The 131,804-nt window shown below is 45.7% G+C and overlaps 1 protein-coding gene and 1 long non-coding RNA gene across 2 annotated transcripts; one reads left to right on the forward strand and one right to left on the reverse strand.

The window, feature by feature from the left end:
- Nucleotides 1–32,650: 32,650 nt before the first annotated feature.
- On the forward strand, nt 32,651–95,067 carry LOC135371458 (uncharacterized). Its single transcript, XR_010415619.1, has 2 exons — nt 32,651–33,234; nt 94,835–95,067. It is a non-coding gene; the product is annotated as an uncharacterized LOC135371458 (long non-coding RNA).
- A 13,183-nt stretch (nt 95,068–108,250) lies between these two features.
- LOC135378680 (CCAAT/enhancer-binding protein alpha-like) lies at nt 108,251–110,388 on the reverse strand. Its single transcript, XM_064611760.1, has one exon. It carries the CDS (start codon nt 110,182–110,184, stop codon nt 109,219–109,221), a length of 966 nt encoding a protein of 321 aa, XP_064467830.1. The 5' UTR covers nt 110,185–110,388; the 3' UTR covers nt 108,251–109,218.
- Nucleotides 110,389–131,804: the final 21,416 nt, after the last annotated feature.

Below are 131,804 nucleotides of genomic sequence, written 5' to 3' on the forward strand. Positions count from 1 at the left end.
GACCGAATGAGGCAGGTATTTCTCTGCGTCATGTTTTCCGGACCTTCGAACTGCAGGTCGAAGAGTGAATCAATGATATTCTAAGCCGATTTACTAATTGCGTAGTCATCGCACACTCGTTAAACGAACTTCTCGATACGGGTGATATCGGCTGTCCGAATAAGAACGGTGGGCCACGGCTCAACTGCTTATTTTTTTTTATTTCTTTATTTAAAGAGTGCCCACTAACAGCCAAGGCCTAAGTGAGTGGAGCACTCTACGTGATAAAATCAAACACAGGGATAAATGAGAATACAGGGAAAAGCTATACAAGGCTTTCCATTCTAGACAGTGCTCCTTGTACAGCGTGCCTAAAGTCTCGCGCCGTGGTAAATATATCAATATATTTGTGTCTGATTCATACAGTTATATCGGATTGTTTCGCACATCTAATTTAAGCTGGGATAACAATATTAAATCCATAATCAGCGATACCAACCGCAGACTAGGATTTATACGCCGCAACTTAAAACACGCTCCTCAGTCGATAATGCGCCGATAATGCGAGTCGATAATGCGAGAGTGGGCGTTTCAGCAGCAACATGCGTTTGAGTAACCCCCTCATTTTCGTTATTCAGATCCTTTTGCTGCACGCATCAGATACTGCTATCGGTTTGGAAGGAACATCGCTCTGTTATCTACACGATGTAACGTCGACAGAATTGCTGCGAGGAACAATCTCGACTATACGAACGGATCAGCAGGTTCACCATGCTCTGGAACCGTTGTCGAGGGTGCTCCACCTACTACATATGCCTCAACATCTGTCTACGGCTTCAGTGGGCGTTTCGGCAGCAATATGCATTTGAGTAACCCTCTCATTTTCGTTATTCAGGTTCGTCAATCTTGTCAGTCATATAGAAGTGACAATGTATTCCTTTTGGTGCTGCCGCGCCCACGGCTACTTTTGTATATATGTAATGTGTTCGATTCTGGTGTGTTGCTCCTGATTGGTGGAGACATCGAGATAAACCCCGGGCCGATCCTGCGCAGTCAGGGCGTCGAGGCCAGTTCAACTGACCCTCTGTGAACAAACGCCACTATTAATGAGAAACTCAATGAGGGTCTTCACAGACTTACGGTCCTTTCCCGGCTGGAGGCAGGTCAAAATAAACTCTTGACTGAGGACAGTCATATCAAGTCCAAATTGCAGGAAACAGAAGGGAAAATACAAGAACTAGCAGATGGGGTTGCTTCGATCGAGACTGACTTATCCTCTGTAAAGCAAATCGAAAATGAGGTACATCGAATTGCAGGCTTTTCAGCCAATCTCGGGGCGGGCATGAAATCAATCAAGAGACAGATTGATGACCTTGAGAATAGAATGAGGAGATGCAATTTAGTAATTCATGGCATCGGGGATAGTCAAAATGAGACAAGGACTCAGTCGGAGGCGCACGCTCTGGCTTTCTGCAATGAAAAGCTTCGACCCCAGTGAGGTTGAACGTGCCCATCGTATAGGGAGATATCGGGAAGACAAGAGTAGGCCTATAACGGTCAAATTTCTGTCGTACAAAAGGAAAGAGGAGGCTATGTCGATGGGACATAAATTACGTAATTCACCATATTCAGTCACTGGTGACTACTCGCTTACAGTTCGAACTGCACGAAGGTGCGTGTTGTCTTTTGCTCGATCTCAGGGTGCTTCATTCAAGCTTCGTTTTGATAAGTTATTGATTGAAGGAAAGATGTACGTGTATGACCCCGACACGAAAAAAGTTATCGAACATCTTTCGAATGGCTATCAAACTACTAATGATGTAAACACTGAAGGGCCCATGCAGTGCATAGCTATCTTTCAATCGGTCATACTCACTACAACAAAATGTTTCTGTTGTGTACACTAATATAAGGTCACTTATGAAACATCGTGATGAGTTATGTTCTTTTTTGGATTCTTGTGACGCCGATGTTGTATTCTTAACCGAAACATGGCTTTCGACTAAACTGTCTAACTGTGAACTTTTTCATTGTCAGAAATCATATAAGATTTATCGTGCCGATCGTGGTCAGAGATGTTTTAATAGCTGTGGCTGATCACATTTCTTCAGAAATTGTTAATATTTCCACTGATCTTGAAATGTTGTGGGTTTGTGCAGTTCACAACTTTAAGCGATTGTTGTTCGGGATTTGTTATCGACCGCCGTCTTCTTGCCCTTCTTTTGTTAACAACTTACATGATTCGCTTAATGCTGTTGTGATCAGATACCCTGCGTGTCCTGTTTTGCTACTTGGAGATTTCAATTATCCCTAGATTAAGTGGCACTGTGCCCAAGAAGAAAATATTGTAGCAACTCGAGAATGTGACGCATTTATTAGCACGTGTAACGATTTTAATCTTTACCAGTTGATAGACAAACCCACGAGGATAACTGACTCACGTGCGAACATTCTTGCTCTACTGCTCACCACTACACCTGATCTTATCGAGCATGTGTCATTGTTACAAGGGCCAAGTGACCATCTGATTTCACATTTTTTTCATTAGTTTACCCGTGCGGAAACCAGAGGAAAAGGTTAAATATATTAGGAACTATAAGAGTGCCGATTTTGCAACAATTAACAATGAATTGAGTTCATTTCTTAACACATTTGTGTGCGATTTTTCTCATCGTTCAGTAGAATGTAACTGGGCTTTATTTAAAAACAAAGTTTCTGACCTTGTTGGCAGGTATATACCCGTGTAAAAATTACCAGTAAGTCGCACTCTCCATGGTACAACAGAACATTGCGAAGAATGTGCAACAAAATGAAGCGGCTTTTTCGTGCTGCCAAGTTTTCGCAGAGCGCCTTGAGATGGGAGAGGTACTATACGGTTGCTTCCCAGTATAAAAATTCTGTAAAGGAGGCTAAATCCCATTTTTTTCGCATTTTACTCCCTGATATGTTGAGAAACAACCCGAGGCAATTCTGGAACCTTGTTAATCATGATAGGCGACAAGAAACGTCGATAGTATTATGTAATACATCTGGGGAGAGAATATCAGATTCGCAATGTGCTAACATGCTCAATGACGTGTTTATCAGTTCGTTCTCGCATCCTGCAGCTCTAACTAGTCCTCCTGAGTTTCCAAGTTATATTCCTATGGATCTTGTTGTAATTGAAGCTTGTGGAGTGGAAAATACTATTAAGTCTTTAAAATTATCGTCAAGTTGTGGTACTTATTGTATTACGCCAAAGTTCTTAAAAAGCACATCCTGTTATTCTTCCATTATTTTGTCCAGGGTATTCTAACAGTCTCTAAGTCAAGGGACCGTACCTGGTGAGTGGAAAGTCGGGAAGGTGGTACCACTTCACAAAACTGGTGATAAAGGCTCGCCATACAACTTTACCGACCCATTTCACTAACCAGCGTTCCTTGTAAGATATTGGAACACATCCTATACACACACTTAGTCCGCTTTCTTGAGTATAATTCATTTTTTTAGTAATTGCCAGCAAGGTTTCATGAAGTATTTGTCTTGTGAAACGCAGTTAGTTTCCTTTGTGCACGACCTGAACACGACGCTTGACGACGGATCCCTGACCGACTGCACATTCTTGGACTTCTCCAAAGCATTTGACAAAGTGTCACACCAACTTCTCTTGCACAAACTTAACGCGCTGAACGTTGACACCAATATTCTAACATGGCTTCGCTGCTTCTTACACAACCGCGTGCAATACGTAACGACTAACGGCCGCCGATTCTAACTCAACTTCTGTACTAGGTGTACCGCAGGGTTCCGTTATCGGTCCTTTGCTCTTCCTAATATATATTAACGACTTACCACAATGTGTCTTTTCCTCCAATATACGACTATTTGCCGATGATTGCGTAGTTTATATAAAAATTTCATGTGATTCTGACATCGATCTCCTTCAGTCCGACCTGAACAGTATTATAGTGCAATGGTGTGTGAGGTGGAAGATGGGGATGAACAAAGTGTAAACATATGAGGATTTCGCGTAATCGCCAGGACAACCTAAATTCACGTTACTCACTAGATGACATTATTTTAGAGCAAGTTACATCTTACAAGTATCTTGGAGTTCAGATTACTTCTAACCTGCCTTGGAAAACTCATATTTTTATTTTTATTTTTTTATTTATGGGAATACCTCAAATGCCCGCGAGGGGCGTTACATGAGGGGGGTATGAACTAATAATACAACAAGCACTATCACATAATGAATATATTAATATAACTAGTACGCGAGGTTACATATGTGAAGTAACACACAAACAAAATAATACAAGTAAATGAGACACACTTTATAATTCAAAAAAAGAACACAACTGTCTGCGAAATGCAGAAACATCAGAGATGGTGGCAATGGATTGGGGAAGGTCATTCCAAATGTCAATAGCATGTGGAAAAAAGGAATTGAGAAACTGGGATGAACGACAATGGATGTGCTCAACTTTGCATGTGTGATCAGTCCGGGCGGAGACGTAGTGTGCTGGTGCAATGAAAGAGGGTCGGATGGCTTGATTGATGTAAAGCTTGTGAAAGAGACACAAACAAAAGTATCTTATACGGAGTGCAAGAGGGGGAAGATCGATGGATGACTTTAACAAGGTAATACTAGACGGATATGAGTAGTTGGACAAAATAAAACGGGTTGCACGATTTTGAATGGACTCGAGAAGATCCGTAAGAGTTGATTGGTAGGGATCCCATATGCTGCAGGCATACTCTAATTTGGGCCTAATTAGGGTTAGGTAAGCAAGACGTTTGACGTCCGGGGGAGCAGGCCTAAGGTTACGACGTATGAAGCCAAGTTTACGATTTGCATCCCTTACAATGGTATGAACGTGATCTGACCAGGAAAGATTTGATGAGAAATGAAGCCCTAAATACCTGTAGTTATCAGAAGTATTGACAACCGACTCGTCAATGTGGTATTGATAGGTGAGGGGGGACCTAGAGCGAGAAAATGAAACATGGCAGCACTTGGAAGCATTTAAGGGAAGACGCCAAAAGGAACACCAGTTGGAAATTGACGCAAGGTCTTGCTGAAGGGTTATTTGATCTGAACGGGATTTAATAGCACGGTATAATACGCAGTCATCGGCGAAGAGCCTGATGCAGGATGAGATGGAGTGCGGGAGGTCATTTATAAATATAAGAAATAGAAGAGGACCAAGAACAGAACCTTGGGGTACACCTGAAGAAACAGGGAGGAAGGCCGAAGAGGAGTTGTTTACAATGGTTGTTTGAGCTCTGTTAGAAAGGTAACTCACGATCCAGTTAAAGACGTCGGAATATTAACCACATAGTGAGCAATGCAAACCGCGCACTGGGCTTTATCAGACGAAACTTCCATCTCGCACCTCGAGATCTTAAACTAACGCTTTATAAGTCTATTGTTCGTCCAAGCTAGAGTATGCGGCATCGGTCTGGGACCCGGATCACAGTGTGCTTAACGATGCTCTCGAGTCAGTTCAGCGCAGAGCAGTTCGGTTTATTTTCGGAAATTACCAGCGAACAGTTAGTGTATCGTCTATGATTGCTAACCTTGAGTTACCTGACCTCGTAGTACGCCCGTAAAATCTCACGTTTGTGCCTTTTCCACAAAATATATTATCATAATCATTACCTGCAAGAATGTTTTGTAATCCCGTCTGCTTACATCTCTCATCGTACCTCTCATCGTCAAAAAGTAGGAATCCTTTTTTGTTCCACCAAAGCATTCGGTGATTCGTTCTTTCCACGCACATCTCTCGACTGGAACCACCTTCCCGGAAACTTGACATCAATCTCTTCAACTGATTTATTTAAACGAGCTCTTTGTAATCATCTTATGTTTTGAATGACCTCTATGTTTCAATTTAGTAGCTATATACTATTGTGCATGTTTGCAGTTTTGTAATGCATATTCTGTATGTTACCCACTCCCCTCTGTAACGCATATGCCCTGAGGGTATCAAAATAAAGAAATAAAGCAATAAATGAAACTAGCTTATACCACGTTGATTAGACCTAAATTAGAATGCGCGTGCAGTATATGGGATCCTCACGTCGCTAACCTTGTCGACCTTCTTGAAGCGTTACAGAACCTGGATTTGCTTTGCTACCTTTTATTGCTAACGTCTATCATTATCGTTCGAGTGTTACATCTATTAAACATTCCATTGACCTTCCTGACCTCGAGACAGGCAGGAAATTTATTAAGCTCTGTCTCTATTGTTGCGCGAAATAGCCCAAACCAAGTAAAAAAAAACGAAAAGAAAAGCCTGAATTTTTGTGATTGATGTAGCGCAGTCAAAATTGTCGAATTACCAGCTGCATTATACGAGGGGTGTTCAAGTCAAACCGGGACTTTTCATTTTACGCAAAAGTAAAATGAACTTACAGGCGAGAAATTAGTTTTATTTTTCAACGTAATCTCCAGCTGGCACTAATCCACTTCTCCCAGCGTTTCACGAGGGGTTGGATGCCAGCAGCGTAGAAATCCTTGCCGGTGCTTAGCAGCCATGATCGGACCGCATTCTCGACTTCGTCGTCGCAGCTGAAGTGGCGGCCCCCTAGGAACGCCTTCAGTGGCCCGAAGAGAAAGAAATCGCTGGGGGCGAGGTCTGGACTGTAAGGCGGATGTGGCAGCAACTCCCAGCCATGCTCCTGTAAGGTGCGTGTCGTGAGATGCACGGTATGCGGGCGTGCATTGTCCTGTAGGAGGAGGACTCCTTTAGTAAGGAGGCCCGGCTTTCTGAAACTGGAGGTGTTCATGAATGATAGTGTTCAACGTTCCCACACAAAGATTCGTCTTTCGAGCCAGTTCGAGACATGTTCTCCGTCGGTCCTTGAGGATCAGGCGCTCCACAAGTTGGATGTTCTCAGGAATTCTGAGACTGGGCTCTGAGCCGCCCCGGCTGGGATCGTCCTGCACTAATGTACGGCCGTCTCGGTACCGTTTGCACCACTCAAATGCTTTGCTGCGGCTAAGTGTATCGTGCTATACTGAGCCTGAAGTCTTCTGTGAGTTTCAGATGACTTTACGCCTTCATTCCCGAGAAACTTCATGACAATTCGCTGTTCGATGTGCGCGCTCACCTCGTTGTCGGCCATCTTGTCCAGCACGTGTCTTCTGTTTTGCACAAATTTTGGATCACCACGTGGTGAACGCGGAGGCCTGTCGAGTGTGCAAATGACGAAAAAGAAGTAGCGCGAGTCATTTGTACACTCAGGAGACAGAAAGTCCCGGTTGGACTTGAACACCCCCCGTAGATTATAAGAGGACAGAAAACGGTGTGGGCGCAGTTCCTCATGAAGTCCACCCTGGTACAGTGAACTGGAAGAGGTATAGTGCAGCGAACGTAGGGGTCTGCGCCTTGGGACGGCTGTCAAAGCAAATGGCGAAAATATAGCGGCGGAGCTGCTATCGCCAACTACAGTGGGCGGGCGTGCTTTGCAAAGCACGTCGTCTGCGTCTCAACAATTTCACGAATTCGGACTTTTGTACTCTTCTGTTCTTTTGAGAACGATTAATTGTTGATTAATTGATAACATACGTCAAAGTTAATCGAGCTCCAGGAGCAGCACGCAACCATATCACGTAGGCCAAGCGGCCACCATAACAACGGTAATATACGCGAGAAGCAGCGTTTAGCAATCGTTGCTCTTCTGTCCAGACGATACCACTACTCCAGACGCCAGGAGCCCGCCTCACTAAAAGGCAGCATCATCTTCAAAGGCGCCATCCATTGAAATCCTTCTCGTGTTCAAGAATGCCTTGTGCAAACCACGCGGCTCGTGCCGCAGATCATCTTCATCGAGACAACGGTAACGTTACAACATTCTGTACTCAAACGCCGCAAACAGCACCTTTGGGAGACGAAACCGCACCAACCGACACGCAACACCTGAGCGAACACTGAGCGAAGACCAGTATTCCTCGTTTTAATGCGAGAACGTGGCACGTGGCTTCATGCACTACTAAAGACCGTGTTCCAATGCCGTCCCTCGGCAACAGCTAGCGGAAAGAAAAAAAACATATAAAGAAAACAGGAGGTGTGATTGACGCGTAACCCCAGACATCTTCCTTCTGGTTGCAGCCTGGGGAACGCGATCCGTGCGGTGACGTCATACCCCATGTCATTCTACGCGGATCTCTGCCGCCGTGCGTTTGCCCATGCGCAGGGATATACCTGTTTTGCGCACTCTTTGGAAAAGAAGATGTAAAACGATTGTGTAACAGCCGCCTTTGCTGCCGTGCTAAGGCTCTTACTTTGGAGGCGGGCAAGCTGGTGCAGCGGACTTTGTTATGTAACATATTCTGTGAGTATGAGGAGCAACAGAAACAACACACACGACTTCCACAAGTGTGAAAGCAGCAATGAGCGTTATTTACTAGATGTGGCGTGGCCCGCTACACTCTAAGAAAAAAAAGGAGTAAAACGGGGAGTAATTGCGGCTTCTACTCACCTAGTCTGCAATTACTCCCCATTTTAGTCCCCTAACCCAACATTTAGTCCCGACATTTACTCCCCAGGAATGCAAATTGTCACTAAACTTCGCGAACGGACTCCTGAATGTGACAGCCTACGTAAATATGTGCCCTTTGTCAATTTGAGCGACATAAGGCTGTATAACTCAGACAAACTAGGAATTTTCCAGCCACACAGAGTAAGAAACAGTTAGCGCATCTTTCTTCGCAAATTATGCCCTAGTATGGCGCAAGATTTTATATCACTCGATGTATCACGGTTGACGGTTTGCTTCAAAGTACTTTCATGCATGCGCACCAATTATGTACCTAGGACTCTTACAACAGCGCGTGAAATGCGGTCTTCACTCTGTGACATTCATTTACTCCCGTGCATTTACTCCCGAAAGGGACTATTTTTTGTGGCAGTGCAATTACTCCCCGAAAGGAGTAAAAGTACTCCTTTTTTTCTTCGAGTGTAGCCTGTGGAGAGAAAGTCGTAAGATATAGGAGCTATGACAGATGAAAGTCACTGAAAAGGTTAGCCAGCTGTATAGGAGTCGAACCCACATCTTCTGGATTGCCGGTCCAGGGCTCTACCAGTTGAGCTAAGCTACCAAGGAGCTATCTGTGTCGTGCGATTGTCTTTTCTGTTACTCGTCATACTTGAGGAATATGTTGTCCAAAAGGCTATTACTATAGCTTTTCTTGCGGTTGCTACCCCTATGCAACATTCGCAGCCAATACAAGTGGTTCTGTTACTATCATGCTGCCTGCAAGAACCCCAGGTTTTTCTTTTTTTTTTCTGCCAATAACCCCCCCCCCCCCCCCAGGTAATAACAGTCCGTTGAAGATGTATGCACGCTTTAACTTTGCATTCACGGACATACTGCAGAGGAGCTAATTTTCCTCACTGTTGCAACATCATTTTGTTGAAAATGTTGTTGAGCGATTTTGCAACAACTGTTTCTTTTCCTTCTTTTTTTGAAGAAAATAACTTACCATGTTTCATACAGATAAAAAAGGCATCAATACACGTTATGTACACGACGTTGACAACAAAGAGGGGGAAGAAAGAGTCAGATGTGAGTCAACTATACCACACTCTTGTTTTCTTTTTGTTTATTTACATAGTCTTTATTAGCACGCCTTTTCGTCGGCGTCTCTTCATTTTTGCATAGGAGCTCCCCACTCCAGTCTTCTTCTATCCTGAGCTTACACTTCCGTTTCGTCAACGGTGCAAAGAAAGGCCATTAAAGGGATATAGTCCCGAGCCCTCACCTGGTTTTGAGATTATCGAGTTGTATGGACGTTCTGTTGATGACATACGGAAAATTACGTTCAACGATTCGAGTAACTTTATTATTAGGGAGTTTTAGAATAGCGTTTGTTGGAAACGCAAATAAAAGAACGTATAAACGCTATATCGGACCCAACGAGTCTGTCCGCACACCGCTTACAGAATAGCGTTTCCGTCACGTAAAGCTGCGGACTTGCGTTAGTCGCTTGCAGCGCCATTACTAGTAGAAGTGAATACTTAAAAAATAATGGAAAACTCAAGAACACAGGTACTACTTCTTCTAAACATGCGTTGTTGTTCTTAATAAAAATATGCGCTATCGCCAGACAACTCACGCTACGCAGGGTGTCCCAGAAAACGTGTCATTGAATTATAATTTAAAAAAAAACTACACCACCTAGAATGATGCGATCAAGGGCATTTGTTCTTACTTGGTTTTTGCCACCTCGTGAAGTGAATGTCATGTGACGTAAGTTTAATTCTGTAAATTTTTGCGAACTGAACTCGGAAATTTGCAAAGTAAATGTCACTTTTTTACCCCACCAATGTAAAGAGCGTGCCGAATTTACTCAAATTCATGATATCTGATAGGGATATTGAGGAGCTGTCCCATCGGAACAAATAGCTGAACATCATGCTCTTCGGAGCACAACGAGCATAGCGCGCGGGGACTTTTTTAACGCAATCGCCGTCGGTCCGACGAGAGGAGGTTCCAAACTCCAATACATGGTGAGCTTTGGTATATCGTACACAAAGGCGACAGCGCACGGTATACTAAAACTCACTATTAACGGGCTCGCCCAAAACGCAAAAGCCGAGTTTACGTTCTGGGCATGCGCAGTGACGATAACGCTATTTCTCGCGCACGCAAAGCTCCTGCTGAGCACGCTATTATAAATCTCCCTATTATTGCAATACGTAGAATACAATAGAGAGCTTTCGTATATAGTACGTTATCGCGTTTGCGTACGTAAGAGATAGCGTGGTGGTTCTGCACACTGCTCGAAGATCTGTTTATGTTTTGCGCGTGCGCAGACGGACCAGCGCTATCCCTTACGTAGGTAAAGGCGATAGCGTAGGATGCACGAAAACTCACTAATATTGCAAAAGGATTGCGGGGATAAATCCTGAAATTCAATCCCGTCTACAGCCGCAGCAACATTCAGCAGCACCTTGTAGCTTTGGAGATTTTTTTTCTTACATTTCTTCATTTTTTCTTCTCATTTTTTTTTTTCATGTACCACAAAGCCTGCGGTCGAGGCTACGCATTCGGTCCTGCGAAGAGAAGTGTAGTGAGTTTGAAAGTGACACTAAATTAGTCCGTGTGACAAGGGTATAAGTCATTGGAATGCCCCCTTCAACGGGCCCACAAATCACAAACGCTGTACAGATGACGTCACCCACGTACAGCCAATAATAAAGCCCGGAAGCTAACCCGTGGCGCAAATTTACCAATCGCAACGACGTCGGCCAACAACAACTGCTTATGTACACAAGCTACTTCAAGGACGCCTTACTTTAGGCTTCCCTTACGACGACGTTCGTTTTCAACCACGCTGACCATAACCACTGGCACGTGTCACTTCGTCCCGTCTTATCTCTTCCAATCTCACTCTTCAAAACACTCGGCGTCCTTCAAGCACGTGCGCCGGCGTTTGATGAATAAAAATATTAGAAACAAAAAAAAATAACGATAGTGAAAATAAAAACGAACAAGATTGCCAGACGAGAATGTTTACGCCTGTGACGTATAAGGGAATTGCGGATGACGAGAAAACTTTTTATTATTTTTGTGAAATTACATCTGACCTCGTGCGACTGGTACGGTCTAGTACCTGTTTCTCGCATTCCTAACACTTCAGTAATGTTGTTCTAGTTACAGGTTCGATAAAGTGACTACCCAATTTCTCTCGTGATATATTGACCCAGATTACCCGACCTAATCAATAAATTGCACCTAATTGTACATTCCTCATACTTTCAGTGTTTTCCACTGCGGATAGCACTGTTCTTCACTAATTTTCATTGCATATAACTCTGTGTTCTTCACTGTGTTCCATTTGTATACACCATCAGGTCATGTTAGCGCCGCGAAGCAACTGTGGCTACGAGCGGCGTACAGATGTGGACAGATGGAGAGAGGGCAGCAGGAAGGACTGGGAAAGAGGGGGTTGGGGTTAGTATGCGTCCTGGGCCGACTTCAGCGGGAAAGTCTTCGGGAAAACACGGGGAAAACTTCGGACAGACAGCCGGTTGTATAGGGTTCGAACCCACTACCTCCCAGTCTTTAGCACGACCTTGTCTACCCCCTACGAACGGGTCGCCCCATCTGATCAATGTAATATATTTTCGTGATACATATATAATTCATTATTTACCTTTAGCTAACCATATATATAGTCTGTGTAGCATGCTGTCCAGGGACGGATTCCTCCACTCTCAGAAAAATCCTGCATCCGACTCTGAGTTCGGTAGATTTTGACGCCATTTTTAAGCTTCCCATGTCTTTTCTTTTTTCTTTTTCTTTTTTTCTCTTCTGATACCGTAACAGCACCACGGAATCTATGTGGCCATGAACGATGCACAGTTGTGTACAGGAGACTGGGCACCACGAAGGACATCGAGATACCCGCGTTACGGCAGACTAACGGAGAATAACAGATGGCCTGAGGGATAACTGCGCTGACATCTGTTTGGAAAGTCCTGAAGGAAAATCGAAGGAAAAACCTCGGACAGGCGCTGGCACTGATTGGATTCCATTGGCAGAAGGTTCACAATTTGGCGTGACTTTAGACCAGTGATGTACAAGATGCTATAGAAAATTAGGCTGTACGGTGAACCCTCGTTAATATGACCACTGCCGTACCCTCGGATTCTGGTCATAAAGCGAAATTGTCATATTAACGAGAAACGCACCCTTCCTGAACCGGACAGAGCGCTGCGCACAACAAAAGCCTACGTAATTATGTTTTCTTTTTTTTTTCTGAAAAACCCGTGAACAATGTCAGCTTCCAACAATTTTCAGTAATTAATTTTTCTAAATGGATAATACACTCTAAGAAAAAAAGGTGTAATTTTCTACCTTTTGGGGTAGAAGTGTGTTGTTACAGATTCTCAACCCTTTTGGGGTAGAAAGTGAGGGGTAGAAACACTTCTACCCCTTCATTTCTACCACACTGGTGGAACAGTTCTACCCCTGAGTGTGAGGAGTATTCTACCCTGTTAGTGGCAAAATTCTGCCCCTACATGGTAAACTGTTATTCCTCTGGGGGGTCTATCTTTTCTCTCCATATGGAAGACACCTCTACCCCAAGGATGAGAAATATCTGCCCATCTCGACGCTAAATATTCAACCCTTCCCGGAAGACGGTTCTACCGTGAGTAGAACTGTTCTCCCTTATTGGAAGATAATTTTTTACCCGAAATGGTAAGAATCTCTGCTATTATTCGTGCTGTGGCTACCGGTGGCATATCGCTACCCGTAATGACGGGGCATTTAGACCTTGTAGGGAAATATTTACTCCGCCTTTCATGAAGGACGTCTGCCCTTTTGAGAAGAACTTGACATATAGTATTTGTGTGGATGAGATAGAATATATACGTAGACAACTGTTACTGGTCACAGCATTTTATTACCACGTCACAATTGGAATCGTACACTTGCGCTTACCAATGCGAAAGGTACATCCATATTGAAGAAGCCCGAGCACGGAGACACGAAAGAAAACACGGCACAACACAAACGACTCCATTGTTGCATCCATCAGACTGCACAGCACTTGCATAGACTGTCTTCCACATGCGTGCACCAAGGGCATCGGGATAACTTCTGAGGGCTTGGCATTTCACACTACTGTGTCGCTCTAAATACACACGAATCTTCGCTCGGTGTGTAATATCTGCCCGGAGGAACACGTGGCAGGACGGATGATTTCAACTGAAATGTAAATGGCATTAATAGAGCATTTAAGATAAGCGATAAATAATAACGACGGTACATGTTTCACTCCTCAGAAATATGTTTACATGTGTGATTCTCACAGAAATAAGCAGGCAAAAAGAAGAAGGCTATCCCGGCAGTGGACAAAAGCCAAGAAAAAAATAAATAAATAACACAGAGCACATCTAAAAAACCATGACTCGAGCGATGAGTGCCTTCTCCCATCAAACAGTGGCTCACCGTATGTTATGACTCCGTTTCTTCATTTTCGAGGTGGATCCTGTAATCACATCCGGCGGGCGCTGATAAGGTGCCGTGCTAAAGTTGTCATGGTGACCTGCGTGTATTACACAAACGCATTTGCTCATGTTGCAGTTTCATAGGATGCTGCAAAAGTGTCAGACGACATGCCGATCAACCCGAACACGCAAAACACATCTGATCACTGCATATAAGACGCTCGGGATGAAAAATCTTGAATATCAAAATTACTCACCTGATTCTGTCCTAACTCCACCTTGCTTATGTTCATACCATTGCAGCTGAAGCGATAACACCTTCCACCACGGAGATGCGAATACCCGACTCAGCATAGCCATTAGGCCGCACGCATGGCCTTCGGTGCAGCAATGTCCACGTGCAAACCGACAGTCTGTCACTTCCAGCGTTCGTCTCTATAGTGACCCCTTTTACACAATCAGCGATTCCGAGCAAGCGCAGACACTCTGTGTTTGGTCGCTCTGGCTTATCTCTTGAACAGTGACCTCGAAGCTGGACCAAACGCCTTTGTGCGCAGGATTAGTAAACCTCAACTATTCTCGTCGCTTGGGTGACTCCATTTACACTTCCATTAGTGACCCTGCTACGAAACACACAAAAAGAAAAAAGAGTCACTTGAACCCTAATAGTGACAAGATTGCCACAGTGGTTCTACCGTTAGGGGGAGAGAGTTGAGTAAAAGGGTAGAAACAGCACAACTTCAACCTGCAGTCGGTAGAGAGAAAATAGGTCGGGGAGAACTGTTGCGCTTCTACCCGTTTTCAACCTTTTTTTCTTAGAGTGTAGGACAATCAATTGCGGACACGCTATCAATGTCCTTCCTCTGCTAAAACTAAAAGAGCGGGATGGCCGAGCGGGTTAAGGCGTCCAGCACGTTGGTAGTAGCCGAGGTCGTGCTGTAGACTGGGAGGTGGTGGGTTCGAATCCTACCACCGGCTGTGCTGTCTGAGATTTTCCCTGGGTTTGCCGAAGAATTTCCGGACGAATGTCGACGCAGTTCCCTCTGAAGTCAGCCCAGGACGCACACTAACTCCCCACCGTTTCCTGCTGTCCTCTCTCCATCTGTCCACATCTGTACGCCTCTGTACGCCATCTGTAGTTGCTTCGTGGCGCTAACATGGGAACAAAAAGAAGCCAACCTGTTAGGCTTCGCTTGCCTGCTTGGACTGGCGGTGAAAGTTTTAAATTAATGCATATTTTTTTCAAAAACAATCTGTAAAAATCACCAAATTTTTTAGATTTTTAACTTCTTAAAAGTTTCTAAAAAGTTTAAACGTTTTTTTAAATCTGTTGTTAATCTGTTCTTTTTAAGTTTTAAATTAATGCAGATTTTTGTTCAAAAACACCAGCATTCTCACTCGCTAATTGTCGAGCCTACTGCGGTTTTGCGGCACCGGTTGGTAACCTTCTGCAGCGCCTTCGACAAAGCAAGTTCTCCATAAACACAAGAAATTCTGCGATAAAGCACAGTGTCGTCTGCATACGTAGAGACACTAAGAACACAAATTCGTCCACATGCAAATACAAAATTCAGTATTTTGAGTATGGCACAAATGACGCATTACAAGCCTGGATTACAGATACCACGAACAAAAGCACGCTCGATCCACTGTGAAATGCCGGTAATGGTTAAAAGTCCTCTAAAGCACCTGTCACTAGATAAAAGGACAACTTTTGGAGAGCATTTCTATATACGGTGACTCAAATGAGCGCCCGTTGTCGAAGGCCAGAAGTCAAGCGTTTCACCCACAGCTTAAGCCACCATGTTCGTTGTTTACCACAAACGCACATCGTATTCTGTAGCCCAAACAGGCAGGCAGTTTGTCGCGGAAATTTCCACGTCAATGAGCAAATCGCAACGCAAAGGATTGAGAACATACTCGCGCGCTAGCTTTCGTAGCTCCTGGAACTAGAAACGGCGCTCTTTGAACAACGGCTTCATTTCGTCTCTGACGCAACTGCTCGTCCGTGTACAATAGGATGTACAGCTCCCGTCAAACTTGATATTAAAGGGGCACTAAAACGCAAAAAAACAACTTGTTCTCAAACGAAAGTCCGTGTTTCAATTAGTATAATAATAATAATACCTTTATTAATGTGCCCAAGAACAGCCGAGGCCTTCATATGGGCGCGCGTAGACACTGCAGTATTTACAAATATATATATACACACACACACACATATATATATATATACATATATATGTGAAATAATAAGACGTGGACTACAGATTACAGGAACGTTAAAAAAACTAATTTATTTAATGGGCAATTTAACACATATATTAAAAAAGAATGGTTTTGTCCTGACGATGACAGTGCCACTGTCGAAACGTCGACCATTCTTTTTTAATCTGTGTGTTAAATTGCCCATTAAATAAATTAGTTGTTTTAACGTTCCTGTAATCTGTAGTCCACGTCTTATTATTTCACTTTTATTCAACTTCGTAGCCGTCTGCTATATTAACCTACACTGTTAGAAAAAAAGGTATAAATAAGGTATAATAATGTGTTCTTATACCCCTTTTATACCTTCTGCTTCAGATATATACCTTTGGATGGTATAGAAGAGGAACAAATCTCCTATTTATACCTCCAACGCTTCTCAAGGGTATGAAAGAGGTATAAAGGAATGCTAACGTACCATATTTATACCTCATACACGCGTTTATATCCTGTACCAGGAATAGATCACGAGGCTATGCATTTCACGGTATAGATGAAGCTGCTATACCTTCTGTTTCTTTATACCTTTACGGCTTTTTTATACCTTTACTTCCGCAACGTGCTGTATCACATCATTGGTATTTTGTTTTTGGTGACGGTACCAGCTGAGTTAAATGGATGTTCGATTAAGAAACACAGACATTAGTACAGTACTATCTGAATCCACATGGTTAGTTTATGGCTGTATGATATCTACATTGCCGGAATGTTGAATCTAGATGTCCTCACCCTTAGAGTTGCGTACCAGAAGAAAACTGCTCCACACGTTGCCAAGTCGCCATCGGTACATCAGTATTTGTTGCTCTGTCAATGTCTGTCATCGTGATATATCGTTCCGGGAAGATCTTTTCCTGATCTATATCGTGACTTGATGACTGCGCAGAGCGATCTTGCTCCTTGAAAATTTTCTTTAGTTTTTAACTCCATCTTTGCGTTTTTTTTTTTTTTACATGGGGAGTAATGTGCACGAGCTTTGCTTTCTACTTAACAACCATATGCGTTTGCGTGTGTTTGTAGTGTGTGTGTGTATGTCAAAAACTTGTCTTCCCTCCAAAGGTGGTAGTTCTAGTTCCCTCCTCTAAAAATGTCTATGCCTATGATTTAATACCATGATGGTACTCGTGCAGACTCGCACAGGGGTATAGAGCTGTACCCCTAAAGGTATGCCATATAGCCCTTTGTTGAGGACTATTTTTTTTATACCTGTAAGCAGGGTATAAAATAATACCTAAGAAGGGCTAAGTTATTGAGCAGGCGATCTATACCTCTAAAGGTATAGATTTTTCTCTGAGTGTATTTGTCCTATATAGATATATATACAGATTAGACAGAACATAACATATTCAGGAACAGGAACGTAACAGGAAGATATTCATATTGATACAGACTTACAGATATACAGTACATAGCACTAAAAAGGAAGAAAAAAAAACTGTACAACTTCACATGTTAGTGAGTGACCTCCAGAGGAGAGTTTTAAAAACGTTAGTACGGGAGTTAAAAGATATCAACAGAGGGGTGAATTGCGTTCGTCATTTGTTGAATACGTACGATCGGATTTGCAGGCATATGGTGGGATAAGTACAATATATTCGTGTGTCTGGTTACATTGACAGGTACGACGATATGAAGCTGATGTAATAAAGATGGTGTATCGAGAAAACTGTGTAAGATCTTATAACAGAGCATAATATCATGAAAACGGCGTCGCGTTGAGAGTGGTTCAAGGTCAAGAAATGACATTGTCTCTCTATACACATACATTCTAAAATCAGGGCTCTTTCTGAAAAACACGCTATGTACAATGTGTAGAATTTTTTTCTGGACAGATTCAACCCGTGACGAGTCAGTGTAGGAAAGAGAGTTCCACACTGGAGACGCGTATTCCAGTCGCGCTAAAATTAAGGAACGATGCAGCTGAAGAAATACAGAGTGTGTGGAAAAGATTTTGCATGTATATGTGAGCAAGCCAAGAATTTTGAGAGCTGAAGAGCGTACGTAGGAAACATGGTCATGAAAACGCAGCTGGGAGTCGAAAACAAGCAAGCAAAATTAGTTCACATAGTGCTACCGTTTAGAAGAAAAACGCAATCAAAACATAACCGTCTTTGGCGGCAACTAATGGGATCCCCAGGAGGCAAAGATTGGCGGCATCCAATGAGACACCAGAAGAAGAAGCTCATACCTATCGTGAGTATGTGGATTTGGAACGGGTCCGATCGTACTGTTCCGTATATGCGCGGCATGATGCGCACTGCTTTATTTTTCAATACCGATTCACTGAATTGTAGCCCACAACAGTTCTCGCGAATGTTCCACACTCTAAGAAAAAAAGGAGTACTTTTACTCCTTTTGGAGACTAAATGCATTGCCACAAAAAATAGTCCCTTTCGGGAGTAAATGCATGGGAGTAAATGAATGTCACAGAGTGGAGACTGCATTTAACGCGCTGTTTTAAGAGTCCCAGGTACATAATTCGTGCGCATGCATGAAAATTTGTTGAGGCAAACCGTCAACCGTGATATATTGAGTTATATGAAATCCTGCGCCATACATAGGGCGCAGTTTGCGAAGAAAGACGCACTAAGTGTTTCTTACTCTGTGTGGATGGAAAATTGCTGTGTTGGCTGAGTTATACAGCGTTATGCCATCAGACTGACCAAGGGCACATATTTACGTAGACTCTTGCATTCAGAAGACAATTCGCGAAGTTCAGTGGCAATTTGCAGTCCAGGGGAGTAAATGTCGGGACTAAATGCCGGGTTGGGGGAGTAAAATGGGGAGTAATTGCAGTTCAGGGGAGTATAAGCTGCAATTATTCCCCGTTTTACTCCTTTTTTTCTTAGAGTGCACTCACAACATTTATCTTCACGTCCTTCGGACAGCGGCGCCAGTTCGCTTCACAACGCGCACTATGGGCTGCTCTATGCTCTACTATGGGGCTGCTCCGTGCTGTGGCACGCGCGTGCACGCGCAGCATGGACTATAAAAACACCCATGCACGAGCTGAAAAGGCATTCACTGCTTTGCGCTGAAGCAGGAAAGAGCCCGGTATAATTTCGGTTGTAGTTCCGTAACGGAATCGAAGGTTTGAATTATGATAACAAGTATGAAATTTACGTAGCGTGTAACGTAATTTAAAGTCAACTTGTTTTTGCATTTTCGTGCCCCTTTAAAACTTGAAAAAATTAGGTCTCATTTCCAAGCGCAATAACAGCCACCCCAGGGGCACTGGGGGAATGTTACGCGAACAAAATCCTTGCGTTAAACTAACATTATAATTTTGTTCAATTAAGATTTCCTAATGGTCTCAAGGGTTGCTGTAATCGCACTCGTGAACGAGACTATATCTTTTTGGAGTGTTATTAGTAAGGTTGACGGGGGCTGTACAATGTAGTAGTGGTATCTCTAGCCAGAGTATTTCCTTATTATTATAACTTTTAAAGATCTGGGAGTAAACGTTGTTCCAATATCCCTTCTTCGTAATCAGGGTTTCGGGCTTTCGGGGTTCATATCGCGGCATATTAGGAGGTCGTTTCTTAGAGTTGATCGCTTTCCCAGTCGTCTTTTCTTTAAGTTAAAGGGGTTGTTACAGGTCATCCCAGGTAATCTTGGATAAACGCAACAGGGGGTTCTTTGTATCGATGTGAACCTGCATTGAAAGTTTCATAGCGAACATGGAAATACACTCTAAAAACAGAACTTCACCGCATAGCACACTGTACACCAACCGTTGCCACGAATGATAGGGTTATCGCTTCTGATTCGAAGAGAGAGGGAGGCGTACGCTTTTTGTGCGCCTTGTGTACGCCTTTTTGTGTCTTTGGACATATGAATATTGTCACAAAAAGGTGTACGCCTCCCTCTGTCTTCCAATCACAAGCGATAACCCTATCAGTCGTGGCAATGGTTAGCGCACAGTGTGCACCGCGGTGAAGTTCTGTTTGTAGTGTGTAGGAGCGGAGAAAATGGGCATCGCGAATACCTAAACACATGGTGCTCTGACATCACAGCCCTCGCCGCCGCCAATGAGGCAGCGCACGAGAAGTCACGTGCTTACGGCTGCCAATTGGAATGGATGCAGCTCGGAGCTCTGTGGCGTCTGCGCTTCGCTCGGGACTGTGTTCGAGGGCTTGTACATATCTCGCTAAGTACGATACGTACAAGAATCATTCTTTTTTTCCTCAGTATTCTCACATGCTCTACAATGCGTCCATGATGCAATGAACCACGTGACCCCTGACTAACCAACCCCTTTAACAGTGAGTTTTAGTAAATCGGAAGAACTCAACGACAAGGATACGACAAAGCGAAGTCATCAAATCCAAGTTTATAGCATTGTGCCGTCGCGCGCTTGGAAGAAACGGTGCGATTGGTGTATCACGATGAAAGATGGAAGCCACTGAAAAGGTTAGCCAGCCTGTAGGACCTTTTCAGTGACTTCCATCTTTCATCATTAATTTCTTAGGCACTCGAGGCTATGTATGTATTTGTCCTTTCTATGTTTTTTCTTTTTCCTTGTCCTTCCTATGTTTTTTCTTTTTATGTTTTCTCTATGTATCATGTTTTTGGGAAACGTTATCGTGTACACCTTCTTGTTTGCTTAAACAGGAGTGGAAAGGGCGTCAGGCGGCAGAAGCTCGTGAGGCTGGAGTGAGGCCAAAATTCGCTGTCAGTGTTGCCAACTGTAGGAAAATTTCCCTAACACCTAGGGGATTTGAAATCCGCCTGGAGAAAAAAGAATTCCTGAATTCCTGTCTGAGATTTTCCCTGGGTTTTCCGAAGACCTTCCAGACGAATGCGTGTCACAGTTCCCCGTGAAGTCGGCCCAAGACGCATACTAGTTCCCATATCCCCCACTCCTTCCTGCTGTCCTCTCTCTACCTGTCCACATCTGTACGCCGCTTATAGCCACAGTTGCTTCGCAGCACTTAAACTTCCCCCTAAGTTTGCCCTGGACGCATACCAGTCCCCGTCTCCCACTCCACCTGTTTTCGTTCGTACTTTGCATAGCCACATTTGTTCTGCGCTGTGAACACTGAATCGAAATACAAGAAAGGTAGTACAACTCGCGTTTAAATCGCCGAAAACTGCATGCAATGTCGCTTTCAAAGCTGTAACAAGCAGTTAACTCGTGGATTAGTGCCAGCGTGGGCTAATGACTTGTCATGTGCAGATCGCTGTCAGAGGATTGCCCTCGGATTGTGCAACGCACTTAGTTTGCTTCGTGGATATCGGGTTTAGAGTTTGCCAAGTGAAGGAGGGCGAACAAAGCTTACGCTGCTCCCTTCCGAACGTGCCGTTGATTTTTGTGTGTTTGAACGTCGGGTGGTACAAACCGAATAGCAGAGATACATTGTACTCTTGCCTGTAAATATAGGTCGAGTTGGTAGTATTTTGACGCAGGATTTAGGTCCTTTCAATCGTTTACGCGACTGAAGATATTTCATTTCGACGCGAAGCAACTGTTGCTGTTAGCGGTGTCCAGAAGTTTGTTTTAAAAAAAGCGTGTTAGAGCCGAGAAGCAACAGTGACTATGAAGTCGTACAGACATGGACAGGTGGAGAGAGGACAGCAGAAAGGAGTAGAGGACGGACAGGGGGGTGTACGTTTTTGACGTTACGCTTTGGTGCAGACTTATGATAATTAATTAAGCTAATGTAACTAAGTGTAGCTTATTAATTAAAGCAACAAACTAACTTCGCAACTCGCAGCGTCAGACAACTTGATTTAGTTCTCCTTTAATTTGAAGTCACGAAAGTTAATTCTGCCATCAAAACCACGCCGCCCGTCAGTCCAACCGAGATAGATCCCTAAGTGTTTGGCTATACCGTCTACTATTCTGGCCTTGCCGGTCCAGGGCTCTACCAATTGAGCTAAGCAAACACGCCTTCTCAGCGACTTCCAGGGTGCGTCATCTGAAGGGACAAACCAGCCACTCTCTCCCACTCATACTCCTTTCACTCTTACATTTCTGCTCTCTCATACACACATTCATACGACGGGATCGACGCGACGAGAAAATTTGAGGCCTTGTATGTATTTGTCCCTTCTATGTTGTTCCAGCCTCAGAACATCAGTTCTCTCATGTTCAACAGTTGCCGCCTGCGTCGATCCCGTCGTATGAATGTGTGTATGAGAGAGCAGAAATGTAAGAGTGAAAGGAGTATGAGTGGGAGAGAGTGGCTAGTTTGTCCCTTCAGATGACGCACCCTGGAAGTCGCTGAGAAGGCGTGTTAGCTTAGCGCAATTGGTAGAGCCCTGGACCGGCAATCCAGAAGATGTGGGTTCGACTCCTACAGCTGGCTAACCATTTCAGTGACTTTCAACTTTCATTGTCTATTCGTTTGTAGCAGGGACTAGGAAGCCCATATCTGATATTAAAAAGCAAACCATGGCTGTTACAAAGCGTATTTTAAAACGACTTTAGTATTCACGCAACATTCACGCGAACGACATCCTCACGGAATGTTCCAGTTGAAGAAAAAGCAAAACGACTCCTTATTGGTCGGACGTTCCGCCGTGAAGGGGGGTATTCCGAAATGCCGCCGTTCAGAACCCACCGTTTAAAATCTCATGTGTTCAAAATTCCAAACCGCGCTAGCGTAGTGTTGCGCGCGTGGTGAACTGTCGAAAATCAAACCCAACCTAACCTAACCTAACCAAATTCTGACCGTTTCTCCTGATCTGATGCGGCCCCCTTGCTAAGCCTAACGGTCGCTATAAGCACCTGACTTTTATTCACGACAACGTCAAAGTCACGCAATACTGCGACGTTTGTCAGTAATATATATATTATTCATCACTAATTTCCTCTATGCTTCATATTAAAGCATTAATTTAGGATTTGCGGGGTTTAAACGATGGGTTCTGGAACGGTGGGATATCGTCCCCTGTCGCGTGTTACGGCCAATATTTCCGCTACAGTGCTTTGCTTCTGAGCGCTGGAAAACAGCCGCTGAAAGCCAAACGGTGTTTTCTATACCTTCGTGTTCTCGCTTGTAAAGCAGGTGTTAAGCTGGGTTACAGTAACACGGCGCTGTGCCTAGCTTGCCGCACCCCAGCTACGATCCCCCATATCATCGAGGACTGTGAGCGGTACACGTGTGAACGCCGGGTACTTCGACGCCAACTTGAACTCCTCGACCATAGACCATTCAGCTTGTCCAAAGTACTTGGCCCATGGAGCTCCCCTGCGCATCAGTGCCGGGCTCTTCGCTCCCTTTTTGCTTTCATGCAGGCCACTGGACTCCTCGAAGAGCTCTAAACAGAAACCCGACCTGTCGTCGCTTCAATCTCACCATAATTCATCGTCTCATATTAACAACTGTGAAGTGGGGTAGGGTCCTGTGGCTACCACGGGGAAACATCCCATGTCATCATCACTTCTTCATTTATTGTTGTTGTAAAGCAGAGCGCAAGGCCGTTTCGTGTTCTGATGAATCTTGATTATTGCCGTAAGCGACGCGGACGCAAAAGCTCGATTACCTGGGCAAGCGGAAAATTCAACGCCATCTTCAGTTCACGGCGACACCAACACAACACCTCGAAACTTTAGCTTGAAACGCTTTACCCAGCGAGTTGCGCATGCGTCCATAGTATCACTCGCGTCATGCATAGAGGTTATGCATTACACACATTATTGTCCACATTATGTATTAATATTACCTCAGGATCAAAGTACAACATCTATTGTTATAATAATACTGATTTCTGGTATAAACTACAAACTACACATGACTATGCATAAACTATTCGTGTCGTATTCGGCTCCTATACTCAAAACTTTGCCATACTCAAACTTGTTATCATATCATGTTATATCATCCCATCCTGGCTGTACAGTCGTGACCCTGCTCACACGAGTGAGACCAAGAGCGGCAAGCCGGTCCCGTCACCGCCACCATCACAAAGTCCACATAACACGGCTGTTGTCCTATAGCGCCCACCAGAGTCCCTAGCACTGGCGCAGTTCAACGTCGCAGAGCCTGTGACGGGCCCACACAAGGTAAAAGCCTACGAGAGCGGAAAGTGAACTCTTTAGTAAAGCGAAAGACTCGTTTCACAGACGAAGCAGCAGAAAGCAGCAATGCAGAAGATTTCTGTGGCACACAGAAAACGTCCGCCCACTCTTAGGTGACCTCTAGTGCTAGCAAACAACGGAGCACTTTGTACGACTTCTCATGTGGAATCCTGCGCCACACAGAGACTCTCACGAATGCAAACGGGTGCCCGCATGAAGCACGAACATATCCCGTACAGGAAAACTATTCGACGGAATACGTCCAAGACACTGATCCAAGAGTCAACAGAAACTAACGGGTCGGAGCTCGACCCACAAACATTTTCACAATAGGTACATCGTACTAGAAAACGGATACGCGCATACAAATGAGAGGAGGCACGCACACTAGGTGCTACTTACAGCTATAGTGATAGAAAAACACCACACAGTCATGCGCACAGACGCAATGGCATCCCACTATGTCGAAAGAATACTTGTACAGTGCTGGACTGTACTGACAGTGCGGGACCAGTACAGTGCTGGACAGTTTACGGAACACGCTCCGGCGCATTCCGTCCTCGGAGTGACACGCTAGCAGTGAATGTTACCGTACGGACTTACAGACATGTGCCTGGGTATCCGGCACCATTCGCTGCTAGCGTGTCACTCTCAGGAAGGAATGTGTTTGAGCGTGTTTCGCAAACTATTGTCCAGCGCTCGCATGCATACGGAACAACTGAGAGGTGGCACCACACATCAAGCGACGGGGTAACTTCGCCAATAATCCTGGCGGTTACCGTGGTATACAGGGAGCATCCCAATGAAGACTACTGAGGGATGCTCGCATGTCTTCTGTGGTGGGTAGTCCTCTTGGACCAGCCTAATCCCAGAGCAAGAGGGTTAGCACGCCGCTCCCTCTCCTGTACACACCATCATCTCTCCTCTCCCTCTTTCACCCTCCCCTCTTCTCCCTCCCCTGGGTGCACCGAGCCGCCACTTAAGAGTAGGCTGACTGCACCTTCCACCTACATCACCACCCCCCACCACACACACACACACACATCAAGCGCCACTTGCAACTATAATTATAGAAAAATCCCACACAGTCATGTGCACAAGCGCAATGTCATCCCGCCAATGTCAAAATAGCAAGTACAAGTATTGTTTTGACATGGTGCGATGCCATCGCGCTTGTGCACATGACTGTGTGGGGTTTTTCTATGATTATAGTTGTAAGTAGCGCTTGATGTGTGTGCCACCTCTCCTTCGTCTCGTCTGCTATCCCATCTATCCCAACTTTCTGCACTTACCAGTATATCGTACACCGTATTTTTCACATAAAATAATGTATGCAGCCCATTTAACGTTCATTAAATCACCTAAATTGGGGAGGGGGGGAGACGTATTTATTAGACCAAAGGAAAAAAAGGCGGGCAAAGGTCAGCCAAACGGGACGTCGGCTTGCAATTCCGCAAAGAAAAACGAAAAATACATGAAAAAAGAATAAAATAAAGAAAAAAGAGAAAATAAATTCGATTCTTTGGTAATGTGTCCGTTTACTGACACCAAGGTTGCCACCGTGGCTGCCAAGGAACCCCATCAGGTGTGGTACAAGTTGCTGAGGCATGTCGTGCACGTCGTGTGTTATGTCTTTTTAAAACACTTTCCACTACTTTCAGAAGATGATAAAAATTGCATTCGATGCTGTTTGCACTTTTCTTAAACCGTCAAAAAATAAAGAAACTCAAACAGAAATTATAGTGTCATTAAGTGCTAGAAAATTACACCTCAATTGAAGTCATGAAGTAAATTTTGTATACGTTGAGCATCGTATACTGTCACTGAATAGCTTCAGAGTACTGCAGCTAATGTAAAACTGCAAGTTCTAAGCTAGGGACGCCATAGTGCAGGGCACGCCATACTGGCTACGTTAAGTTCGTCAGATATATTGATGCGAAATTAACAAACAAAAGAAAACGAAAATGTACAGGCATGATAGCACATGAAAATATAAGGCAGCTAGTAATTGCGACAATTTTTACTGCGCTGCATCGATCACAAAAAAATCAGGCTTCTCTTTCCTTTTCTTTTCGTTCTTTTTTTCTTTTTGCTTACTTTGGGTTATTTCATGCAACAATTGTATGTAAACAGATTCACTCCAGAGTCCGCTAGGAGATCCAATCTGGCAGCAAAGAATAACAGAACTGGGCGATACTTTGTAAGTGCAGAACCCGTGATAAAAAATTATAAATTTATGAAAAACGTAACCAATACCGCATGAGGGCCACTGCAAAAGAGTATTAAGCTGTCATCGGAGAACACAGAAACCAGTGCACAAATTTGTGCGCTCGGTATAGATGCACTGAACAAAAGGAAATAGACCTCTCCCCGTTTGTAAATAAATGACGTCATAGTGTTCGACAGCGCCACCAATTTGGTAGAGTTCAACTACGCTCGAAGTTAGGAGCGAACAAGATCGCGCCCGAAAGTCACGGTCTTGAGGGGATTACGATGGTCCCTGAAAGGGACGCAACCTTGGGTCCTACTTTTCTTTCAACAGAAGACAGCGAACAAGTGCCCATTCGTGGAACCCAGCCCTCCACTTCCGATTTGTTTCGGTTTCAGTCTGTCTACCAACGTCATGATGACGTTTCTCGGGTAGTGGTCTATTCCTTCATAATCACGTTTGCATGTGTCCCTTATTGTGTACAAAGTCTGAAATATCTAGAATGGCATTATGTGAGATGACTTAGCGTAACTACACGCATTTCGGACGACATAGTCTTCTGCTGCAGCGCCTCTCGCGAGCACACCTTTCGGAGCAGATGCGCTTGACGCGGAGTCGCTGAGCGAAAGCCAGAGGTAGCGAGTCCTATGTTACACGCATCGCTTTCCACCTCTGGCTGTACAACTCGCTCGTTTGGAAACTAAGATGGATAGCATTACGCGGATAGCGTTACCGAAGATGGATAGCATTACGCGGGTTCTCGCAGGTCGCGAGAGCGACTCAAGCCACCTTTCGGGCGGTATATCCACCACGGTATATCCTCGAAAGCAGACTTGTAGGTATCTTGAGTACTGTGTTCTAAATACTGTATCTTAAATACTTTTGTTGGCATCTTAGTATCTCACTGAGTACGCTTCGTTAAAAGTATTTGTACTGTAATTAAACTACTTTTTTCAGTATTTAGTACTCCGTACTCTAATTTCTCTTTCATTTTTGTCGAATATTCAGATGGGCATTCTTTTTCTCTTCTTTCTTTTTTTGCACCTGACAACAGTTGACCTTTCCAGGCCGTTTCAAGGGAAGTACACGCTGTTATTATTTGGCTTGAAACACCACGTGTGTTCTGACCTTAGACTGAGCTCTCAGGAAACGTTTTTCAAAGGAAGAGAGCGAGGAAGAGAGAGAGAGGTTGTCGGACGAGCACTTTGAAATGCAGCTATACTACTGCGTGCAAATAAAGCATATATGCCTAATTTGCGGGCATATTTTGACACTGTTTACTTTTTTTCGAGTATCAGTGAAACTCCTGGACAATCCGAAACTATTACAACGGCTGCGTAACTAAGTTCGATACATTCTTCCGAAACGAGAAATGAAGTTTGTGTGGCAGTCGGGGACTGGTTAGTTGCCAAAAGAGCTGGGAAGCTCAAAACGAAACCGAAATTCCTGAAGGAATTCCCTCTCCTGCCTCCTGTAGCATGCGTGACGTCACCAGTAGTCTCGTCAGTGCCACTGGCTGTTGTGGCTGTTTTTCGTGCACGCGTTTTGTAACTTCTTCGTGCCACATGGATGACCAGACATCTGCTTCCTCGATTTCGTTCTAAAATATTCGCCAGCGGTCAAAGCAAATCCCACAGAAGGTCGTACACGAGGAATACCGGTGAAGTGAAGCCCAGTGTTGATGGACTGCTTTTCCGTGGAGGAGCGCCTAATCACCCAAAGAAATATATTCATTTTCTCATTATCTGTGCCACTTGGGGATATGAAATTCTATGCACTGAAATATCATACGGTACGGGTTGATGTCGCACTGTTGCTTCAACACGTGTTTGGTGCGGAGTCTCCCTTTAGGTACTTTCATAGTATTTACTACTCTACTCGAAATGCTTTCATTTCTAACTATATTTACTGTATTTTAAATACATTTTGCGCTCAGTATTTAGTAACGCACTTTAACTACCTTTTTGTAGTATATTCACATGTCTGCTCGAAAGCGTGTGCACTCCAAACGCGGTTCGGGGTCTCACAATGCGCATTGATGAGGACACTATTTCTTGGGCGCATGGAGGCACTTGGGTTTCCCTATTCCTCTTCATCATAGAAATATCCCATTTTAGTTACATAATATCCTCTTCCATATCCAGTTATCCATATCTTCTTCATAGTTATCGGCAGTGACCGGGCATTTCGGCAGTTATCGGGGCAGTGAGCTCACACGTGAAAAACGAGTGAAAGCCCCCCTGTTTTACAGGATCTGCATGAGTGACCGATATATAGGTAGGTGGTCAGTGGGTGCCCTTGTAAGATGAAAAGCCCGTGCCTCGTGTCAGTGGCGTTCGGGAACGGAAGCCCGGGATTATTGGGCACTCTTCCGCCACTTTCATCTCTGAGGCTCACCAAGCGGAACGACGCGCCCTCTTGACAAGGACGCTCGCCAAACAACCAGCCATTTGTCACGCTATTATAAGCACAGTTATCGTCACCTAATATTTAGCTGCTATTGTAGATGCATCGTCGATGTGTCTGTCTCTCAGCCGAACTGCTTCCACTTGGGAGTTTGCTGGTATTGGACTGCCACTCGGCCAGTTGCTGTAATTTCACGGGTATAAGCCGCACCGCAGATAAGCCGCAGGACCAGTTTTTAGGAACGTTTTGAAAATTTTCTGGCAGATAAGCCGCACTCGCAGATAAGCCGCGGGCAGTGCGATGCGACTGATTTGTGCGACAAAGGAGACCGTAGAGAAGGCCATAAACCCTGTGGTCCATATTCCGTGGTCGGCGTGCTGTTTAACAAAGAAGGTCAGTTCTAGTGTTCTACCAAGATCGGATTGTGCCCTTGTTGTGTGTTTTTTCATGGATCGATGTGTCAGTGGTCTTCCAGAAGACATGATCACTGTCACAATCTTCGTTAAAGCTGCTTGAGGGAAGTCACCAGGAAGATCAATCTATACTTAAATGTGGAGGCGCCCCTGTTACGCACTGTTCGTGCATCGGCAGGGCGATGTAGTTCCAGAGACACTGTCGGCCCTTTCGTTAAAACCGGCGTATGGGGAAAATACAAGGGAAAAATAGTCATCATATAAGCCGCACCGGTGGATAAGCCGCAGAGCGCCCGTGAGAAAAAAAAAATCGCGCAGAAGCCACGGCTAATACGCGTGAAATTACGGTAATAGAGAATATTAGTTTTATTGTACCATACGCTACCGTATTTGCGTACGCAAAGAATAGCGTGGTGGTACTGCGCACTGCACGAAGCTCTCTTTATCTTACCAGACCCAGAAAAAAAAAATCATGTGCTCGCGGAGGTTTCCTCATGCCTCTTGTGGACTATGTCTTGATCCAAACTTACACGAACGTGAACACAACGCGACGGTCAGCGTTCTTGTGATTACTTTCTTTCAATCGGTTCCTTGACATCTTTACCGCCTTCGATATGAAAACAGCGCAGCAAAAGTAACGCAAAGTAATTTTGACGTATAATTCTTTTGGAGTATGGTAATCTGGAAAAGATCTACCCTCATGAATAAATCTCCCGGAAAGAGAAGCACCGCGATAAACTTCTATTCTGGGCTGCTGCGTTTTGTAGCCCCATAAAGTGTTGTACGTTGAACAGAAGCAGTGACAGTTGCTCGTTGCTGATATTATTCGGTTACTGTGAAGACCGCTTTGGTTTATTTAACATAAGCGGAATCTTTGGACTGGTCTCAAAAGATGTAATCTATTAGCGATTGAAATTATGTTTAATTATGTTAATTATGTTTATGTTAAAATTTTGTTTTCTTTCCAACGCCGCGCAGTAGCTGTCCAGTGACAAAGCAAAGCAGATTGGCCACGAAAGCACCCTGATAGATGGCAATTTAGCGTGTCGTTTCTCAGGATCGATTCAATATGTCGACTCCATAGGACTTCGATTGTGAAGGGGCTCATTATTTCATTCCCCACATCACCACCAGCAATGGGGTAGAGTATCACCCCTGGCGATGAAACTCCCCATTCCTCATCCTAAAATAAAGTTGTTGATTCAATATGTCCAGGTCCATGCAGACACGAGTCATTTCGGCGAGAAGTTGATAGCAGGTCCACGCAAGATCCTCAGGATCGGGACCAGCCGATATTTCCAACAGAGGTCGTTCATGTTTTTATGTTCACGCTCACGTTCATGAGTGTGTGGGAGGGGCATGGGGGCGATTTACTGGCAAAAAAAAAATACAAGGACAGATGAAAGGGAAAGGTCAGCCATGCAGCACGCCGGCTTGCTATTCCCTAACAAATAAAAAGAAAGAAAATAAATAAATAAATAAGGAGGGGGAGGGGGTTCATGAGTGGATACAGCGTTTGCTCGTCGATACTAGCTCCATGGTCATGTCGAACAATATCAGGTGGTTGGTTCAAACCCTACCACCGTCTGTGAGATTTTCCCTGGTGTTTCCCGCACACATTGGAGACAGCTGCTCTTGAAGTCGGCCCAGGACGCATACTAACCCTCTCTGTCGCTCACTCTTTCCAGCATGTGCTCTGTGCATCTGTCCATGTTGTCGTACCCATGAAGTCGGTCCTGCACGCGTACTAAACCCCTCTCTTTCTCGCTCCCTCTAGCATGTCCTCTGTGCATCTTTCGAAATTGTAGCAACAGTCCCTCTGAAGTCGACCCAGGATGCCATACTAACCTTTCTATCTCTATCTCCATCCATGTTTTTTTTAATGCCGCAAAGCAACTGTGCCCATGAGTGACTCCCACACGTGGACAGATGGAGAGAGGACAGCAGGAATGAGTGGGGGACAGGGGGGGATAGTATGTGTTCTGGGCCGACTTGAGGGGGAACTGTGCCGACATTCGTCTAGAAAGTCTTCGGACAGCACAGCCGGTGGTAGGATTCGAACCCACCACCTCCCGCTCTTGAGTACGACAGTGGCTGCCACCAACGGGCGGGACGCCTAAAGCCGCTCGGTCATGCCTCTGGTCGTTCCTCATTCATACGCGAACGAAACCGTCAGCTTGCACCCTCGCTCTCCCTCTTCTCCTTCTCAAGCAGCGCAAAAATGCGGATCGTCCTCCCATTGGTTCCCTCAAACGACCTCTCGCTATGATTGGACGAATCGTTTGAGGCGACCAAGAAGGACAGAGAAGGAGAGAAAGAGGAAAAGCACAAATAAGCGATTTCAGATATTGCCCTTGTGCTCCGCACGGGGGCTCTCCGTCGCCGAAGTCACGCGCATCACGCGATACGTCGTGGGAAATGGTGTACATTCGTGCTCGTCTGCCTGTTGCTCGAAGGTGTGGGAGGTGAATGAGAGAGAAAAGCGAAACCGTTTGCGCTCTTCTTCTTCTCTCTGACTCATGAAAACTAAATCCCAAGGTGCAGCGGGGCTTTCGCAACACTGCGCTCTCTGGTGGGCCATTCATGCAATTTCCGAAATCGTCTATTGCGATATCGTTCGCGCAGGAATAATGAACTACGCAATGAATGGAATCGCCCGTTCCTTTTGTATTCCTGTCAAGGTAACGACACCTTTCATTGCGCGAGGAGGAGTTTTTGCACTTTGGTGCCGTGATGTTTAACAGAAACAGAAAACTTTAATCGTGTATTCACAAGAGCGGCATCCTCAAGGAAGATTCTGGTCGAAGAAAAAGCAAAAAAAAGAAAAAAAACTGATCACGGAGCCGAATTTCCGCCCCGTGTTATGTTGAGCATTCACACGGTGCCGGAATATCGGGAGTGGCGTATTGCGCACCTAGCAGACGACACTTGGCAGATGACACCGCCAGCGTCTTTTCCTGTCGTCTGCTACGGAATATCTTGGGGGCTCTTTCGCAGGATATACCCCACGGTTAGCAGTGCACGTGAAGACGTTGAGCACTTGCACTCACGTGTCAGCAGAGAGATATGACGTTTTTCGTATCTTCCGCTGGAGCATTCTAGCGAAATTCGCCTGCGTAAACACACGGTACAGGTAACGGCTCGCTCTGTTTCGGCAGTAACACGCAACCAGCCTTTTACAACACAAAGTGTGCGGGTTATAAGGCGGACGACGTGGGTCCCGTTTAAGAGCGTCATAATCAGGTGGACGGCCGCGTGCGTATAACTCTATCTCACGACCTCGACCTGTCGGGCACCCTTCCAGCTCTGATTCCGGACCCCATATCTTTTATCTGTCTGAGCGCACCACGCACGGCGAGGTAAGTTGACGATAAGCTACGTCGGTCCTTCGTTCCAGAGTCGCTACCCAAGCAGCACAATGTACTAAAAGTCGAGTGCAATAGGGGTGGACGGTATGTGTCTTATCAATGTTCTTTAGTTTCACGAGTCTGTTCAAGGCACTACACCTACCCGTCGACCCCTATTTCACTCGACTTTCAGTACATTTTGCTGCTTGGGTAGGTTTCCGGCGAACTCTGGGACCAGATTATTACTGCTTTTCTACAAACTGTCACTTCTCAGTGAATGGAACTTCCAGATCTAATTTAGCGGAGTTGCGACACTTGTTCCAAAGTTATACAAGACTTACGTAGAGACGAGAATTAGCATGAATGTGAACTTGCACCCTGAGGGCACCTTCGAATAGTATGAGGCGTGACGTCGCACACCGTACGCACTGTCATATTCTTAAGACTCGTCCGAAAATTCCGAAGTCGTCAACGAAAAAGCGCCTCACGAAGTCTGTTGCGATGCGTGCTTTCTGCTTCTACGCGCTTGGTGTGGCGCCCATCAAAAGATAATTCCAAAGCAGACGACACCCTCTTCTGCATATCGCCTGCAAACTGAAAATGGGTGATGCGCCGAAGAATTGCACGTGGGGCTGCTACAAATGTAAGTTCGAAAATTGTTGTAACGCAAGCTTGTTACAAAGCTTTGGCGGGCACGGCCCAGACTGCTCTGGCGCACAGAAATGGTGAATTTGGGTGGTGATTTCGTTGCAACACGGCCACGCTTGAAAACTGAAAGGTGGGCGGGCGAGCTGGATCACGTGACCGTGGCCACCTGAACATGAGTGCCAGGAATCTAGCGGTTTTAGTCACTAGAGCATTACGCTAGGGCACAGGGGTGGACTCCAATGTATTGCTCCATAGACGAAAGCGTGCTGGGCAAACGCAATGCATTCTGGACAGGTCCTGGTCGCACGTCATAGTAAACGTTAACGCGCACGTGACCTTAAAGATGGCCGCGCCCGTGATCGCCTGCAAAGTCGTTTGTAAACAAAGCGTTTACTGTTTCTGTACACCGTTTCGGGCGTCTTTCGACCTTGGTAATTTTTTTCACCTCGCATCAAACGCCCAGTTTGGTAGATGGGGCCTCGTACTGTTGACCACTTCCAAAGATGCGATGACTACCTACCATTATGACACACTGAGCCGATGCCATTTACTTAAACTGAAGAGAAATGAGCTACCACGTCACGGAAGAACCACTGTATACGCTGGCAAAATAGGTTCATTTATTGGCTTGATGCCTATCATAATATGTCGGTAGGCGCTAAAACGATATGTAAACAAAGTCATATGTGACCTCAAAATGACGTGTCCCATTATGTGTGACCAGGACAAAATGGTGGTTTTGCGAAAACCACCCGCTTGATGGTAGTTACAGCGATGGCGGGTTTGTGTCACCCCTGTGCGCTAGAGGCACCGCGGTCGCCCGCCTTCGGGTTCCGTCGTCTGCTAAACCACGTGAACGACGAGCCGGCCAATCAGAGCCCTCTCCATCCTTGCAGTGCGGATGTGACGACACCGGATATAGTTGGGCAACCCGCTGCTCGGTCGTTTTGAGATCGGGCGAAAAAAAAAAGTGCTAGTTGGCAAATTCCGTGTGCTCGGAAACATGCTGGATTGTTCCGCTTTGACCAAGCGAACATGACTGCTCTGGGTCTGGAAAAAAAGAGAAAGAAAAGGTGCCACGGAATGGCCACCCCAATAGACGACTTCAGAAAATCCTAGTGCTCTTTGCGCACGCTTTGCATCCTGGGCGCTTGCTGAGTGGGGCAACGAAGAATAAGCCTTCACATTTCGCTTTCGCTGACCTTGACACGTCGTGGACAATGGACCGGTAGGGGAGAAATCGGAACAGTTTGGAGGCCACCCGTTTCATTCGTATTAGTAAGCTCCCACAGTTCAAAGCGGCGCTAAGCACTCTGGGACCTTCTGAACTCGCCTATTCGCAAAAGAACGCAACTGTGCAACGCCACCTAGATACAAAAGGCCTGCTTATTGCCTTCTCTCCCTCCTTGGCTACGTGGACATACGAAGTCAGAATGCGTCTGTTACTGCGTGTCGCCGTTCTGCAAATTCAAGAGCTCGCAAATGATCGTACCTAACTTGGAACCTGTAGACCTGAATCTGTAGACAAAAAGGGCAACACGCATTCCAGAAAATGACTCCTTATGAAGATATGGGACCGTTATGCGCTTTATTTCGAAGATTTCCCATTTAGTACGCGGATACATTCAATTACTACTCGCAGACGACGGTGGTTCGTCTTCATAGCTACGACTGCTGAAAGCACGTTCGTGATTGGCTACTGCCGTTGAATACATGATCCTGATTGGCTTACTCTTAGTTGTTACGTGACGTCGAGGAGTAAGCAGGCTTTTTCTATCTAGATGGTGTTGAACTGTGGCGCATGAGAATACGAACGCGGCCCCAGTTTCAGAGCAAAGAGGTAATCGCCGCGTAGAAAGCCGGTATCGCGAATACAGAATCCTATCCGGTTCTGACATGCTTATACGACTACCAATGGGAATAGACCTCTACCCGAGAAACGTCATCATAACGTTGGTAGACAGACTGAAACCGAAACAAATCGGAAGAGGAGGGCTGGGTTCCACGAATGGGCACTTGTTCGCTGCCTCCTATTGAAAGAAAAGTAGGACCGAAGGTCGCGTCCCTTTCAGGGACCATCGTAATGCCCTCAATACCGTGGCTTTCGGGCGCCACCTTTTCGCCCCTAGCTTCGAGCGTAGTTCCAACATTACCAAATTGGTGGAGCTGTCGAACACTATGACGTAATTTGTTTACAAACAGGGAAAGCTCTATTGAGCCGCAGTGGTGGCTCTCACCTCTCTGACGTCAGAGCTTGATACCCACGTTCCTTCAAGGGTTTATATCTGGCAAAGTACGACACGTAAGAAAATAATCATTTCTTTCTCAGTAATCTCGCATCAGTAAAATGCGTGCAGGATGTAATGAGTCACATCTATCAACTGAAGAGAACTGCAGTCCTTGGGTTAAGAACACCAGTGATACCTATGAACACATACTGTGGATCACGTGACCGTTGCCACCCAAACATGAGTGTCAGGAATCTTGCGGTTTTAGACGCTTATATCACGCTAGCGGCATCGCGGTCGCCCGTCTTCGTGTTCCGTCGTCTGCTAACCCACGTGAACTTAGACGTGCGGGCCAATGAGGGCCCTCGCCACCCTCGCGTCGGGGATGTGACGACACCGGATATACTTGGGCGACCCCCTGCCCGATCGTCTGGAGGCCAGGCGAGAAAAAGTGCTAGCTGGAAACTTCCTGGTGCTCGGAAGGCGCCACGAGAACATGCGAGATCTGGCAAAACTGGCGAGAACAGGCGGGATGTGGCAAAAAAAGTTGGCACAAAATGGCCACCTGTATTCGCCATTAGTGACTCTGAACGGAGCTCACTACTCAGGAGCATGTGGTCAGCGATTTGTCAAAGCTCCTCCAGGTTTGGAATTCAAGCGACACCTGCAATAAGAGAAATTACGTAAAAACCGTCGTCTACACCTTCCCAAAGAAAAGCCTCCCCTCAGATTGAACATGTAGACCACGCCCCGCAAGGCTCGAATAGGATTTGCACTCACCAAGATGGTGATGGTGACGTGATAAAGGGGGGGGGGGAAATAGGGATGTGAGTGTCCTGACCACCTTTCACCTATATATAATATTGGCTTTTCGGACAACTTAAGCTGCAGACACTGTGACAAAACGGAAACTATTGAACACATCTAAAGAGATTATCGTGCATGCAACGAGGTGAGGGCGAAGCGAAGGACCTCGCGTACTTCTGAAATGGCACGCTGGAGAAGATTCTACATAGCATAGGCCAGGGATATATCCAGACCCCCCAACATCCCCTAACAGCCCCCCCCCCCCAGATCTGCAGGAGACCCCTAAAATTTTGTGAGATTGCGCAAAATTTCGTCAAAACCATGTAAAGACACCCTCTTGCGAAGCCCAACCACCCCTACCCCAAGGACGAAATTCTGGGTAAACCACTAGCAGGGGCTCTTTTGCCGCAAGATACCCAAAAACTCGTTGCCTAATTAACTCGATGCTGCATTTAATTCATCGAATGCGGCTCGATGTGATTTTCACAGCTCAGTGGCGTTACGGCTTCAGACAATTGACTCTCCCAGATATTGTCACTGTGCGGTGCTCTAGAGGATCTCGAGCACATTCTTCTTCATTGCCCACTCTACCAACCTTCCCGAGCCCGCTCAAACCTTCCCTGCTGCCCCGTAGAAGACGATATCTCCCATCAGTTCCTCCACTGTCAGCGTCACCGTCATCATCGGGCCGTGCTCTGGCAACACCTCTCGGAGCTTCGGTGCACGGACGGACGGACGGACGTTTCCCTCGCAACACTCCTTGGCCCCGCGCAGCGAGCTAGCCAGTGGAGTGTCACAAAAGCGGTGCTCCGCTTTTTGCGTGATACGGGCCTCCTGGCTGGGCTCCCTGTGAGCCGGGTTTCTTTTCCCTTTTTTTTTTCTTCTTTTTATTTATTAATTTATGTCTTTTTTATGTTTCATTTCTTTCTTTCTTTTTTTGTCTAGGGAATAGCAAGCCGGCGTGCTGCATCGCTGACCTTTCTCTTTTTATATTTTATTTTTCTTTCTGCCATTAAATTCCCCCCTTCCCGAACCGCACTCTCCGTGTCTCTTAATCAGCTGAACTCTTGCCCTCTCCCTCCTCTCTCTCAAAATTGCTTGGTGCCTAGCCAAATCCAGCTCACCAACGCCCTGCCCTCAAAGATCTTTTGAATTTTTCGGACGGACACCATAGAACCAGCGGCGGACGATCCAGAATTTTTCGGAGGAGGGGGTCCAGCCATGGACAGCATGCTATGCACGCGATCAAGGCACAATTAAACACTATGTGACGACAGAAATTGGGAGGGGGTCAGGACATCTGGACCCCCCCCACTCTAGATCCGCCCCTGCATAGGACTTCGATCTTTATTGTGAAGGGTCTCATTATTTCATTCCCCACATCACCACCAGCAATGGGGTAGAGTTTTGCCCGATGAAGCTCCCCGTTCATCATCTCGCAATAAAGTTGTTGTTTTGTCGTTGGCTAACGCACTTCCTTCGGGAAACGGGCTTTACACGAAGCATTTTTTTACTCTCCTACTTTCATACCAATCCCAATATCAACCCTGGCTGCCCTTTATCTTCATGTACATCATTCGACATTAATCCCATCTCATCTCGTCCGTGCTACAGTGTGACGCTGCCCATGCGGCACGAACGTCTGCGTAATAGCACTGTTGATAACGTAAAGGTGCTGGGCTTTTGAGATCCTGCAGGAGAGAGACGCCACTTCTTCGGCACTTGCAAACATCACTGTGAGTTCTGCTATGAGGACAGGCCCTGGACAGATCGTGTCCAGGGCGTGTCGTATGTTATAGACTTCCTTCTTCTGCTCTCCACATCTTGCTGTCCCACGCAGCGCGCCAATATTAGTCCAATATTGGACCCATATGGGCTGCCAAGATTACCAATATTGCTCCAATATGGGCTGCCAATATGGGACCAATATGGGAACTGCAACCAGGCTCCATATTGGACAAATAGGCGCTGCCCATATTGGCTGCCCATATTGGCAAGCCCATAATGCGCCAATATTTTCGTGATAACGCCAACGGGGAGTTCGTGTAATAATAAAGCATTATCTGGTTTAATATCCACAACAGATATTACTTCTCTCTTCTTTTCGGTTTTTCATTTCTGCAGATCTTCTTATTGATCCACGTGCGTCATTGTGTCTCCGTTGCACTTGAAACAGCTCGGGAAATGATCATGGGGACGGCCAGCGCAGGGTAGCTTTGCTGCTTACAGGATCATCGCTACTACCAACGTATCTATACCCTTTCTTGGAGTTGCAAGGGCGGTTGAGTCTGGTAGGGGCAGAATTCATCTTAGCCAGACTTTCAATTTCTACTTGTCTTTTCATTTTTTTTTCCACCAATAGACCTCTACCCGAGAAACGTCATCATGACGTTGGTAGACAAACTGAAACCGAAATCGGAAGGGCTGGGTTTAACGAATGGGCACTTGTTCGCTGCCTCTCATTGAATGAAAAGTATGACTGAAGGTCGCGTCCCTAATCCCCTCAAGACCGTGGCTCTCGGGTGCGACCTTGTTCGCCTGAGCGTAGTTCGACTCTACCAAATTGGTGGCGCTGTCGAACACTATGACGTCATTTGTTTACAAGCAGGAAGAGGTCTATTCAAACAACGACAATCCGGCCTACTATCCCCACTAAAACCCGTACTTCTCGAGAGTGCGTACCTTGATGTGAGCCTCTATGTACCTATAAAAAAAAACAGTGTCTTCATAAAGACTTTGAACATTTGCCACATTTTTGGATCCACCTTCTGACGAAGATTTAGCTTATGGAGTGAGTGAGGGGGCGTTGATTTCCACAGAGAGACAAGTTCTTAAGACTGTAAAAGTGATATACGACGCAGCTGAGCTGGCATATATCACAATAGGAAGAGTGACACTTCCCAAGAGCTTCCTGAGGTTGTCGGTGTCGTTTCTCGTTCCTTGTGTTCCTCGTCTCGGGTTACGCTTTCTGCTGCCAAGTTCTTAAGATGTTTCGTTCTTCAGTTTGAGTTTGAATATACAAAATGTTTCGTTCGCTTTTTCTCTTTTAGTAAGCAGAGCGTGATTTTTTTAATCATTACGTTGTAATAACGTAACGTAATGTAATAATAATAATATTTGTGACGTGTGACATTATGACAATATTTCTCCTGCCTTCACCATCGCCTCCAGTCGCGCTGTGGACTGGGAGGTGACGGGTTCGAATCCTACCACCGGCTGTGCTGTCTGAGGTTTTCCCTGGGTTTTTCGAAGACTTTCCACACGAATATCGGCAGAGCTCCCCTTGCAGTCGGCCCAGGACGCATAATAACCCCCCTGTTCCCCATTCCTTCCTGCTGTCCTACCATCCATTTTGTCTACGTCTGTACGCTGCTCATAGCCACACTTACTTCGCGAAATTAAAAAAAAAATAAATTTTATAAAATTTAATATAAAATAAAATTTTAAAAATATTATCTGTACAATGTTGTCCTTTCTTAAAACGATAGAAACGAAAAAAGAAACTGTCCACATCTGTACGCCGCTCATAGACACAGTTGCTTCGCGGCGCTAACGTGGAATGAAAAAATAAAATAAAAATCGTTGGAAAATAAACCTGTTTTTTTTTTTTCTCGTACCTAGATCCCTTATATGAACTTCTGATCTCCTAAGCCGTGAGGTTCTTTTATGAGACTCCATGGAATAGTATTGTAATGTGAGAGTTACTCGCTACCTAGAGGGATCTCGTCGTGCTGCTTTTCTGGTAGCGTGTAATGTAGCCAGGGTTGAAAAAAAATACGGATATTTTTAAAAACATCCTCTCCAGTGGACTTTTTTGGATAAAACCCGGATATTTTTGGATATTTTTCGAGAATATAGACAAGCCTAGAAATGGGGTGACACAGAGTAAAAACAAATGTGTTTTGCTGTTCTTCTTGATTTCGGGTGACCTCTCATAGTTTCGGTTTATGGAATTGCCTGTCCCAGTAACAGTGAATGAGTTTCCATTGTTTTCCAAAAGGTGGAGTCCCATGCACGCGTTGGTGAATGGTGTAGACGCTACACGCCTGAATTACCTGTTGTACTTTAGTTGCAATGCCTCCGGGAAGCAGAAGAAAGCCTCTCCCTCAATGGGCAGAAGTAGAAGGAAACTAAACTTAAATCTGAAAAGTTAAAAAAGTTACGAAGTTCAAAAAAGGTTAGATGTTAATGTGGCGCGTACCTGGGCTTTTGTAAACAGCCAACACTACAATAAAATAAAGCGGCAGTTTTCCGTGTGTCGTTGAATTAAGATTGTCTTTCACATCGCATCTGAACAAAAACTCTAAAAAATCCGGATTAAATTCTATGGATAAAATTAAAAAATCCACTGGATAAAATCCATGTGGATTAAGTCCAAACAACCCTGAACGTAGCTATTTCTGCGAAGTAAACAGTAATGGCCTCTTTTTGGTTTCTTAATCGCTTGCGTCCGTTACAAGCTAACGAGGGGCGGGGTACAAGTCGAGAAGGGCACGTGATAAAACACGTGCAGGGCGCTCTTCGCACGATACGTGCAGGGTGTGGTATACGTCACGCACCATGTGTCACGTGCCCGCCTTTTTGAATTTTGCCCGCTACTCGTTAGCTCGTAACGACCGTAACGCCGATGAAGCGATTAAGCCCGCTGGTTGTGAGTGACCGAAATATGACACCGTCCACTGAGCGCAACTTGGGGTCTGCTATCATCGTTCTTGTATTGGGTCGTTTAGTTTGTATCAGGCCAAGAGATAGCAGCAGGAACCTCGTTGCTTCCTTTTAACACACAAGGTCACGGCCTCAGAGCTCTTGGCACTTGTCCTGCTTTGATACACATAAAATAGGACAACGGAAACGCGTGTGGATAAGAAGACAAAACTTCCGCCGATTGTCTGCGCTACATGCTGTAAACGTATTTTTATTCGCGGCGTATTAATTTTCGCGAATTTCCCGACCGCTAAAAAATCGCGAAAAACTGTACTCGCGAAAACACCTTGACATTGATCCCGCGAAAGGAAGCAGGCATGGAATCGCGAAAATAAATACTCGCGAATAACTTCCCAAATGCGATTCGCGAAAATTAATACATCGCGAATAAAACTACGTTTCCAGAATTTCGTGATGAGCTTAGGAGAAAAAAAAAACTGGCAAAATTTGACCGGCATTTTTGTTTCTATACGATCCTCATTATCAGGTTTCGAAGGTCTACGTAGATTTCGTCATTCATCACCTGCTAGCTTCGTGCTGAAGACTGTGAGGTGGTGCGTTCGAATCCTACCAGCAGCCGCGCTGTCTTAAGTTTCCCTGGGGTTTTCCAAAGACTTTCCTGACGAATGGCGCACAGTTACCCCCGAAGTCGGCCCAGGACGCACACTAACCCCCTCCCTTTGTCTCCCACTCCTTCCTGCTGTCCTCTCTCCATCTGTCCGCGTCTGTACTCCGCTGATAGTCACAGTTGCTTCGCGGCGCTAATACAAAAAAACTCCTATCGTAATGCACATATTGCTTCAGTACTGGCCCAAGCAGCACAACATCCTGACTCAATATTGGACCCATATGGGGCCGCGATGTTGTGCTGCTTGGGGGTGCAATACGACGCCAGAAAAGGACCAGGCAGAAATTTCAAGATTCAAAATTTCCGGGTCTTTTTAATTGCATAATAAATATACGATTTTATTTTCTTTCTTTTTTCTTACATTTCATCGTAAATGACTAAGATTTACTAGAGTACGAGCGTTCGCGATATAAATAAGAAGTGGCACAGCTTTTAATTGGTGTAGGTCAAAAATTGGATTTTTCGAATATTTTTTCGGACAGTTTTCTAGCCACGAGGGAACGAACGGGAAGCAACTAGATTTTTTCCCGATTTTTTTTTATTCTTTCAAACTTTGCGTCGCCTGACAGGATATGCGACCAGCTTGAGAAAAGGTAACACTTATAAGCGGGGGGGTGGGTGGGGGGGCACACGAAGCCGAACAGCAAATCGTGTATCACACCTTGGGCTCAGATAGTGATAATGGGAAATTTCTTACGCTTGTACGCACACATTACTGTTCACGAGACATCTCAAGTGGGACCAGAAGAAGACCAAGCATCGACCACTTGACCACCGCGCTGTCGTTTATTTATTTATGTTCAATACTATCAGTCCCAGTAGGGACTATTACAGGGGGAGTTATACATATCAAAAGTGAGAGAGCAATGGCCTGACAAAATAACCAAGGGAAAGACATTTTTGGGTGGTAATATGTTCCTCTATAAGCACTCAAGACTAACGACTACGGTGCGTTTATTTTCATCTTTTATTACCTTAAGCACCCCTCCATGGGGCATTACATTAGAGGGAATATAATAAAAAAAAAGTGGTAGTCGCACAAATTCGCGTGTACAAACACACAAGCACAAATAAGGTATACGGGGTATACACCGTAACTATAGAATAAATTTTTAAAAATAGAAAAATGACTTTTTCCCAGTTTTAACCAATGGCAATGTACTCTGCACCTAAAGGCCCACCTTAAGATGGCTCAGGCAAGGTTCTGTGTCGAAGCATTAATTAACCTTCGTTAATTGACTTTAATTATCAACGGTAGAAGATTGACCAAATGAGAACACCGAATCCTCTGGGGTCGCTGGTAACATTACCGTTTTCAGAACAAAAATTGAGGCAGTTATAGCGCGAGGAAAGGGCCTGGAAATAAGGTGCTCTGGTGGTCTTTTTTCGACGCTCAAGTACTAGCGCTCCCGTTTTCATTTCCTGTGTATGCGGGGGTGGGAAAAAGCTGTCGCACCAATCTGCCCCCATGCAATCTGTCCCCCTGCGATAGTGTTTTCCCTCCCCCGCATACAAAGGAATCGAAAACGGGAGCGCTAGTACTTGAGCGTCGAAAAATGACCACCAGAGCACCTTATTTCCAGGCCCTTTTCTCGCGCTATAACTGTCTCGAACTTTGATCTGAAAACGGTAATGTTACCAGCGACCCCAGAGGATTCGGTGTTCTCATTTGGTCAATCTTCTATCGTTGATAATTAAAGTCAATTAACGAAGGTTAATTAATGCTTCGACACAGAACCTTGCCTGTGCCCTCTTAAGGTGGGCCTTTAGGCGTAGAGTACATCGCCATTGGTTAAAACTGGAGAAACATGATTTTTCTATTTTTAAAAATTACTTCTATAGTTACGGTGGACACCCTGTATATGTATTCACTTGCAAAACAGCCTCGGTTACTGAATGCGCAACTCACATTGTTTACGGAAAGAGACTATGTCAGTTTGGAGTTCAATTTGTTGGGGAAGAGCATTCCAGTCTGAAATAACAGACAACACTGGAGGAAAGCGAAAACGGTTAGTGGTCGCCCTGGGAAGTTGGAGTTGTGCAACATGTCGTGTCTGATAAAATGTTACAAAGGAGTGATACCTTGGGCTATTATTTCCCCGGAGAAATTTAAAGAAAAAACAGTGCCTGTCTATCTTCCTTTGTAGGTGTAGTTGTGGTAGTTCTAGTCTCTTTTTTAATATAGTCACACTCGTTGACCTAGAATAACCACGAACAGCGATTCTTGCGGCTCTATTTTGAATAATTTTTATTATTCAAAAAATCTTATCGGAACTATTATTATTATTTTAGGGTAAAAAAGTATAGTTTATTATCATGGTTGCCTGAAATGAGCATAAAGATATGGGCATTTATGCAGTACGTCTTTTTTTAATATGCAATATGGAGTATTGCATATTGCATAATATGCAATATTTATGCAATATGTATTTTCTAAGATTTTTAATAACTTTGGATTTAGCGAATTGACGCAACTACGAGTTGTCAATATTTATGTGCTACACGCAGTTTACGACATCAACAACAACGACAACAAATACACGTGGCGTCGATGAATGAGGAAATTTGCCATTTGTAGTTAGGCGAAATTATTAGGTGATGGATCAGTTCGTGTGGCGTATATTGGTTAGGATGACCGCCTTAAATGGCGGGGATACTGGAAGGTGCCGCCGGTTCCAATATCGCCAACAAATGTGCTGTCTGAGGTTTTCCCTGGGTTTACCTGCGGGTTTTCCAGACGTTTCCCGTATCCCACTCGTTCCTGCTGTCCTCGCTCCGTCTGTCCACACTATAGCCACAGTTGCTTCGCGGCGCTGGACGAATAATGACACAGCATCAAAAGTCCTTGGTATGGCATGATGCCCACCTCGGCCGATAATGAGAGTGCGCAGAAGTATAAATAGCGCAATATATGAGTCCATGTTCCATACAGGAGTGTAATGAAGGACTGTGTCCTTTAGAAATTTCAGGAGGAAAAGGATTACAGAAACCGACACTGAAGGTGTCAGTGTCGGTTTCTGTATTTTGTTTATGTGATCTACAGGACTTGACTCCCCTCTTCGTATACGCTTGAGGAAAAGGATTGTAAAGTCTCCTATTTATAGTCATACAAAAACTGAGTATCAATGAAACGGATTATGATGTTTATGTTCGAAAATGAAAGAAAAGGATTATGAATTATATTATTGAAGACTTACATAAACTTGTATGTATTTCGTTAAATTTATTTTAAACTTTGGAACACGTGAGAGAGGAGGACAGCGATCCACCGATGCTTGATACAAAGATACGTCCAAGACAACGAATAGATAGGGTTCCCCGTTTTCGGTTTTAACCGAAAAACACCGGATACAGAGGGATATTCCAAGACGTAACATAGGTACATTGCTGCACATGCCCGGCAAGTTGTTGATGCAGATCAGAAAACCATAGCGAAATGCGATGGTTGTGAAAAATGTCCGTTTACGTTTTCGTTAGCCGTAAAAACGCCACCGCAGCGAACAACGAAATGTTGAATGAGCGCCGTGCGGAAATATCACATTGCGATTTCTATTCGCCGATAACTGTCGGGTAAACTATGTGCACACCAGGAAAAACATCGAAAAACGCCGATTTCGTGAAAATCAATAAACATCGAAAAACATACGCCGAATCGGCCCAGAAACAAAAAAAACGAAAGCACGGAACCCTACGAATCGGTAACACCGCGGACAAACTCGATGCAAGATCACGCGCGCGTGAGCTCTGCTGCCAAAATCAGGCCGCGAAACATGGTTTGGATGTCAAGTGCCTGATTATCATTATCTCGCATCATTCCGGTAGCGGTTGCGAGGCGTCGCAGTGTATTCACCTGAAGTAAGTCCGTCTACGCTATCTATGACACGTGCACCTTATCTCCCTCGTGCGGCACATGAAGTGAAAAGGTTAAACTAGCGCCAGTAGAACAAGAGAGAATCTGATGTTCTGAGGCTGAAACAACATAGAAGGGACAGATACAAACAAAGCCTCAACGTTCGAAGCCTGACGCACCCCGAAAGTCGCTGGAGAGGCGTGTTAGCTTAGCTCAATTGGTAGAGCCCTCGACCGGTAATCCAGAAGATGTGAGTTCGATCCCTACAACTGGCTAACCTTTTCAGGGACTTTCATCTTTCATCTTCGTAGCGCCAGTAGCTTAGCGGCTGAGAATAGAGAGTCTTAGTACATCGTACGCTATCACATTTGCGTACGTAAGGGATAGCGTTGATGGTTCTGTGCACGCCCATAACAGAAAGGCCGCGTACGCTCATGCGGTAGAGATGTAACGCAACCGCTTGCCGCGCGTTTGCATGCCGCCCCAGCTATACCTCCTCCGCCCGCGACTCTCCACAGCGAGAGCTCCTGAGACCGTGTCCGACAAAATGGCGAACGACAGCGAAGTCGAGCTATTGTTTGTAGTGAATGTTTCCGTCTTTACATGTGAGCTTTACATGAAAAGCGAAAAGCAAGTTTATCTTAATGCAACGCTCTATGATCAGCAATGACATTTTATTTCCTTCATAAATTCGACGGTTGAAAAACGTGAGCATCACTGCGACATACCTTCCAGTCAGCGACGCCGTCAATGCTCTCCGTGCGGGAGGCCGGAAGAAAACAAGAACGCACGCAACTTCCGTTTACTTCCTGATTGGCCGAGCATGTGCGGATGCTGCTAAAAATCGTGCACTGCGCGATCGCCAAAAAACGGAAAGCGGAGAAGGCTTTTCCCGCCCAGCGGCAAGGATTTACCGCGCCGCGTTCGCATCTCCGCATGTGGGTACGCGGCCAAAGAGAGCATTGCGCAGTGCGTAGAACAACCAACGCCATCCGTTACGTACGCTATCGTCTTTGCGTACTAAAACTTTCTACGTATTGTCGCCTTCCACTCCGAGACTAGGGAGTTACCCGGGATAAAGGTCCCTGTACTGGCTGCGAAGTCTGGGTGCCTTCCCTGGGTATTTCCTCGGACGTGCCACGACAAACGTGAGTACGGTTCTCTGCGAAGTCGGCCCAAGACGCAAGATCACATATGAAACGCCCCCACAATAAGCAGACCATATCCGTAAATCAAGGCGGTGACACGCTTGAACATCTGTGGGATTCCCCATTCATTTATAAAATCGCAAAAGGAGCGATGGATTGTTATATTTTCGTGAAAATCTCTTTAGCTGGTAGATTTTAGTTCTTAAAGGGGCACTAAAATACAAAAAAAACTTGCTCTCAAATGAAAGTCCGTGTTTCAATTAGTATGATAAAAGCAAAATTAGTTCACACAGCTCTACGGTTTAGAAGAAAAACGCAATGGGGGTGGTGGTGGTGGTGGTGGTGATAGGGCTTGCCGTTGTCGGCCTCACGTATGTGGACAACGTCACGACTGACGCCCTGGGGGAATGTGCGTCCTGGGCCGACTTCTAAGGGAACTGTGCCGACATATGTCTGAAAGCGTCTGACGAAAACCCAGGAAAAACCCCAGACAGAAAAACGCAAAAAAAAAACGCAATGAAAACAGAGTCGTCTTCGGCGACAACGAATGGAATCCACATGAAGACAGCAGGACAAGCACGCGCTTACCTTATGTTCTACTGACAACATTTATTCTCACGTCCTTCGGACAGCGACGCCAATCGGCTTTGCGACGCGCACTACGTTTTTCGCCGGGACTGCTCCATGGCGTGGCACGCGCGCGCACGCGCAGCATGGACTAAAACACCGATGCGCAAGCTCAAACGACGTTCCACTGCTTAGCGCCGAAACAAGAAAGAGTCCCGCATATTTTTGATTGTAGCTTCGTAACGGAATCAAAGTTTTGAATTATGATAACAAGTACGAAATTAACATAGCGTGGAACGAGATTTGAAGTGAACTTGTGTTTGCATTTTAGTGCCCCTTTAATGGGCCTTGGTGTTCCTAGAGTCACTAAATAGGGAGCAGAGTAGTGACACTGAGCCACGCCGGCGAGCACGAGCACGCCAGTCTAGCGTGGTCTGCGTTGCCTAGCAATGGGACGCATCTCTCCCCCTTCTCCGGTGGAGAACAACGCGCAGTCGAGCCAGCTCTCAGCCCAGGAAACAGGTTTTGCGTGGAAGTGACACAACATGGACGTCGAGTTCTTGGAAGGAGAAACCACGTGACACGATCGGCCCAATCACGGACACCGAACGTCCGGCTCCAGCGCGGGAAAGGAATACGATATTCTGTACCCACCCACGGGGTGATTCACGAACTATGTCATTTGGGGTTTATAAGAAAACGGTAGAACGGAAAAATATGCGGTCAACCTCCCGTGCGGCAATTAAGTTTGTCATCTTCAAAAAATACTTTTGTCGAATTTCAATTGCAACAAATTGAAATTTCTGAATTGAACTCTGAAATTTGCCTAGTCAACGTACGTTTTTTTTTCTTTTTTTGACAGAATCAGGAAGCCCGTGGAGAACTTAGTCAAATACACAGGAAGCCGAAATCTCTAATGCTACAACGAGTGCAAAAGAAAAACGTGAAAACCCAGGCAGCACAATGTACTCAAAGTCGAGTGCAATAGGGGTGGACGGTACGTGTCTTATCCATGTTCTTTAGTTGCAAGAGCGTGTTCAAGGCCTTACACCTACCCGTCCACCCCTATTGCACTCGACTTACAGTACATTGTGCTGCTTGGGAATCGGCTTTTTCTGACGCACGTATTTCAAGGGCGCACGAAATCGGCCGCAAAGATGTGATGAGAGGAGGACATGTCCTTGCCCTGTACCAATGGGAATTCATGTTGCCTCAGATTATTATCGCGATGTCTCTTCCTTTCCCTTTCCTCTTGTTTTTCGCAGTGTTCTGTCTATCATCTGGACAGGGGCATGTCCTCCTCACATCGCATCTTTGCCGCCGATTTCGTGCGCCGTTGAAATAAGCGCGTCAAGAAAAGCAGTTTTTCACTTTTTTTTTTTTTTCACTCGTTGTAGCATTAGAGATTTCGACTTCCGCTCTAGTCGACTAAGTTCGCCACGGGCTTCCGGATTCTGTAACAAAAACGCTATGTTGACTAGGCAAATTTCAGAGTTATGTTCGGAAATTTCAATTTATTGCAATTGAAATTAGACTAAAGTATTTTTTTAAGATGGCAAACTTAATTGCCGCACGGGAGCCGTTGACAGCATATTTTTCCGCTCTATCGTTTTCTTATAAAACCCAAATGACATGGTTTGTGAATCACCCTGTATAGTGAATCAAGGTATTCCGTGCGCCCTTTAGAAAATACTTCCCTACAGCAAGATTGAAATATGGCGAAAAAGCCATACAGCGATGAGGATCGAACCACGCACCTCTTAGAGTAGCCTGAGAACGGTTGGTTTTGCGTCATGTTTCCTTCCAGCGTTCAGAAGGTGACAAATAATCATGTGTCCTGCCTTCAGTTTTTCACTCACAAAATACAGACAACCACAATTCCAATACATGCCGTTTTCACCGCTTCCGCTTTGGTGCCAAAACGACGTCCAGAATCGCAGCAAACGCGCTCTGCGCCAACCACTGTGACGATTGATACAGTTATCGCTTCCGATTGGAGGAGAGAGAGCCTTTATACGCCTTTCTGTGGCAATTGAAAGTGCCACAAAAAGGCGTACGCCTCCCGGTCTCAAAAAACCAGGGAAGCGAAAGATATAGACTAGTTCCGAGCCTCCTTATAGTCGCGGAAGGACCGGAAGTCTTCGTGGCACCGGAAGTTGTGGCGGGGGATTGTTTATTTTTACTGGAGATTCTTATGTATACCACTACCAAGTTTCAGTTCTCGGAAGGTGATTCAGGATAACAGTTTCGGAAACATGATAAGCCATGATAAGGCAATCGCCCTGGTCCTTTGAAGCGGGTGACATCACATCACAAAGCTTCCATTTAAATGATAAGCTTCCTTTATCATACCGTTTCCGTATAGTTCTTCCAATGTACTATTTGGGACACGGTTGCGTAAAATCTGCGCCATTCCCCTTGTATATCCCCCCCGCCCCAGCCATTGCCCCTATCGGCGGTGTCGCGCACGAAGGAGCTATGCCAATACAGTCTCGGAGGGAAGGCCACACGCCTCTCCCGTTACGGAGAGGTGATCGTCGAATTGACGGACGGACTCCGTCCGAAAGGCTGTCCAATTTCACTATGTTGATGCTTTTAACCATTCCATTTGTTTTTCGTTGCTATTTCTTCCAGGCGTACGCCTTTTTTGTGACACTTATGCTGTTCATAATTGTCACAAAAAAGACGTACGCCTATCGTTTTCAACAAATCAGGGCAGATAGCGATATCATTCGAGATTATGGTTGGCTAGGAGCGTGCTATGCGGTGAAGTTCAATTTTAAGAGTGTACCCGAATCATTACCTCGGGGCTTCCGGCAGAACGTTGTCCTTGGTAACGTGTTCCTATAATGGGGACAGCCTCCTCACTACACTGCACCTTATGTACTGTGCACAAGGACACTAAGCACATTCTGCTCAGTTGCGAGTGACTCATGGCAAGTCGTGAAGTGCTGCGAGGTGCATTTGACTGGCCAGCCATCTATCGGTAGGTTGTGTCCTGGTCCATCCTCAGGGTCCTGGTGCAACAGACCTGGTGTTTGTAAACAAATGATGTCATAGTGTTCGACAGCGCCACCAATTTGGTAGAGTTGAACTACACTCGAAGCTAGAGGCGAACGAGGTCGCGCCCGAAAGCCACGGTCTTGAGGGGATTACGATGGTCTCTGAAAGGGACGCGACCTTCGATCCTACTTTTCTTTCAGTAGGTGGCAGCGAACAGGTGCTCATTCATGGAACCCAACCCTCCCCTGCCTATTTGTTTCGGTTTCAGTCTGTCCACCAACGTCATGACGATGTTTTTTTGGGTAGAGGTCAATTTATATACTTGTACAAGCCTGGAAGCAAATCCCGTCACTCTATGCATGCTGGAGTGGCTAGCCCAAGCTAGCTGCACAGTGGGGCAAACCTCTTCATAATTCCTTTCTTTTGCCCTTTTTACAAATCAAATCAATCTACTGAAGAGTATGCTACGGCGTGAATGTTATCGTTGTCATACTCTTTTTCTGGAAAAGATAGCACAACATGCAGGTCTTTTGTCATGCGATATCCAGACAGTACACAGCGATTGTTTTATCGAGTATTTGCTCTGTGACTGCGGGAACCAAACCAGACAAATGTCGTGCTGCGATATTTTTCTATTTGTACCTTGTAGGTGTATGCAATAATTTTAATTAGGTCGGAGACTGATATATCAAGGTATGAGGGCTGCCTTACCGGAGATACGGAAGAAAAGAATGCTCCGGTTCCAGTCCTCAGGACGCAGCAGCTTGTCTGTGCCCTTTCGCTTCTGTCAATCATATGAAGGTATTCTCCGCGGCTCTGGACGCAAACGGGTTTTCCCCTCAAAGTCCTCCCATGCTAATGGAAGGAAAATAATGGGATGTAGACGAATGCACAATTGATTGGCACTACAAGAAAGAACAGACGCCTATCTGTAATGATATCATATCATTCACAAGACTACTTTGCCTACTTTCAGCACTTGACGCACAAGTTGTTCGTACAATACTAGTTGCTCGACACCCAATGCTGGCTATAGCTTCATCGCTTATGAATCACTGTTCAATCCCACCCTCCCCCACGCTCCCTAACGACCCCGAAAGATATGGCAATACCTCCTGGACTGTCTAAACTGTGACTGTGTGACTGTGTGTGTGGGAGTGACTGTCTGAACTGTCTAAACTGTGGCTGACTACGTACGTACGTACGTGCGTGCGAGCGAGCGTGCGTGAGTGAGTGAGTGAGTGAGTAAGTGTGACTGAACTGAACTGTCTGAACTGTGTGCCCTGGACTGTCTGAAGAGTGCACTCTGCGGACTGGACTGTCTACCGTTCGATGTTTAGAGTGTAGGTGTACTGGCCAAATCCGCAAATATACAACACGCGCTTTCCCGATCATCTTTATAGAGGATCACTGTTTTAAAACGAAACCGCAATTTGCACTTTCCTTCCTCTTTCCTTCTCAAAAACGTGATCATTCAGAGCGGCCTGCCATTCGTTTCCTCTAACGGTCTCCCACGAGGATTGGACAAATCATGTGAGGTGACCAATGTCAAGCCGCTCGGCACGGTGGCGCTTTTCCAGAAAGAGAGAAGGCAAGTACAAATAGACGTCTCTCTGTTTGTAAACAAATGACGTCATAGTGCTCGACAGCGCCACCAATTTGGTAGAGTTGAACTACGCTCGAAGCTAGAGGGCGAACAATGTCGCGCCTGAAAGCCACGGTCTTGAGGGGATTACAATGGTCTCTCAAAGGGACGCGACCATCGGTCCTACTTTTCTTTCAATAGGAGGCAGCGAACAAGTGCCCGTTCGTGGAACACAGCCCTCCCTTTCCGATTTGTTTCGGTTTCAGTCTGTCTAGCAACGTCTTGATGACGTTTCTCCTGTAGAGGATTATTGCGATTTCCTTCGCTCATATATCAACAACCACGCAACTGTTGGCTGCCATTCCTTTTATATTACTGTCAAGGCAATGGCATCGTTCATTCCGCGATTAGAAATACCCGTTTGTAGATTCATAACGCTTAGAATATTTGCAGAAAGTGATATACCAGGGGGGTATACCTTTAATGGTTGGGAAAAAAGGAAAAGGAAAGGACAGCCATAGAAGAGGCTTGCTACCCCCCCCCCCCCCCAAAGGAAAAGGAAATTCCAATGGGAGGCGTACATCTTTTTTGTTACACTTATGCAGTTCAAAAATGCCACAAAAAAAGGCGTACGCCTCCTGTTTTCAACAAATCATATGGTAGAGAACCATGTCATTCGAATTGATGGTTGGACAACACGTGAAGTAACTGCCTTTCCGCTAACGGCCTTAGATTTGCCGTCTGACAAGGGTATTCATCTTGCAGACGCGCCACCGTGATCAGACACTTGACTTCGACAAGTCATTGGCGTCGGGGACCGATACTCATGAACAGATAGGAAGGAAGCGATATTCCTAAGTATCACCACTGCATGCGTGGATCACTGTCGTGAAACCCTTATCGATGTCTCCCCCTTCAGGTATCCAAGTGGCTATTGTCAAGTAACGTGTTGCGCTCTGATTAAACGACGCACATGGGCTGCGACGAACGGGGAAACACAAAGTCAAATACCTATGGCGTTCCTCATGACAATTCGCTGCTTTACGGGGCGAGATAAATATTATTATGCGAGTACACTCTTAAAAATGACCTTCACCGCATAGCACGCTCCCAGCCAACCATCATCTCGAATGATCTCGTTCTTTCTCCCGATTTCTTAAAAGTGGAAGGCGTACGCCTTTTTGTGACACTTCTGCAGTTCATAATTGTCACAAAAATGGCGTACGCCTCCAGTTTCCAGCAAATCAGAAGAGAGAGCGTTGTCATTCGAGATGATGGTTCGCTAGGAGCGTGCTATGCGGTGAAGTTCATTTTTAAGAGTGATAGTCAGGGTTGCTAATCTCTCATGATATCGTTATCTGCCCTGATGTGTTGAAAACGGGAGGCGTACGCCTTCTGTTTTCAACAAACTGCATCATTCGAGGCGATTGTTGGCTAGTAGCGTGTTATGCGGTGAAGTTCATTTCTAAGAGTGTAGGGCCCGGAATTTTAGGCATTTGCCAATAAATGCCTAGAAAAACATAAACGTGACATTTTCGGGGGTTGCCTGCGTTTTTATTCGACTCTATCGCGTTGTAGCCTTTTTTTTAACACTTTTAGATGCCGTAAGAAGCTTTTCTAGAGGTGCGATCGCGCCTTAAAGGCTCATGCGGAGTGCTGAATTTTTCTTTTGTTTCTGCTTCTGTGCGTTTTTCTTTTTTATTCCGCGTTAGAGCAGCGAATCAACTGTGGCTATGAGCACCGTACAGGTGTGGACAGATGGAGAGAGGACAGCAGGAAGAAGTGGGGGTCAGGGAGGTTAGTATGCGTCCTGGGCCGACTTCAGGGTGAACTGTGCCGACATTCGTCTGGAAAGTATTCGGAAAACCCAGGGAAAACCTCAGACAGCCCAGCCGGCGGTTGGACTGCGTGTCTGCGCTTTTTGTTAGTTTTTTGCGTTTGGTTTCCTTCAGTACTTGAGTGAGTTAGAGTTAGTTGAGTTAGAGTACTTGAGTTAGAAGGGGTTCCTGTACATTTGATCAAAAGCTTAGGCCTTTCTTGGCCTTTCGAGATATCCGAGGGCGGAGAACGCAAAGTATTTTGCTACATAGGTTTTCCTGGCAAAAATCCGCTTTTGAACAGTTCCCAAGCATGATGTCACTTTGGAACGTACGCCTTCCAGAGCTAAAGGAACACAGAAGTTGGAAATTTTCTCCCCCGGGGAATGAAAGACGCAGATACCTTTACAGAAATGCAAAAGGAACAGCACTCTTCCTCTTCCCTCCCCATGAAGAAGCGTGACAATGTGGAGCGGCCTTCCATTGGTCACCTCGAATGATTTCCATAATCATCGTGGGAAACAATCTCGGCTGCAGTCGTGACGCTGCCACTACCACACACTACTACCAGAGTGTCAGCGACACACTGTGGTAGTTCCTGCGTCACTTGAGTGTGCCTGGGAAGTGGAAGCTACCGCCGTGTGCCGCTAGCAGCGTACCCTTCCACCCCTCCGAAACAGTGAACTCGCCCGCTTCTGGAGGCCGCTAGGGTGTCGCACCGAAGAAAAAGTACGTCGCTCGCTCGCGTGTTCCGTAAACGGTTGTCCCAACCTGTACACCAAAAGCCGCCGGATTGGTTTTGCGCCTGCGAGTACTGCGGTTACACCGGCGTAATCCGCGGAGGCAGTGCGGCTCTACCCGCACCTACCCGCGATGAAACAGAAATGTGTACCCGCCAAGAACAAACTTACGCGGGTACCTGCCGGTATACCCTCACCGCACTATTCTTTACCGATAAGCAATTTCATTAAAGAGTGGCTGACATCCCGTTCCTCAGCTTGGCTTTGGCAGCTGCTTTTATCGCATCGTTTTAATTGATTGATTATTGATTGTTTCCGATAAAGCTAAAACTCGCTACTATTCATGACAGTCATCATTAGGCCGGTTTCACGTTTTTCTCGTCCGTGTTTTTCGCGGAGCCAAAACGGGCCCACTGGAACTTACGGGGCTCTCAATAGACGATTTTAAAAAGATGCGCGCGCCACCAAGCGCGTGGCGCAAAGCAGCATGGGAACTTTGAGGGACACTGCTCCGTCGTCTGCTTTGGTTATGGTTTACCCCGGCTGACGCTGCTGCTGCGCTCACCGGGAATGTTGTTGTTCTTCTTCTACCTCCGCCTCTGGCCGTCCCGAAGGCGCTCTAAGTTCCCATGAGCCCTTGCGTGCCACAGGTGGCGCTTGAATATGTGAAAACGTCTATTGCTGGGGTAAAGAACGAATGAGAAATATAATCAGCTATTACGTACTAACTTGGCTTGGGAGGGAGCGGTTAAGGTTAGGAGCAAAAAACTTCTCGAAACAGTGGCAGTGTAAAGGGTTCAGGGTAGTGGAGGGTATTATTAAATTTAAATTGGCAGATTAGTTAAATGAATTTAGAATATACTACCGCCGCAAGACAAGGAGGAGATCTATCGGAATTTTGGGGTGAGTTAACCGTAAAGCACAGGAGTGTTGACGCTCTTCTGAAGCACATGATACAGCGTTACACTCAAGTGCAAAAGCAATGGGGCAGTGTTTTAGAACTGGCCTCAGTTGTTGACTTGGTTGGGGAAAATAAAGCAAATCAGTAAATTAAGGATATAGGGAGTGGTAGGCTAAAAGATAAGGAAGATGGGCTCACTAATTTTGTGACTCATCTAATCAGTCAACAATACAAAACGTCTATTGCCCTTACGTTCTATTTTGGAGGAAACGAACAAGATAAATGTTAGTGTGAAACCAGCCTGTGTGTAAGGAATTGGGCAGGTTGGTACATACTAAAATTATTAAAATACCCCAGTTCTTGGTAAAAACGTTTCAACGAGGACAGAGTGAATGACACAACAGAAGCACCCGGATATCTGTCACCGACAGGGTGTACGCATACGCTTTTTAACAGGTTCTACCGGTTGTGTCAGTTAAATCCACGGGCTAACTAAGTGCTAAACGGTGCACCAATCGAATAATTTTCGTTTTACAAGTATCTGTCCGATACCACCTACAAGCCACGCGCCTTGTGAACGAGTGCGAGGGGCTCACTATTTAAATAAAAATTCAAATGAGTTTTGTGAAAAACATGACTTCTAAAGCAGGGCGCCATCGGCATTAAAATGGGTACTACCCCTTTTGGGACCTTCGCTGGACACCTTTTAAAGAAAAATCTGCTACCGAAGCGGGTCATTTATTCGAGTAACTAATTGGTTTCGCTCTAAAATTTTTGTAGCGGCTCGTCGTGGGTAAATGACAAAAGAACGCTTTTCCACTCCCTTATCCGCCAATGCACATATCAGTTTCTCTCTTGTTCACTGCGTGTTCTTGAGCTTACTTCGCTATGCGAAGTGCTGAACAAAAAATGGAAAGCATGTGATATCAAGGCACTATGTGATTAACTGTGTTTCGGCCGTGCGATCATAACAGAGACAGGGCGTATATCAGTCAGATAAGCCGGGTGGGGACTGGCGTAGCCTGTCTGACGCTGTTACTTTTCCTTCAGCACTCCCCGTTGTGAAGTAAGCTCAGGAACACGTAATTCATTGGTGGATAAGGGAGTGGTAGAGCGTCCCTTTGCGCTTCGCTGCTGCCAGCCGCGACAAAAATATGTAAACCGAAACCAATTATTTACTGCAACAAATGACCCGCTACGCTGGCAGATTTTTCTCTAAAAGGTGTCCACTGAAGGCCCCAAAAGGGGCAGCACCCATTTTAATGCCGACGGCGCCCCGCTTTAGAAGTTATGTTTTTTTCACGGAACTCATTTGAGTTTTTATTTAAATAATGAGCGCCTCCCACACATTCACACGGTGCGTAGGTTGTAGGTGGTATCGGACAGATACTTGTAAAACAGAACTACATATCGTCGGGAATCTAACGTGAACGACGCTTTATTATTATTTTTTTTGTCGTTGTTGTTTTCCGTTCGTTTTTATTTAAAAATAGTTTTGAATCATTTTTAAATATTTTCATTTAAGAAAACGGTTTTTATTTTAAAAATTTATCAGAGGTACACAGATTTCGTTTTTGCAGGAGGGTTATATGCGGCCAGACGGATCCTGTCGACCGGCGTATGCAACCACTGGACGATTAATTATCCAAAATGCATTAATTAACTTATTAATTAGATGTTTTTTTTTTTTTTTTTGAAATGCAAGATAGCAGAATTGGGGCCACTCATTATTCAAATCCATCGTTCTTATTACACATCCTGAGTTCCCGTATTTTGCTATGCGAATACGCCGCAACAAGAACTGCTCACTAAATAAAAATGCATATACAAATATATAATTGAAAACCTGTAAAATGTTGAACTTCACAGTTACGACGAAAGTCCTGACGCGTCCACAAATGTGAGTAACCAAGAAACCTCTTTGACCTCTCCGTGAAAGTTCAATTCCGATTTTTTTTTTTTTTTTTGGGTGGGGGGAGAGATTTTTTCTCTAGAAAATTATAGCAGAAATTGTGCCTAATTATCCTCTTTAATCGTGAGAGACCTGCCAGGTGGCCTGTCTGCATAAAAATCTTGCTCGCATCGTAACGCTAAAGATCTTCCTTGATCTTTCATTTTCCTTTCTTTCTTTTTCTTTTTTTTTTCTGCCAATAATTTATTGACCCCCAGCTTCAGCATTTTCTTTCAGCAGGTGCTCCGGTCCTAAACTTTGTTATCTTAAAGCTGGTCGGAAACGTTGTGGTTATCTTTTCCTTTTATTTCCCAGTGCCATTACCCTGCAAACGGCTTGCGTCATCGAAATGACAAGACGACGCTTTCATTTGATGTGATTTGTAGAGGAAGAAAAATGGAGATGTTAGCCCCAAGCCACTCGGGACTGGCTACTACAGACAACGCTAATTTAGCGTTTCGAATCACTGCATCGTAGGAAACAATTCTTTATGCTCGTGCTTACTTTTTGTCTGGGTTCGAGTATTTGGTATCACGAGCGGCATGGTCACGATTAGATAAAAGTTCGCTGGCGGTTAACTCAAAGTCGTCCTGTAGACTAGGAGGTAGTGCGTTCGAATCTACCACCAGCTGTGCTGTCTCATGTTCCCCCTGAGTTTTTCGGCAGAGTTTCCAGTCGGATGTCGGCACAGCTCATCCTGAAGTCGGCCCAGGACGCATACTAACTCCCCTCTCTCCATCTGCCCGTGTCTGTACTCCGGTCATAGCCACAATTGCTCCGTGTCGCTTACAGGGAATAAAAACTAGATAATTAGCATCCGGCGTTTACTAGAACACCGAGTTTTACGCCCTCTCCTGACAGAGTGGTGAAGTTATTGCCGGGGAACCCAACTTTAAATTCATAACTGGCAGGATGGTTCGAACGACAGCAAGAAACCTAACAGGGATTGGTTCCGCATAAAAAAATGGGACTGGGAGGTAGTGTGTTCGAATCCCACCACCGGCTGTGCTGTCTGACGTGTCTTCCCATTTCGCCGATTTTCATTTCGCCTAATGCTTTTTAGCGGGTTATCTCGCCATCCCTTAGCAGGTTCAGCGATCTCGAACTGCAGGGGGTCCCATTTGACCTAATGTATGCTGCAGGCTGTCCTACTTCGCCTACTGATCCGTGTCACATGAGGAAAGAAGGCGGTCCCCTGGCGCACTGCCAAAAGTCCCTTTCGCATCTTCACACACACATAAATGGGATGATGATGTGATGGGTCATTCTCCGCCGTTATGGCGGTACACTGCCCCGTTGCGCTTGTGGAAAGGATGAGAAAGTGATGATGATGAAAAGGTGTCCTATTAGAGTACGTTCATTAGTCCAGTGCTGGAGAGGAACTCAGCACCAGCTCGTAGACCTTCCATCAGATGTGAGGGGTCCGACCATGGTTGGAGAATTTAGGCTAAGTCGAACTGGCGTTGATCGACGTGTTGGAGAGCGGTTTCCATAAGGGCGCGCTCGCGATCGTGCTGTCCGCAGACCAGGAGGACGTGATGGAGGTCACCGCGCACACCACACGTGGAACTGAGGCTGGACGCGCCGGCACCGAGGAGGTGTTTGAGGGCCGGTATAAAAGCCACATTAAGCCTCATGCTGTCTCATCTTCACATAACTTTACAACCTTGTTGGTCTTATTCAAGCGTAGCCTTGAGTTGATGCTTTTTTTTTTTAGTTCTTCCTGAAAAGTCAATGTGAGGGTGCTCGGCGGGGCACTTGCCGGCAATCCCGTTTCGCCTAATAAGATTGCATTGCAGTCCCATTTCGCCTAACGCCTGTCATCCCTCCCGCCTCTCTAGTTCGATAATACGGATTAGGAGAAATGGGAATTGGCGAAATGGGATGCAACTCTGTTAGATGTCCCCCTTGGGTTTTCTGGTAGATTTTCCTGACGGATGTTGGATCAGTTCACCCTGAAGTCAGCCCAGGACGCATACTAACTCCCCTCTCTCCACTTGTCCGCATCTGTACGCTTCTTATAGCCACAGTTGCTTCGCCCGGCGCTAACAGGGATATAAAAAAAAAGTTGCTTCGGGTGTTTACGAGAAAATCGCTTTTTGCGCCTCCTCCTGGCAGAGTGGAGAACTTCTTGCTACTGCATCCAACTTTAAAGCAGAACGAACAGGGTGGTCCCGACGACAGCAAGAGATCCAACAGCGATTTGAACCGTAAAAAACAAAAACAAGACAAAGAATAATTATTTGCGTAGTGCCGTGTTTCCCAAGAAAGAGCTCTATAAATGCGAAAAGCAATTACGGAACTAAAATAGCAAGACGTGGAAGAAAGACACAAAACAAAATATATCAGGCTTCCAGGAAGAGCGAGTTCAGATACCGATATATGAGACATAGTTTTGTGCTTTTTCACAATATCTCGCTTTGTACGACTCTGGGTCTTGGCCAACAGGAAGCACATTCTTGGCAGATTCATTCGGACATGCATTACCCGTCCTCACCACAGTGAGAGAAGGATCCACAGCACGGAAGAAACACAGTTTTAAGGAAATGTTTCGATTATTAACCGTTTCATTAAACAGGCTTTCCACGTTGCATGTAAATTATCACTCTACAACGCGTTTTAGTTTTGGGAATGAGAAAATAAAAAACCATGTTTACTGGACCAGTTGCTTCCTGTTAACTCATTCTCGCTTTCTCGGAAGTATCTATATCTAAGAGAAGTGCAATGTTATGTATGACGCCCGACTTAGTAGCTGTGGACGGCACTTGCGTGTGAAACAAAGTGTCCCTTTCCGCGATGCCTTCAATGCGACGTAGCGATGCGGTGATGATGGTGATAGGGTTCGCCGTTGTCGCCCTCACAGAGGTGGGCAACGGCACGACTGATGCCCTTGGGGGCTGAGGGAATGTGCGTCCTGGGCCGACTTCTAAGGGAGGAACTGTGGCGATATATGTCTGAAAGCGTCTGAGGAAAACGCAGGAAAAACCCCAGACGGCACAGCCGGAACCAGGATTCGAACCCGGGTACCTCCCAGTCTCGACGTGACATGGGACGGAGCGGTACAAATGCGATAACATAACGCGGAGGCCGATCAGGAGAAGCACAGGGTGTGTGCAGATAAACTCGAGTGGCTCTCAGGTACTTGTGCAAATGCCACAGTAGTTTATATGCACACACCCTGAACTTCTCGAAATCACTCCTCAGCACTTCCACTTTGAGAGTCGCATCGATTCTTTTCTCTCTCTCTCTCTCTCTCTCTCTTTCTTTATTTCCTCATAATGCCAAAATGCACCGTCTCAAAGAGGGCCTGGTAGCAAAGCTAGAAGTGCGGTCACCCCTCTAGAGACAACTTATAACGCTAGACAGAAATAAGAGGTATAACAATGAAAAAAATGCAATAGAAATATATCACAAGATAAACCGAAGTTAACAAGGATAAACCAAGCCATACCAGGAAACAAGATAACACAACCAAAGATTCGATGGCCCCACAACAACAGTCGCGTCAGATATTCAGCTTTACTCTTAACTTTACTCTCATTACTCTCATCTATAACGCTGAGTGTTTTCCCTGGGTTTTTCCTCAGACACTTTGAGACATACGCCAGCACAGTTTCATGGGAAGTCGGCCCACTATGCACGGTTTCCCACGAGCAACATGCCTCCATACACTCATTAATGACGATGATAAAAACATGAAGATGTACGCCAACCAGGGACTGGGGCGCACCAATTAATGCTGAACTCCTCCTATGCTTTAGTCTGGTAGAGTGCTCGCAGCTTCCAACCAATCTTCCGTTACCGTGACTTCGCTCCGATAAGCGCCCGACTGGCGGCGAACATTGCAACCAGCACCGGGTCTGACCCATGTTCTTTCGAGGGGTGGCAGGATGTCGACATGCTGTCGCTTGTTCGTCAACACTACACTCTTAGAAATGAACTTCACCGCATAGCGCGCTCCTAGCCATTCGAATGATATCGTTGTCTGCCCTGATTTGTTAAAAACGAGAGGCGTACGCCATTTTTGTGACACCTATGCTGTTCATAATTGTCACAAAAAAGGCGTTTGAGATGAGGCGACGTTCATTTTAAAGAGTGTAGAGTCACTGAATAGCTTCTGAGTACTGCAACTGATGTACGACTGCAAGTTACACGCTAGGGGGCGCCCTGTGGGGACGCCATATTGGCTTCGGTAAGTTTGTCTGCTATATTAATAACGGATCCAGTCTGTAGACGTTCGTTCATTCTTCTTTATTCGACCAGGCTTTTGTGTCGACAATGGATCAAGGCCCTCTAAACAGAACTCTTACGGTCAACGTGCTGTAATCCGCGATGTGAAATTGGTTTGCCGCAGCATACGGTCGTTTTGCCTTGCCGTAAAGAAACTGAGACGTTAAAAATGAACTTCACCGCATAGCACGCTCCTAGCCAACCATCATCCCGGATTACATCGGTCTCTCCCCTGATTTGCTGAAAATGGGAGGCGTACGCCTTCTTTTTTTCTTTTTTTTTACGGCTTATGCGGTACATAATTGCACCAAAATGGTGTACGCCTACTGTTCTCAATAAATCAGGGGCGAGAACGATGTCATTAGGGATGATAGTTAGCTAGGACTGTGCTATGCAGTGAAGTTCGTTTTTAAGAGTGTGCGGTTCCACTGGCGTATCAACAAAATACCGCCGAGTTGCAGATTTTGTTCAATGGGACAATCGGAGAGCGCCGGTCTGAATGTTGCCAGGCGGCTGTCAGCATAGTGCCGGGGAAAAGAAATGCAATACTCTCAGCGAAGCTATCAGTGAGTCTAGTCAACACCTGTGGAAACATGCAGACTCGACTTTTTTCTTTTCTTTTTTTTTTTCGAGTCTGTTTCCACACGTGTCGCCAACGAGCGACAGCATGCCAACATACTGCCACCCGTCGAAAGAACATGGGTCAGACCCGGTACTGATTGCGATGTTCGCCGCCAGTCGAGCGCTTATATCGCTTATCGGAGCTAGGTCACGCTAACGGTAGATTCGTTGGAAGTCGAGAGCACTGTACATATTCGCTCCACGTAGCTGGCTCTCTTCATCTGTGCCTTTTCTAGAACAGATTGCAGTCTTTTATTCGGTTGTTAGAATAGTAATGAGTCTCCCATTGTGGTCATACTCGGACCGGGATATCATCGCGCGCGAATTCGTTCCAGGAAATATCGCGTGGCTCTCGTGGGGAAAAAAAAAATAAACGACATGGCACGTGCGCTGTCGCATTTTCATTTTACTATTGCAATTATTCGCGGAATTGCTCGAGGAGCAAGGCCACAGCTGCTGGATTTTAAACGTCGAGTCTTCACCACCACTACAGAAACATTACCTGAGCTCTCTGTCTGTCTGGCTCTCTCTCTCTCTCTCCTTCATTCTTTCTTTCTTTCTTTCTTTTTTTCTTCATTTCTGTCTGAAGCGCTTCAGGGTTGCTCCCATGCCCTTCTTCACGTCCTGGTTTTTTTTTCTTTTTTTCAAAGGTGCAGACGTTAGCGCTCTTTATTTATTAGGCTGCATGAAATCAATTCTTTTTGTGGATCCTGGAAACTACACTTTGCCTTTACTCCCCTATTTCCTTTCGTCTAGGGCTCCTCGCCGCCCTCTCAGGCTAGAAGACCGCTCTTGTAAAATACTACACGATACGATAGGATGGAAAAATGATGAACAGGTGAGTTGATTGGTTATGTTGGCCCAAGTTTATGTCGGGCTGGCCGCTACAGACGCTTTGAGTTTCGTAACGCCGCTACTTGAAAGACGAGTGTCTTGAGCGAGTATTGATTGATGGAAAACAGGTGGGTTTCTCCGGCGGAGATGTTGAGCGTGTTAAGTAGCAGCTCCGGAGCGCCCGGAGCTCCGCGCTTCTTTTTACTAAACGTTGACACTCTTTTTTCTAGAGCATGGCGCTGTTCATGAACTCCCACGCTGCAGTGAGTGCTGCTCCTGCTTCGTGGCAGGCAGGAAAACCAATGAGCTGCCTTCGAAACCCCGCCTGTTCGCGTAACGCGCTTGTGGCTCTCAGAGACCGTTTAGTAGACGCACCGGAGTACAGGGGACAGTGTACACCGAGCGCGTTGGGTAGAGCAGCTAGTTAACGCGCCCATTGTCTCCTGCACGCTGAAAAACAGAGTGCTCAGAAGCCGCCGTCATTAAGAAAGGCACTATTATCTTTCATGACGACAAAACCTCAGCTTGAACACAACAACTATAAGGACGTAACAACAGACACGTGGATCTTGTCCATCAGCTCGCCCTCCGTATATGCTACGCTCTTAAAGAAAAGGGTGTACTATGTCTCCTTCTCCTTGCCACATATATACCACTCCCTTTTGGAGAGTACAATTACTCTCAAAAAAGAGTCTCTTCACTCCCTTCAGACCCTTTAACTCCCTACTGGAGAGTAATTGTACACTCCAAAGGGAGTGATATACGTGGCAAGGATGTACTCCCCAAAAAGGAACTACTGTACACCTTTTTTTTTAGAGTGTACATTCAAATTATCTTTCCTGATTAGCATGGGTCCTACCTTTCCGCGGCAAAAAAAAAACTCAAAATCCACGCTAAAATTTCTACGCTAAAATTCCACCCTAAAATTTCGGAAATCTCGCGTGTTTCCACGACAAGAGTTACACGTAATATTGGACCAACGCCAGCACAATAGTCCCGCCCTGTCACAAATGGCCTCGCAGACGGTAACACTGAAACATTACATAAACGTTTCTTACAATAACATATGGCTACAGTCTCGTCAGACTATGTGATATCAGGTTTCATGTACCCCGTTTGTAGAAGTGCAAGGGTGTGGAGGCGAGCTGGTACATTGTAAAACGACGATAAACGACAACAACTCCATTGCGAGGTGATGGCACCGAAGTAAGGGCATCCATAGAAAACATTGTTCGATATCATCCACGGAGAGATGGATCCAGAAACTGGGGAGTAATGTAGACGACAAGGAAGTACACTCTTAAAAATGAACTTCACCGCATAGCACGCTCCTAGCCAACTATCATTTCAAATGATATCGTTATCTGCCCCGATTTGTTGAAAACGGGAGGCGTACGCCTTTTCTGTGACAATTATGAGCAGCATAAGTGTCACAAAAAAGGCGTACGCCATCTGCTTTCGACAAATCAGGGCAGATAACGATATCACCCGAGACAATGGTTGGCTAGGAGCGTGCTATGCGGTGAAGTTCATTTTTAAGAGTGTAGGGCTAAAGGACGATTGAGGAAAAGGAGGAATAAAGGGTTTCCGAGCGGAACATTCTGTTCTGCAACGGAGAATAGTACAGCGTGTCCTCTCATTCTCGGACGACGATAAAGCCTGATACAGGGAACAGAAAGTAACGTGTCGCGTCGTTATTTTCTGTTCCTTGCCTCAGGTTTTACCGTCGTTTTACAATGTACGCCGTTACCCGTGTCCCGAGGTGAGACACGTCCACAGAAACATTCCAATCTCATGTTTTCATATTGTGTACCTAACTTATCTACAACGCAACGTTCCTGTAGTAGAGCTATAATAGGGAGTTTTAGGGAACCGTAAGCGCCGTCGAATTCCGTATCGTTGTCAGTCAATCAGATATTAGCAACGTGATATCAGCCACTCCAAAGGAGTCAAACAATTGGGCTATCATGTTTTGGGAGACGTTATCGTAAAGCTTCTACGTTCTCCTAAAGCTCCCCATTTTCCCCTTCGAGGCCCGGCCGTTGGAAGCAGAAGAAAATTCGTAAATTTGTTCGATCTCCGTCTTGCAATTTTAAAACAGATCGTGATGATGATGATGATGATGATGATGGTGATGATGATGATGATGATGATGATGATGATGAGACTGTTTGCCTTTGTAGGACCAGCTTGGACGGTCAACGTCACGGCTATCGGAGGGGGAGTCCTGGGCCGACTTCACAGCGAACTATGTCGACGTTTGTCTTAAAGCATTCGAGAAAAACCCAGGGAAAACACCCAGACTGCACAGCCGACGGCAGGATTCGAACCCGTGTCACCTCCCAGTCTAGGCGTGGACTCTTAAAACAGAAACTTCACCACACAATACGCCCAAGGCCAATCGCTGCACAGTATGGTAACGTTATTACACTCAACTATTACTAAACGAACTTTCGCGAAACAATTCTGTTGACACGTTTGCGGCTCGTAAATTATACACGCTTAAAAATGAACTTCACCGCATAGCACGCTCCTAGCCACCCATAATCTCGAATGATATCGTTATCTGCCCTGATTTGTTGAAAACGGTAGGCGTACGCCTTTTTTGTGTCAATTATGAACAGCATAAGTGTCACAAAAAAAAAGCGTACGCCTTCCGTTTTCAACAAATCAGGGCAGATAACGATATCATTCGAGATTATGGTTGGCTAAGAGCGTGCTATGCGTTGAAGTTCATTTTTAAGAGTGTATATGTTAAGCATCTACTCTTTAGATGCTTTTGTGTAATTTGCTGTTTGTTGTTTCTATACGTTGGTTTATTAATCTTAGCTGGTTGCGTGTTACCCTGCTACTTCATCATCATAATTCACCATCTTCTCCCCCACCCCACAAGCAATGGGAAAGGGTGCTGCCTCAGCGGCGAAACATCCCACTACATCATCATTATTTATTTGTTGTTGTTGTTGTTGCTATACTTACGTGGTTTGCTAGTTTCATTCTTTCTGTTATTGCTATCATTATTATTATTTGTGCCTTATTTGTAAGTTGTTTATCCTCTTTGGTGCACCATTTTTTAGACCCCCGTGGTTGTTTCGGAGTCACTTTACCAAAAATAAACGTATCCATCAACCCATCAATCAACCAATCAATCGTGATTTGTGGGAGGCGCGAGACGTGCGCTTTTTCATGACGACTAACGTAACTGCATCACAAAGAGGCGTACGGCTCCCGCTGTAAACATAACAGACAGAGCGATGTCATTCGAGACGACGGCTAGCCATGCCATTTTATTACGCGGTGAAGTTCTATTTTAATTGGGTGTACGTCATGCGACTCGAAATGGGGACCTTGAAGCACGGGTATCGCGATTTCAGAGAGCACGTGCGTTTTCTGAGAAGACCGCCCGAAACAGTACTGGTTGTTTCGTTTACTCGAGAAGAGTGTTACGCATATTCGAAGAATATGCTGTTGTTCTCTCGTGAGGTCTCGTGAGATTGCTACGACCCGCCACACACCCTAGCGGAGTACTCGTACACCATTAAAAGTCATGGTACAAGTTGCGCAGACACGCCGTTTTACGCGAGAGGCGTTACATACGTTGCGTCGTGTGTCGAGATTTCGGCGCACATTAAAGAACCCTCAGGTGGGCAAAATTAATCCACAGACCCGATCACAGTTGCCTCGCTACGTAAAGCCCGTATTATTAATTAATTACATCAAAATTAACGTCACCACATAGCATGCTCCTACACTCTTAGAAATGAACTTCACCACATAGCACGCTCCTAGCCAACCATCATCTCGAATGACAACGTTCTAGCCCCTGATTTGTTGAAAACGGGAGGAGGAGCCTATTTTGTGAGTGTATGAGTAAATGAGTGTGTGAAATTCCGTTTCCAAATTCCAAATCCGTATTTTGCCGTGACCCGTGACACCCGTGACACATTTTTCATTTTCTGCGTTTTTTAGCGGCAATAGGAACCACACTCTAAGGAAGAGGGGGCGTACCCCGTTTTGGGGCAATTATCGTTTATACGTGCCGTTTTCACCGTTTCCGGCTTGGTGCCAAAACGACATCCGGTTTCACAGCAAAACACGCTCTGCACCACCCACTGTGCCGATAGACACAGTTATCGCTTCTGATATGAGGAGAGAGAAGGTCGTATACGCCTTTTTGTGGCATAATAAACTGCTCCAAAACGGCGTACGCCTCCCGTTTTCAACAAATCAAGGAAGCGAAAGATGCATGGAGGCTGGGTCCGAGCGTCCTTAGTCGCGGAAGGGCCGGACGCCTTCGTGGCACCGTAAGTTGTCACGGGGGCTTGTTTCCAAGAATGTCATGTATTCAAATTGTCACAAAAAGGCGCACGCCTCCATCTATCTTCAAATCAGAAACGATAATCCTATCATTCCTTGCAATGGTTGGCGCACAGCGTGCCATGCGGCGAAGTTCTGCTTTTAGGCCCATTTAACACTGTGCTCTCCCCAACGAACTCATGCACCCTCTACGCATCTCTGCCCGTCATCCTCTATCTTCCGTCCGTCTTTCTTCCTCTCTTTTTTCCTTTTTTCTTTTTTTGCTATAGTCGTAACGACGCCCACTTCTGTCCTGTGTGACCAACGACGGCGAGCCGAACCTGCCATTACCCCCCCCCCCCCTCTCCTCTGATTATTGCAGATTAGTTGAAAATGGGAGGCATACGCCTTTTTGTGTACACCAATTTCGACATTCAGTCAACCTTCGATTTATGAACGGCTAACGTTCCTCGAAAAAATCATTCATAAATCGGCGTTTGTAATGAGCAAGGGCAAGTGCCTTGACGCAAAATGGGCACCGGTTCATCAATCGACGGGATTCGTAAAGTATTCGGGAGTATTTATACATCGAGGATCGTCTTAGAGCCAAATTGCTACAAAGAGGCGCATGAACCGCTCTCTCTTCAAATCAGAAGCGATATAGCTAGAACTTAACCGTAAAACGTGTTCTTATATAGCTACAACCATCGTCCCGAATAACATCATCCTGTCCCCTAATTTATTGAAAACGGGAGGCGTACTCCTCTTTGTGGCACTCACGCACTTTTTTGTGTTAAGTGTCACGCAAAAGTGTACACCTCGAGAGTGTATCAACCCTGTCCCGGGAGTCTCGCGCACAATCCAAGCCCCGGACAGTCCAACAACCCGAAGTCGAGACACAGGTCAGACGTCTGGAACAAAAGAGTTTTTTTTGTTTTTGTTTTTTTTTCATCGTCAGCCTCCTCCTTCACACATTCCGTGCCCAAGGGGGGCCAGTCTATTGCCAGTCTGGTTCCTAAGAATACCTGCTTCTCCGCTTCGCAATTAAAACAAATTATTTACGCTGCACTCGCAGAACAAACTTAGTTAGGGAGCCATACATAATTTGGGCTCAACCAGCGTTCACTGACCTCACCCTTTCCTTTGATGCCAACTGCGACCCCCCCCCCTCCACCCTTCCTTCCACGTGCTGAGATTAAGGAGATGCTAGCATCGGAAGCACAAGCAGTCACAAGCAGGGAATGTTGTTTGGCAGAGATCCACGCTGTGTAGTAGTAGAGAGAGAGGTAGGAGGATTCACTTTCAAAGTACCGTGTCCCCCCACCGTCACGCACAAAGGGGTTCCCTCTGGTAGGCGGACGACCGAACGATGACGTCAAATCCATTTCGGTCCCTCTGCGAAAGTTCGCCGATCGCCGGGAAGAGTTGCGGGGAAGGGATGTCACCTTCACGGACACGGTGCATGCACTTCCCAGTAAGTGACCGACGAAGTAAGAAAGGTATTTTTAGACGATGAACTGCTCAGTGATATCAATGATATCATTGTTGAGACTCTGTCGCAGTTGGAGATTGATTGTATGCTTTGTCGGATACACTTATACCCTTTGTCACACGGGCAACGCCAACCGCGGTTACACGTAACCACGGTCCGCTGCAGTCACACGGGCGACCGAACGGTGGTTACGCCGCTGACCGCGGTTATGGCGAGGTAACAACGATTTCGCGATTCCGATTTCCTGACGTCAATACGCGTGTTTTCCCTCAAATAATCATGTGCGTACCGTGTATTTAATTATTGTCAAGCTTTTTAATTACCATTATGCTCTTTTCTTTTCATTATGTACAGCGTAATCACAGTATACCTGGCGCTTGTGTCACAATCACGTGGTCACCGCTAAAGTGTCACAAAGTGCCGTGTGACAACAACAAACCGTGGTTCACGATAACCGCGGTTTGGTCGGTTAACGGCGGTTAAGACTGCCCGTGTGCCAATATTAGGCTCACTACAGATACACTTTAAAAACAGAGCCTTTATCACACAATGCCCTCCAGACAAGATTCCGAATCCTATCGTCTTACCTGATATCGTACAAAGTGGGAGGGGCACGCCGCTTTGGGACACAGATAAACAGTCGCAGAACGGCCTATACGCTCCCCTCCCTCCTCAAATCAGGAAAGATAAGGGTATCCGAATTCAGTAGTATAGGCTTTGAGTGCGTTACGACGTGCACTTCTGAAATGGGGCTTCATCGCATAACTCGAGGAGTACACCTTATTGTGACACCGTATTTTAAGGAGCTTTTTCCGAAAGGGCAGTTCCTCAGAACAGGTCACGCAACCTCTAGCCTCGCGCCTCGGTGTAGTCGCTGAACATTCGAGCTGTGCCATGTGCTGGAAAATTTGGAAACCTGTATGATTGACGAGGAACGTAAGTAGTACGAAGAGTAGACACAGGTACCGTATAGAGAGGCAGTGAAGTGGGAGGCATGGGACGCCGTCGTGGTGTCCGCGATCCTCAACCCATGTGAGAAGGCTATCGTTATTTACGAGGAATAGGAGACAGAATAATATAGAACAGGCGAAAGAGAATAACAGAGAAATATAGGGCGCGTTAAGTGACCGCTCCGAAGCGCGTGTGTTTAGTACTCCTACCGTTAAGTGTCTGCGCTCGCACTGCGACCCGCCTTCTGCAGCAAGAGAATAAGGTTTGTTGCTTTAGCGGAACGTTCAGCAGAAGAACCACCGGAGCAGAGGATGTCCGCTAGCGTGCCCCAGTAGGAGTGAGGGAGATGGGCTTCGCGCGCAGAATGGTATGCCCTTAGAAATGAACTTCACCTCATAGCACGCTCGTAGCCAACCATCATCTCGAATGATACCGTTATCTGCCCTGATTTTTTGCAAACGGGCTGCGTATGCCTTTTTTGTGGCAATTATGAGCAGCATAAGTGTCACAACGAGGCGTAGACCTCCCGTTTTCATCAAATCAGGGTAGATAACGGTATGATTCGACATCATGGTTGGCTAGGAGCGTGCTATGCGGTGAATTTCTGTTTGAAGAGTGTAAGTTTATCTCTCTCATTTACTTTCGCCTTGGCAGTGAAAAGAAACCTATGTTGCAAGCAGATAGTCGCTTCCTTCAATCAGTTCGCGACGCGTTCCCGAGCAGACGCGTTGTTTGTGTTCCGCTGCGTTCCGGAGTCTCTCTATTTGTGGACCTTACACAAGTGACATTAAACTACGTACGCATTAATACCAGATCTAAGGGCACACATCACCAATTTTTTTTGTCTAGGTAAGGTTACGAGAACGCTGATTATAGCACCTCCGAATAGGCGGACGCCTTTTTGTGACACTAATGGCGGTTATGTTAATTTCGCAGAAAAGTGGCGTACAATCCTCTTTTTCCACACCGGAATGCACAAGCGGCTGCCCACCATAGCAGCCACGTCTATGAGCATAGCGCCTCTGCCTTCATCTGGAAGTATTTGCAAATAAAAAATTACAAATCTGGAGAAATGGTGACGTCATTCTGTAGCTTATTGCAGTGATCTCCCTTATTGATTTCTGAGGGTTCAGCCGAGCGACAGGTCTCGCGCTAATAACGCTGTTCACGTTGACATTTCAATAATACAGCCGAAGACGCTGGTCATTCTACAGTCTTGAAACACAACTTCACAGAGTTATCATAAACAGGCGTACTCCGGGTGCTTTCCACAAATCAGAAGATGAAACCATTCATTGCAACGATTGGCCTACAGGGTGTCATGTGGTGAGGTTCTGCTTCAGGAGTGGTGGTGGTCGTCGTCGACGACGCTCAGGCGGGCGACGTCGCGACTATCACATCGGGATCGTGCGTCCAGGGCCACCTTCACAGGGAACTGGGCCGACATTTGTCCTAAAGCGTCTGAGGAAAACCCAGGGAAAACACCGAGACAGCACAACCGGCGCCCGGATTCAAACGCGGATCGCCTCCCGGCCTCGGAGAATAGACGACTTGCGCCCCTACGTCACTGATTACGTAACGCCACCGCGCAAATCATGCTGGTGGGCACTATCAGCTTTATCAGCCTATCAGCCACCGCGTTTTGCCGGCTTCTTGCCCGTCAGAGCAAAATATAACCTCGAACTGGTCTTCTCGTGACGTCAGTTTGCTTGTAAACAGAGCGTCATCTATTGTCACAAAAAGGCGTACTCCCAGTGCTGTCCAGAAGAGATAACGGTACCATTCAGTGCAATGACTGGCTTACAGGGTGTTATGTGGCGAAGCTCTATTTCAGGAGTTTCCCACCATTGTGAGGCCGACAACGGCGATCCCTCTCACCACCACCATCACCACCATCTATTTCAGGAGTGTTTGGTGGACGTATCAGGACCCACCATCTTGAAGTTTCACATACACCATGTGAAATTTCTCATAGCACGCTGTGCGCCAACCATTGCCAAGAATGATAGGGTTATCGCTTCTGGTTCGAGCAGAGAAGAGGGCGTTCGCCTTTTTGTGGCAATTATCATATATCCAAATTGCCACAAAAAGGCGTACGCCCAACACTTTCCTCGAATCAGAAGCGATAACCCTATCATTCGTGGCAGTGGTTGGTGCACACCGTGCTTTGCAGTGAAGTTCTGTTTTGGGAGTGTAGCGATCGTTACAGTTGAATTCGAAGCTCGCACGCTCCAAAGCCGATATTGATAGGCTCGCGCGAGAGCTCGTGGCGAATCATTGGCCGAAGTGATGCATTTAAGGCGCGTTACGGGAGGTACCCGGGTTCGAATCCCGGTGCCCGCTGTGCTGTCCGGGGTTTTTCCCTGGCTTTTTCTCGGACGTTTTCAGACATAAGTCGGCACAGTTCCCTTAGAAGTCGGCCCAGGACGCACATTCCCCCAGGCCGTCAGTCATGACGTTGCCCACCTCTGTGAGGCCGACAAGGGCGATACCTTTCACCCTCACCACCACCATTTAATGCGCGTTATGGAATAACGACAAGTTGAAGCTCGAGCTCCAGGGAACGACCACTCGACTGCATCGTCACTGCCTACCAGTGTCAAGTAACTCCCCGCGCTAAAACCATCCACATCGACATCCCATCGTCAAAGCCAACAAACTCCGTCGCTGCGTGTGTACGTTATACGTAGAAAGCGAAGCACACAATGACCCAAAGCGATCGCGAACGCAACGGTCTTTCCTGCCAAGCTAGAGAAAGAAAATAATGTTGTTGGCCCTGCCCTTGCGTCTCCCGGCCGAGAAGAGCTGGCGCTCAAACGGTTCCTGCCAACATCCACTTTTAGCTGCGCGCATTGCACAAGCGTTGCCTCATTTCCGAGAAACCCTCCTTTGATTCTGTCTATGCCAGTGGGGGGACGGAGCGGACAGACCCGGTGTCTCCGCTCTGGGACACACCGTCAAGACCACGTGTCTGTTACGTACAATGTCGCATTGGGCCTGCCTGTTGGTACAACATCGTGAAATTAAAAGCGCTCAAACCAGACGAACACACTCACTCACACACAACGCGCACTAACAACAACTTTATTATCCACAACGAGAAGTCGAGACATCATCTGGCCCTGCTCTGGCAATCCTTCTCTTCTTGAGTGTACGGACGTTTCCCTCGGAACACTCCTTGGTCCCGTGCAGCGAGCCAGTCGGTGGAGTATCACAAAGGCTGTGCTCCGCTTTCTGCGTGATACGGGACTCCTGGGCTCCCTGTGAGCCGTTTTGTTTCTTTTTTTTTTTCGGGGAGGGGAGGGAATAGCAAGCCGGCGTGCTGCCTAGCTGACCTCTCCTCTTTCTTTTCTCTTTTTCTTTCTTTTTCTGCCAATAAATCCCTCAAGACAACAGGGCAAAATAAATAAAAAGGGGCGCGCACAACACAAGTCCCAAAGTCTCATTGAGACTTGTGTTGTGTGCCTCCTTTTTTTTTTATGTGATGATTGTGATGACGATGAATAAAAGCAAAAAATGGGGATGTGAGCCTTTTTTATTTATTTTACCCTATAGTCTCGAGGTTTTCGTTATGGTTATCTGCCACCAGCTCGCTTGCTTTCTATCCTTCTTATCGTTAACTTTATTACACACAGGGGTCACACTTAAAACGTTTTGAGGGATTCCCTCTCTTTGTCTGACAAGCCAATAGACACACACAACCTCCTTTCGTCGGATTGACAACGCTTGCGCTGAAAAATTCGCCGCGCGCTGTGCTCCCGGTGCTCCACAAAAGGATGATGTTCGGCTATTTTTTCCCGATGGTATAGCTCCTCAACATCCCTTCTATTATGAATTTGAGTGAATGCGGCACGCTGTTGACATTGGTGGAGTAAAAAAGTGACCTTCACGTGGTAACTTTCAGAGTTCAGTTCGCAAAAATTTACATCATTAAACTTGCGTTACATGACATTCACATCAGGAGGTGGCAAAAACCTAGTAAGAACAAATGCCGCTGACCACATAGTTCTAGGTGGTGTAGTTTTTTATTATATTTCAGTTACACGTTTTCTGGGACACCTTGTATACGCAGCGCTCCTCCGGGATGTAAAACGAGCGGGATGATGGAGAGCACTTCATTGAACTTGTGTGACGCAATGACGTCGCGTTTACCGTGCCAGCTCCCTTTAGTTCACTTCAACGTACGTATCACATGGCGTAGTTAGTGTCCAGAGAGATGAAGAGGTGGTGACAATTCACCTCAAGCTGTTAAGGATAAATGTAAAATGCAATTGCTGTCGAAACTCCTTAATATGCCCACGGCCGTTCCCGCAGATTTTGGTCATAAAGCGAATTGTCATAATAGAGAGTTTTAGCAAACCGTTGATAACGTGGCTTGCGTCGAACCGTATCAACCGGAACCAATCAGTGGATAAGATTCTGAGTCACGCACCACTGCGATTGGTTCCGATAGGCACGATAACTTTATCAACGGTATACTAAAACTCATTATTAACGAATACCACGTGTTACGAGTAGTATACCATGCCCTTTACGTAAGCTTCGAAAAGTAGAAAATTGCGCAAATTGTCATAATGAGGTATATTAAAAGAATGTGACCACGATATTAAAAAAAGAAAAGTCTGATCGATACGTTTGCTTAGTGCAGTTGTCAATCTGACGCATATCCGTTTCTTCATTCCTGCAGTCAGCTCCGTTCATTTGCACTTGTTCTCGGACAAGTTCGATGAATGCTGTATGACTGTAAACGCATGTTTATGTATGCGATGTATTAATTTTCGCGAATTTCGCGACCGCTAAAAATCGCGAAACATTGTACTCGTGAACACAGCTTGACGTTTATCCCGCGAAAGGACGCAGCTCTGCAATTGCGAAATTATGTACTCGCAAATGCTTTCACGATTCGTGAAAATTAATACATCGCGAATGAAAATACGTTTACAGCTGAAGGCCATCCATTGCCAAGAATTATGCAGTTATCGTACCTGATTCGTGGAAAGCACAGGGCGTACGCCTCTTTGTGACAATTATCATAAATGCATAAGCGGTCACAAAATGGCGTACGCCTCCCATTTTCAACGGATCAGGGGAGAGAACGATGCCATTCGGGCTGACGGCTAGTTAGGAGCGTGCTATGAGGTGAAGTTCATTTTTAAGAGTGTACAGCAGGTCACTATGACCATATGAGCAAGGACATTGATATTTTAGGCACGTACGTCAGACATCATCACTCACCCCGAAAGCGGGCCCGCGTTTTAGCCGTTATAGTCACCGGTTATAGTTATCGTTATAGTTATAGGCACCGGTTCAGTGACTACCGGTCATAATAACGAGGGTAAAGTACACGTGTTCTCCCCTAGTTGGGCTGAAAACACCGGTCGTTGTCATATAAACGAAATGTCATATTAACGATAATGAGTTATATGTGAAGCACATTGGGAGGGAATGGTTCCCGAAAAAAAGGCTAATAAAACGGGAATGTCGTATTAACGAGTGTCATATTAACTATCATGACTTGCATGCAACGGCCATTGGAGATGGAACGGTTCCCGAGAAAAGGGTTGATAAAACGGGGATGTCGTATTAACGAGCATAAATACTAAGGATCGTGAGTTACATGCGAAGGCCATTTGGAGGGAACGGTTCCCAAGAAAAGCGTCATAACAGCGGGGACGTCGTATTAACGAGTGTCACATTATCGATCATGAGTTACATGAGAAGTCCATTGGAGAGGTAACGGTTCCGGAGAAAAATGATGATAATAGTGGAAATCTCGTATTAACAAGTGTCATATTAACCAGGTTCGATTGTATTTGCATTGATGTGAACCTGCATTCCAAATTTTACAGCAAAGTGAGTAATAGACCCGTAGAAAACCGGCACCGCGAATACCGAAACTCACGCAGTGCCGACGTCACTCACGGCAGACGTCCCCGCCAGTGAGGTAGCGCGAGAGAGGTCACGTGCTTCCAAATGAGAACAGGAGCTGTGATGTCAGAGCATGACGAGAACGTCTGTTCCAGAGCTGTAGTGTGCACAAGCTCGCGTGGCTGAGTGGTTGACGTGCTGGCCATGTCACGTCAAGACTGGTAGGTGTACAAGGGTTCGAATCCCGGTGCCGGCTGGAGTTTTTTCTGAGTTTTCCTCAGAAGCTGACAGACATATGTCAGCACAGTTCCTTCAGAAGTCGGCCCGGGACGCACATCCCCCCAGAGCGTTTGTCGTGACGTTGCCCACATCTGTGAGGCCGACAACGGCAAGCTCTTTGAGTAACACCACCATGCACCACCTCGTGCGCTATACAATGTGTGCATGATGTAAGGAAGCACATCTATGAAAGCGTCACAACCCGTTTAACCTTACAGCTCTCTGAACAAAGCAAGGGGGCACTGTCGTCTGCTTAGGAAGGTATCGGAATAGAGGAAGTAGGTGGGCAGAGCCTCTCGCGAGTTTAAGTTAGAGGAAGCGTTTCGATTAAAGCGCGGCACGTACGCGCGGAAATTACACGCTACGAAAACAGCTGTAAAGTTTATATCTCAGCTTCACGTAATATGGTCCGAAGCACACGAGGATAAATGCGTTGCGTACAGGTGTTAAGCGAACATACATGGCAGGGTTCGCAGGATGAGCGTCAAGGGCTTGTCTATTTCGAATGTTGAAAGATTAGACGATAAGTGTTGGATGTAATTATATACGGAGAAGACGAACATTCGTGAAGAGACAACAACAACCTTATTTTGAGATGATGAATGGGGGATTTCATCGCCAGGGGTGATATACTCTCTACCGGCCATTGCTGGCGTACCTTGCAAGTTTCAAGACGCATGTTGTTGATTCTCAATTAACGTAACGTGCTAATTGTTTCATACTTATTTGCAACTCAGATAAAGTGCACCTGCCATTTTGTGAAAACCTGTTTCATTGCAACTTCTATTCGCAAACAGATAATTACCCGTTTCGTCACCACGAGTGACATGGTAAACGTTTTTAAAAGTAAAGAAGATAAAGGTAAAGAAGATAATTCCTTGTGCATCATCTTTTGTACATTTAATCGTGTTTCAGCTTCAGCTCATTCAGGGGATTCAGTTTATTTACGGGGATGACCAAAAAGCGGCACAAAAGCAAAAAAAATAAAAAATCCAGTATTCAGTAGTCTGCTCATTCGCCAACCCGTACAAGGTCTTCGGCGTCACAGCGCACGCGCACAAGAAGTTGCGAAAAAGGTCCATTGTGGGATGTATACCAACTTTTTGTCGTGAAAAACTATCTCCTCCCCCTGTCCCCCACTCCTTCCTGCTGTCCTCTCTCCATCTGTCCACATCTACACGCCGTTCATAGCCACTGTTGTTTCGCGGCCCTAACACGCAATAAATAAAAAGAGAACGGGACGCAAGATGAAGAGCGATTCTAGCTGGAATCGCAGGGTGGAAACTTGCCGTCCACCAGTTGTCACGAAACAAATGCAGGTAGTCATTTATACCAGGGTTCCGAAGCGAACCGAAAACCGAAAAAAAAGTGATATTTGGGCGAACCGGAACGGAACCGAAACCGAAACAAAAATTTACGCCCAGGAGGGAAATCGAAAATATGTCTTCGGTTTTCGGTTCAAATGGAAAACTGAACTATTTGGCCCTCGAAAGTACATAAGGCAAGGCCTCAAGTGCACAATACATGGCAATAACAACAACAACAACATGGCATCCATCTGTGTTTGGATAGGAAACTCTATAAACCTCACATTACAGCAACTTACACAACTTACTTAGCAACTTAGAATAGCTATACAGGGTGTTTCACAAAAATCCCCCGGCTGAATAAATCGTGAACAGGTGGCGCCATCGAAGAAATTTGTTTCTGGTAGAGATCCTTGGGACATCGGCCATAAGTAGTGTGCGGCTTATTTGCATACGCTCACTAACTAAATAAACATGAAAGATGAAAGTCACTGAAAAGGTTAGCCAGCTGTAGGGATCGAACCCACATCTTCTGGATTACATCTTCTGTCTTGTTAAATAAACATTCTAACTTTTAACAGCGTGCTATGTTGTGTAGCTAATTTTTAAGAGTGTACCCGAATATAGTTCACAGCGCTCGAGGCGCATTCGTCATCATCCATGATAAGAGCACGCTATCTCACCTACGGGGGGATATAGGTTTATTGCAAATCAAAACAGAAAAAAAAAACACGAAAGAGGGGAAAGGTTAGCCTGGCTCCAGCAGCCGACTTGCTATTCCCGCTTACAAAAAGGAAAAAGGAGAAAAGGAAAAATAAAAAGAAAGAAGAAAAAAGAAAGACAAATTGGAAAAGAGCGAAAGAAGAGGCGCAGTCACAGGCTCAGCGCGAGCCCTGTGTCAGTAAGGAAGCGTACGAGTTCCCTTCCGACGCGCCACTGAATGGGGCGTTGCAGAGGGCCCAGTAGCGTTGCCAGCGTGACCTCCCTGAGCCCTAGGGCAGCTAGCCGCTCCATCACAGTGGCACGGGGAGCGACGAACAGGCCGGAACGATAGAACCGCCAGTGCTGTTTACCAGTCACTTTGAGAACGAATACCAAAGCGTCTCTTCCCAAGCAGCACAATGTACTGAAAGTCGAGTGCAATAGGCGTGGACGGTATGTGTCTTATCAATGTTCCTTAGTTTCAAGAGTCTGTTCAAGGTCTTCCACCTACCCGTCCACCCCTATTGCACTCGACTTTCAGTACATTGTGCTGCTTGGGTTGCGGCTGTTCCTTATCTTCCGTCACCCCCGTGTGTCAACGAGGCGGATGAATACGACATTGACGGCCGGATAGCTGATCCAAAGAGCGCATTGGTGCACTGCTCCGCGCAAGAAATATGTAAACCGAAACCAATTAATTACTCGGGAAAATCCTAAGTGTCGATGAGTTTTTTTGTTTTTTTTCCTTTGAATATTTTTCGCTGAAGGTCTCGATGCCTAAAGCAGAAGTTCCGTAAGCGTGCGAAGTAAAAGTTAAAAGTTAGCATGTTTATTTAATTAGTGAGCATATGCAAATGAGCCGCACACTACATAGTTCATGGCCGATGTCCCAAGGATCTCTACCAAAAAGAAATTTCTTCGGTGGCGCCACCTGTTCACGGATTATTCAGCCGGGGGATTTTCGTGAAACACCCTATACAGCTCCTGCAATGGAGCAGGTAGCACCCATGGTGGGTTGCTGAAAGCTCCAAGGTTTACTTTATTTTACTAATATATTAGCTAACTAACTACTCACATTGCAACACTGTGCTAGAGCGCAAGACGCACTCCTTTTTTTTTTTTTTTTGCCTATAAGGTCTCATGGTAGGACTTTCTAACCTATCTCTTTATTTATCTCTGTCTCTCTCTCTCTTCGAAAGAATAAAGGGGATTATTTTCGCTGCAATCAATTCTCCTTAAACCAAGCGAAACTGAACCAGTTCGAACCGGTTCCGAACCGTTCTTTTTTTTTACTCCGGACATGAACCGGAACTGAACCATTTTCTTTGAACCGAAACCAATACCGGAACAAACAGTCTTTCGGTTCGACACCCTGATTTCTACTACGTCGTTACCTGAGTGCCTTCCTCAGCGGTTTACAAGCAACAAAGCTGTTAAACTACGCTGCGCCAACAGAAACTGCCTTTCTGCTGCAATGGGGTAGATTTAAAGGGGCACTAAAGTGCAAACATTTATTCTTCCCATTTGAAATACGTTGTTACGTTGACAACAATGCGAAAGGAACGGCATTCATCCCTTGTGCCCTTTAAGGATTTATAGGGAACGAAACCATAAATTTACCCTCCCCCTGTTCCATCCTTCCTAAGAAGCGCGGAGGCATTCGTTTGCAGAGACGAGGAAGTTAGGTGCTCGACAAAAGGAATCCGTTACAACTTACTAAATAACGGCTAAATTGCTAACGAAGTTACAGGTAATGAAAATGAACCTGAAATTCGTAAGGTACTTTGGAAAAGTAACGGGTTACATTCACGTTCCTTTGATCACTCAATCATCAAGCGGCTGCATTGAAAGCTCTCCTACGTTTCCTTGAAAAAACGCATCTGACTGACATTTTGTGACACATTCCGGTCCCTCGTTTGTGACAAATGTTCCCACTAGTTCGGTATGTTTGGCTCTCCCCCCTCCCCCCTCCTCACCGACTGGGTTGTCTCCTTTTTTATGTATTTCAACTAACTGCGGCTAATAGTCTGGGGTTGCCAGTCTGACTTTGTCGTGGCTTAAATCACCTTTTTTCTCTCTCTTTCTAACATATCACATCACATCCTTCGTTAGCTAACCTGGTTAATATGACCAAGCTCATTCCCGCCGCTTTTGGTCATAAAGCGAATTGTCATAGTAGCGAGAAACACCCAGAAAATATCGTTCTTCTCCCCCAGCCCTTTCCACATACACACCGCGTGTAGATTTACTACACATTCTGAGAAGCAGAGGATTTAGTGGTTTATTTAAATTTATTTCCGATAGACATCGGTCAAAATGTAAGAACTATGCGATAACTGTGCAAGAACTATGACTCACAATGAATTCACCTGAAAACGGGATTGCGCTATGGACGACATCATGCACACATGCGTCACTCGGGGCCACTGTACTTTGCGGAACAGAAGGGTTGCAAGGTCGGTGATCATAGTAGGTGCAGAACGCCAATGTGTTCTCCCCCGTTCGTCCTCAAAGATTTGTTCATTGTCGGTGAGGTCAACAGTTCGTGGTCATAACAACGGCGGCATAATACAAGTGTTCTACACGGTCCTTCCTCAGAAGTTCCGTCATAGCCGAATTAACGAGTTGTCATAATAACGAGAGAGAAATACGTGGTGCTTCTATGGGGAAGAAACGGTTCCCTACAAAAATGGTCACAAAGTGAGGATATCATATTAACGAGAGTCATAATAACGAGGGAGAAATGCATGGTCCTTCTATGAGGAAAAAACTGTTCCCAAGAAAAATGGTCACAAAGCGAGGATGTCATATTAACGAGTGTCATAATAACGAGGAAGAAATGCGTGGTGCTCCTATGCGGAGGAAACGGTTCTCTAGAAAAAAGGTCGCAAAGTTAGGATATCATATTAATTAATGTCATGATAACGAGGAAGAAATATGTTGTTCTTCTATGGGGAAGAAATGGTTCCCTGGGAAACGGTCACAAAATGAGGCCGTCACGTTAACGAGTGTCATAATAACGAGGGACAAATACATGGTGCTTCTATTAGGAAGAAACGGTTCCCTAGGAAAACAGTCACAAAGTGAGGATGTCCTAATAACCAGTGTCATAATAACGAGTGTAGACTGTATACATTTTCGAGCTCTTGACCTTACTATAATAAATGCAGATCTTGATCCCACAATGGCAGTGCAAGATGTTTTACAATAGTTCATATATGGCGAAAGAATAGCGTGTCTTTATCTACTTCTTTAGGCAGGTGTTTGATGGCTTTGGTCTTATAATAAGGTTCTTCAACGTTGCACAAAGCAGGCATTGAAAGTTTAAGTCCCACGGCTGCTATTCTACACGCATATTTCGTGGAACAGCACAAAGTTGTAATTTTTCTACACAGTGCCCTCTGTCATTGTAAATACAATGCTCGTCACTATGATTAACGTCATCTGAGTCTCGAAACCCCGCTCATTGGCGGTAGCCAAAGTCGTGCTGTGGAGTGGTAGGTGGTGGTTTCGAATCCTTCCACCGGCTGAGGTTTTCCCTGGGTTTTCCGAATACATTCCAGGCGAGTGTCGGCACACTTCCCCCTGAAGTCGGTCCCGGACGCACACCAAGTGTGCTGACCCACACACCTTCCTGCTGTCCTCTCTCCATCTGTCCACATCTGTACGCCGCTCATAGCCACAGTTGCTTCGCGGCGCCACTACTGAATTTATAAAAATAAAATGCTTCTCATACATAAGATCTCACCTCATTCTGCCTCTTCCCGTCACACTCTAAAAACAGAACTTCACCGCATAGAACGCTGTGAGCCAACCATTGCCCTGAATGATAGGGTTATCGCATCTGATTCGTAGAGAGAGGTGTACGCCCACCTCTCTCTACGAATCAGATGCGATGACGCTATCATTCGAGGCAGTGGTTGGCTCACAGCGTGCTATGCGGTGAAGTTCTGTTTTTAGAGTGCACTCTTAGAAATGAGGAGGTGGTGGTGGTGGTGGTGGTGGTGGTGGGGAACCGGCTTGCCGTTGTTGGCCTCACGTATGTGGGCTGCGTCACGGTTGTAGCCAGGAGGAGATGATATGGTGTGATAACAGATGAAGGAATGATGACGGCTGATATTGAAGATTTAGGGCTGTCACTGCAGAGTTGCCGAGAAGTGCGAGCAGTACTTATAGCCTTTGAGTGAGGCCAGATTCCTAATGTAAAATACTAAATCACAATTATTCAAGATTGGCTCTCTAGACAACGCAAACTGCATACCCATTGTCAGCAAATTGAAACTATTGAGCACATCCTACTGCATTGCTGTGCATATGCTGCGGTGCGGGAGAAATACCTTGACCATTGCAGGAACTGTACGGTGGATGATGTCCTACATCCCAAAGGCTCTTTCACGGAAAGACTCTTAGAAATGAACTTCACCGCATAGCACGCTCCTAGCCAACCATCATCTCGGACGACGTCGTTATCTGCCCTGAACGGGGGGGGGGGGGGTACGCCTTTTTTGTGACAATTATGAACACCATAAATGGCAAAAAAAAAGGCGTACGCCTCCAGTTTTCAACAAATCAGGGCAGATAACGATATCATTCGAGGCTAGGAGCGTGCTATGCAGTGAACTTCATTTCTAAGAGTGTATGAGAGAGAGAGCGACCAGTTCCCGTGGCCCAGTGGTTAGCGTGCTCGCCGTGTCACGTCGAGCCTAGGAGGTACCCGTGTTCTAATCCCGGTGCCGGCTGTGCTGTCTGGGGTTTTTCCTGGGTTCTCCTCAGACGCTTTCAGACATATGTCGGCACAGTTCCCTTAGAAGTCGGTCCAGGACGCACATTCCCCCAGGCCGCCAGTCGTGACGTTCCCCACATCTGTGAGGCCGACAAAGGCGAGCCCTTTCACATGCACCACCACCATGAGAGAGTGTGTGATAAATCGACAACGACTACGACAACTTTGGAAAACCCTGCGCGTATATGTAAATTGTTACGTGAAACGCGTTCCTCTCTTCTCGCTCTCAGCTATCAGAAGAAGCAATCGATATCATTTTCGACGGTGCGCTGGCTAGGAGTGTGTTTTATGCGTGCGTTCTTTTTTTTTTTTTTTTTCGTGTTGTCGTCGGCGTGCCGCACGTAACAATCGACCGTAGAGAATTGAATAGCCTATCCCATAATCCGTCTCCCCTTCAATTACACATCATCTCATATCTTCGTTATGTGTCAGAACGAGACAATTGCACCATTGCATGATGGGATACCGCTGGGAAGCTATCCTTTCGACGTTCTTGAACGCTTGCCAACGTTTTGGCCGGTTCCAGATGTTCATGGTGTTATATGCTTCTTTGAAAAATAACAAAAAGAAAACATTACAAGGCCAACAATACACAGCCATGATGCACCATGTGTCACCGTGCGGGAATGGCTTCCATTGTTGGAGAAAGAAGATAGTGAAGTGTGATGTCCGTTCAAAGGTACTGCAAAGCATTAGAGCTGCTACTTCAGAAAAATTTGTCTATTCGATAGTATGAGCCCTCAACACTCCTACCTCACAATTTTCGTCCAGCAAATTGAAATTGGAAATCACGAACAACATCGCGGCTAAGTCGCCACCATCTGCTCATTGCTCGTCAACAAGTACGGCGGCAGAACTCCATTGCATGCGCATAACAATGCGTCTAAAAAACCATGGAGGCAGGTCCCCCAAACTCACCTCGGAAAAGCGTGCAACAAAGACGGCCTCCACTAGATACCCCACTGTTGCCGTTCCGGACCACTTCAGCGCGCTAAGTTTAGCAGCAAAATGTTTTTGTTGTTTCTGTGAATGAATCTAGTCTTTATATGTCCAAATAAAACGCGCATAACAACTTTCTGTGTCGTGTTTTACTTTTTGGTCCCGTTTTTAAACGTGTTGAGCGATCGGAAGGATCTAGTGCACGGTTGCGTGCATCACATAGTGTACCTGTCGTACCAGGCGCCGCAGGCGCAGTCGTCCATTTCTCCTTCGGTGACTTGGCCTGGCTTGGATTGTGCTTCAACTGTATCTTTAGCGCGCTACAATCAAACGCAAGCCAACGTCTGGTAACAATGGGGTATCTAAGGGCGGCCTCCGGCATCGGCATCGGGATAGGAACAAATACATAGAAAAATGGCGACCTTGGGGGACCTGCATGGAGGTAAGAAACTAAGGAGAGGGTTGTAAGCACGGAGGGCCGTGGGACTCCTCTAGCGGTCGCTCCTGGCAATACCACGCCCATCTAGTTGCCCGGTCACGTGATCCCGACATGTTTCGGTGTTATGGCGGTCTGCGCGGAGGCTTGGAAATTTAGCAAACCTCATCTTCAGCAATACTCTTACCTTCAAGGAGTCCTTTTGCACAATACTTTGAAGGCTGTGTGATGTTTCAACATTTGCTGCGTGATAAATCACAGCAAAAGTTCAGCAAAACAGAAGAAAACCCAAGCAATGTCACGATGACGCGCGTACATCTTCTAGCGATGTAGTGATCCATTGCTTCCAGACAGAGCTTGTTTATTTTGTGTTTCAACGGGTATGATAACTTCTAACTCCAAACATGTTATGGAAGCGTAAGCAAGTTATTCGGCCGGGGCTCGTCTTTGTATTCAGGCAAGATACGCCGGGGGCATGGAGGACGCCATGTTTTATGACGTATGGCAGTGTCGTTTATGGGTCACGTGTGTGGGCAACTAACCACAATGCCATGCGCGGATCACAGCACGCTCGCTTGCATTCGGAGAGGCGCTTAGGGCATCTCCTTAGTTTCTTACATCCATGAAAAAAACAAAAGAAGTCGGCTACCCAGTCGTCATGAGCCGCAAATCAGTTGGGAACGTAGATCACTGTTGCTTGACAACCTGGAGATTATTTAGCACCAGACGTCGCCCCGAATAGCTTCACCAGCTCCCTATACTAGCTTCCTCTGTGTATGGTGGAGTCATGCTTTGTAGAAGCGAATGCTACAAGGCCGCCATATTTACGCCCATGCTTACCATGCGTAAACGATGTGTACCGATTTCACCCACTTTTTCAACCCTCCTGTGCTATGTATTTACTCAACTTCAAAACGTAGTGTGTAGTACACTACACATTACACTACACTTTTGTGAGCGCATCGCAAACTGTGCGTGGGCGTCAAGATGGCGGAAATTCGTAGCAGACGAGCCCAGAGCAGTAGCGATGGGGGCGTCAGAGTGCGCTCCGAACGGCAGGCACTGGCAGGTTGGTTGGACAGTATATAAAGTGGTAATGAAGAGAATTTGAATTTACGATCTCTGCAATGCAAGTGAGCGTTTACTTTTCTTTGTTTACAGAGCTTCTGGTGGCAGCGAGAGAAGCGGGGGGGGGGGGGGGGGCGGTTCACGTTTACCCTGCCCCGGGTGCAACCTCGCCTCGCGGCGGCTGTGTGTTCACCCTATGTAGGCGGAGCTAGTGTATTCAGGAACCCTTCGTTACCGCTCTGCTTTACCGCAAAGCCATTTACATGGAGGTTTGGACATTGAGAGGCGCCTAGCGGAAGCCGCGTCATGTACGGCAGACGCGCGTCATTTGCGAGACCCGTCGTCTGCTCCAAACCGGATGTTCGACCATTGAGGGACTATCACACTACGAAGAAAAAAACGGTGTGAAAAGGTGTACATTTAACACCGAAGTCAACATAGCGTCTGATAGAGAGTGCAAAAGGATGGTAACCTTGCCTGTTACTTCCTCTTTGCAGGTGCAGTACAAAATGTGTGTAAGAGCTGTTATTACAGCCACAGACGCGATGCAGTCTCAAGGAGTGCTGCTTTCCCAGCATTGGTAGTGCAATGGACATTGAGCACATTGTGTACAACGAAGATAACTGCCACAACAATTTGTTTTGGGGTTTGCGCTAATCTGTTGTGCCGACTGCAACCAGGTAGCAAGTAGAACTGTGCAACCTTTTAGGCACAACAAATGCAACAACTATTACCTAAAAGGTGTAACTTCTCCAACGTTTTTTTCTAAGAGTGTACGTTCTGAATCGGCGCCTTGTATAGCTTGTGGTTGCGAACGTTTCCGAACTCGTTTATGGACGGTTTTTGAGCTGCAAGTTCTGTGAATAAAAGCTATAATATAACCCACACCATGTTTGTCCTTGTTCTGTGTTCCAGCCTCTGAAGATAAACTTCCATCAAGAATATTCGAATTTTAACGAAATCTTGGGAGGTCTTCAGGCGGCACTCAACCAAATTTGAGTATATATCATATATGATACGCCTAGGGCAAGTGCCCAAATTACGCTGTAAAATCTGCATTGTGGAAACGCTGTGGATCAGATATGTAATATCATTAACGAGCCGTCGTTACACTGTTGGTATGTGTCCACACGAAATGAAGAACTGATATCATTCAGGAGTTAGTGTATGGCGACATGCTTATTAATGCTCTTTGCACACTTCTTTGGTGGCGGCACACAGGCGATTAACTGTAAAGCTATTGATGGCTAAAGTCATTTTCGGGAGTAAATGAATGTGCATTTACCCCTCCGTTCTAACAGTCCCAGGTACATAATTCGTGCGCATGCATGAAAATACTTTGAATCAAACCGTCAACCGTGATAATATATCGAGTGATACAAAACCTTGCGACATAGAGAGGGCACACACCAGCTCCCGTGGCATAGTGGTTAGGATGATCGCTCGACGATTCTCGATCGCTCGACTGATTCCTCGACGAGACTGGGAGGTGACACGGGTTCGAATCCTGTCACCTGCTGTGCTGTCTGAGCCGGCGTTCACACGGGGTAACTTTTCCCAGCAACTCAAACCAACGTCTTACGAGCAATTTCGAGTCCTCATTCACACGTAGCAACTCGGTAGCTCCACCCACAAGCAACCTTCTGGCGAACCGGAGAATGTGGGCTCGAATAGAATAAAAGCTCTCCTGATAAAGTCTGTGAATAAAAGCTCTCCTGATTTAAAAAAAAAAATGTGATAACATTCCAGTTCTATCCACCAGGAAATACCCTAATAGCGTCGCTATATATACAGGGCGTTTGCTTCTTCGTTACAGAATTTTTATTTTAAAAAAAATCAAGCAGAGCAAAATAGATGCAATTTTCGCAGTTGAGTTTTATGGCCAGGGGAACATTCTCTCGAAGAAAGTTTCTGTGTACAGGATCACTAACTACCTTAAATTCATTAATTGACTAGGGGATTTCGCGCAAAAGCGAGGTAGCAGAACGGGAGATGTTTCTCCTTGAAAGCCATTTCATGTTTAAGAAACTCTTAAAGGCGCACGTGTGTAGAAATATCCATCGCTGAATTTCGCCATGCAAATGAGCCGAAACAAGAATTACGCACTTTTCGAGCGCAGAGAGAGCCACAAGTAACCCACGTGAGAGGGCCACGCGCTTGGGAGCGATGGAACTGATTGGTGTAGGCGCTAATCTGTTGGCCAGATAGACCGCTCTCCGACCCAGATAAGACGAATGTCGCGTCGTTTCTTCCCTTCTCCCTTTTCCTTATTTTTCCTCGTGCAAATGTTCCTTTGGGACGAAAATTATGACGTCACGGTACTGATGGCTTAGGCTATCCAACAGATAAATTCTCTGAGGTTGTACAGTGCTGGACATAAGCTTACGGAACACGCGCCAGCGCATTCCTCCCTCAGAGTGGCACGCTAGCAGCGAATGGCACCGTACTGACTTACGGACATGTGTCTAGGTCAGTGTTGCGGAGTTGCCACTCCGGAGTTGGAATGATTCCGGAATCATTTAGCAGAGCCCGGAATGGAATTGGAATGAAATGGCGGAAACCGTCCTAGGAATGGGAATGGAATGGTCTGGGTGCCCCGGTGGCAGTTTTGGTTTCAACGTGCTGGTTTCTGCCCTCGCACCCTTTGCACTGCACCTGCACACGGTCAAGAGTGAAATAACCTTCTTTGTGCATTTTCCGTGCTTGGTAATGTCCATCTCCTCTAGCACTGCTGGACTAGCCAGTATGGTTACCGGTCCTTTTCTTTTATTGAAGGAATTAGCGGAATGGAATTGGGTTGCGAAGCCATTCCAGGAGTGGGAACTGACCGTACATTTTCATTCCGAGGAATTGAAAGGAATGGAATTATCGCAATTCTTCATTCCTCGGAATGGAGTTGGAACGGAATGGGGCAACTCTGGTCTAGGTAACCCAATCACCTGTTTGGAAGGCCGTATGGTCCCATCCGCTGCTAGCGCGTCACTTTGAGGAAGGAATTCGCTGAAGCGTGTTCCGTAAACTTTTGTCCAGCACTGTGCCTCTACTTCCTCACGGAGGTACAGCTCCGGTCAACCCTAATAATAACACTGGAAAAAAAAAAGTTGTGGTCTCGTTCCCGAACGCGATTACAGCAACCCTTGGAGGCCACGAGGAAATCTTAATTGAACAAAATTATAATGTTAGTTAGTTCATTTAACGTTCCACCAGTACCCCAAGGGTGGCTGTTATCGCACTGGGAAATGAGACCGAGTTTTTTTTTTTTTTTTTGTGTTATTATTAAGGTTGACCGGAGCTGTACCTTTAACGTATTTGGAGTCATCCAACACTGCATACGCGTGAGGCTCACGCAAGCGGCTCTTAGTGCATCAAATTCCTTAAACTTCAGCCGCTCGCCCTCCCCTCCACCCTCCCTCCTCTCTTTTGGTGATTGCGACTTCCCAAGCCCATGTGCTCGGTCCGTCCTTTCCAGTCTCATCTCACATAATTGGGGTTCCGCGCATACGGCATTTATTCCTGGGTAGATTCGACTTGTGTTTTTCCGGCATTTATACGTTTTGTCAAATGCTGATATTTTCGGCATTTTAAAACGTTCGCGCCAAAAATAGGTGCCGAAAAATTGGCAGCTACAATCACTAGGGCGAAGGACTATGGAGAGAGAACAAGCACGGTAGGAGGATATGTAGAACCCGAAGGTTTTCATCCAACATTTTCCTTTGTTTGATGGGTCCACGAGTGCTCAAACCATCTTGAGTCTTGACCAACTGATCACGGTGTTACAGAGGAAAGTTTTTCCCTGAACCTCAACACAGCGGTATAGCCGCATTAGACCACGAGGTGAAAGGAAAAACGAAAACGCGATGCCCCGGAGGAGGAATCTCAATTTCAATTTATTTATTTACTTTTTAGGTGCCTGTGAACAGCCGGGTGAAGGCCTGGGTAACAGTGCACACTTAATCACTAAAAGCAATGAAACCAGAAAGAAAAAAAAAAGAAGGCGAACGATAATCTTCACCAGCATACGCTGTAGTTTGAGGCATAAAAAAAAAAGAAAGGAAGTAGCAACAAGAGCAAACAATAGTAATCGCGAAATAAGTTGGTCCTGAGTAACCTCCGTAAGGGTGGTCAGAAACATTCGAGTATGAGCAAAGATGTCGACACTACGTTGACCACTGAAGTTGTTGCAATCAACCAGAATTCTCATTAAAGGACTGAGTTTGCAAAGCATATTGACATAAAAGGTAGAGGGTAACATCTGGGGGACCTAGGCGGTACATGAAATTAAATACGACGACAGAAGCTCAGGACAATCAATCCGCGAATGGTGCAGATCCGGTGCGCGAAGTAATGTGCAATCCGCTAGCGGCATTCCCCTCATGTGACACCATACGCAAGAGGTTATGCGGATGCTTTCGGAATACTTTCGGATGCTTGTGTGCCGCAAAGCTCTGGACGACGATCATAGCCTCGGCTTTTGGTGCGCAGGCCCGTATCACTGACTTTTTTCTCAAAATAAACTCACGTAGTTCTGAATTCTGACGCTTCCTGGCTTATCACAATGGAAGGTTCACTTAATACGAACGCTCGCATGTAACGAACAAATACCGCGCGACAGTGAAGTTCGTTATAAGTGGGCTCCACTGTACTCCGATAATATCTGGAAAAACAAAACATTCGGCAGGTATTTTTCGGCATTTATCGGCAAATGCCGACAACGCGGAACCCTAACATAATATAACACCACATTCGTGGAGGGTACCGCTGCGCCAGCGATGGAACGACGATGTATGGCTTCAGATCGTTGTGGTCCCGCGAGTGCAGTCGCTCTTTTGGCTTGTGTTGTTTCTCCAGCGAGAGAGGAGAAAAAGAAGTGTGGGAAAGGCACGGCAGTCTCTGAGGAACATTGGGTATCGCATTTCCAAGAGCCTCATGTGGAAGAGCCTTGAACGACTTTCGGCTTCTTCTCACGCGCGGACCGACAAAGGTTGCCTTCATAGACGACGACGAGAAAGAGTCACAGGGGACAACGTTAGAAGCGCCTACCAGTTACGTTAAGGATGCCCAAAAAGGGGGCGTTGGAGCAACAAAACCTTCTGGAACTGAAAGGGATTGCGATAGCTCATCCCACGTTATCTCAGATAAACGTAAGAGACAGTTCTTTAGGCAGCGTTCACTAGGGACAACTTTTTTTTTCAGCAACTAGAAGCAACTGGAACCAGATGGTCGAACCGAACCGGAATTAACTGTACTTTTAGCTGGAAGTGAACCGCAACTGAACCGTAATTACTTGCGCCATCTTGGAGCTGAACCAGAACCGAACCGATGCAAAAACTTCGGTTACCGGTTCGGGATACCTGTTCGGTTCGGGTTGGTGTGTGGTGGTGTCCTTTTCTTTAGGTCTTGTTGATCAAATTTTAGTCAGGGGATTACGCAAAAATATCATCGTCTTTCCCTGAACCAGGGAAAGACGAGAGGAAAGACGTGAGGAAGACGAGGCACCTCGGAATGGTACCTCGTGTACTTAGAGGTACGCCTTTTTGTGACACTTGCGCTGTTCATAATTGTCACAAAAAGCGTATAGGCCTCCTGTTTTCAACCAATCAGGGCAGGCGATAACGATATCATCGTGATCTTCAAAAATTGGCATATTTGCGCGACGTTGGTAAAAACAAAACGAAACATTTCTCAGCTGCACTTGCAGGATTTGAACCCATTAACTCAGGAACGGAGTCCACCACGCAATCAGGAGTCACGTGGCTCCTTCTCGAGTTTTCAAATTTTATTTATTTTTATTTTTTCGGTAGGGGAGCGATTCCGAGCCGACACCAGCATCCTCCAGCAGCTCGAGTTGCTCGGAATCGCTCCCGGACCGAAAACTTGATAAATTGCTCGTGCACAGGCGCCAATCAGCGAGGAGAGCACTGTGCCGCGTGACTCCCGATGGTGTGATGCGATTTGGTTCGTAGGTTCATGAGTTCAGATCATGCAGGTTCAGCTGAGGCGGTTTACTCCACCCGAGGGTCCTGCTGAAAACACTGGAAATGTTATTGTTCTTCTTCTACCTTCGTCTCTGGCTGTGTCGTAATGCTGTAAGGACCCATAAGTTCCCATGAGCCCTTGCGTGCCACAGGAGGTGCTTTTGTAAAGAGGTTTTAGAACTGCCTCTTTTGTTGATTTTGTTGGGGAAAATAAAGCGAATCAGTAAATTAAGCATATAAGGAATAGCAAGCTAAAGCGTTAAGGAAGGCGAGCTCACAAATTCTGTGGCCCATCTAATCAGTCAACAATACAAAAAGGTCTATTAACAACTCGCGCTTGTCCCATCCTACAGTTGGCAGTTGTATTGCCGCCTGTGGCACGCAAGGACTCATGGGAAGTCAGGGCGTCTTACAACATTACAGGACGGGTGGAGGTAGAAGAAGAACAACGACATTCCCGGTGTGTGCAGCAGCAGCGTCAGCCGGGGTAAACCATAACCGAAGCAGACGACAGAGCAGTCTCCCTCAAAGTTCCCATGCTGCTTTGCGCCGCGCGCTTGGTGGCGCGCGCGTCTTTTTAAAATCGTCTTTTGGGCGGTCGAGCTAAGGCGACGACGGACCCACCGAAATTTCTTATCAATATCACGTGATCCACATGGTAATCTTTCTTTTCTATCTTCTTACACAAACACAGACACACTTACTTTGACGTATAAGCGATTCGAGCTAGTCGATTGTAGAAAACCGATCACTCCATTTTTTTTTTTTTTACCACACCTTTCATAATTGTCTCAAACGCCCGCCCACGATTCTGTACCTTCGCACCGCACCTTGCGTGAAGCGACAACGAAAATTTTGCGACAATTCTTAGTCGCTCAATGATTACGGCGTGTTGCACATCCGAAGCACAATTCTTCTAAACGAAAATAGCTCCACGTCCGGCTCCTCATGCAGTGGCATGAGCTGCAAAACGCTACAAGCCTGCAGAGGCAACTACACTCTTTAAAAAGAGGTGACGGTGGCGGAATTGCTTGCAGTAGTCACCCACGCTCAGGCGAGCTAACGCAGGTACTCTTAAAAATGAACTTCACCGCATTGCATGTTCCTAGCCAACCATAATCTCGAATGATTTCGTTATCGTCTGCCCTGATTTGCTGACAACGGGAGAGGTACGCCTTTTTTGTGACACTCGCGCTGTTCATAATTGTCACAAAAAGCGTATAGGCCTCCTGTTTTCATCCAATCAGGGCACGCGATAACGATATCATTCGAGATTATGGTTGGACGCACTCTTAAAAATGAACTTCACCGCATAGCACTCTCCTAGCCAACCACCATCTCGAATGATATAGTTATCTACCCTGATTTGTTGAAAGTGGGAGGCGTACGCCTTTGTTGTGAAACTTATGCTGTTCATAATTGTCGCAAAAAAGGTGTACGCCTACCGTTTTCAGGGTAGATAACTATATCATTCGAGATGATGGTTGGCCAGGAGCGTGTTATGTGGTGAAGTTCATTTTTAAGAGTGTACAAGCATGCAATGCTCAAGGATAATAATAAGAAAAAAAAGGACGCCCTGTATATCGAAGCCACGTGGATGCTAAATGATCTTGTATTCCGCACGGAGAATCCCATACCTCTCTGGAATTACATACAGATGTTTTCCAAAGTCTCGCAACTGCAGTTCACAGTCTGGTTCAGTTGCACTTCGGCCGTTACCCCGCTCTTCACGTGAAACCAAGACAGCGCTCAACCCTACGTATACAGTCTATGTACAAAAGCGTACTTATAACTTGATATTCTCTCCCTCTGCAGGGGATACCAGATATCACGACGCACTGCTCGCATTTCTTCGTCTTCCCATCAATTAGAATTGACTCGCAGCCATACGAGTGCAACGTCGTCTTGTACTCATTAAAACTTTTCCTTGACCGCTCTTTTGCGAGGAAGCAATGCGAGCCTCATTAGAACAAGGTGCACTCTAATTGAATTTTGTGTACGTAATGTCGAAAGCAATATGCTTGTCAGAGCTGAACACGCGACATTCGGATAATATGTGAAAGATCGACTCGATTTCGAGTGCGCTCAAGAGTGGTGTCTTCTGCAATCGAACTGGGATTAACTTGCATGGACAGTGACGTGCATTGTGAGCTGGGGCGAAACTGGAAGGAAATTTAAGGGGTCCGTGCCGATCGATTCCGAAAGAGAGATGTAAATGCAGGAAAAAACATGAAAATATTCCCAAAAACAAAAACACAGGAGCTTTTTTTCTTAGTTTTTTTTTCAGCCGCTCAAATGTAAAATCCTAAAAATTCAAGATGGCGTCTTTCGTGCGCCAGCACGTTGTGAGGCACCTCAGTTTTGGTTTCACATTCAGCCTACAAAGTACCGTAATTTCACCCGTATAAGCCGCAGGACCCGTTTTTAGGAACGTTTTGAAAATATTCTGGCAGATAAGCCGCGGGCAATACGACGCGACTGATTTGTACGACAAGGGAGACCACAGAGAAAGCAATAAAGCCTGTGGTCCATACTCCGGAGCATGGTGTACAAGAAGGGGTTCAGTTCTAGTGTTCCACCCAGATCGGATTGTGCCCATGCTGCGTGTTTTTCATGGATCGCTGGGTCAGTGGTCTTCCGGAAGACACCAAGAAGGTCAATCTACTCGAATGTGGACGAGCCCCTGTTACGTACTGTTCGTGCACCGGCAGGGTGGTGCTGTCCCAGAGACACTGTCGGTTTTTTCGTTAAAACCGGTGTATGAGGAAAATACCAAGGAAAAATAGTGATCAGATAAGCCGCACCGATGGATAAGCCGCAGAGCGCCCGTTAGAAATAAACGTCGCGCATAAGCCGCGGCTAATACGCCTGAAATTACGGTACTTGGATGAGCAGTGGCGAAACATCGCCATCGACATTCATCGTTTTTGGTTTAATGGCAATGTGTTCATGGCACTTTTGTAAAATACGTTTGTCCGCTATATCGATCGAACATTGGATGCATTTCTCTTTGTGCGAATCGCGACCTCCAGTAAATAACAACGCGGAGACACCGCTGCAAAAGCGACACGTCACCGTCTGGGGAGCAATCTCGCAACTACACATCGCACCAGCGCCGTCTTGATTGTTTTGAACACGGGATTCGTACGTTTGACATCATGCCGCGTGTCACCTAGAGGCGTGCACGCAACTTACAATATCTCTACTCTAGACCTAGATAGCCTAGTTCGCTCTAAAGTAACCGAAAGAGAAAATTGACCAAGAGGCTGCCACCCATGCAACGGTCGTAGATGCCAGATTTGTAAGTTAATGCGAACGACCCACTCAGTCAAGAGCACAACATCCGATTTTTACGTCAAAATCAACGCTGATCTAGATTACAACTCATCTAACGTTGTATGTGTAATCGAATGTAACACGTGCCACGCACAGTACGTGGATCAGACTAAAACGTCGTTTAGAATTAGGTTCGATAACCACTAATCGGATGTGACGAAAAAACCTAATCTTCCAGTTTCGCGCCATTTCAGCCAGCAGGGCCATTCGATTCGTTTCAATTTTTATTCTACAATCACACATCACTACCGATCGATCCAGATAACAACGGGAATCATACCATATCTACAAATTCCAGTCTGCGATAAACGAAGACTCTGCCCGAGCGGCACAATGTACTGAAAGTCGAGTGCAATAGGGGTGGACGGGTAGGTGGAAGACCTTGAACAGACTCTTGAAACTAAGGAACATTGATAAGACACATACCGTCCACCCCTATTGCACTCGATTTTCAGTACATTGTGCTGCTTGGGTGGTGTACTGTCAACAATAAGAAGTTCAACTACTTAACTGCTTAGATACTGCTTTCTTTTCTTTTTTTCGTTTCAGCTGCGCTCCTGACAACGCCGCCCTCCCTGACCCCAAGGACGACGCCATCACCCAGATGCCAGGTGGCGGGACCCTCCTGATTCTGACGTCATTCTAGACACGTGCAAAAGCTCCAAGCATTCATTGGCACCCCTTACTCCTGACGAAGGCGGAGCTTACACTGCAACGTCGACGTACCCCTTTAACTTTCCACCTGTAAATAAATAACTTCACCCTTTTTTCCTTACTTCCTACACCTTCGTTGCCTGCCTCTAACTTTTGCCATCTACCTATATACAGGGTGTCCCAGAAAACGTGTCATTGAATTCTAATAAAAAAAACTACGCCACCTAGAATCATGCGGTCAACGGCATTTGTTCGTACTAGGTTTTTGCCACCTCCTGACGTGCATGTCATGTAACCTAAGTTTAATTATGTAAATGTTTGCCAAGTGAATTCGGAAATGTGCCAAGTAAATGTCACTTTCTTACCTCACCAGCATGAAGAGCGTGCCGGATTCACTCTAATTCATGATAATTCACGGGGATATTCAGGATCTATCCTACCGGGAAAAGCAGGAGAACATCACGCTTCTCGGGGCACTTCACTATAACGCGCGAGGAACTGGGGTTGTCCATCAGTTAAATCCCTATGCTAAATAACTCGCGAACGGCAGCATCAATCGACGAACTTTCTTTTTTTACAAGTATCTGTTCGATACCGCCTATAAGCTGCGCACTGTGTGAATGAGTGGGACGAGCTCATTATTTAAATAGAAATTGAAATGAGTCTCGTAAAAAAAGCATAACTTCTAAAGAAGGGCGCTGTCGACATTAAAATGAGTACTACCCCTCTCGGGACCTTCAGTGGACACCATTTAGAGAGAAATCTGTCACCGAAGCGGGTCATTTGTTGCATTGTTTAACTGGTTTCGGTTTACATATTTTTGTCGCGGCTGGTCGCGGTGAAGCGCAAAAGGAGCTCTTCCACTCCCTTATCCAACAATGAATTATGTCCTTACACGATTGAATTACACCAATGAATGACGGCATTTTGAATTTCACCGCGACCAGCCGCGACAAAATTTTTAAAGCGAAACCGATTAATTACCGCAACAAATGGCCCACTTCGGTGGCTGATTTTTCTCTAAAGGGTGTCCACTGAAGGTCCCAAGAGGGGTAGTATCCACTTTGATGGCGACAGCGCCCTGCTTTAGAAGTTATGTTTTTTGACGAAGCACATTCGAATTTTTATTTGAATAATGAACGCGCCTCCCACTCACTCACATGGTGTAACAGAAAACGAACTCAACGCGAACGGAGGAGCGGACAGTGACATCACTGGACAATTTATGGCCGACCGTTTTGGGGACCATCCCTCACACGCTCGCTCCTCACTGTAACGCCGTGTATTGTACCTACGTGTATCGAGTTTCATTTCTCTCCATCTTTGTACAGTCTTTTCTCTTTGTAAATAAAGACAGTTCTAATCCAAACCCCAACTGGTTAAGACGCTTCTTCTGTGCTTCGTGACATTTAACGAGACTGCGAGTTTTGCAACGCATTTCTGAATGTGTTGCAAACTCGAAGCCTCGTTAAATGTCGCGAAGCACAGAAGGAAGGCTACGAGTTTGCAACACACACGGTTAGCAGCTTGTATAGGTGGTATCGTACAGATACTTGTAAAAAAGAAAGTTCGTCGATTGGTGCAATCGTTCGCGAATTATTTAGCCCAGGGAATTAACTGACACACCCGGTATATAGGTCGAGGAAAGTACAAAAAAATCAAACAGCCACCAAGTTTTGCAGTTATGGAAGCAAAGAGACGCGGACAACAGATTTTAGGAAAGTTAGAAACGCTAGTTTATTTAATAGGGAGAAATTAAAAGTTAAATGAAAAAGACGGGGCGGACCGCGTTATCAAGGAACCCTTCTCCAATATACAGGGTGTCCCAGAAAACGTGCCATTGAAATATAATAGTAACGAGAAAAAAACCACACCACCTAGAATCACGCGGTCAACGGCATTTGTTCTTACTAGGTTTTTGCCACCCCCTGATGTGAATGTCCTGTAGAGTAAGTTATAGACGTTTGCGAAGTAAGGGTCACATTTTTTACCCCACCAATGTGATGAGCGTGTCTAATTTACTCAAATTAATTATAATTGACAGGGGTATCCAGGAGCTATCCTATCACGAAAAAATAGTCGAACATCATGCTTTATATGAGCACCGGACTATAACGCACTATACGACTTTTTGAGCGCAGCCGCTGCTAGATCGACGAAAGGAGGTTCCAAACCCAGCCCACAAAGTGATAGTAGAAAACGTGACAGTTACTGAAATTGGGAGAAGGAAAGCATGATCCCAGCGATAGCCGGACGCGATAAGGCATACTTGTGTTATCTCTTTCTGCTATGCCGGTGTGGGCGGGTTTCCAACCTCCTTTCGTCGGGCTGACAGCGATTGCGCCGAAAAATGCGTCGCGCGCTATCCTCAGGGAGCTCCATAGAGCATGATGTTCGTCTTTTTTTTTTTTTTTTTCGATGGGATAGCTCCTGAAAATCCCTGTAAATTGTCATTAATTTGAGTAACTTAGACACGCTCTTCACACTGGTGGGATAGAAGAGTGACCCTAACTTGGCAAGAGAGAGAGATAAATGATGACGATGATATGGGGATGACGTCCGCTCATTGAGCAGAATGCTTGGCAAATTTCGAACTTCAGTTCGCAAAAATTTACACAATTAAACTTATGTTACGACATTCACATCAGGAGCCGGCAAAAACCTTTATTATTATTATTATTATTATTATTATTATTATTATTATTATTATTATTATTTCCTATTCCTAATTTATTCCTAATTTAATAAATTCCTATTCCTATTCCTATTATTCAATGACACGTTTTCTGGGACACCCCGTGTGAAGGACCGGCTCCCCTTTGCCTTCCTCCAGTGTGTACGCGGATTTGAAGGGAGACCAGAGCAAGAAGAAGAACAAGAAGACAGTTGTGCTTCTTGAGCGCAGTGCAGCCATTCTGCATTAAAACTGTCCGCGTTATCGTTCCTGGAGCCCGATCTTCAACTTGTCGTTATCCGATAACGTGCGTTAATTACGTCACTTCGGCCCATGATTCGTCGCGAGCTCCTGCGCGAACCCCCCAATGGCGGCTTTGGAGCGCGCGAACTTTAAATACAACGATAACGATCGCTATATGTGAAAGTTCAACATCGGGGTCCTGGTTCCTAGTCCTGGTGGTGGAGGGGAGTTACTTCCAAGTTACTTGAGACACAGAATAGCACTACACGCTTAAAAATGAACTTCACCGCATAGCACGCTCCTAGCCAACCATTATCTCGAATGATATCGTTATCTGTCCTGATTTGTTGAAAACGGTAAGCGTACGCCTTTTCTGTGAATTATGAACAGCATAAGTGTCACAGGAAAGGCGTACGCCTCCCGTTTTCAACAAATAAGGGCAGATAACGATATCATTCGATATGGTGGTTGGCTAGGAGCGTGCTATGCGGTGCAGTTCATTTTTAAGAGTGTACACTGGTGCAGCGCGCGTGAGAAGTTGAGTTCCACCGTGAGTTGCCTGCGAAGGAGAGCAACGCGCTTAGATCGTTGTCGTTTATGTCCAGCAATTCGAACGCTCTGCATCTTAGTCCCTGTGGGCGCACAATGGTTCAGCTCCATTTCAGTGGCAGCGGTTCTTACTTCCTGAATAGAATACTGTCATTGATTGAATATCACGTTTTATGGCATAAAATGCCACGAAAGAACCGGAGAGAAAGCAAGAAAATATGTGGACGTGAATGAAAAGCAAATTAAAAGTGACTTGGAAGTTAGCTTAAGTTACTTTGGCAAAGTTATCCGAAAAACACACGAGTTCCTCTGAAAGTTATCACGGCGCAAAAGTACTGAGTTAAGTTACAAGTTACCAAAAAACGTAACTGAGTTACAGTATCGAGTTACCTCGAACTCTGATTGATACAGTTATCGCTTCTGATTCGAGGAGAGAGAAATGGCCGTATACGCCTTTTTGTGGCAATTCAAACTGCCACAAAATGGGGTACGCCTCACGTTTTCAACAAATCAGGTAAGCGAAAGATCTAATATTGCTGCTGGTTCCGACCGTCCTTAGCCGCGGAAGGACCGGAAGTCTTCGTGGCAGAGGAAGTTGTGGTGGGGGCTTGTTTATGTTTACCCGAAAATGTCATGTATAGGCAATCAAATACAAAAATAGGCCCGTTAATCTGGTATACACTCTTTGACTTTGTTGGTGCTTCAGAATTCCCCAGTCAGGAAAAAAGACTAGTGTACCGTACATGCTTTGACTGCTTGTACACGAATACTGAGGCGGCCTATAGCACCACGCTATGTAGCATAATACTTTTAGTTCTCCGCCCTCAAAGATCTCGAAAGGTCAAGAAAGGCCAAATATTTTGTTCAAATACACATGAACCCCTTCCAGCAAACCAAGGTACCGAAGGAAACCCAACGAAAAAAAAAAAAAAAGGACAAAAGGTGAAAAACGCAGAAACGAAAAGCGAAACGCAGAACTCATCGAGAGACTGAAAGGTGCACTCGCATTTGCATCTCTAAAAAAGGCCGTTATGGCATCTAGAAATGTTCAAAAAGGCTACAATTCAATAGAGTCGATAAAAGGGCAAACAACCCTGAAAATGTTGCATTTAGGCGTTTATAGGAACTTTTAGGCAAATGCCAATATCTGCGCGCAATGCGCGAAGCTCTCTTTATGTGTTGCGCGTGTGCAGGATCGCCAACGCCATCCCTTACGCACTCAAAGGCGATAGCTTCCTTTGCACTAAAACTCACTGCTGGTAGTGTTAGCGTACTAATGATTCCGGCTGTTTTCAGCGAGAACGAGACCCGCGCGGGCGCTGTGCATTCTCAGGAAAATGGTCCAAAAATCGCAGCCGAGTTGCCCCACGTGTTATACATTCTCTTCTCTTCCTTTCGAAACGTAAGACGGGAAACTTGTTCACGTGAATTTGTTTTGTCTGGCTCCAAAGATTTTTTTTTTTCTCTCTCGCGCGCGCTTTTCGTCTCGCGGATGCCTCCGCTTTCGAAACCCTAGACCGACGCCCAGCTATAGCGTGCAGTGTTGTTTCTCTTCCCGACCGTGCCTGCCAAGTGACGGCGTCCTCTCACGGAAGAGCAAGTGTTTGCGGAAGCCCCCCCCCCCCCCCCCCCAACACGCCGTGTGCGTGCGAACAGGTGTCGAGAGCGATGAATGCACAGCACAGCGCTCGATTAATTGAGCTTCATATATGCGCGGGTGGACAGAATAAGGTGAAACCGCGTCGCGTCAAGGCCGTGCGTGGAAGGGTCATTCGTCGGATTCAATCACAGGGATCGCTTTCATATATATATACAGGGTGTTTGCTGTAACATGTCCATATTTAAAGCGACCGATAAATGGAGAGCAAGTGGTACTTTTCTGCTACTTCAGTAAAAACTGCTCCACTAGTAGCACCTGTTTCTTAGTGAAGTAGCTGAAAAGTAGCAGTCGTTTCTCTTTTATCGCTCGCTTTAAATAAAATTTCTGAACACGTTAGCGCAAACAGCCTGTATGTATATACGGGGTGGCCCACCAACCATGATAGAAATTCATAGTAAAAAACGTAGGTCCCGGAGAGACAGGCGGTCAAGGGATTTTTTTCTGCCAATAATTTTTCCCACATATTGCTAACATTTTTATTTCATCAGTTGACGGAAAGTTAATTTCTTGAATTGAACTCCGGAATTTCCCAAGGCAACCTAACGTTTTCGTTGCGGAAATGCGGCAAGTGGTGTGTCAAAGGCTGACACCACCCTAAGACGGAGTCGCTTATGTAGGCTCCCTATCCTGGGCCGGCTTCAGAACACACTCTGCCAACACCCGTTCAGGAAAGTTTGCCTGTAAACCCAGCGAAGACCTCGGACAGGACGAAGACACAGCGGGGTGGTAGGATTCGAACCCACAACCACCATGTCTACAGAACGACCGTAGATCTACTTCCAGTGAGCGGGTTCTTCTATTTACTCGGCCATACATGCCTAGAGATGCAAAATTTCCGGAAATTTTGAATCGCTAAAAAAAAATGTTTTTATTTTTCGGGGGTTTTCCGAAAAATTGCTAAAAATGGCAAAAACGTGGTTACTGCTGAGTCGAAGCATTGCCGGCCAAACCACAGCATACATTGAGGTAGAAGCTTTAATAGTGTTCATCCTCTAGGCATGAATGCAGAGCCGAGCGTCCCATGAGACTGCTGTCTACTCAGCGATAGGTAATTAGAAGAACCCGTCCACTCCGACCAGAACTCCGACATTATGTGAACGCGATGGCGATCGCTTGGAGCGGCCAGACGGAGCTCCAAGTTAGTGGTTGTCGGCGGATTAGAGGCACCTAAGGCACTGTTTGCGGGTTGGAACGCATCAAAGGCGCGAAAATTTACATTTTTGAATTTTGTCGCCTTGAGATTTTGGGCTATTTTTCTGGAGACGAGGAAAAAAAACGAAAAAAAACTGTTCTTTTCCCAAAATATCCGGGTTTTTTTTTCGGGGCTTCGCATCTCTATACATGCCACCGGTGTAACGTAATGTAATGTAATGGAGATCAAACCGATTTTTTTTTTCTGTGTTAGCGCCGCACTGTGGCTATGAGCAGCGTTGAGATGTGGACGGATGGAGAGAGGACAGCAGGAAGGAGTGGGGGGCAGAGGTGTATGAGTATGCGTCCTGGGCCGACTTCTGAGGGAAAACCTCGGAGGGCACAGCCGGTGCAGGGATTTGAACCCGTGTCACCGCCCCCCCCCCCCCTCCGCTGTCTCGGCGTGGAGAGCGGTCTCAAATGAATGAAAAGGAGTGTATGGGAGCTGAACTATATTTTGAACGACGTATGATACGCTAATAGTGCGCAGGTAAATTTCCACTTGACGCAATCCGTTGTGGAAAAAAAAAGATACAGAGAATTTTAAAACTCGCTGCAAATAACATTCCCAATGAGGACTTACACTCTTAGAAATGAACTTCACCGCATAGCACGCTCTTGGCCAACCATAATCTCGAACGATATCGTTCTCTACCCTGATTTGTTGAAAAGGGGGGGCGTACGCCTTTTTTGTGACAATTATGAACAGCATAAGTGTCACCAAAATGCGTACGCCCCCCGTTTTCAGCAAATCAGGGCAGAGAATGATATCATTCGAGATTATAGTTGGCCAGGAGCGTGCTATGCGGTGAAGTTCATTTTTAAGAGTGTACACATGACATTCTCGGGTAAACACAAACAAGGCCCGCCACAACTTCCCCTGCCACGAAAACTTCCTGTCCTTCCGCACTCTTAAAAATGAACTTCCCCGCATAGCATGCTCCTAGCCAACAGTCATCTGGAATGATATCGTTATCTGCCCCGATTTGTTGAAAACGGGAGGCGTACGCCGCTTTTTTGTGTCAATAATGAACAGCAAAGTGTCACAAAAAAGGCGTACGCCTCCCGTTTTCAACAAATCAGGGCAGATAACGATATCATTCGAGATGATGGTTGGTTAGGAGTGTGCTATGCGGTGAAGTTCATGCCAAGAAGAGCGGCCAACGAAAAGTCGTTACAGCCGATCTGGAGCAGACGGCAGCGGAGGGTGTCCCTATATTGAAGGTGCTGCTGGCAATACAGGAGCTGGTGGGGGATGTCAGCTTCCACTCCACAGACATTACAGTTTGGTGAATTTAGCCGACCCATCTTGAAGAGAAGTGAGGGTGTACGGGCAACATTGAGTCGTAGGCGGTGGAGAGTGGATTCTTCTTTACGGCTGCGGTGGCAAGTGATGACGAACTCCATCAATGGGTCAATAGACCGTAGGAATGAGTTGTAAGTCGTAGTTTCGGCACGGAACTGCTGAGCACATGTGGCACACCGACGGCGTATGTATAGACGGCGTGTGGAGGCTGTAAGCGGCAGAGGTGCCAGGGCCGAAGTGTCATCAGACCCAGCGCGTCGCGCTACTGCGTCTGCTCGGGTATTTCCATACACGCCTACGTGGCCAGGGACCCATTGAAACGTAATGTTGTAACCAGTGGCGAAGAGTTGATTGAATTTTTGAAGCGTCATGGTATGCAAATCGCTTATTATGCTGGTGCGAGATGACGACAACATATCTAGTGATGCCTTGCTGTCGGTAAGAATGACCCGCGCTCCGTGCGCGGATTCGGTAATATGCTCCAGTGCTGCCAGGATACCAAACAGTTCGGCTTCTGTCGAGGACACTGTATAGGGGAGTTTGAAACCATGCCCCAGGCCTTCATCCGGAACGTAGAAAGCAGCGCTCAAGCTATCTTGGGTTACTGAGGCATCGGTGCATATATGGCGACTTAGTCGGTGTGCTGAGGCGAGGTGCCCCAGTGTGAGCTGGTGGGCCACGACTGTGGGGACGTCTTTCTTGCGTTGGAGGCCAGGGATGTTAAAGTGAATACAGGGTCTTTCGAGAGTCCACATCGCCGGTGCATAGGATGCATGGTGTAGACGCGGGAGATGGAATGCTCCCTTTCAGGCGGGCAATGGCACTGCCGAAAGCAGACGCCTGCAGTCCTCACCAATGCGACAAAGAGAGTGGAGCGGGTGCCGTGTAATGTCGCGTGTATAAGCGCGAAGAGTATCACCATCCCGCAGTATGTGAACCGGCTACTCTCACGCCTCTGCCAAGACAGAATACGTCTCCGTTGCCCTGGGGACTCCCAGACAGACACGGAGACTACGGGCCTGGATGTTGAGCAGTTCCTGTTCTTGGGTTCGACTGAGACCATGCAGGATGGGTAAGCTGTACCGCAATGTCCCCAACACCAGGGCCTGATGAACACGATAGAGGTCAGAGCATGACGGGCCCCAGGATGCACCAGCAATACGCCTGAGTACATTTACCAAACAGTTTGCCTTGGTAGCAAGCAGCTTCACATGCTGGGACCACGTCAGGCCACGGTCAATTGTAATCCTCGGGTATCGGCAGGTCGTGACAAAGGTCAGGGGTGAGCCATCAATGAAAAGCGGGTACTTATGGAATTTGAGAATGCCATGGGAATGTCTTGCTAGGCGAGACAACCAAGCCGCGGTACAAGAGGTATCTTGAAATGATGTTTTATGAACCTTGTAGTCGGCGTTGGATCTTGTTAAGCCGAACGGCGGAAGTCCAGATACATATGTTGTCAGCATATATTGTAATGTGAGTGTGATTATGAAGCTGCGCAGGAAGAGAAGCCATATTGAATAAGAGGGGACTGAGGACACTCCCTTGTGGGACACCACGGTGCACGCGGAACGTCGCAGTGTCCCCGTCAGCGGTGCGCACAAAGAGGGAGCGGTCAACCAAGACGTCTTTAATCCATGACCAGGGGCAGCCTCCGACTTCAGCTTCTGAAAGCGTCGCCATGATTGCGCTATGGAGGACACTGTCGTACGCTTTCTTGGCGTCGAGGAAGACAGCGGCTGTCAATGAACCTTCGGCCCTTGCCTGTTGTGTCCGTCGCATTAGCCACTGCGTGAGTGAAGTCCTGCTCATTTAGGAGCCCACAAGAGGCAATCTCGATGGCGTCTTGATAGTGTTGCCAGTTTATCCGTCTAACGCAATGTGAGGCAGATGACTGACGCCATGTCGTATACTGATCAAAACTGGTAGGTGGTCACTACCAAGGGTGTCAGCATCCACGCGCCATACAGACCGGCGAGCTACTGATGGCTATGCAACGGTGAGGTCAAGACACGATGAAAGGTACGTGGTGTCAATAACCGTCGGAGAGCCATCATTTAGAACACAAAGACCCCTGTCGCCAAACAGGCCCGCAAGTCTTTCACCTCTTGCATCACAGTGTGTGCTGCCCCAAATCACATTGTGGGCGTTGAAGCCCCCACAGAGCACAACTCATAGATTCATGACAAGAATTCTCTTGTATTTTTTTTCTCCTATGTCCAACAACAACAACTGGAAGACCGAACACGACATCAGAGAAGAAGAAGTAACGCGTCACGTTTCAAAAGTCCTTAGTGATACCACATTCTGCGATGCAGAGCACGGGAAATTTGCGCCTCCATACAAATTGGCGAAAGTCCGACGTCTTCGACTTCAGGCTCCGCGAGTTCCACTGAAAAATAGCCGTTGTTTGATGCTGAACTGTTGGTGCAAGTGGTGCTGCATTATTCATTGCGGGTTGGAAGGGGACTACGACTATTTAGTAGAGGTTCGAGAGCAAGCACGGCTTGAACCGCTGGTAGGTCGGCTGACGCAGGGAGTTGCTGGACGATGGCGCGTAGCGCAGCCAATAGCATAACGAGTACAGAATCAAAGACGTTGTCTTGTCCCTCCGGTTCACGGGGGGTTTACTGCTTCAAGCTGGTCGTGCGCCGGCAAACTTCCTTAGGTGGCAACTCAGATAAAGGAGCGGTTGGCTTTGGTTTCTTGACGGCGGAGGCGAAAGACTTCGACGATCCCTTGCTCTCGCGTGTGGGGTGCTCACTGCTGCCCGGAAGATTCGGGAACTGGGCTGCAGAAAGGTCTGCATAACCAGGGTGTGAACGGTTAGCTCTCAGAGGAGCGGTGTGTAGCTTCCCACTAAGAGCTCGCCGCCGGTGAGTGGCCACAGCCGCCTTGGCAACTCTGCATGCACGATAAGTCGCGGTATGATGCCCGCCGCAGTTTGCACGCTTCGGCTCGCGCCGAGCTGTGCATGGACTTCCAGAGCACATACCGCAATAGCTCAACTGCATAATACATGGCATCCATCGGTGTTTCGGTAAGAAAATCTGAAATTCATTCACTCGGATCAAAGGTGCCGTCTTTCCCCGGTAAATACTCGACGACTTGCTGTTACTTAGGCAGAAATAACTTGTTTATTTCGTTTATCGTTTGTTAGTTTATCCTTTATTTCGTAATATTTTTGTTTTCTTTTCTATTTATTTTATTCTTCTTCCGTTTCTTTTTTCTTTGCGGAATAGCCAGCCGACGTCCCGTTTAGCTGACCTTTCCCCCCTTTTTTCCCTTTGGTCTAATAAATATATCCACTCCCACCCCCAACATCACAACAATGTGCCAGGCTCGTTGTTTCTCTCTAAGCCACTTGTTGGCACCTTGTGACCTCGCTCTTTTTTTTTCTCTCCCTCTGTTTCACGGAGAGAATATGCCGTGTTATTTTCCCTGCAGTCAATTCTCCTTAGACCATGTGAAACTGAACAGGTTCACCGTTATTTATTTTAGTTTACTTTATTTTATTTTACACCGGGGCTGAACCGGTACTGATCCGTTTTCTTTGAACAGATATACGAAAACCGGAACGAAAAAGGATTCGGTTTGACACCCTGGCTATGAAGATACTCCCCTCTTATGAAACCAATGTATTCAAGTCCAGCACCTATACCTGACTTCGGGCACGTGTACCATGACCAAAGTGACGAAAGGGAAATGAAGTGGAATCGTAGCATGGTAAATATCTTTATTCTTTGTAAAGGCGTCGCTAGCCTCATTGCTCCAACAGGAATGCAATACATCACTCGAATGGTGAATACGGAAGGTAAAGACATTATATCACCATCAGTACTCTTATTTTCTTAGGACCATAAAGAAGATTGGAGCAAACTACCATCAAACAGGTCTCATTCTGAAGATATGCAATTCATGTCCTGTTGCTTGAAATGACGCTTGTTATTGTTATGTCTATCACTTGGTAACCTTGTATCATGTTACCATGCATCGACTATTTCACATCTGTATAGTTGCCCTCCTGCTTGGGCCCTCGAGGGCCTGCGGTATCTCGTAAAACAAAACAAAAAAGTGTGTAAAAATAATGACATCAGCAGTACCTTAGCATCGTCAAGTAGCGAAACCTTTTTTTCTTCTTTATTTTATGCATACTCCTGACAGATGTTAGCTGAAAACTGTCTCACTTAATTAGCTGCCTCACAAAACAGCTGTTTCTTCTCATATTAATTAAAAAAACACACTAAGCACTCTCATTAGGAATACACCGCATTGGAAGAACGTCACAGCAGGATGGGCTGGGCACTTCGAAGCATCTCCAATTGTGTGGGAATCAGGTGCGCTGTCATTGTGGAAAAGCCTAATTGGGGGGGGGGGGGGACAGGAGGAAAACTAATGTATAGCCTGGCGTATTGGGAGGGGGGGCGAACTCCCGACCGCTCCCGTCCCCCCTAGATCCGCCACTGGTGGGAAAGTCGAACACAGTTTAGATGTGAGTAGGGTTAAATTGCGTATTTGAAGTTCACATGTTAGTGGCAAGTATAAGCCTGAATCCCGCCAGGGTGTCTGAATCACCGACTACATTTAATGTATAATATAAGTAATTAAATGAACACAGTTATCTCGCGACGTAATTATTATTTGAATAAGTAAGGCTCAAGGGTATCCTTTCTTCCGTCAATCGATCAAGGCCGATCCACCACAGCCTTCGAAGTCTTACAAAGCTTTTGACGTCATTCCTACTTTCATAAAATATATATATATTAACGTTTCAGAGTCCATGCTGGGGCTTACTCTGTTCTGTAGCATACGCGCAAGCGATGATGCTACACACGCAACTGTGCAATGAACAATAGAGGCAAATAAGATCTCTTAACAGGTACGTCGCCCGAGATACCACTTAGAGCTCTATGTACTCAAAAAACAACAAAAAGACAAGTTAACACCTGACTTGATGCCAAATTCGTTAAACCCCTTTATAAAGAACAAAATATATATGCGTACTGTGAGATAAAAATAACTCTTGAAAAAAGTCTATGAAAACGAACAAGTATTTCAGAACTCAGCCGAGAAATAACAGCGCACGACAAACGACAAAAACAAAAAAAAATATTTGTAGCGTTTGACAATTCCAGCACCCGTGGGAGGCTTATTCTGTTCTGATATACGTATACGCGAACAAGCGGTGCAGCTGTGCAATGAACAATAGAGGCAAATGTCGCTCAAAATACCACTCAAACTCCATGTACTCGTATCACACCTGACGTGATGACGCATTCGATAAAATACCAACGAAAGACCGCAATATGTATGTACGTAGTGTAACATAACAATTACTGTAGAAAACGTCTATACAAACGCATAAATAGCTTTTCAGAACACAGCTGAGACATGTATTTACCCGTCAGACAACAAAAATAAGTTTTAACGCCTGACCCCCATTCCAAGTTCAATAGAACATTACGTTAAAAGAAATCTGAATGTTCGCTATAAGAAGATGAAAATTACTCTAGAAAACATTCTATAAAAAGTATTTAACCCCACCGCTGAGAACTGCGTGTGCTCGTAGTATAACATGAAAGATGAAGATCACTGTAGAAAAAAAAAAAATCTTTCGAAGCATCATGTTAGGTTAGGTCATGTTAGGTGTCGTGAAAAGGTGAGAAAACATGGGACGAGTCGACTGGATATGCACGAATATATTTTTTATTTCAAGACTAACATCTAAATTGGAACATTAGGACGGAAACCACAGTTATATCACGGCATCTGTGCAACTGTGCACTTCAAGAGAACGAAGCTTCCCCACCACGCACAGCGTGCTTCCATAAAAAGACCCAAGTCCAAAGAAGATAGTACACCTGTGTCGGAAAATGCACGATATTTATAGATTCATGACAAGAATTTTCTTGTATTATTTTCTTCTATGTCCAACAACAACAACTGGAAGACCGAACACGACATCAGAGAAGAAGTAACGCGTCACGTTTCAAAAAAACAAACACCCTTTTATCGCAAAGAAACATTTAAAAAAAAAAACGACACATCAGTGCTTATTTTTTCTGTCTCCCCTCTGTTCAAAAAAAGAAAACAATGATTCAACAACAGCGAAGTTCTCGTCATATTTATTGTCTGTGAACTCTCACTGACGTCAAAAATTAAAAATAAAAGAAACGATGAATAATGAGAAGAAAAAAAAAAGCGAAAACGATGTTTCTCGTGTGTGTACCACAACCGGATGATCGTTTAACAACAACAACAACAACAGAATGACCACAGAACAATGTCGACGCGAAAGGCACCCCTCCTCCCTTTCCTCCTCTATCATCATCATCATCATCGTCATGTGCACCACACTGGCACCCGATAAAATAGATTTATGTAACATGCAGGCATCCATGTGACTCTCTCTGATAAAAAAAGAACTCTCTCATAAACATGTCCCTCTGAATGTGCTTCAATGAGTCAAACTCTCCACTTTTTCTTTTCTTTTGTACGCATTGACTAGAGAACAGTTCTTGTTGGAGGTGCGCGGAACACAACAATAATTTAAACGGAGCGAGAGACAGCGAGAGAGAGAGAACATCTTCTGTCGGGGTAAACCCTGTGAGCACGGAATTCTTGTAGAGAGAGAGAGAGAGAGAGAGAAAAGACACTCAGTATCCCTGAAGGGAGCGCGCGATCTCCGAGTCCACGTTTTCGGGCGGCACACCCACATTGGTGAGCAACGATTTGAGCACAGTCAGTTCCTTAGTGAGCAGTTCCACTTTCTTGCGCAGCGAATCGTTTTCGCGGTTCAGTTCGCTCACCTTGCGTTCCGTGTCGCGCGAGCGCTGCTTCGCTTTCTCCCGTGATTTCCGCACCGCGATGTTATTTCTCTCCCGCCGACGCCTGTACTCGTCGCTCGCCTTATCCATCATCTTCTTGCTCATGCCCTTGGGCATCTTACCCCCCGGTGACGTAAGTCCTTTGAGCCCCGGGGCGCCGTTGCCATTGGAGAGCAGAGGGCCCGGAAGTGACGTGAGCGACGGCTGGGGGTGACCGCCGAGTGCCGGCGGCGTGGAGAACACCGGCACGGGACGCAAAGTGCCGCCGTGCTGATTGTTGTGGTGGTGTCCATTGGACGTCTGCTGGCCGAGCCCCGGGAACGCGAGCAGGCTCCGAGCGTACGAAGACTGCTGCTGTTCCCGACAGCTCCTGTAATCCGCCTGGTCCAGTGGTTCTTGCTTGATGCCGAGGCCTGCCTCAGCACCGTAACGGTTGTCGGTGTGGTGATTTAGGGACTCACCCTGGTGGGGCATGGGGTAGTGGCCAGCGTATCGCTTTTGCTGTTCGGTCAGTAGGTCAGTGAAGAGCGTCTCTTCGAGGCTGCTGCTGGCCGAGTGAGAAGATGAAGAGGAATCCCCGATGAAACCTTGCAAATCGAAGGAAAGTTCTGGGGAATTGAGTTCGGACAGATCAGGCACACAACCGTCCGAGCCTAACTCGAAGGCGGCGCTGCTGCCGTTAGGAAACTGGGGACGCAGACTGGTAGGTGAAGGAAGCAACAGGTGAGGCGGGTGCCGAGTAGGGTGCTTCAGGTCGTCCGCGCTCGCAGTCTCATACAGGTGCGGCGAATCCATGCCGGAAGAGGTGTAACATGGTGAAAGCTGCGCGCACTGCTCAAAGTCAAAAGCGGTCCGAAGAGTAGAAGCCGTCGTGACAGATGACACACCACCCACTTGTCGCGAGCGGTCCGGAAGAACAAACGCACACAGTCACATGCACTCGATTGAAGCGGTATCCTCAAGTTTCTCCCTCGAGCCACCTGTTCGCCGGAGAATCTGTTGCGCTAACAGTTCTCGGATCGAGGCCACGCGGTCGCTTTATACGAGGCGCACTACTTGCCGCGGCGGAAGGGAGGCAAAGCGTTCGTGCTGGATGTCGTCACATTTACGACCTTCTATTGGCGCTCAGACTTGCTCTCCTCCCTGACGTCAGTCTGACGTTCAATAGGGGCGGAGAAAACGGGAAAGCCTGTTGAAGGCCTCTCCTCCGCTCTCCTGAGGATCACCCTTCGGGGTTTTTCTTTTTTCTTTTTTATTATTATTATTATTTCTCTCTTTTTTTCTGTTCGGCGCGCGCGCCGTCGGGCCCGCGGCGCCGTGGGGTGGCGAGTGCGCGCATTACATGCTGTTGCTCTTTTCACTTGTGTTGCTCTTCTGTTTTTCTCGGCATATGGAGCACGTGCTACCTTGTTGCTTCCCGGCGCGCGCGGCTGCTCGTCCCAATGCAGGCTTGTTCGCGTTCTTCGCAATTGAATAGCGTCTCTTTAAAATAAGGCGCGTGCAGGGTGCGAGCTTTGGTGGCATCGGCGGCGTTCCACTCAACGAATAGTGTCATTGTAAGAGTCATCTTCCGGTCTTTTTAGGCATCCTGTCTGGTTCAGCGATAACGTTATCGCAAGTAACGCGACCTCAGTGGAATGACGCTGGGATGAAACGACTTCGCTCAACGTTTGTGACTGGCTCATCATAGAACTGACACAGATTTTTACCTCACAGATGAGGGGCTCTATTGACGGAAAAGTACCGTCTAGCTTGACGTCATTTTTTTTTCAGCATTCTGGCGTGCTGTGAGCAAGACATGAATAATGAAAACGGGAGAAAGTATGACTAAAGTGTTCTTGTAGAATGAGAATACTTTCAATTGGATGTGTTGATTCCATTACTTATGGCGAGGGCCACAGTGCAATGAGCTTGTTTAACAGCCCACAGCACATGTGTACATCCTCTATGACGGGAAGGAAAGTTCAGATCCGGACTAATGGGTTTTCTTTCTTCTTCTTCTTCTTCCTTTGATAATCCTTGATAATTACGTTTTGTGAGCACAGTACACAGGCTGCGAAGAATTTTTCGAAGCTCATCTCTCTGTGTTATGGCTAAGAAGTGTGGTCAGTACGTGTGCAGATTCAACATACGTCTCACATGGCTAAATAATTGCAAGAAAATGAGTTTCTTCCTGCATAAAATCTGCTCTTTAGAGTCACCAGCCTTCCGATGCTGATACGGCAATACCAGATGTGAAAAAAAAAAAAAAAAACGTTCTGAGCTTGTGTTGAGAGTACAAGCAAAGATGACACGATTCATAACCAGGACAGCATATGTCAAGAAAAAACATAGACGTAGTTTCGGACAAAACAGTTAACGGTCCTTCCCGGCTGCTGCGGACAAACCGCTGCACTGTCTGATACATGCATCAGATACAACTCCAAGGGAGAAGCATTGAGCACTGCGCCAGCGCCATCCCTTAGCAAGCGCGAACACTAAGCCTGTCGTCTGCGAGCGATGATCAAACGGCGGGAAAGGAAGACGTTTCAAATGATGCATTGGCGACACCTGTTGAAGGTGTTGCGTAGCGTTGACAACCGAGACGGTATTCGTCTGTTTAATGAGGAGGGAGGTGAACATCGTATTCGAAGAAAGCCGATTTCACAACCGAGACCGAAATTACAGATACGGGAAAAACATGGTTGCTTGTGTCGAGAACAGACGTCGTCCAAAGTTTCACTGATGTTGTTTTCTTCCGATTTCGTCAGCATATCTAACTTACCTTAGTTCGTGTCTCGAGTCTTTTTTCTTCGTCATTTTTGTGGCATAGTTCTTTGTTGTTGTTGTTTTTCTTCCTTTTTTTATCCTGCCACCTCGAGCCTTCCGGACCTCGGTCCTTGTCAATGATGATACGCGATAAATGTCCAGAATTGATAATTGATATGCTGCTGATGGCTGCTGCAAACATGCCCTACGGACAGAGGCACTAACCTGGGTGATAGACACAAAGGGAGACAAAAGAAGATTTCGCATAAAACATTTCGTTTCAGTAAGCCATTTCCATTCATTGCATAAGTATTGGATTATAAGGCTACGGTGACAAAAGAGTTATTCCTTTTTTAACTTTCCTTTTTCACTATCCTCCCCCCCCCCCTCCCCCGGATACCAATGTACTCATACGAGCCTTGCTTTAGGTGCGACACTAACAATTTCCGTAAAACGTTGTAGACGGTCACCTCTGTTACACGGTCTGAACTTGCCACAGAATCGGAGCTCATGAAGGGAAATATAAATTAAAAAATCGGAGATTCACTAGGTGATGTTTCTGACACCATCAGCACCAGTACCCTACAAAATGCACAGCTATGGGATGAATATAAGGAAACGAACAGAATGTTAGCGACATCACCAGAGTAGGCGATTATATAGGATCCTCAAATGGTAACAGCCGTTCGAGCCATTTGATAGCAGTTACCGTGTATTCACACAAACGACACTCCCCACAATGCTACAGCGGATGATGCGAAAAAAGTCATTGCTTTCTACTGTCACGTGATCACGAGAGCTCAAACGTCGTGTCTTCGCGTACACTGCTAACCGTGGAAAATATTCTGCGACACAGCCACACCCACAATATATTCCGTAGCAGACGACAGGAAAAAACGCTGACGGTGTCGTCTGCTAAGTGTCATCTGCTGAGCGTCATCTGCTAAGTGTCGTCTGCTAAGTGCGCAGTACACGCCACTGCCGATATTCCGACACCGTGTGAATGCTCAACATAATACGGGACTGAATTTCGGCTCCGTGAGCAGTGTTTTCGCTTTTTCTTCCACTAGAATATTCCGTGAGGATGTCGCTCGTGTTAATACACGCTTAGAAGCATGTCTCAAGAAGGAGTTTCTTTTTTAGTGGCTGCATTTTTCAATTAGTGGATGTCTCTTCTCACATCTCTTCTCCATCGGAATCTAAAGAAAAACGACAAGAAGAGAAAAACCCGCAGTAAACGGAAGCCAATGCGCCGTGTGAATAACACGCAGTGATAAGGAGATAAGAACGCGCCGGTTTGAAGCGCTTGAAACAACGAAAAGTACAGCCAGTACTCGAGATAGCATGCTTTCGCCGCGTTGCACGTCACACGTCATGCACGTCGAAAAACACGCACGTCACTTACGTCGTGCCATTGCAGCTGTAAACAGAAGAAAGTGATCTCGTTTCTTCTTTAATTCTGTGCCAACACCACGAAGCAACTGTGGCTATTAGCGATGTACAGACGTGAAACAAATTGAGGGAGAAGGGTAGGAAGGAATTGGGGGACAGAGGAAGTTCGTATGCGTATACTCCTGGGCCAACGTCAGAGCATCGTCAACTCACTACACTCTAAAAAAAAAGAGAGCAATTTCGCTTTTTTGGGGGACTAAATGCATTGCCACAAAAAATAGTCCCTTTCGAGAGTAAATGCACAGGAGTAAATGAATGTCACAGAGTTGGGAGTCCATTTCACGCTCTGTGCTGAGAGTCCAAGGTACATAATTCGTGTGCACGCATGATAATACATGGAATCAAACCGTCAACCGTGATATGTTGAGTAAAATCTTGCGACATACATGGGGCACAATGTGCGAAGAAAGAAGCTCGAACTGTTGCTTACACTGTGTGGGTGGAAAAGTTCTAAGTTGTCTGAGTTATACAGCCTTATGCCATCAAACTCACGAATAGCACATACTTACGTAGGCTGTTGCATTCGGAAGACTATTCGCGAAATTCAGTGACAATTTGCAGTCCTGGGGAGTAAATGTGGGGGTTAGGGGACTAAAATGGGGAGTAACTGCAGTCAAGGGGACCAGAAGCTGCATTTACTCCCTATTTTACTCTCTCTTTTTTTTTTGTTTTTCTTAGAGTGCTTAGAGAGTAGAGTGTCTTTGATGGTATGATTCGAACCACCACCTCTGAGGTATCCTGCATTACCTTGTACTCACTTGGTCATGTCACTGCTTCATTCATGTAAGCGCTTGCCGTCGAAAGGAGTGTACGCCGCAGGTGGGGCGAGCTGAAGTAGGAAGTATCGGTACATTAAGAATGTTCCGTACGCAAAACATAAATAAACACACATACAATAAAGACCAAATAAAAACGTAGTACGGTGGCACACAGTGCAGAATTACTTGAAATATGCTGCTATAAAAAACAACTTCACGTTCCTGCGTTCGGTTAACTTGGGCAATGGCACGTCTTATGATCTGTGATTCACACGATGTGGATTAGATATAGGCATGTTTAGGCTGGGAATGTGTTTCATGTGTGTGTGTGTGGGGGGGGGGGGGTCTGCTACTAGTACATATATTCGTGCCAAGTAACCGTCCTTCTAAACGTTACCTGGTGTAATCAAAATTGACGCTGGACAAACCTGAAAATCCGGTTAAAAATACCCTCTAAAACAGAGCTTCACCGCATACCATGCTGTGCGCCAACCATTCCCACGAATGATAGGGTTATCGGCTCTGATTGGATGAGAGAGGGGGCGTACGCCTTTTTGTGGCAGTTTGGATATATGGAAAACTGTCACAAAAAGGCGTACGCCTCCCTCTCTCCTCGAATCAAAAGCGATAACCCCATCATTTGCCAGACTCCCTTTGAATATACGACTCTGAAAACGCTCGGGGCGACGTCTGGTGGAAATGATCCCCAGTTTGTCAGGCAACAGTGAGTCTATGTTCCCGACTTCGTTCCTGCTCGTGATGACTGCGTAGCCGAATTCATTTGTTTTAGACACAGTGTTATGCGTTATAGAGCGGGGATAGATATGCATTCAAAACTCTCGAAATATGCATGCAACAGTGCACTGAAAATATTACGCAGTAGAAATCCTCCATAAATGCAATGTTTTTCATAGTTCTTGGTAGGAAAGCAATGCATCAGATGCTTATTTTTAAAACGTGACTTTTTTATATACAGGGTGTCCCAGAAAACGTGTCATTGAATTATAATAAAAAAACTACACCACCTAGAGTCATGCGGTCAACGGCATTTGTTCTTACTGGGTTTTTGCCACCGCCTGATGTGAATGTCGTGCAACGTAAGTTTAATTATGTAAATTCTTGCGAGCTTAAGTCGGAAATTTGGCAAGTAAAGGTCACTTTTCCATCCCACCAATGTGAAGGGCGTGTCTAATTTACTCGAATTAATGATAATTCAGGAGCTATCCCATCGGAAAAAATAGCCCAACGTCATGCTCTACGGAGCTCCCACAGGATAGCACATGATGAATTTTTTTAGCGCAATCTTTTTGAGTCCGACGAAAGGAGGTTGGAAACCCAGCACACCCCGGCATCGGAGAAAGAGATAACACAGGCATGGTTTATCGCGTCCGACTTTCGCTGGGATAATGCTTTCCCTGTCCCACTTTTAGGAAGTGTTACATTCACTACTGTCACTCTGTGGGCTGGCTTTGGAACCTCCTTTTGTCGGACTGAGAGCGATTGCGCTCAAAAAGTCATCGCGCGTTATGGTCCAGTGCTCCGAAAAGCATGATGTTCGGCTATTCTTTCCTATGTGATAGCTCGTGAATATCACTGTTAATTATCATGAATTTGAGTGAATTCGGCACGCTCTTCGTATTGGTGGGGTAAAAAAGTGGCCTTTACTCGGCAAATTTCCCATTTCAGTTCGCAAGTATTTACATAATTAAACTTGCGATACATGACATTCACATCAGGAGGTGGCAAAAACCTAATAAGAACAAATGCCGTTAACCGCATGATTGTAGGTGGCGTAGTTTTGTTATTATAATTCAATGACACGTTTTCTGGGACACCCTGTATATTACGGATAACACGGTAAATTAAAGCCGCCTTCGTTCTACGGCACACAACAAAGAATACACGTTTATGTTATTCCACTCCCCCATGTAATGTCTCTTGACCCTTTGGGGTTTCTCGAATAAATAAATAAATAAATACTTGCGCCAATATGGAGCTGAAGGCTTTGCGTTCGTGATTGATGAAATAGCGTAAACACAGACTAGCTCGTGGACGAAATCCATGACGAAACAACCGTGGGCATGGGCAACATGAAAAACACGAACATGACCGTATGTAAAAGGGTTAAAACATGGGCTGGTTGGTGATTCATAGTTAAAAATGATGAATACGTGTGTTTATGTTCGTGTTTTTCGTGTTGCCCACACTCTTAAAAATGAACTTCACCACATAGCACGCTCCTAGCCGACCACCATCTCGAATGATATCGTTATCTGCTCTGATTTGCTGAAAACGGGAGGCGTACGCCATTTTTGTGACAATTATGAACCGCATAAGTGTCACAAAAAAGGCGTACGCCTACCGTTTTGAACAAATCTGGGCACAGAGCGATATCATTCCAGATAATGGTTGGCTAGGAGCATGCTATGCGGTGAAGTTCATTTTTAAGAGTGTACTCTCAGGCTTGTTTCGTCATGGCTTTGAGTTCGCGCACTGCGTCACGCCGATTAAAATGCGGACGCCGCCCATCTTCTTAAGGGTAATGCGGCGAAGGTGAAGTACGGCCCATCGACCGTGGACGCTGTGGAGGATGGGGGGGGGGGGGGGGGGGGTACTGGTTGAACGCCGCACCTCACCTCACCGAAACATGGAAGATATTTTGGCGAAAGACGACCTAACGCCGTCCGGAAACCAGCAAACCTATCCATGAAAAAAGGAGCAAGCTCTAAAAAAAAAAAATGGAAATAGCGAGTAGATTTACACGTAAGGTATTTCTGTTGCGACATGTTGCACGTGCTGGATACACTGTTAAAACAGAACTTCACCACATAGCACGCTCCTAGCCAACCATCATACCGAATGATATCATTCTGTGTCATAATTTGTTGAAAACAGGAGGGAGGCGCCTATCTGGGACAAGATAATCTGTCCCAGATAGGCGCCTCCTCCCATTTTCAACAAATCAATGCACAGAATGATATCGTTCGGAATGGTGGTTGGCTAGGAGCGTGCTATGTGGTGAAGTTCTGTTTTAACAGTGTAGAGGGCTGCGGATAATTTCGACCACATGGGGGTTCTTTTGATGTGCGCTGGAAATCTCCGACACACGGTGCTGGAAGCAGTGTTTACCTCCTCCACATATTGCTACCGTCCTCGACCGGGATCGAACCCTCCTCGGTAGCTCAGTCGGTCACGCGTTGGCTTGCTGAGCTCAAGGTCGCGGGTTCGAACCCGGACGGTAGCAATATGGGGGAGGTAAACATTGTTTCCAGCACCTCTCTCTCTCTCAGCAAGCTCTTGCACCTGAAAATATGTCAAAATATGCACTTTCGTACAACGAACAAACGTACAACGTACAAAACATGCATTGATATGATGTACACCATAGAACCCTTCGGTCCCAACCAAGACCAAAAGTGTGTTTTTTTGTTTTTTTCGTCGTCCAGATACGACACCATATCGAGAGAAAAAAAATAGAAAACATGCGTCTGCATGAAACGACGCGTAACACACTCAAACAAACACATCATCTGTGTTGTCCGCAATACATTTGCACGAAAATCTGCGCTGTAGTTTTGCCGGCGTACTTTACGAATAATGCGCAGTTGATGGCGACTTCGAAACAGAGTGTTGCCCGTAATTTTGAAGTTTAATTTTTTATTTTAAAAACCTATGAGCGCAAAAGGGACGAAAATTGTGACGTAAGAATTCTAGAATGACGTAAAAGTTCTAAGAGTTCTATAGAATAGATACATTTTCTGAGACTGCAAATATACTGCGTTACAGCTAGTACGTTAGTACATTATTACATGGCCGTTCCCGCGGATTTTGGTCATAAAGCGATTTGTCATATTAACCAGCAACATGGATGATGCTCCCATCTTTTGTGGATGATAGAAGTCTGTTTGGCTCTGTTATTGAAGACGCAGACATTGCAGGCACAGTATTTCAATTCAATTTATTTTATTTTACCAGCACAATTCATTATTTACAACCTTACAAGTTAATTGCAATTTATCCATGAAAGAAATGCGTTAAAAGCGTCTGCTTAGAGAAACTGAATTGCACGGGCTATGGCGAATGCCTACACACCTCAGCCCTAGACCACTCGATGATCACGAGGATGACTCGGTCTGTGGTGGACACGGTCACAATACCGGGAGAAGAATACACGTGTTTTCCACAGTTCGTGCACCGAAATGTTGGTGATGGTCGCATTATCGAATTGTCATAACAACGAGGGCTCTTTACACAGGACCTCCATAGGGAACCAACGAGTGCCCCAGAAAAGGGGTCACAAAGTGAGGATGTCATACTAACGCAGAGTTGAAAAAAAAAAAAATCCGGATGTTTTTAAAAAGATCCTCGCCAGTGGGCATTTTTGGATAAATCCCGGGTATTTTTGGATATTTTTCGAGAATATAGACGAGCCTAGAAATGTGACACAGAGTAAAAACAAATGTGTTTTGCTGTTCTTCTTGATTTCAGGTCACCTCTCACAGTTTCGGTTTATGAAACTGCCTGTCCCAGTAACACTGAATGAGTTTTCATTGTTTTAAGAGGGATAGAGACACCATGCACGCGTGTGTGAATAGTGTAGACGCTAGACGCCTGGATTAGCTGTCGTACTTCAGTTACAATGCCTCCAGGAAGCAGAAGAAAGCCTCTCCCCGAATGGGCAGAAGTAGAAGAAAACGGCAAAAAAAGCCAAGTCCGAAAAGTTCAAAAGCAAAGTTAAAAAGTTACGAAGCTAAAAAAAAAAAAAGTTAATGTTGCGCGTACCTGGCCTTTTGTGAACAGCCGACACTACTATAAAATAAAGCGGAAGTTTTCCGTGTGACGTTGAATTAAGGTTGTCCTTCACATCGCATCTGGACAAAATTTCTATTTAAAAAATCCCGATTAAATTGTGTGGATAAAATTTAAAAAAAAATCCACCGGATCAAATCCACGTGGATTAAATCCAAACAACCCTGTACTAACGAGTGTCGGCTGTATATACCTTTCCAACCTTTCCGAAGATCTCGGTGATACACGCATTTCCCACGTACGCGCGATTCATTCGCACGAGATTTTTTTTCCCCCATAGCCAGCGCCTGGAAACAGCGCCACTCAGGCTGGGCGTACCGCCAACTAACGTCTCCCTCCCCCGATGTCACGGCTAAAAGGAGATCCTCCGTTACTGTCAAGGTCGTGGTCGGGAGTGCCTCTGACGTCGTCTTCCCAGAGAAGAAACGGATTAAAATACATCTGGCATCGAAGGGAAAAAGAATAAAGAGTGAAGACCGTGCACGAGAGAGAACCTCTTCGACGGTGCACTGTTTAATACTCCTTTCGACTTATATGTTTCCCGCGGAGAAAACATAGCACTTGTTTGCTTCTTTTTCTTTCTTTCTTTTCTTGTTTCTTTTTTTTTTCTTTCAACGAAAACGAAAGCACGTCCTGGTGACATACAGCAGCAGGGGGGCTCCTGACTTCCGCATTTCACTCAAACCTGACCTTGAGCCTCATTTTTTTGTTTGTGACTTTAACTTACGCGCTATTTACTTTCTTTCCAATTTCTTTTTTCGACTCGAAGGCCTGTTTATGTTGGATAGCTCCGCAAACGTTCCATGCCTCGGAAAGCTCGTTGAGGAAACTAAAAAATAAAAAAGAGACAAAATCTGGAAGAAACAAAAGCGCTTTTTTTTTTCTCTTTTTTGGCAGAGCATCAGACTTTTTTCTAAGTAGTGCCAAACGGAAATACGTTTTGACTGTAAAAGTGTTGAAGGTCTGCACGCGCCCGTGGCCCACATGCGCAGGATATGATATATGAGGCGCTGGGAGCTCCTTCTTCTTGTAGTTGGACCACGCTGGCGCGTTTTCAGGGACGTCAGAAAATGGGACGAGGGCTGCCAGAGCAGGGACGTCTTCTCATCTAAGGAAATACAAGTAGGCGCGGATCTAAGTGGGTGCGGGAGGGCGGGGTCCGAATGTCCTGACGCCCCTGAATTTTTGTTGCCCACGATGATTCAATAGCTGCGTCTACATAAATGCCACGGAAGCGTATCGTATGGACGTATCGCAACATCCTCACCGAATGGGTTCAAAATGGGTCAATCTGTAGCACTCCCCTCTGCACTAGCTGTGGCGTGGTGGGTGATATTCCCCACTGCATCCTACACTGCCGGCAACACCTCCTGCACCGTGACGCCCTCTGTCATCGCCTATCACAACATGGCTACGACACTACGACACTGGCTACCTTACTGGGTCCCGTTCGTCAGTCGACCCAGTGGGCAGTCCACCACTGCCCTCCTCCGCTTTCTCCACGCTTCGAACCTTGTCAACGCCTTGTGATTGTGTGATCGTGTGTGTGATTTTTCAGTTTTAGTTTTGTGTTCTTCCTTTCCTTTTCTTTTCTTTTCTTCTTTGTCGTTTCCTTTTCTTTTCTTCTTTTCCTTTTCTGTTCTTTCCCCTCTTCTCCTTTTTCTTCTCCTTTACTTTTCTTCGCCATTTTCCTTTTTTTTATAGCAAGCCGACCTCCGTCTGGCTGACCTTTCCTTTCTTTTTTCTTAATAAACATATCCACCCACCGTCACCGACAGGGACACGTCAATCAACCCACCGATCGGGATCGGTGCGAAGAGGTGAGATAACTCGATACAGCGCGCTTGGGTGTTTCAGTTAAATCCCCGGTGGTGGTGGTGGTGGTGGTGGTGGTGGTGGTGGTGGTGAAAGGGCTCGCCGTTGTCGGCTTCACATATGTGGGCAACGTCACGACTGACGCCCCCTTGCTAAATAATTCGCGAACGGGTGCACCAATCGAAGAACTTTCTTTTTTACAAGTTATATCTGTCGGACACCACCTACAAGATGCGCACCGTGTGAGTTAGTGGGAGGCGCTCATTATTTAAATAAAAATTCAAATAAGTTTCTTGAAAGAACGTAACTTCTAAAGCAGGACGCCGTCGGCATTAAAATGGGTACTACCCCCTTTTGGGACTTTCAGTGGACACCTAATAGAGAAAGATCTGCCACCGAAGCAAGTCATGTGTTGCAGTAATTAATTGGTTTCGGTTTGCATAATATTGTCGCTGCTGGTCGCGGTGAAGCGCAAAAGGACGTTCTTTCACTACTATCTACCAATGAATTACGTCCTTTCCGCTTCGCCGCGACCAGCCGCGACACAAGCATGTAACCCGAAACCAATTAATTACTGCAACAAATGACCCGCTTCGATGGCAGACTTTTCTATAATAGGTGTCCACTGAACGTCCCAAAAGGGGTAATACCAATTTTAATGCAGACGCCGCCCTGCTTTAGAAGTGATATTTGTCACAGAACTCATTTGAATTTTTATTTAAATAAGGGTTTATTTAAATAAGGTATAAATTTAAATCATTATAATAATAATTAAGTTGCCTTGACCATATGCATTTGTTTACGTTGCAGACCCTCCGTGGAGGACTCTCACGACCTTTGTCCTCACCTCAATTTTTGCAAACAAGCGCTTCCTCTTCACCTCACCGCAACGTCCCAGCGGTGAGGATGAGAACGACCTCACCTTCGTCGGCCTTTCGAGGATACCCCCACCTCTGTAGACGACTAGTACGAACGCGCCTATCTGCTTCCGATTTATCTTCATCATACGGTTGTGTCTGCATCTGAGCCTCCCCTCAACACAACCGACGCTGTTATCGGGCGCCTTATCTTCTCGGGGTCGCAACTTGCCGCCAAGTCGTGGCAACCTCATTCTCGGGAAAGAAAATTTCTCCCTGTGGAAATCTACAACCACTTTACTTCAGCGTCCGCGTCTCGCAGCCTCGCGCGAGGCATCGGGTATCGGGATTTACCCAGCATTACAACTGTTTCGGGAAAGTTGGCCGTTAATAAGGGGACGAAGTTCAAGTAAACGACGGTGGATGTGGCACCCGGAAAAGGACGTTCTTAAAAAGATCGCAAATGACTACGTCCTTCAAGTGTCATCCCAGGTATGTAGGGAATGTCGTCCACCGCCGTGTGACGCAGTCTTGCATCGAGGAGTCGGAAATTACGTTGGGTGTCAATATTAGGTAGTTCTTCTTGGATCGGAAGCACTCTACGAAAACCATAAGGTAATCGGTGTTGTCAAATGAACGATACGCAACGCAATAGTGAGTTATGGTACATCGTACGCTCTCTCTCGTAAGATCTCTGACCAAGCGAATAAACATAAATGCCCCACAACGTGTGTTTTGAATGTTTTATGTTGTACCCAAATGTATTATGTATTATGTATTATGTACCCAAAAAAGAGCCATCATACATCGATTATAAATCAATAAGGTAAGGACAGCGAGGATGAGGAAACGCAATGTAAGCAACTCACACGGTGGATACCAATTGTTGCCAAGCTTCTTTTGTTCTGCCTACGTCCAGCATATGCGCGACGGCTGACCCTTATCCGGTGCATTTCTTCAAATAATAAAAATGCTTTAAATTAAAGCATTAAGCTTTAAACATAAAGCTTTTAAAGATTACAAAATTAAATTATTTAAATAAAATTCATGAAAATTAAAAACGTAAAAATATTTCCTTATGTGTCGGCTTGATATAGTTTTCATTTGAATATTCATTACCTTTGTCCTAGCTTTTTGTCTACTAGTATTGTTGACCCGAAGCTTATGTATTAGTCATTATATTTCTGTGCTTAGCTGCAATCAGTATTTTTGTTACTGTGAACATGATTTTGTCTCGTACCAGTTGTCATTGAAGGGTATTTAATTAATAATTGAGTAACATCGAATGTTGAAAACGCGAGCAAGCAGGAAAGCATGGTCGGCAACCTAGACAGTCACTCAATATATCATTTGACGTCTTTATATTTAAAACAAAAGTCAACTTACGAGTCCACATTATAGACTACCTCTTAAAGTGGGACTCCGCAACAAAATCACCACAACGATTGTGACATAGCAGTGACCCTTGGGGTGTCAGGAACATACATACGAAATATCGCGTTCCCAAAGGACGCGGATTTTATTCGAACGAATTATTACGAGGTTAGCGGTTCGCCTCTGTGAAGCAAGAGGGCGCTGAAAGCAACACACTGCCGACGTCATCCTGCATGAAAGAATGCAAGCTTCGTAGTAGACGACAATGCCGGGTGACGTCACAGTATCTTCCTCCGGGCGAACCGCTGTGCGCTCTGCATGTTGGTTTCGGTTCGGTATTGTCATCATTTACGAATTAATTACTCGCACAAAATGAATGCGAATGTTATATTCGGTATCAAGGGAGCGGTCCATGTTCGGTATGATGCTCACCTAATTTTTTTTCGAATCCTTCCGAAGTCTCCCTTTAATGGATCATTTACTCCACTATAAAACGATACGGCCGGGTACAGCATTACAGCAGCTTCTTGTCTGAACCTCCCTCTAAATTATTGCTTAAATAAACAATGAACTATTATTATTATTATTATTATTATTATTATTATTATTATTATTATTATTATTATTATTATTATTATTATTATTAATCGCGCCACTAGGAGTAAATCGTTTAATTTTGTTTTGCCTTTTGCTGTCCACAATACAGGTTCTGTCGTAGAGTACGTTACACTCTAAAAATTGAACTTCACCGCATAGCACGCTCTGTGCCAACTTTTTGCAACGAATGATAGGGTTATCGCTCCCGATTCGAGAAGAGGGGGAAGCCGTGCGCCTTTTTGTGTCAGTTATCACGTATCCAAATTGGCACAAAAAAGGCGTACGCCCTCCGTCTCTCTTCGAATCAGAAACGATAAACCTATCATTCGTGGCAATGGTTGGCGCACAGCGTGCTATGCGGTGAACTTTGCTTCACCGCATACTGCTTCAGGTTTATTATTGTGCTTAATGAAGTCTTTTCTGTGCGTTTTTTTTTTTCTTCTTGTTCTTTCTTGTTTTTGTCTCTGACAGTGTATCTTGCTTTTGTGGTGAACTGCCATCAGACTGAGTGTCACAAGCCTCTGGCGGGCCTGTTTTCTCTACTATCTCTGGTTTTTGTTGTTTGAAATAACTAATATTATTACTAATTGATTGATTATTTAAAAGAAAACCAGGAAGAAATTATTACTAATAATATACTTACTAATAATAATATAATTACTAATAATATACACGCATGCGTACGCTATTGTCGCTGGTGCGCCTCCGCCCTCCATAAATGCATAGAGAATACCCATCACATGTATGCTGTTAAAACAGAACTTCACCACATAGCACGCTCCTAGCCAACCATCATTCCGAATGATATTTTTTTGTTTATTTGTCATCACTAAAAAACAAGGAACAAAGAAACCGCGGGGAGTGTCCCATAGCTTTCGCTGGTACAGGCTCATGCCCCGCGGGGTAAACGGAACAGAAAAACAGGTTAGATAAATAATGCAACAAACAGTTACATTCATGGGTTCAAATAGGCTATTGTGTCCGTAAGGTAACGTCGTAGCATGTAGCGGAATGACTGGCTGTTTTTAACCTCAAGAGGCATAGAGTTCCCGAGTCGCGGCCCAAAACACACTGTCAATCTCGTACCATACACATTTTTTGGCCGATATAACAAAAAGTCATTCGACATGACGCTTCGGTTACCTCTTGGACATTTTTGAAATATGTTGTTATTGAAAGGATCGTTATTGATTGATTGATTGATTATGCGGTGAACTTCATTGCTAAGAGTGTACGCCTTTTTGTGGCAATTATCATATATCCAAACTGACACAGAAAGACGTACGCCCTCACTCTCTCTTCGAATCAGAAAGGATCAACCTATCATTCGTGGCAATGGTTGGCGCACAGCGTGCTATGCGGTGAACTTTGCAATCATCAACTCTCTTCTCCCCTTCTTTCTTTTCTTCATGTTTTCTTCTCTTTTTCTTTATTTATTATTTTTTGCTATAATCGTGACGATGCCCACTTGAGCGCGGCCAACAACGGCAAGCTACTTCGACACCCGCCTCTGTTTTTAGAGTGTGCAAGAGAGCAATACGTCCTTGACCCATACAAAGCAGTCCCATGCTCACGACGTCGTTACACTTACGTTTCAGCACTTAAAACAAAAAGCGAAAGTGAGCATCCGACCGTGAAAGGAAAAAGGTGCGTTCACCTCGGACGGAAGGCTCATGATAACCAACGTGTACACAAACGCCTTGCGAAAGCTTACCCACATAATATGAGCACTTGAATGAACGCTCGGTGGTTATGAAAGAGGCAAGCCCCCTTACAACACGTTACGAGCCTCACTTGCGACATCCCCTAGCTGTGTTGGCGCCCTTTTTTTCATCCCAGCCCCATTCAGTTCCTCTTTGTCGTCCTTCGTCGAGGCCTGGGCACCTGCTGCCACTGGGAAGGCAACAATGTCGAAAGAATTGCTCGGCGTGCGTGGAGACAATGTCACTTGCGGAGACGCGGCCTCCTTCGTAGCCGCAGGTAGGGGAATTTCTTCTGTTTTTGTAATGAATGGGTCACCGGTAGGGTTCCTCGTTTTCGGGTTAAACCCGATTTTTCCCGATACCCCCCCCCCCGCACCGACCAAGCTTTCAAGAATTATGGTAAATAAACCTCTCCCACACTCTTAGAAATGAACTTCACCGCATAGCATACTCGTAGCCAAACATCATCTCGAATGATATCGTTATCTGCCCAGGGGGCTTAATCGCTTCATCGTCGTTACGGTCGTTACAAGCTAACGAGTGGCGGGAAATTCAAAAAGGTGGGCACGTGACACATTGCGCGTGACGTGTACCACGGCCTTCACGTATCGCGCGAAGAGCGCCGTGCACGTGTTTTATCACGTGCCCACCTTTTTAAATTTCCCGCCCGCCTTTTTGAATTTCCCGCCACTCGTTAGCTTGTAACGACCGCAACGACGATGAAGCGATTAAGCCCCCTGATTTGTTGAAAACGGGAGGCGTACGCCTTTTTTGTGACAATTATGAACAGCATAAGTGTCACAAAAATGGCGTACGCCTCCCGTTTTCAACAAATCAGGGCAGATAACGATATCATTCTGGACGATGGTTGGCTAAGAGCGTGCTGTGCGGTGAAGTTCATTTTTAAGAGTGCAGTTTGTAAACAAATGATGTCATAGCGTTCGACAGCGCCACCAATTTGGTTGAGTTGAACTACGTTCAAAGTTAGGGGCGGACAAGGGCGCGCCCGAAAGCCACGGTCTCGAGGGGATTACGATGGTTCCTGGAAGGGACGCGACCTTCGGTCCTACTTTTCTTTCAATGGGAGGCAGAGAACGAGTGCCTATTAGTGGAACCCAGCCCTCCCCTTCCGATTCGTTTCGGTTTCAGTCTGTATACCAACGTCATGATGACGTTTCTCGGGTAGAGATCTATTCCCGATATCTACCCGAAATCCTTGCGGTCCTTCAACTTGTCGTACTAGGTAAACCGTCGGAAAAGGGGATCATAGTATCAGCAAAGAGAGTTATTTGTGCAAACCTATCTGTCCTCCTTTTATAATCCCCTCCTGCAGGAGAAAAAAGACGAGCTTTTGTGGCGCTCGGACAAGTGTTTGCATATCGCGGTCATTCATTCACTGCCCCAGTTCCGAGCGGAAATATAAATAATCTTGTTTCTCGTCCCAGTGTCATAGCAGGGGCATGTTTCATATGGCTTTCGTTTCACCCAAAAATTCCCAGGTGACATATCAAACAGAGATCGTAGAGCCCAATTTCTCCCCGAGTTCTCGTGTATAAATAACCCCCGATTCCCCCCCCCCTCCCCCCATTTGAAAAATCATGAAACCCGCGAAAACGAAAAACCTTACTCATCTATAATTTCGTGCGAGAATGACATCAGTTTCAAGCGCCTCACAGGTTCCGATAGGCAAGGTGCTTTGTGATCGCTCCGTGTTTAAAATTGGTTTCCCTATCGCTTCTGAAGCAGCATGGCATGGCTGTTGTGAAGGGCTGACTATTCCCTTCAGGACTACAATGCCAGATATTGGCACAGCGACGGTAATTCTGCAAACTTCTCCGATATATGAATGTATGGAAGAATATGACACCCACAACATCAAAAACGAATTTTTGACATTTTGATTTTAGCTCTCTTTTTTTTTTTTTTTTCAGTGGCAGCTGAAAATCTCTGCTTACACACGTGACGCACGCTTGAAGTTGGCATGTTGCAGCCGTTATACTCAACTTACATTACGGGCGTACTTACCGTCAGCAAATTAGCTTATGTGCGTACACCGAAAAACGCAGTCTATTAGTCAGGTTCTGACAGTGGCGCTTTACAACTTTCTAAGGATGTTTGTAGAGCCAGGCACATCCACCTCCAGCACCCATGGCGTGTATCATCTGCTAGCGTAGACACGGAAATCGATCATTTTTCGCATGATTCTTAGAAAGTACCGGTCACCTATTACCAAAACTCATGAAGTACTAGAGCGCGGATTTTCATGAAAATGCATGTTGTTGTTGTTGCTGTTTTCCTTGCCGGCACGATTTGGAGCATTGCATGTATTCACAGCTTTTACTGCATACTTCGAACATTGTTGGTCCATACAGTTTCATGCATATTTGGGGAGTCTTCAGTACATAGTTATCCGCGCTCTACTCATTACATTACGTAACTCATTATTTTTCCGTGTTTAGTAATGCATTATTAATGAGATTACTTTGGCATTACTTTTTGCCTGAAGTCTCTAACGCAGTCCCTCGTGGTGTTTGAAGCGCGTATTTTAAAGAGACGTGATTGTCGTTGTACATTATCGGTTGTTAAATTACAGTTTCGGGTGTTCTTTTTTCGTTCTTTTTTTTTTAATTGCTAAGCATGAATGATTTTGTCCAGCGATGAGAACAGTGCACATAATCATAATGAGCAACCATAGATAACCATAGATAAGATAAGATTAATCGCAGCTTAGAAGGAACCGGTGGTCAATAGACTCCACTTGCACTCTGTCATCCTTCTTGATGCCCTGGTGATCGGTGACCAAAATTACTATAACAGCCCCCAAGTTTTCCACCCTAGTACTGAGTCACATGTAACTATAGATACTACCAGGTCAAAATGAAACAGCGTTACACTACTCATGATACTGGCCCACAAAATGTAATACATTAGCATTACTCCTTATATGAAGATGTAATCCCAGATATAATAATGTAATTCCAAAGATATAATTACAATTCTACCAGAGTAGAATGAAATCTTTCTGGCACGGACAACCACGGGACCAGTCTTTCTTGTCCGCAGAAGGTAAGTGTCCAAATTAGATGTACCGGCACCGTGTAATTGCTTGGCAGTGTCTCTATTTATTGATTTGTTTATTTATTTATCGTATCTCATCTCTCGTGTTGGTATTCTCCCTTTTTTATTCATGCAGTCAAAAAACATAACAAAATATTTTTTTCTTTCAAAAGATTTATACTTACTGCTCACAATGTAGTCCAGTGTTTCTCAAACTTTTTCAGTACGTGACCCCTTTGAGTAGTACCAAACCTACCCTGACCCCGTCCCCCCCCCCACACCTTTATAAGCCTTACGAAAATTTACAAATTTACTTTTTTTAATGGTGCAGGTACATTTATATTGTAATTTATTTAAGAGACATTAATCACAGAGAGAGCTACCAAAAATGCATTTTTTTTAAAACAAGGATTGATGTAATCATGTATTTTAATGAGAAGGATGTATTTGCTTTCTACATACAAGCAAATCAACACGTTGATCTGTGTGGCTCAACGCATGTCGCATGTCTGCTTGGACCTTCCATGACCCCAGAAAAAGGCTCATGACCCATTTGGGGGTCACGACCCGCAGTTTGAGAAACACTGATCTAATCCTTTACCTTTATGGTGTCATACATGACACTAAATTATACCAGATATATTCAGAGAATAAATTTAACAAAATCAAATATATACATTCTAGTGGAGAACACTGAATGTGCGCATTTTTGTCTTTCGACTTGTTTGAGAAGAAATGGATCATGCTGCACTTTTGTTGTTGTTGTTTCTCATTTGTCGCCTCCGCAGGTGGAACAACCCGGCTGTTTGCCACGCACATGACAGAACCCTCAGATGTGGAGTCCTGCGGATCGAAAAGACGGACCCGTCACAGAAAATAATGGCTGAGAATCAACAGTTTTTATTTTCTGACATGTTGATCACATTTCAGAACACACACTGTAACTCTGTACGGTGCGGTAGTTCGTAACCTACTCAACTCCAAAGTCCAAACTTTGCCGCGCACTTCTTTCGAGCGTCGTCGTGCCATCTGGTGGGGAGTTCCCAAGTACGCGTCACCCTAGCTTTCACAGCATGCGCCCAGATGGCGGGACGTGACAGAAATCTGCGGGAGACTTTTTCTTTTTTTTCACACCCGCTTGCGTGTCATGCAAGCAGATGGCGCATTGTGACCGTTGTGTAGCAGAACAGTTTCTTATTGCAAGCTTATGGAATGGTTCCGGCTCTGAAAAACGTAACTTACATGATTTCATCATCAAACAAATTTTGTTGTCATTGTTCCCGTCTGAACGCATCCGAGGCACTGACCATTGCGCGTAAGAAAATGAAAACCACCATGAGAGCCTGATTGAAAAACATGATATATATGACTCTTGTATACCCATTTCTCACTGCCGAAACTGTGCACTTGAATTTTAAAAAATCGAAAATATTTGAAAAGCTTTCTCAGAAATCATTTCGTAGGAACCAAGATAGCAACAACGCACACACAAGAAAAAAATAAAAAGAAGAAGACGATGAAAAATAGCCGTTGTGGAGCGCAAAGCTTGTAAAGCTTCCTGCTAAGCTGTGGTGGTGGCGGATGGTGAAAGGGCGCCGTTGTCGGCCTCACAGAGGTGGGCAACGTCACGATTGATGCCCTGAGAGAATGTGCGTCTTGGGCCGACTTCTATGAGAACTGCGCCGACATATGTCTGAAAACGTCTGAAGAAAACCCAGGAAAAACCCCAGACGGCACAGCCCGCACTGGGATTCGAACTCGGGTATACCTCCCAGTCCTGCCAAGCTGTCATGCATGGACTGGCCATTTCTATTTTCCGAGGCTCGCCTAATGATAGACCTTTGTTGTCGATGCGCGCACACACACACACACACACAAAAAAGCAGCTTTCACTGTATGTGCTTGAGCTCAAGAAATGCTCTTTTTATGTGTATTCGACAAAACAGTCTGTATTCGAGTCTTGCGAGACGACAGGTTTCTTTGTGAAGCTGTTCCCAGACTTGATGAAGAGTTTAATCTCACGCACTTCGTGCACATCCTTTGCAAAGCCACTATGTAACCAAGACTGTGCTGTGTTTTTAAAAGTTTGTTGCATTTTATGTACACGGTGCAATTTTGCTTTATGACGATGCAATGATTGTGTAAACTTTTGACACCTCAGCCACACGGTATTTTGTTCTTAATGAGTAAAGTGTGGATTGAGAGTGGTTGTGCTTAATTATTGGTTTTTGCAATGAGCTTGAAGTAGCGGATTTCCCTTGTAAACAGAAGGAAAAATAGACGGCACACGTACGAAGTACTTCTTGAATCATTTGACTTGCACCGCGTCGGCAATATGGTGATTACATATATGAGGTTCCGGGACATTTGATCGAACGCCGTTTGGTCGAAAGCCGTTTGATCGAACGCAGGACATTTGGTCGAAAACCATTTGATCGAACGCCGTTTGATCGAAACGGCAGCGGTCGTTTGATCGATTTTCTTAATTGGTTCACTTGGAGTGTCGAAAATGACAAAAAACGACAAGGGAAAAAAAAGCTGCAGTTCTAAATGCAGTTATCCTAAGGAACATTTAAGTTTGTGTAATCTGCTTCCCCGTAAACACGTTCCTCATGCTAACCCACTTTTTTCTTCAATATGTGTCCTACTGATTCGTAAATGACAAACGTCTGCAACTAACTAGTGGTCTCCCCTCTTCGGCTGCAAAAATCAAAAAAGAAAAAAAAGAAGGAATAGAAAAAAGCAGAGGACACTGATTGCCATCTCCGTATGCTCGAGTCAAAAGTTACATGAAAAGTGGTGCGGACAACACAGTGCATGAAGCTTCGAATTCCTTTCGAACAAACGTCTTTCGAACAAACGGCGTCGATCAAACGGCTTTCGATCAAACGGCTTTCGACCAAGCGGCGTTCGACCAAGCGGCGTTCGACCAAACGCCTTCGATCAAACGGCGTTCGACCAAACGGCGTTCGACCAAATGGGCGGACACCCATATATGACACTGTTATTGGTGGGTATATCCACGGCGAGCTATCTTTACTAAAGGAAACACTGAACGAAGTTCGCTTGCTTCCCGACAGTAGTTAACACGCTTCATTACAGCGTTTTACGTACTGTACACGTTTATCTGCATGTTTTGGCGCATTATGGCCTCCGTTGCTATGGCGGTGAAACACCTCATCCCATCGTCATTCAGTAGTTGTTGTTGTTGCGCCATAAAATCGGTAATCATCATCATAACTGCA

This window comes from Ornithodoros turicata, chromosome 1 (genome assembly GCF_037126465.1).
Source record: "Ornithodoros turicata isolate Travis chromosome 1, ASM3712646v1, whole genome shotgun sequence".
In the NCBI taxonomy this organism is placed as follows: domain Eukaryota; kingdom Metazoa; phylum Arthropoda; class Arachnida; order Ixodida; family Argasidae; genus Ornithodoros; species Ornithodoros turicata.

What these genes read in the sequence shown, in the direction of transcription:
- LOC135378680 (XM_064611760.1), bottom strand. Translation starts at nt 110,184, where the DNA reads ATGGATTCGCCGCACCTGTATGAGACTGCGAGCGCGGACGACCTGAAG.